The 144179-nt window shown below is 43.9% G+C and overlaps 1 protein-coding gene and 1 pseudogene across 1 annotated transcript; one reads left to right on the plus strand and one right to left on the minus strand.

Annotated features, from left to right (window-relative positions):
* Positions 1-5371: 5371 nt before the first annotated feature.
* On the minus strand, positions 5372-74962 carry CNKSR3 (CNKSR family member 3). The gene is made up of 13 exons (XM_066615783.1): positions 74840-74962; positions 46280-46443; positions 32150-32352; positions 28773-28860; positions 27485-27526; positions 24933-25052; positions 23308-23367; positions 17280-17348; positions 15611-15757; positions 13037-13161; positions 11607-11815; positions 10344-10433; positions 5372-7553 (listed from the first exon to the last, which is right to left on the minus strand). The coding sequence occupies exons 1-13, from the start codon at positions 74889-74891 to the stop codon at positions 7240-7242; spliced, it is 1683 nt and encodes a 560-aa protein (XP_066471880.1). The 5' UTR covers positions 74892-74962; the 3' UTR covers positions 5372-7239.
* A 33317-nt stretch (positions 74963-108279) lies between these two features.
* Positions 108280-108398, plus strand: LOC136637829 (5S ribosomal RNA; annotated as a pseudogene).
* The last annotated feature ends 35781 nt before the right edge of the window (positions 108399-144179 follow it).

Here is a 144179-nt window from a genome sequence, read left to right on the forward strand (position 1 = left end):
TATTGTTTAAGAGCCAGGCACACAGGCACCTCTTTTGGAAATAGTTGGTTCTTTTAAAAAAAACAACAAAACAATGGGGACTGGGAGTCATGTAAAACAAGCTGAAACCATGCTGGGAGAGGGGAAGGGGTAGAGATTCCAGATATACCTTTAACCACTGTATAGGAAAGGGAATGTTAGCAGGCAGCTCAACATGGAAGGGTTTGAAAAGCTGCACCTGCCAAAATTGCCTCCTTTGTAAAATGGTTAAAGGTATAGACCAGGGGTCTCCAAACCCCGGCCTAGGGCCAGATGTGGTCCCCAGTGAGCCTCTATCCAGCCCGGAGCCAGCCTCTGATCGCCTGAGAGCCTCTGACCCAGATGACCAAACACAACCAGAGGTGTGCTTGTGGGGAGGGCAAATGGGGGTCCATTTAAGTGTGTGCTTTATTTTTGGGGTTGTGTTCGTGCTTGGAGAAGTCCTGGACATTTGAGCTAAATGTAAGGGGACATCCACTAAAATTGAGTGTTGGGCGGGTTAGGACAGACAAAAGAAAATATTTCTTTACTCAGCGCGTGGTCGGTCTGTGGAACTCCTTGCCACAGGATGTGGTGCTGGCGTCTAGCCTAGACGCCTTTAAAAGGGGATTGGACGAGTTTCTGGAGGAAAAATCCATTATGGGGTACAAGCCATGATGTGTATGCGCAACCTCCTGATTATAGGAATGGGTTAAGTCAGAATGCCAGATGTAGGGGAGGGCACCAGGATGAGGTCTCTTGTTATCTGGTGTGCTCCCTGGGGCATTTGGTGGGCCGCTGTGAGATACAGGAAGCTGGACTAGATGGGCCTATGGCCTGATCCAGTGGGGCTGTTCTTATGTTCTTATGTTCTTATGAGCCCATTCATTTATTCATTCATCTAAGTTCCATCTCTAATGTAGTTATTTAAATTTTTTATTTAATTTTTTTTCTGGCCCTCAACACAGTGCCAGATATTTGATGCGGCCCTTTGGCTGAAAAGTTTAGAGACCCCTGGTATAGACAGTCTGTCCCCCTTTGTATCTGGTAACTCTAGGTAGGGGGGCTTTCATATTTGTCGCTCCATAGTTAAAAAGCTCAAGTTTAAAAAACAAACAAAAACTATAAATAGCATGCAAAGGTATGCACCCTCAGGATACTAACCAACGCAGCAGCAAAGTGCTAATCCCCGCTACTCTCCCCTTCCCCATTCCAACTTGTTTTGCTTGGCCCCCACCACCTTATGGGTTGCAAACACCATCATCTTGATCAGCAGGCTCGAAGCATGCACTGTGGGCACATTTAGTTTGGCCCTTAACAGTTGCATTGGTTGCTTGGTTAAACCCAGGTGATTTTTAGTTTATACTTCGTGTGTGACCCATTTATGGGCCTTGGCGACTAGTTTGGGGACGGCAGGTGTCTTGTATACCTTTTTACAATTTGGGTATTGAAGGAGTCACACACATGCTGGAGGAAAAAGCGTTCCATTTCCCTCTGTACAAGTAAAGCTTTCCATTTCTTCCATCTGTTTCCTGACTTGGCAGAAGTTTTGGCTCCCCCCCTCCCGCACAAACCTATACAGAAGATCACTTTTAAAGCTTGGTTACAAAAGAGGAAACAGAATGTCACTTCATTTCCTTTTCTCTGAAGAATACACTTCCATAAACTGCTAGTGCAGACTAGGAAACTGTTCCTTCAACAACTTTTGTACACTCAGTCAACATGCCTCTTCTACTTGCTTCTTTGCAAAGGTAAGAAGCAGCCGCTTGGTTCTGTTGGGCTAGATATAGCCCACTACCTCGCCTTTCTGGCTGATGTTGCAGTGACAGATTTTCTGCAGGTATCTCTACTCTGCAGGTAGCTTAGAGGCTGCAATCCTCTGTCCCCTGGTGCGGGAGGAACTCCCAATAAACTCAGCTAGAGCTACAGTACCATACTTCAACATGCATAGAATTAGGCTGTACAAAGTACATCATATTCCCTTTGTGCTAGTTTCGCTTCACACCTTGATGAGCGGAGTGGATTAAATGAAAACAGAGTTATTTACATATTCTTTTTTCAGATGAGCACGATCCAAAAGGAGACCTACAATAAAACAGGCAAGATCAGACTTGATACCCCAAAGAGCAAAGAGGGTTTCTTTTGAAAAAGGGGTGGCAAAAACACCCCCCCTTCTCTTTCGTTACCATTTATTACAGCAAAGGGATAAAAACAGACGCCTAAGGCAACTTGAAGACACCCACTTGGGATAATTTGCTCCTCAAAAGTTCGTTTTCATGCCAATCTCCCTGGGAGAAGGAATAAGAAATCATTGTGCAATGAAGCTAAATTGGCTCTTAATACCCTCTCCTTTGGACAGTGTTTTTCCATCCGAACTCACCCATCAAGTTTCCTGGTTAATACTGCACCGGAGCTTTTCAAATTAAGCTTGGCACTTTGCATATCCTGCTTACACATTTAGAAAATTATATTTGAAAAAGTATTTCATTTCAGGAACTCTAATCCGAGTCCTACCTCCCAAGAGCTGCTGGCAAATTCAGTTTCCAGAAACTAAATTTGCTCATCAAATCCTCTATTTTGCAAAGCAGTTCTTGCTGCTCACTTGATACGTTAAACTGCAGTGTAGTGTTTTCTGTGCCAACTACTGAAGAGACACGGAAGGTCGTGCTCTAAAACTTAACATTCTGCATCCAGCTCACCCAAATTCTGGTCCAGCAACAGTTGAATTTGGCAACTTTTATTAATTATGCAAATGTACTGAATGTTATTTCTCTTCAGAAGCATTTATCCTGCCATTTTTACTGCTTTGCATAATTTATTCTGGATTTGCTATTGGTGGCATGTAGGACACTGAAACCTCACCTCCATTGCTGGAATTAGTATTTAGTTACTTCTCTTGCTTCTGAAATTTCAGCAGGCCTGTTGTCAAGTGCATCTTTGCAGCCACAAGGGCTAGATTTTTATTTTTTTTAATAAAGATTCTCAAGAATTTGGATTTGGTTAGGTGCAAAACCACAGTGCACACATACATAGGTCTGGATACCTAGAACTGAATTAGGATGAGTTGGAACATCAGAACTGTCCCCCAGACAGTGGATCTCAAATTCCGGTTTCCAGAAATCTTATTCAGACACCATTCTCTGCCTGATAGAGGGGGAGGGCAAATGGGAATGCACCAGCTAGCCTGACTCCAATGCTCCTTAGTAACATACCAGGTTGTTCCCAGATTTGACACTTGTGTGAAGGTGCTTCCTCCACACGGGAGAGTTTTTTGCCTAGGTTTTTATATACTGCCTTTCTGGTCATCGGATTACTCCTCTAACTTTATTCAAGGCGGTTTACATAGGTAGGCATTTCTAAATCCCTCAAGGGGATTTTTACAAACATAGAGGTTCTCTCTTTCAAGAAGCAACATTTCAGAATGGGGCTTCCTGGTTTTGGTCTCACTTGGCTCTCACCAAGGGAGGGCACCAGAATGAGGTCTCTTGTTATCTGGTGTGCTCCCTGGGGCATTTGGTGGGCTGCTGTGAGATACAGGTAGCTGGACTAGATGTGCTTATGGCCTGATCCAGTGGGGCTGTTCTTATGTTCACTTCTGGCCTCCAGTTCTCCCATGCAGGCTGACAAGCAGCTCCATCTCCACATGGAAGGCAGCCAAGATGCCTCTTGCTCACACCAAGAGCAGGTGGAATCACTCAGCTGGGCTTGTCAGCTGCTTCAAGGTCCCACAATTCTCAGCCAATCAGGGAGCTGCCGGTGTCCTCGAACTGGTGACCTTCTGATGTTATCTTCAGGTTAACAGAGGCTCTACCCTCTAGACCAGACCTCCTGCCTAGAGTTCTAACTTGCAAGACAGAACTGTCCCCATATTAGTGTTGAGTCACAGGGGAGCAGGGGCACAAACTCATGTTTCCCCCTCTACTTGGGAACAGCACACTCAATGTTAAAACAGGGCTAAAAGTCTCAGGTGAATGGCTTCTGAATCTTGATTCCTGGGATCCAGCAAATGCAAGTGAAAAGTACTAAATCTGAAAACTTTTACACACACACCAGGGATGCTGTCAGTGAAGCATGCAACCAACAGCTTCAGTCATGCTTGAAGATACAAACTAGGTTCTTTTCTGTGCCTTCAACCACTTCTAGAGATGGGAGGTACAGAAACATACACATTAGTAGACATTGCAAATGAATCTGGGTGGAGGCTGTAACTGCACCTAGAAGGGATTCTGATGACTTTGTGACATATACACTGTTATCAAAATCCCTTCTACACACAAGTTTCAGCCTCCACCCAGGTTGGTTTGCAATATAATTAGGACACAGGAAAAAATTAGGACACCATGCTGAAGTGGTGGATGGAAAATAACTTCTGAGATGTCTTGTCGATATTGTTGTAGAAAGGTTACTGTTGGAGCAGGTTTCATACAAAATGTATTTGTAGCTTGTATCTTATGTCCACTAATCATCTGAATTACCATAAAACTATAAAATAAACTAATAAGTGCATGCTGTGAACACATTTAAAATGTGCAGGAGAAAGACAATGACTTCTACAGGAAATCTGTATGGCCTGATGAAGGTTCATCAGCTACTCTAACTTCAAAACACAGAAGTGTGATTAGAGGAAGAAGGGGGGAATCAACTACTTTCCACTGCTTTCTCTCTTAGTATACCTGCAGTGATCATGTGGTTTCCACTGCTTACGCTTAGCAACAACACTGCCCATAGTAACTTTTTAAGGTATCTTTAAAATGTCTTTGGAAACAGATTCCATAGCAGCAGAAGTGTGGGCATCAATTCAGCCTCCTGTTTCAGGGAGGGAGAGAGAGCAAGCATGTGTTGAACTTGTGCCCCCCTGCCCCATCAAGGCGCACACACTTTGGGAAGCAGGGCTGTTGGGCAGCCTTTGGCATCATCCTTGGCAGCTGCCCGTCTCTTTCCCAGGAACTGTGCCTAATACTTTACAAGTGATGCAATATCAGGATCATAGCTTCTCACATTACTTTGGACTAATTGCAAATGGAGTGGCAAATAGTAAATACATTCAGTCAAAATATACACGAGAGTATTATTTATACATTACAAATGGGGTGGGGAGGAGCTGATGATTAATGATGTTAGCTTATCCAAGGGAAGATTTGAACCAGTGACTGCCTGACTCACTGGTTTACTTCTTAGTCACCCTTTCTCATGTCAAATACATCCATGACATTTCGCATGAAACCTTCCTGCTTAACGAACAAGAAATGAAAGGCCTAGGTAAAAGGACTCTCTTCTTCTTGAGCAGAGAGGTTATTGCCTGAACTTGCAGAGAAATTATTAGGTTAATTAATGGGTACTTCAAAGCAAGATTTTTACTCTCTGTTGTCTAATTTATTTAAGAGAGAGGTTGTTCTGAGTTACGATCATATCTTCTTCTATCATTATTCTAGCAAGGGAGAAATTTAGTTTGTCTTAGAACTCTGTAGCATATACGTTACATTCTCCATTACATTTGCCAAGATTGTCAACCAAAATTTCAGTTACGTTGCACCCTCCATTCTTTAAAATGAAGCCCATCAGTTTAGACACTATGAGAAAATATAATGAAACAACCAATTGACTACAAAAATTAATATTAATAACAGAGTGGAACCAATAGCTGGTTGGGTTTGAAAGAAAGATAACTTATGTCTTTGTTTGCCCTTGTCTGAGATGACAGGATCAAATTGGGTTATAACCATATACGTCCTTTAATGGTAAAAATTAGTGCAAATTCACCGAACTTAAGAAGGTTGTGCCAGTTTCCTACATAGTTAATTTAATACCTGTCTTTCCAAGCTGAAAAACAAAACAAAGGAGGATAATCATACCTCAAAACAGACACTTTCATACATCCCAAGCTCATTATAAAAGGCAAAGTACAGCTTGCTGATGAGGTCAAACTGATAATGTTAGATAGCAATGTAAATTTCTTTCGTCAGTGCAGGTGATGCATGAGAGCCCACCAATTATTTTGAGACCGCCTAAATGACAGGTTGAGCTGTTAATTTAATGGAGGTGGGGGGAGTAATATTTCTGTATTGGACAATTAGTGCAGTGAACAGGAATGCAAAAACAGCATAAAGTTACAAATAAAGAAGAGATACAGTGCTATATAAACACTTTTAAATTATTTTAAAGAGAATGTGCTTTGTGAATGTCTAACAAAAAACTTTTGTACATTGTTTTTAAAACAACCATTTCTTAGCACTTTTTGCAAGTTCCTCCCTCCACAGACCAACTCCCCCAACTCCTAGCACGATGCTACTAAATTAATGAGGGCAAACAGGTTTTTCAAAAAAAAAAAATGCCTTCAAAGATCAAGACGGTCTTACAAAAGTGTAATTCCTCACCAGGCAGTCTGTAAAGCACACATCATATCAAACCAATTCAGTTTTGAACTACTGTGAACGCTCCAGAAACCTGCAAGACTTGGTTTTCAGAAGAATCAATTTGGTTAACAGCTATTCAGTCTCAGAAAATAGATTCATCATTACCGTCGTTGCTAGAGATGCATTTTCTTGGCATGCTGTAGCAATCCATGTCTTAATGGGACGAGCACTGCAGCAATTCAGGGAAGAGTAGTTGACCTGTACTTTTAATAACTGGGGTATCAACCAAGATAAGCTCACATTTGTGTCTAATCAGAACCAAAAGGAAAAAAAAACCTGCCTTTTATTCCTTACAGAATTCAGTTGTCTGCAGCCATCTGCAGTATCACTGCACTGTTAAAGGAGGGAATAAAGCCACGTCCCCCTTTTCTTGGTCAGGTTTAATTTTGCTGATGTTATGTCGACGGCACATCCAATAGGTCACATGGCATCAGAACATTGAAACAAATGAAGTGGCACCAGGCCTCACTGCAGTGCAGAGGCAACTACTGCATGGGTCATGCGAATTTCAGGTCAGCAGTGACCTCTGAAATCGCTCCAGCCTGATCAGTTTTCTCCAGAAGACTGAATTCCCCTCCACCTTCAGGTAGGCAGAAATAGCTACATCTTGTTATCTCTCCTCCATTACCCAAGGCCCTTCCTCCAACTCCGGTGAACTTGAGACAGCGCCGCTGGGAAAAATAAAGCAGGCTTCTCCAGGGAAAGAATAAAATAAAATAAATGCATAACCACTAAATCACTCTGTAGGTAGTGCAGAGCAATTTATCTGAGGAGAGGAAAAGGCACTTGGTTAAAAATCCTGAAAAAAATCACAATCCAGTCAGTCAAGTCAGTGAGTCAACAACTTCAGTCGCGTGATCCAGCTGACTAGCAGAGAAGGCTCTGTGGTGGAGGAGGAGGAGGAGGGTTTTGTGGAAGGGGTGACAGCAGGAGGCTTTTTGGCTCCCTCCTCTTGGAAAGGGATTGTTGCACTGTTGTGAAGATCCACATTAACAAAGCATCGGCTTCCCCGGATGTAGTCCGTGCCCCTCACCAGTTGCCTTTCCACCACAGGCCTGGAAAACGGATGCTGCAATGAAGAACTTTCTTCAATGATGGGTGGGATCCTCTCGTTGCTGAAGTACCGGCAGAGAACATTTTCGCCTGTAACAAAAAGTAGCACTGTTATAAATACCCTCAGAACAGAGTGCAGAACAGAGGCTGTAGTAGGACATACATCAGAAAAGTCACTATGACACTTCCTGTGTGAATTTGGCACATCTGCTTTCCTATGGTCTGTGGGGTGGAACACACACACACACCTCAAAGATTTCCTTTACCTTGGTCTAATGCTACTATAACTTACACCCTCATCTTACTTTTACTCTCCACTTTAGCTATTGCTGTGCAAGCTGCTCATTTGCACTCTGCCTAAGGGCCAAATTATACGTTAGAGCAGGGGTGTCCAAACATTTTAGCAGGAGAGCCACATTATCTCTCTGACACTGTGTTGGGCACGGGGGAGGGGGGGAATTAATTTACATTTAAAATTTGAATAAATTTACATAAATGGATTTATTAGAGATGGAACTTATATGACTGAATGAAGGTCTTGAAGTAGCTCAAGGCCTTGCACAAAGCAAGGCCAGCCTTTCCTTTGCTGCCACTGCTGCACCACAGTCATGAAACAGCAAGTAGTGGAGGGAGCCCTCATCCCACAGCTCAGGTGAGAGGTCAAACAGTCATCCTCATTCTGAGAGCAGTTGCATTGAGCCAGCATATGCTCCAGCAAGTCTCTGGAGGGCCAGATGCTCATTGGAGACTGGGGGCTCCCCGAGGGCCTGATTGGGAACCCCCGAGGGCTGTAAGTGGCCCCCAGGCCAGGGTTTGGGCACCCCTGCGTTAGAGGCAAGTGTATGTATTAAAATCCGAAAGGTGGATCCTTTTAAGTTTAAACAGCTTTGGGAGAGGGTAATTTTGCAGTGACAAGTGGTAGGGCTAGAAGAGATACTCAATTCTTCACCCACTGCAACACACAGAGCAGTTTTCCACTGTTTGTGCAGATAAGCACATCTGAGACATCATAATGAGGGGAAAGTGCAGGGGGAGAGACGGCAGTAAGAAGAAATAGCTGGTAATAATTCCTCTGCTCCGACCACTTCTCCGTCCAAAATTGCCCCTTCCAAAAATTGTTTGTCCAACCATTGGACTGGACTTTTTAAGAGACCCATTCAACTGTGGGCAGCGGTTCTCAATCTTTTTCAGTGTGGTGACCCACTTTGGTCACATTGCCTGGGATGTGTCCCAGAATGCCTTGCGATGCCACAGCCAGTACTATGGCCTGCAACTTACCAGGCCCATTTCGTCGGCTGCGGTGGCCTGGTAGCACCCCAGAACGTCTTTCAGTGCCACAGGGGTTGCCACAGACGGCGCTAGCCACAACCCACCAAAAAACAGCTCACGGCAAACAGTTCGTGAACCACTGGCATAGACTGTCCTTCACTAGTTTCCACACTTCAAAATGCTTGCGACAATCATTTGCTAGTGTAAATTTATTCTGGAGCTAGACACTTAGGGCCCAATCCAATTCCACTTTCCTGCACTGGTGCAGCTGCAATGCAGGTCCGAGGTAAAGGAACAAATGTTCCCATACATTGAGGAGGCCTCTGTGACTGCCTTCCCCCCCCCCCCACAGGATGCAGTGCACACCCATTAGTACAACTGCACTGGAAGATTGGATAGGATTGGGCCCTTAATAAATAAAATTGACTAAAAATTCAAACCTTTTCCCCACCCTCCCTTCCCCCCATATATGCTGCATTCCTGTTCCATGTAGATGCCACTCTCCACCACCAGTGCAGAGCACACTACTATGGCTGCTGCTCCATAGCCGAGCAAGATTAGCTTAGCATAGCACAAATAGATAAGAAGCTCTGTCCAGGGAGAACACAAGCCTGGCTTGTTTAATTGCTGCTTCACAATGTCGATACAATTCACCTCCATTTCAGTGCTTGATCAAATAAAACAGTGAAAAAAGGCTGCCATGATTCCTAGAGGCCACTTACTTGTCTGCAAAGCTGTCCATTGGGTTCTACCCAAGAGTGGCTTAGAACCACAGCTATGGTTTGCAGGGTTCTGGAAGCCAATCACAAGCTGCATCCAGCATTCCCTTTGATAATAATGTTGGGTGCTGAATTGCATGTGATTAAGGGTAGGCTGTAACATTCGAGTTTTTATGATGCAGTGGCATCTAGGCCAAAACTGCATCATGCACAAGATTATATTTCAAGCACCCACAATTTTCCATTCATGGTTGGCAACCTTCAGTCTTGAAAGACTATGGTATAAGCCTACAGCACCCAGTATTCCCAGGCGGTCTCCCATCCAAGTACTAACCAGACCTGACCCTGCTTAGCTTCCAAGATCAGACAAAATCGGGCATCTGCAGGGTAACAGTTGAAGCAAACCATTCATTAGGACAAAGCAGTTCTCATGGCCTTAAAAAGATGAATTGTCCCTTATATACTGAGGGACAGTTTGCTTGTCAAGCTCTCCATACACCTCAGGGGCCCAACAAGCAGATGTTAACACCAAAGTCAGGGACGCAAGAACATCATACCCAAGGGCAGCCATTCAGAATAGCTGTAACAGGTCATCCTAATAATCTTTGCCAAGGTATCTACTACTAGTCAATACATTCCAGGTGTGTTATCACAGCCCATGCATTTACACAACTAAGGGGTCCCAAAGCTGTGCTCCATAGCTTATTTCAACAATAAGAATCTCCATCTCCACTTGACGGGTATTCACACATGACAAACACCAGGGGTTGCTTGGAAACCTGCAAGGACAACTGCAGAGGCAGAAGCCTTGCTGCATGGCCATGACACACTAGGAACCAGAATTCAAGGTCTCTGCTTGAGAGTAGTTCTGCTCATATAGAAGTTTCCTTACCTTTTCTCCCTGCTGCTCGGGGTTTAGAGAAAGGCTCTACAGCTCCCAGCCAGTTTCCATCTGCCGGCATAGACAATGGGCGAGGCTTGCCTGAAGACAACAACAGAAAAAGTTTCAAGCGCACAGTTCTACTCAGGAAGGTTCATACTGAGATCATTAATGATAATGGAGCATCACAACAGCAATATTGAAAGAACAGTTAATGCAAGTAAGAAAGAGGTTAACTTTAATGCAAATTAAAATAGAAAAAGAAAATTTCAGGACACTGGCATTCCTGGAGGGCGGGGGGCAAAGCAGTCAGTTTCTTCAGGCATGGGATGCCCACGTAAAGCGGCCCCCTTCTCTGCTTTCGAGCCATTTGGTAAGGCAATAGCAATGCAGAGGAGACATCTCCACTTTGCTTTCGTAGCCGCAACTGGCTCAGAAGCCGAGGGGGAGGAGCCACTTTACATGGGCGTCCCAACACCTGAATTAACTTCCTGCTTTGCCCCCTCTCCAGGAATGCCAGTGTTTCAGGATGCACAACTCATAAGCACTAAACAAGCAACAGGAGGCTCAGTACAAACTGCCTTGCTCCCCTGCATTCTTTCCTCCCCTGCATTCTTTTCCTACTGTTCCCGGTCGAATGTCCTTGTGTGCTCATAGGCAGACCCTTCCTGGTTTTGCACGAGCAGCTGAAATTCTGAGGTATACTGCCTCATATACAGAAGCTCCATTAGCTAGCACAGTTAACCAATAATGCTATGTGAAAACCCCACCACCACCACCACCCTTCGTGAACTTGTCTAATACAGTACTTTTAAAGGCCAACTAAGCTATTAGGCAACTCCACCGCTTGTGGTTATGAATGTCGTTCTAATTATATGTTGTGTGAAGCAGTGCTTCCTTTGATCAGTCTTGGACCTATGGCCCCTAAGCTTCGCTGAATAATTCCAAGATACAGTATGCAAGGGACAGTAAGCCTCCACTTAAATTCCACCAAACATTACAACTTTTGCACACACAAGTCTTCTGTTTAAAACAAACAAACCACCACCTTCTATTTTTAGTGCTTCTCAGCAGGGATTCCGTCATACCCAGACTCTGACATCTAGACTTCAGCTAGGGTTTTAAGAATGTAAGTCATCGTGACTGATGACTCAATTAGTTTTCACTTGGCAAATAAGATTTCAGTGGAAAAAAAGCTGTGTTTCCCAAAGTCTGCCAAATTCATACATTTGCTCTGAAGATGAGTGACAAAGAAATGGGTGGGGATTTACTCACCATAAGACGGTGTTTTGTCCCGCATCTTTGCTGGCAGAATATTTGTTTCCATGGAATAACCAGGCAGCGGGTCAGAATCTATAAGCGTAGACCTTCGCCTTCTGCATTCCTGATCCAGGAAAGAATTGGGAGACTCTGCGCCTTTGGAGCCAGGTAAGGGCTGCTTGGGTTTATTGCCTGCCCCATAGACAAAGCTCCCTTTCTCATTCCTGAAAGGACATTTGGCAGGCTTAGCAACGTACATGGAAAATACTGTAAAGCTGTTCTCATGAACACGAAGTCCTTCCTACAGAAGTAAGAGCACTTTTCAGCTGCCACAGAGATTTTGCAAAAACAGGAAAGGGTGTCTGTAGGGGCTGTATATATGCACCAACTGTGCATAAATGCAGAAAAAGAACATGTGGTATACTGGTTACAGGATCCAGCTTTCTGAGAACTTGAGCTCTTGTTTTTGCTCTAATGATTACAAGGAACAACAAGTTTGAAGAAACATGGGCAATGTTGCCTGGTACACAGTCTTGGATGCCAGAGACAAGATGTCCCCGAACAAGATGGCTGTGATCAGCTGCGAGACTCCAGTGCTCTGCAATGTACCTGGCTCCTCTCCATAATTGCCAGCAATTCATTAAGTCATGCAAAAGAGTAGTACCATTTCCAAATAATTATAATGGCACAACACAGGCTGATTCAAGCAGATGAAGTTCAGTGGATAAACACTTGATGCAATGGGCCATTAAAGGGCCAGAATGACATCTCAACACTCTTTTCTTAAATGGTACAGAAGCAAGCTGAACAGAGCTGAATATTCCTGCCTATGTTCCCTCTGTAAAGCCAGGCCATTTAGATGTCACAGCTAAAACTACTGCATGAAGAGCAGCAGCATAACATAGTCTCTAGGATCACGGCACCAGGCTTATAAACAGTATAGGTGTTTGAATCTATAGATCACCATCAAAGCATGCCACTTGGTTTCTGACAAACAAACGTTCTGAAATTCATAGCCATTTTTGCCAAAGACAAAAAAAGTTCCAGTACACTGACTAGACTTGATCTCACTATACCAACAGGCGAGGATTCTCGTTTACCATTTAAGAGTAGGGCTTTTCCATCACAAAGCAAATTATAAAACCAGCAAGATCAGAAGGAGGGGATATATAGCAAAATGAATTTATGTGTTTCTCATTATGCCACACCTTGTACGTTCAAGATACACAGAGCACTTCAAGTTAATGATTTTCTAGGGGCATGCCGGTGTTTGTAGCATACAGAAGTCTACCCCACATAGGACTGTTTTCCCCAGCAAGCAAAAATATTGTTGTATGAATCCGTGCAAATCTGTACTTTCCTCAAGCAAATCAGCTCAGAGATGTGTGGAATAAATGCCAAAAAAGAAGGGGGGGGGGTTGTGTTAACATGTGCTAATGACATACCGTGGAGCATATGGAATAGTTGGTGGTGGAGGTATGAAAAGGTCAAGAATGGCTGGCTTCTCTTTCTTCAGGGAAGTCTCCATGGTGCTTTCAGGTGATTGGGCTGAAGTTGCTGGTGGGTTGGCCTGCAATCAGACAAAATAGATGATTGCTCAACTAGCTGAAAACGTACTTTGTACAGCCTGCCTTTACCATCTTCCATAAATGTTCTTCATTTCCATCTCTTGCCCAACAATCTGGATAGAAAAATTATTGTTTTCTATTTTATGATCATGTGCAGTACAATCTTATGCATGTCTACACAGAAGGAAGTCTCACTCAGTTCACTGGGGCTTACTCTCATGTGACTGGTGGCTGAATCTCAGCCAGCGAGCTAGAGCTTCAATTTCTAAGGATAGCTTCTCGACTATTCAGGCCTCTCTACCTTCAGTCATGATCTCATACACACACAGTGCAGCTAGAGCAACTTCCCGATAATGTGGTCCCACACCACTGGATGCATGCATGTGTGAATATTCGAACCGTATGGGCAAGTCTGATCTCGTAGGTTTCTTCTCCACACATGGGATTATGCTGGTGGAAATGAGAACACATGGGATCATGCCTGTGGATAAGCCAGTAGGCATGCATGTATACATAGAAGGGGGTCTCTTCATCCTCCTGCATCATGTCTTTGACTTATGGCCCAATCCTATGTGGCTGCTGTGCTAAGAGCACAGGTCCACCAGTGCAATGTCTGCTGAATTCAATGGTGGAGAGGCTAGTCAAGAAGAGTAAGACTTACCTGAGTGTCCCAGGTGCCGAATAGCCCCCTATGGGACTCCTCAGAGCTACAACAGCTCTTTTGCTGGCACAGTGCTGTGGAGCTGCTGTGAGAGTTTCCTACTTGGAAAGAGGGTTTGGGATCTGGTAGCCACCAACTCTACCTCATTCTACCCCACTCTGCCAGCAGGGCTGTTCTGGTGGGTTGGTAGTGGCAAGTGGCTTTCTGGCTATTACACTGGAACTTGTGCAGCAGCCGGTCACGAAGGGACTTCCACGATGGAAGGGCCATCTTTGTGCTGGCATACCTTGCAGTTCACCAGTATTTCCTGGGCATAGGACTGGGCAATTAGAATCATACCAAAACAATCAGATATTGTGTATCTCATTGGTCACTGGAAGCTAACAGCGTGACATTTTAAGAAATGACTTCCCTGGATAGTTACATAAGCAATTAGGCAGATGACGTTCTTGCCACACCCCTTGGAGCCATGTTTTTGTTCCAAAGTCACTTTTAGCAAACATATAAGCACTCCTAATGATTCATCTAACACCACAGAGAGAAACAACTGTCTTTTTGCCAAGCAGCATCTAAAGTATATGCCAAATATACAAAAAAAAGGGTCAGGACAGACACACCTATACCCATAATAAGTAGTATTATGCTATAAGTGACTTCCTGAAAGTATCAAACTACTGGACGCCCCTCCCTTGCCATGCTTTGCTCTGCCCGAAATCCCCACCTGAAAGTTGTTCACCCTCATTTCTTTCCACACCCTGTATCTATCCTGTGGATTTTACATCCCCAGTTCTGCTGATGCTGGCAGTTGGCAACTGCAAAGACACCACCATAAAACAAAGCAAAAGTCACAATTCAGCTAAGCTACAAAGAACACCCTGGATAACACTGCTCTATTTAGCAAATATAATCTCTCATCATTAGTTTTCCAACCCAGCGAGTATTTGCTGTTTACTTCCAGAATTCATCAGGCTAGAAGATTATCAGCAATTCAGCCCCAAATGGCCTCAAGGTAGCTGGCCCATACCAGTGACAGGGATTAAAGAGGGGGAAAAATCATTCCCCATCCCCTCATTCTCTGTGTATAGGAAAAGAATTGTTTTATGGAAGATGAGATTTCACACATTCACTCAACTGCTGCCTTTCGTAGGCTGCACAAGACATTGCTGCAAAACAATTCCATAAATTGTTGAGGCAGAAATTATGAGACCACATTACCTTTGCTTTTGTCAAAGCAATTAAGCTCAAATTTCAATGATATATTCACATTACACCTCAGCTCCAGCATAAGCACGAATTCCCTACGGCAGTGGTTCCCAAACTTCGTACTGTCATGGCCCGCCTCATCCTCTATGTTGGGTCATAGCACAATGCTTGCTGTCGTGCCACAAAGCATTACTGGGAGCCACGAGAATCCACTTCCAGATCCCATTGGATCACACCGTGACCTACGCTATTGGACTCTGCGGGACCAGATCACCTTGTGGAACCTGGAAATCTGTGACCTGGAAATCGCAGAAGCAACCTAGAAGTCACTTTCAGTCCCTTCACAAGGCATTCTGGAGCCCGCAACGGCCAGTGGAGTAGGTCACGGGCCCAGCCTACCTGGAAGCGGCCTCTGGTGGCTCCCAGTAATGTTTTGCGTCATGACAGCAAGTATTAGGCTTAGCAAAGATAAAAAATATATATTTAATGCATTACATATCCTTAGCCTAGGAAAGGATACTCATCCAGAAAATTAGTTAAAGTACGATTAGTGTAAGGCAACAAAGTTCCATATGAAGTTCCATTACCTGCACCAGTGGCGGTTTCCACCTTAGATTTTTAAGTGGGGCAGGAGTAAAATTAAAAGAGCCTGTATGACGTTTCTTCACTAGTAGAGTAACTCCAGAAGGATTCTCACGCAGTTTCTTCACAAGGTTCTTCAGCTGCCACCCCACCTTAAAAATAAACAGAAAAAAAGGGAGCTTGAACCACATCAGAGACAGTAGATTAGATTCTCTCCCATAATCAAACTACTATGAAAATAACCTTCCACTGCCAACACATCAGAGCCAAGGCTCAGCACAAAGCAGGAAATGATCATCATTAACATTCTGCATTATACCACCTTATCCCTAATCACTAAAAGTCCAACAGATCAAGAAGCTGACCAGCTTCTAGAAGTCTGAGCATCCACTTTTGGTCAGCTTCTTGATCTGTTGGACTTTTAGTGATTAGGGATAAGGTGGTATAATGCAGAATGTTAACTCCTGCTTTGTCCAATATCTAGTGGCTTTGTGCTACTCTCAAGTCAGATGGACTCCACCCCCTCCCCAGAAGAAAAAAAACGGATGCAATAGGTCAATGGAACATTGCTACTGTTTTGATTGCTAGTGGTATGTTGTTTTTAATAAATGCCATAAGCTGCCTTAAGAGGTGGGATATAATATGTTTATTAAAAATATTTGTGAGATGGTTGCGGAAGGGAGGAAGTTTAGGCTCGGAAAAACAGAGCAGGTAAGTTAGTGGCTGCTCCTTCTCATGCCAACATAAAACCCCTGCACTCAATTTGGGAGTGGAGGTGATCCCCATTCCCCAAATCATCAGCATCTAATGCTCAGCAGTATAAGTCTCTGGCTCAAAAAGAGTGCATAGCCTGCCCAACCAGTCCACTACCACCATCCATGAAATGCCTCCTAGGTTTCTGTGCTCAGGGAGGCATCAGGAACTGGGTGCCAGAGCTGCATGATCATTCAACCCCATAATTTCTCTGTTCTAGCAGTCTGGCAGAGGTAAGGCTACTGCTGGGGATCTTAGCAAACAGCTTCTGTTGAGGTGGCACATGGCAGAGTGGATACAAACAGAAGGAAAAAAGTCCTTTCTAGCAACACTCTGGCCTTTTCCATCAACCATAAATTTGTGGAAATCTGCAATGCTTTAGAAATGCAGCACAATCCTAGACACGTTTCTTCAGAAGCCCCACCGAGTTCAATATGACTCCTTCCCAGAAAAGTGTGTATAGGACTTCAGCTCCAGTAAAATGCTCACTTTGCTAGGACTATAACACTCCAATCACATTGGTGTGACATGCTGGCGGACTGCAGGGGTTGCCATTTCTGCAGCACCTCTGATGGTCTGCAGCCCACTGTCAATGGAAGCAGCAGCCAGCAGGCCTTGTTCCTGAGTAGCAGGGCTCATGAGCCTTTAAAAACAGGGCTTAGGATTCTGATGAGAATAAGTTATTCACACCTGTATTTTCCTTATCTAAAATATTTTATGGCCAGTACATTCTAGCCATTGTCAAAACACGATTGCCTTTTAGTGATTAAGAGGTTATAAATCTGCTAATACAGATATTAAGAATTTAGATCAATGAGCTGAACTCTGCTGAATCAAGATATTTTTGACAAACTACTTGCACTGTGAAATTTGAGAGATTGAAAATCGAGAAAAGGGTTACAGGCACTGCCCATGACTTACCACTGTCTGACGATTCACCTGAATCACTTCATCGCCAGCATGAATTTTCTGAGACCGATCAGCAGGAGACTACAGGGGACAAGAAAGAAACACGAAATTTAATTGCTTTTCCACTTAAAAATAAAGCTAGATAGTGGTTACTTTTTATTTTTTTTAAAATGCTGGGGTAATGTTGAGAGTTGCAGCTGCTACCTCCATTGGTAGACAGAACAACAAACATCTAAATAGGTTCCCCCCCCCCAAAAAAAAAATCCTCTGACATTAAAAGTAAAGACATCGCTATTGCACAGGAAGGGGCATACCATGTTATAATGACCATTGCACTATAGAGCTATGGATGCAGGGCAGTTTTTGCCATCACGTCATAGAACTGCTCTTTACTTTTACTCCTAAGAGTGAAGAGAGTCCCTTATGGAAGAACATTATTGGGGTATTAATTAAATTACATTATCCGCTTCTGTTGACCCCAATGATTCAAAACCAAGCCTGCTCCTATCTGCACAGTTCCACCCATCCCAACCTTGGATATTATTTCCATATATAAATAGCAGCAACTCTACTTTCTCCTTTCCTCAAGAGTGTGCCTAAATGTCCTCTTGGTTCCCAGATGTTCTCACGCTACCGTTATCTATGACCACAAGCACCTTTTGCCCGCTTTTTTCCTAATACAAGTGAACAGCTGGAGCAGTTTCTGCATCAGGTCACGAATGAGCACAATACTTACTGATCTGCTCCTGACTTCGCAGATGTTAAAGGGTGCGGGAGCCTCTTTACATCAGGCAAATCTACTTAAGGCTGCCAGCAGCTACGAACAAATACAAAGCAGCTAGTAGGAAACAGGCTACTTATAGTGTTGTGAGTTTCCAGAAAGGATCCACCAAGTAAGATACGTACAGTGCAACAAATCTCTCACACATACAGTTCATTTCAGATACTTTAAAACAGAATGTTTACATCTAAATTCTATTTTTTTTTAAATCACCGAGGGCTACACTTGCATGTTTGTCTCTAGAGAAAACTATGTAGGCGAGTCACACATGCATGTGCAACATCAGTTGATGAGCAAAGCATCAAGTGAGGACACGTACTAGTGAAACTGCCCCCACATATACAGTGTCTCAGACACCTGCCTGTGCTTTTCTCCTGTAACACCACATAAGAACAGCCCCACTGGATCAGGCCATAGGCCCATCTAGTCCAGCTTCCTGTATCTCACAGCGGCCCACCAAATGCCCCAGGGAGCACACAAGACAGCAAGAGACCTGCATCCTGGTGCCCTCCCTTGCATCTGGCATTCTGACATAACCCATTTCTAAAATCAGGAGGTTGCACATACACATCATGGCTTGTACCCCGTAATGGATTTTTCCTCCAGAAACTTGTCCAATCCCCTTTTAAAGGTGTCTAGGCTAGACGCCATCACCACATCCTGTGGCAAGGAGTTCCACAGACCAACCACACGCTGAGTAAAGAAATATTTTCTTTTATTTCCTGCCCAACACTCAATTTTAGTGGATGTCCCCTGGTTCTGGTATTATGTGAGAGTGTAAAGAGCATCTCCCTATCCACTCTGTCCATCCCCTGCATAATTTTGTATGTCTCAATCATGTCCCCCCTTTTCTAGGCTGAAGAGGCCCAAACACCATAGCCTTTCCTCATAAGGAAGGTGCCTCAGCCCCGTAATCATCTTAGTCGCTCTCTTTTGCACCTTTTCCATTTCCACTACTTTCCACCACTTTCCCTCAGTTTTGGTAGATGTGACTTCTTGCCAACGGAGCCACACAAGGGGGAAAAAGCTACTTCAGACATGCAAAGGAAAGGTTCAGTTCTCCCACCTTGTCCCATCTATGCTGCCTTTTGGATTATCTTTGCCCCACCTCCTGCACTTTATAAGTAATCTGGCACAGGTCTATTGCCAGCGTGGCTATTTTGGCTCTTAGGAGCAAAAACATTTTACCAACTAAGGGTGCAAACCAGTTGCCCTTGGGCCAGTGCAAGTCCCTTGCGCCAGCTCAACGTGCCATAAAGAACGTTTGCGTCTTCTCTAGAGTTGGCTGGGCCGGCACAGGGACACGCACCGACTTGGGCATGGAGCCTTGCGTCAGCTGAGCTAAGCCAACGCAAGGCTCTGGGGTGGGCAGAGAGGAGGCGGGACGAAGGTGTTCCGGGACAGGGAGATGGTGAGCAGAGGGCAGTCCCGGGGGCAGGCACGCAAGCAGGAGCGGGAGGCAGGGCTGGGACCCGGCAGTTATGCCATATTCTAGCCCCCCTTCCCGAGCAGCATGGAGCGGCTCCAAGCCACTCCGGTCTCCTCTGACTTATACTATCTCTGGAGGTGATGCAAGACCAAGGAGACCCAGTGGGGCTGCAGTGGCTTACCTGGGAGTAAGGCGAAGAGTTTCTCCTTGCCTCCGGCTGGGCTGATTCTGGCCCCTATCTTGCACTGGATACAGCACAGGCCTCCTGGTCTGCCTGTTCCAGCACAAGAGAGGATTGCACTGCACACCAGCAAGGTGTTTTAGTATGAAGAATAATGTGTTAACAGGATGAGCAACAACAAAAATGACAAACATCTTCTTAGGTATTTTGTTGCTATCAATCGGAACACCACTCTTTGTGTTCCGTGTCCTTTGTTGCTTACGTATCCTGCTGCAAGTTTAACTAGACATCCCTATTATTTGTAGAGTAGCCACCTGTTTATTTTGAAGCCAGGTAACACATACCCATTTCCCTATGGGTACTGAAAGACAGATATGTTAAAAACACCTTACAGCACAGATTTCCTAACTAGGCAGATGACATGGTTGGCTACCTATCAGCATGTAGAAGTTAGAGGCACCTAAATGTCTACTCCGTTCTACCCAGTATGGGGCTCCATTTAAAATGCCTCTTGTTGCCGTAACATTGCATCAGGTTCAATGACAATACGCTGACAATGTACATCGAGAGAGAGCGAGAGAGGAAGAGATACTGAGCCAGCACAAGTGACTCATCCAGCTGAAACAAATGCCTCATTTCCTTCGTTTCCTCATGGAGTGCAAAGGAGGGTAGGAAAATCCCACAGCTACCTGAGAACTGGAAGTCTGGTTTGGAAAGAATCCCTCACAAATCATCACCTGATGGGTCTAATACCTTCCTAATATACAAAGTGAGAAGCCTCAAGCCAAAAGACACATGTAGCATCTTTATAAGAGAAAGCTATGGGGAGAGTAAGGGGAAATGCCAGAGAAGGCAGGGTATCTCCGGATGCAGTAAGCATCTCAAAATCCTTAGTATGGAAATTCCCGTTTGTCAAAGAATCCAGCTAATGATATTGGCAACTGTGCAGTATTTATGTGCCGTTCTAAACATGTGTTTTGAATATACAAACACATATCTTTTAGCATTATCAAGGTGCTTTTGCAAAAGCTCAATTTTTTTAAAAAAGGCAGCACACAGCTTGCCAACCTGGAAAGTATCACAAGCATTCTGAAGAAGACTGAAAACTGCTGTTTGGGCCAAAGAGCGCCCCCCCCCCCCCCAAAAAAAAAATCCAGGAAGACGCAACTAGTTAAAAACAACTTGGAAATCCTGTCACCTGACTGGAATTGGACACGTTTCACTCCTCTTGAATAACTCTGCAGCTCTAATAACTGCCATCTCAGTCTTTCAGTTACCAATAGTAAATGAGAACCAGCATGGATAGATCCTAATGCCACAATGTAGTAAAACTTTTCTTAGGACCAACCAAAACAGAAAATCTTAAGCAAGCCTTTGAGTTCTCCAAAAGGCCTTGCGCAGGTGGTCATTAAGCGAAGCAAAAAGGGTGTGGGGGGAGAGAGAGAGAGAGAGAGAAGCAGGCATAGTGCAACATCCCCAAAAGTCATAATCTTATTTAAGATGGCTACAGGAGGAGTTATGTAGACTCATGTTAATTAACAGCTGACAGTTGGGGGCTGCTTTTATGGGGCATTCAGGAATTTCTCTCTCCCACTGCAGCTGTTTGTGCATCATCTCATTTCCAAGAGTACTCTGACTCCAAGAAGCAACTTTTTGTGGAGCTCTGAGGTCTGCCCAAGGGACAGGGAAGTAAATCACACGAGTGGTATTGAGTTCACACTATTTAGGATACAACCCATTAAGGCTATCAAGGAGGAGTAGCAGGTCCTTTCCGCACAGATGAAAAAGTAACATTTTCTCTGATTCTGGAGAAACAGGGAAACAGACTTCTTGCCAGTGTTCCTTCAAAGGGGTCTGCTTCACTGCGTGTACCCCTTTGGCTGCTGCACAGCCCAGCAGTGTTTCTGGATGTACAGCCATGACATCATACACTATTGTTGGACTCCTGGGAATGCCAAGCTCCGAGCTGAGCAGAGCTGGGCTTCCCAGGCTTCAAGCTGCATGGTCAAGTCGCTTAAAGGGAACCGTGCTTCTTGCTACTTGCACATCACTCTATGACAGCAGTTTTCAAACTCTCTAGGAGAGTTTGCACTGCTGTAAGTCCTTGAGGGGGCGGGGGGAAGCAGTGGGGGCAGGGGGAAGGCAGCGACGCAATCTCCAGAATTGCGTTGCTAACGGGGCTGCAGGGCCTGAGATGAACTCACCAATCCCTGCAGCAGCCGTCCCAGGGTGCGGGGAGCGCTGTGCAAGCGCCTGCAGGGCTCCCCAGCTTGTCAGAAATGAAAGTGGAGCAATCGCGCTCCACTTCCGGTTTTGCGGATTTTGCATGATCGCTCCACTTCCACTTCTAACAAGCTGGAGAGCTCTGCAGGCGCTCGCGCAGGGCTTCCCGCATCCTGGGACGGTTGCTGCAGGGACTGGTGACTGCAACCCAGTCCCTGCAGCCCCGTTAGCAACGCAATTCTGGGGGTTGTGTCGCTACCTCCTCCCTGCCTCCCCCATGCCCCCACCCCTTAAAGGGAAAGAGGCCAGGGACTTCAACCTGGGGCATTGCAACACCCCAGTTTGCAAACCACTGCTCTATGAGGACATGGGGTAGTATTACAATTACCACTTCCATTGTCAGGAGTTTCTTCAGACAGGATGCTATCCACAGTTTGTACATAGGTTTCAATGGAGATAAAGTAGAACCAAAAGCTACCAGCTTATATGCCTGGCAAGACCTTGCCCTTCCTTTAGAGTTAAGTTATAATCTAACTTTAAGGGCACAATCCTAACCAGGTCTACTCAGAAGTATGTCCTATTTTGTTCAATGGGGCTTACATTTAGGAAAGTGTAGTTAAGATTGCAGCCTAAGCCTCTAAAGCCATTTCTCACAGGGAGAAAACCCCAAAGGTTGTCCGAAGATGTCCAAGAAACATCATTAAATACTTGTATTCAAAGGCACCATCATCAAATATTTCAACAGATTTAAACATTTACACATGTGAAGACTTTAATTGACATGATCAGCAGTAAATTCACATTACTATGCCAACTCTCTCATATCTGTTTCTACCTTGGTCAATTCAGCAAGCACCATCTTTACTGAAAATTCCATTCCTAAGATATCCTTCTCTGTTATCCAGCCAACGCAACCCACATTCCCTCTTTTTCAACCCTTGAGAGGCAATGAGCAGAGCCGTTTCTGCTATCTTGAAAAATTCCTTTGTCCCAGGAAGTATATGGACTCTTCACACACTGCCACCAGTCTAAACATCCTGCTGCTGCTTTTATAAGGACTGCGCAGATTATGGAAGTACATATTTGCTCAGCTAGCGTTTAACAGACAATGCACCATAAGCTCTTTGCTCAACAATCATTCTGGAAATTCGAGTTATTCCTAACCCCAGTTGCGTTTTGAAACGCTCTTGTCTATTCACACGCTGCAAAATGAATTAAGCAGTTGATATTAGATAGACAGACACAGGCAGACAAGAGCGTGCATAATTATTGAACTCAAGGATAAGCTCATGAGAATGTTGTGAAGGTAAAACAAAAAACTGACTGCTTCAGAACCTGTTTTTAATCAAGTCAGCGCCTTGGGTTCCATCTTATCTAAAATAGCTTGCATTAATTCTGTTACAAGAAAAGAAAAAAAAATACTTACATTTTCTGTTGTTCCAGTAACGACATGCAATCCATCATAAGTAGATTTTATGTACATTCCCTGAGTTAGATGGTTGAAAAGAGAATGTAAGTACAACAATAATTACAGCTCATTCTCAAGGCTACATACAGACAATTGTCTTTGAAGAGCAACTTTCCCCATAATGCTACCTTGGCACCAGCTCCACTCCAGCAACGTACAAATAGAGGAGTGGGGAACAGCCTCAACAGGAAGCAGAAAAAGCTAGTTTATTTTCATCTTGTTTCTTAACAAACTACTTGCCTGGGTCCTGTAAAACTTAATGGAGTGGTAAAATTGACTGGACTGGAATGCAAGCAGATTCTGGCCTAGTGAATTTCTCTCAAGAAATGTTTTTGTTTTTTTCCCCAAAAATGTTATTGAATAGCAGGGCTGGAGGTAGCCAGGAACGTGTGTGTGTGAGAGAGAGAGTGTAAGTAAAAGGACTGTGCATGTGACAATATGGGGACAAAGATATGTCCTGTCATGCACTGAAACTCATGCGCTAAAAACAGTTCAAAACCTTATCCAAGATACCAGAAAGGCATGCTATCCAATAGATGCCCAATTACAGCACTACTGAAATATACACATCTTTTTGCTGGTCACACTGTTGGAAACTGGTTGTGGCTTTTTTCATGAACTGAGTGAACTGCTACAGAAACCTATAAAACCAATATGACCAGAACCTACAGAGAAGGTCACAAAATGAACACGTGTACTGTCGGCAATGACAGTTTCAGAAGACTTCTCTCCAGCTCCCGAAAAACTATTGCCTATACCCAGCCTGAGCAATCCTTTAAAACGAATATATAATGCATGCAGGTTACAGAAGCCAGTTCTTGTTGTAGAATGTTCTTAATGCAGCACTCAATCACCCTGACAGAAGAGCCATTCTGCATATTGGCATTGCTTGATATAATCTTAAACCCATTTTTGCCCAGCTCACAGGTGTACACATTTGATCCCTATTGCATATATCCAACCTTGGGCAGAAATTGCATAATTGATCTTTGTATTGCCTAGTTCTGTCATAACAAAAAGAGAAAAGCAATCTTCTCAATAAAGATCTTGACTATTTTATTCAAAAAAACATAGGAAATAGTCCATGCTTCAAGCAACACTTGATTTAAAAAATCAAGTGACATTTGTTTCCCATGGGGGAATTCTAGGTGGCTTACATAGAACTCTCAAGTGGTCTCCCATCCAGGCACTGATCAGATCCAGACCTGCTTAGTTTCAGCAAAGTGGCTATGTAGTGTGCTTTCAGGTCACAAGCTGCTCACCCAAGGAGAATGACTCTTCTAACAGTGAATGAAAGCTCCTGTATTGATGAGACCATGAAATGGAGATTCTGAAGTATAGACTATCAGTCAATCCTATGCATGTCTACTCAGAAGTAAGTTCCATTGTGACCAATGGGGCTTAGTCCCAGGTAAGTATGTACAGGATTGCAACCTCAGCATTTGACAATGAGAGTAGACTCTCACATCAGTAGACTCTCACATCAGACTCTCACATTAGCCTCACTAGAACTAGACCCTTTGAAATGAACTTGAAAAGGATAGTAAGGAGCATTTCAAAGAGCAAAGCAGAAGGATTCTTACCAGACCTTCCCCAGTTTTGATGTTGGCTAAATGAACCTCCTCAAGACATGCACCCTGGCTCATCAGCGGATCAGTTGTTGATCGAATTGTTTTATCACAAATTCCATTCAAAACCTTGGACTGACAACAAAAGAACATTTATTACTTTTGCAATCACTTTGTTTTACACTGTTTTCTAACAAAGAAAAAAAATATTGCTCCTCTTGATTTGATACTATACTCAGATTCAGATTTATAGATCACAACAGTCACTCAGAGTACCTGTCAGCAATTTTCACTTGGTAAAAGGTGGCTCTGGCCTTTGCAATGTATTCAGATTGTACAACCAGAATGCAAACCTTTGAAATGTGAAAGGAAACTACTAATGATGTCTATACATAGTTAACTACCCTCATTTACAAGTCACAAACTTTGGACAGTGAGGAATACAATAGTGCATTTTCTAATGGAATAGGATCACTGGAGTACATTATACCCTTTGTTCCAGACACAATTACAATCTTTAAAATCCCTTAAAAAGCCTAGATTCCTTGAAGAATCCCTTCTCCACAAGATCCTGCAATTTTCACCATGGTTGGCCACGAACATCCTCTTGAGTTTAATCACCCATGCAACGTATCAGAAAAACAGAAGCATACAAAGGGATGCACTTGATACATTCTTTAGCTTCTCGGCTATAGAACATGTGATAAAGGCCTAAACTTTTTCATAAGTATTCAAGGCCTTTTTAAGTTAACTGGTGTTTGGCAAGAAAGGCAAAGTTGCCACACAGGTGGAATTTTAGTATTTACAATTTATTTCATTTTCAGTTGATAATTATCTTTAGCAAAGGGCAGGGACACTTTGGATGTTACCCTTTGTATGTTTTATATTGTGTTGGACTTTAATCATTTTCTAAGCTGCCTGGGCCTCAGAGAGCACATTCATGTACACAACTGCAGATATGATTTGCCCAACATGTGTCATTCTTCCATTCCTTTGTAGGACTATTCACAAGGGGAAATCACCTGATTAACCCAAATCATTATTATCAGAGTGCCAGGCATGCTCCCACGACCCAGTGAGGATCCGTCTCTTAACATATGAGGATCCATCACTGCAGGTTGCAATGTCTGACTCAGGCATTTATTTTAGCAAACTCTCACATAGGAAGAGCTGCAAAAGGTTTGAACAAAAAGTACAAAGTTGCAATCCTAGCTTACTTACTAGGGAATAAGAGTCATTGTAAACCCATAGATGCCTGAACTCTGAGGAAAATGACCCAAAAGGAAAAAACTGTTTTGTATTGTTTTGTATATGTTGGGTAACTCAGTGGTTAAGCATACACTTTGTGTATGTAAAATCCAGCTGAAGTCCCTGACATCTTTCTTTTACAAAGCTGAAGGACTGCAAAAGACCTCTCCCTGTTGCAAAAATCTGAGAAAGGGACTGCCAGAAAGAATACTTATTTATTAAGAGCATTTTGTCTCCCACCTTCCCAGCACATCAAAATGGTGCCCCAGGCAGCTCACACACAAAAAAAAGTAAGCAAAATTGGACTCAGTATGCATAATATTTGGCAAAATGCATTATCAACAAGTGTGCCCCACCCACCCCTATAAAAAGAACTCCAACTTTAAAAACTTAAAACAATGCTGTAGCAAAAATAAAAGCACACAAACTACCACAATACATTCACAGAAGGGAGGTATGGAAAAATGAAAAGAAAAAAAAGGAATACTCTTAATTGTTCTGTTTGATGGGGGTGTGAATGTATTTTTAGGTATTGTGAATTTCTAAGCATCTATCAGCAGGCGGAAGGCCTTATCAAAGAACACAGCCTGATACATGTCAAAAGCAGGAAGCGATGATTAACCATTACAAAAATATAAAAAGCATGTCACTGTATCCCTCTTCCAGTCACAAGACTGCTGCAAAAATATTTGGAAAACTCCTTTTCCAACCCAAGTGTAATTTGAAGCAGACTTTGTATACCGTCGTAAAGTGTGTGGGTCTTTTATAAGAACAGGGAAGATTTGCTCCATTGCAAATAGCTTTATTGCTCATGGTGGGGGAGTGCATGTGCCCCAATACCTGAGGGTCCAGAATTTTTGTTCTCAGTTTAGAGAGGAAGAACTCAAAGATGTGGCTGTGCAATGCAATTGGAGGAACTAATAGCAACTCCTTATGCATGAAAGTAAAGTTTTTTTATTCTGATTTAATTCTACTTCAGCAGTTTGGTTACTTGGTTGCTAGTGCTTTGGTTTCACTATCTAGGAGCCAAGAGCTTCATTCCACTCATTCTGAATTTCATGTGATTTCAGGCAACTGGTAATTTCCACATCCCACACTTCTCTGGATCATTCAATAAGGTGTTTGTGTTTCTCATCACTATGGGAGATGCAGATGGCCCATTTTGCATAAGAGAGAAGCATGGGAACATCAGGCTGCAGGAAGCACTGAGGCCTCCCATTGCTCCAAGTGCCACAACATGCAAAGCTGCTCTCAATCATGACATTAATGATAAAAACAACGCTCTGAACAGAAAAAGGAAAACAAAACTTTGTACTTACTACATTGAGAACTTTATCTTCCATTTCAGCTACAGTACAGTCCTTAAAATAATAACAAGCAAATATTTTATTACCAGAAGTACCATGATACTCCGACCCAGCGGACTTGTGCAGTAAGTAACATGTGGAATACAGATTACATCTAAATGAAACATATTTACCACTGATCAAGTGCTAAATTGGTCAAGAAAGCAGCAGCAGCCTAAATACAGAAAGCCCCCTTCCCACAATTGGGAAGAAATTGGAGCGCTTCCAATTTCTGCCCATTTCTGCCTACCCTCCCAAAAGCACCCTGTACCACATTCTATGCTGGTATGTAAGGTCCCTAGCCCTCAGCAGTGTTGTGCTGGGCTGGGAGGGCAAAAAGATCCTGCCTAATGTTAATCCTATTATATACTATTATATACTTGTGCATTATATTATATATATATGCACAAACATTTTGACACTTCTCGCTGCTGAAATTCAATTCATAGTATATTCATATATTAAAGTGGCTGGTGGTTTGTTGCTTTTTAAAAAACGCACCTTTTGAAATTCTCCAAATATGCTACTGAACGAATTTAGGTCAACAAAGTATAAAAGTAAAATAAATTTACTTGGCTGAAGTATAGAAAACTTTGTACTAAACCAAGCTTATTTAGAAGATTACTTCTAAACATTTATCCAAAGCAATATGGGGAAACATGAGTCTGTATCATTAAATTCTCAAAAAAGCCTCACAAACACTGCAGTGACAGAAAACGGTTAAGCTACAGAGAGCCACCAGAAGTGCATTGACACATATCATAACTCAGAGTGAAAATGGTTGTGTGAAAGTGGCCTTTATACCATACTGATATAAAAGGGGAAAAATAAACCCTAAATAATGAAGATGAGCAGTACTGACACTTGGCTCAAATCTTTACTAAGTTCAGTCAGTAAGCATCCCACACAAGCCTAAAAGCTAACTGAGTGACTGACAGGTGTGGGGTTTCACGGTTCAGAGAAGAACACCAGACTGACTACATAATTCCACTCCCTGCTCCAGACCAAAACACCAAGTTTAATAGTAATAAAAACAAAAATACTAGCTGTAGGAGAGGTAAGGGACAAAACCCGTCAACAACTTGTATGCCTCTCCTTGCTCTAATTACGTTTAAAAATCCCCAAGACTCCTATTTGCTTCTGTTACCAAGCAACAAACAATTAGCATGCAATTACTTCCCCACGCCCATCATTGTGGAAAAATAAAAGAAACAAGGACAGGCATGGGTGAAGGGGAAAAAGATGCTAAACATCAACTCACCTTCTGGACCGTGGTGGTGAGATCTAAGCAGAGCTGAATGATTTTGTTCTTTGTTGTGGAAAAGTCCGCGATTCCAGTAAATGGAGTCCTGTGGCAAGAAAAGAATGGCTTTAAGAAGCGGTCACACAGCAGCAATCATTACCAGAGTCTTCATTATCGTTACCGTAATCACAGGTCGATTATGTGTTCCCATACTTGATAGTCACTAAGCCTTGTTGGGTGTGAACTCTTTTCATGGATACTTACAAGTCTACACTAATGTCTCAACAAGAAGTCCACAGATTTTGACTTGGCTCACTACGCACCCCTTTTTTGTGTTGCTACTGCCTACTCTTCAGCACATGGCGGTGGGCTCAGGAGAAAGGCAGGTCTGTTTCACTTCATCAAATGCTTGCCAAAGGCAGTATTTTCTGCTGCCTGCAGAAACCATCTCATGATATTCTGCCAAGCCTGCATGAAGGGAGAAATCAAACCTTCCCCATGTTCCCTGCAACTCACAAGAAAACTTGGGGGGAGGGAGATAATCATTACTGCTGTCTGGTGAGTGGATTTGTTGAGTCCTGGTACTAGCTGTTGCAGGTACTAGCTGTTGTGAGTATTGCTGCAGTCAAATGCATAAATATGAAAGCACTCCCACTCTTTTAAAAGTCAGGTTCAATTTGTTTTAAGCTAAAGTTATACAGCACCTTTTTTGCTTTTTACACCTTTTTACAGCACTTTTTTGCAAACAGGTGCAACACTTGTGCTCCAGAGCAGTTACCAACATCTGCCCGTGGAAGCAGATAGCAAGACTACTCAGAAGGATTAAAACAGGGTATAACATCACAGTAGTCACAAGCTGTTTACAGAACTATTCACCTAGGAGCAAGCCCTTGCAAATGACTCTTGTTCCTAAGACTAGGGGCTTAGGAGGGAAACTATTAAAAGGTATCCTGAGGAGGGAACTGTCAACATGGGTGTCATCAGCAGTTCTTACATCAGTCTTCACCTTCCTGCCAGACCTTTAACTAAAGGCAGCCTAACAATCAACTCACCCTAATGAAAGGGAAAAAGATAGCCTTCCTTAATGGTTACTTTGCATTTGTTTATTTTATTGAGCTGTTTTTGTTAGCCACCTTGTGATCAATTAAGATGAAAGGCAGCATATACAGGTAAATAATTAGTACATCTGTAGGCCTGAAAAGAAATGGCCAGGGATATGGCCTTTCTAAGATGAGCAACTCTCAGTACAACCACCATCTGGCTACACAACCGGGTGGCAGCATAAGATTCGGTCATGGTCATGTTCTCCAGAGTGTGGGGCAAGCCAAAAATGCTGCTCATTATGCAAGGAATGCTACCACCATCCTGGCCCATCTCTGCTTTTCCACATGTATTTGGTAGGCATCTCACTAATAAAATCAGTGGACAACAGCTAAATACAAAAATAAGAAGGTGAAGGAGGTAGAAATCCAGAAGACCACAAAGGACAAAGAGAAGAAGAACAAAAAACCAATTAAAGAAAATTGGCAAAGTCAACTGGGGAAAATTGGGCAAAGTTAGCTGAGACTTAGTTGTTTGCTGTACATACTGTAAACTGCTTTGGTTTCCCTGGCCAAGGCAGTATATAAGGGCAGTAAATATAGAGGATTTGGCAGTTGCTGGTTTACTCCATTCTAAGTCCAGCTTTATGGCCATCTGGCAGATACTTGGCTGGTATTGTATACTGTAGCTTAATATGTTTTGCCTGGTTGTGGTGGATTAATGGTGTGGCTCTGGCTTAAATGCATATTACACATCTAACATGGTACAAATCCTGCAGAAAAGAGGAGACAACTCTTCAGACCTACGCAGCCTTTCAGTGTTCCCATCCACATTCACCTATTTCTGATAACCAGGAAAAAAAGAGGTAGAGTCTAAATCTGACTCAGTTCAGACACTGCTGGCCCCAATGGCAGGGGTAGGAAGTATGTTTTGTCCTCATTTCCCTGATTTGCCCTGTTCACTTTCTCACAGAGAGGCAAATGGCTTTCATTGACTTGTGGGAAAAAGTAAACATCGAAGAGCACTTTGCTAGTCTAGAGACAAAAACAACACTTATCTCTTGGCAAAGAATTCAAGGGATAAAACGTAAAGTAGTACAAAAACCTACAGTGTTTGCCTGGCCCAAAAGTCACCTCCAATGATCATTTATAAAGGCTCAAAAAGCAGCAATACAGTCCATTAAAATACTGATCAGCAGGCAACTGTGCTAATTGTTAACGCAATAAAATTCAAAACCCCTTCAACAACTTTCTACTTGGAGTTAGTCTTGAATAGAATTTGGCTGGCCAACTTACCTATCAGAAAAACACATTTATGAAAATTTCTTTATTCCCACATGAAATCCCCTAATAAAACCTAAGTGCTCTATCGTGATTTACTTTTGTCCAACATAGGGGAAACCCAGTAATTTACAGCTTACCTTTTTAACATAGTTTTGCAAAGAATGCAAGCTTACCTCAACACTTAAAAGGATAATTATGGCTTTCTGCGAAGGCAGCAGCTTTGGGGAACCACTGAGAAAGTCTCTGCCTACCAATTTTAGGGGGTCAAATAAGGGGGAAGCAAACCAGCATGGGCCACAATCCATACTTGCCTGAAAAAGAGCAACTGATCCAACTAGTGTTCAACAATGAAGAGTGGAAAAAGGATGTTTGTGATGGGTGGAAGAAAGGAAGCAGTAAACTGTTAAATCTAATTTCTGGTTAGAAACAGAGTCTGTTTCAGGGGTGCAACTTCATCATAGGAGTTCCACAATCTCTAGCACACATTCTGTTTCCTACACACCTTAAATCTCATAAGCAGGGACTGCGGACAGGATGCGAAAGATTTATGTTTATCTCCTAACTTGAAATACGGTTCCAATCGAGGCATTATCTGCTTGGATACGTGTCAGCTTCCACTACAGCTGTCATCGCAGAATACTGACAACTTTGGCCAGAAAATGAATGAACTTTTTTTTTGTTGTTGTGTCAGAGCTCCTTACCCCCTGGCTCCTCCAATTCCCTCATAACAAACAAAGAGGAAACAGAAAAATTCAGTCAAACTGACCACATTTTGTTGTTTAAATTATTTGAGTCAAGAATGACTGTTGAAGTGACATACTTCATACATGATGCATCTTTAGGGCAGCATACGGGAACATACTTTAAAAGCACAAAATGTACGTCAGTAGCAAGAGAAAAAAACAGGAAGGAAGGAGACGTATCTGCAATGGCTTCCCTCTTCCGTCTGCAAAACATTTTCTCCTTTTTACCAAGAGGAAAAATATGCCGAATACAGACCCTAACACATGGATTATCTTTCTAGGTTCCCCCCCCCCTTGCTTTGTTTCTTGTACATATATAATATCTTACCTGTCTAGCCATGTCAACAAGGCCTTAGCAGCACCAATGAGCTCAACCACTGAGGTAAGAAATTCATTAGGAGGTTTGCGTGAGGTATTTCCACCATAATTTGAACTTTTCCTTCGGCTGCTGATATAATTTTGCAGATTGTTGGAAGAAGCTCGTAACTTGAGAACCAAGTTCTTCATGTTGTCCGTTTCAAGGCCATAATTCTATAGGAAAAAATAGTTTTGAGAAATAAGCATTGCCACAAAATGATTCTCAAAGCACAAGGCAGACTGCCTTATGAAAATGCCAGTAATTGTCAGTTGCCACATGAAATGCCTCGTGAACTAGCTCAAAGTCTAAGTGCCTGCTCATTGGGTCAACTGACTGTCCTGCCTATCAACTGATATCTTGACAGACTTGTCAGCAACCTTGAATCGTGGCTCTGATTCCCTGCCACTAACCTCCGTTTGAAAGCAAGTACTGTATACACCAGTTTAGCGATCTTGGTTTGGATCTGGTTACTTTAGAGACATTACATTACATGAGGGTGCAATCCTAACCCCTTATGTCAGTGCTCTCCAGCACTGACATAAGGGCAATGCAGCTCTGAGGTAAGGGAACAAACATTCCCTTACTTTGAGGAGGCCTCCATGAGCGACACCCAACTGCAGGATGCAGCACATGTCCCATTGGCACTGCTATGCCAGTGCTGGAAAGCACTGACAAAAGGGGTTTGGACTACACCCTCATTCTGACAGAGTGTTCGTCATTTAACAAGATCACACAACAAGGCAAATTCACCAGAGGTATCTTCAGTGAATCCTCAAATGCAATAAAAGATATTCTCTGCTAGATAGCTAAGGTGACAAATTGTGTCCCAGTAAAGACACTGAAAACTCAAGAGTACCAAGTCTTTAATAAGAAGGTGCTCAAATTACCACTCAATTTCATTTATAATTTAGGTGGAACATATAAGGCAAGTTGAAATCTGCAATTTAAATCACCAAAGAGAAAGGCTAAATTTAAATAACTCATTTAAGTCAAGTTTGTCATGTTGTAATTCAAGCAAGTTGTCAGGGAGAGCGCATACTAATAGGTTACTATAAACAAACAATTTAAACATTAGCTTGTACTAAATAAGGCCTTTCTATTACCCAACATGTCTTTTGCATTACACAACTATGCGCAGAAATTAGGAAGGCGACTGCGAAATTAAGAAATTTCTGTGTTCACTATTTATTTACAGGCCACTCTTCTCACACAAAGGGTTCAAAGTAGCTTACAACTTTAAAAAACATTAATACAATGCAGTAAACACACTAAGCCAGGGTGTCAAACAGAATGCCGGTGGATTATATCCAGCCTGTGGAAGCTCTCCATCCTACACCATGAGAATTGGGCTTTCCCAACACGCAGTAGCAGTATTTCCACCAAGGCTCTGAGCTGGAGATATGTAAGGTAGGAGATAGGTAAGGAGTGCTATGGGGGAAGGGGTAGACCATGAGGGGTGAGAAAGGGAGAGAAAGGTGAGAAAAGGAGAAGAAAGGTGAGAAGAAAGGAAAGAAAGGTGAGAAAGGGAGAAGCAAGATGTTGCTGAGGCTCTGTGACAGCCCAGTTATCACATTACCCTTTTAGCAGCACTGCCTCTACTGAGGGACACTTTGCAGAGCACCACTCAGCTGCTGAGTTGCAATGTGACGGAAGAGGCAGTGCTGCTGAAAGGGTGGCCCATGCGATAACTGGGATTTTCCATATCTTAAAAACATTGTCAAGATTTGCAAATTTTTTCTTCCGTCATTTGCAGCTACCAAGTTCCCACAGGAGAACCAAGTGCTTATTTCTGGCCATTATCTGCTTAATGATGTCACTTCACAGCCCACAGCAGGCACCAGGAATGCTATTCAGCCCATGGGATGAAATGCCCTAAGCAGTATAAAGAGTGATGTGCTGTACTGTGGGTCAGGCACCCAGAACTTTCCAGAAGCAAGTGCAGTTTTCCAAGTAGGCAAAATAATGTTTCTCCATGAGATGGAAAGGAAATGTTCACACTGCTTGGCTGATAGCCAAATATTCATGATTTGGTACAAAAATAAAGAAAAGCTACAGTGTATCATATTTTTAACGCTTGCAGCAGAAGTCAAATATTTTTCCTGTTTTGTTTTCTTAGGACATTGAAAAGTAGGCTTTCGTGCTGTAACCTGCATGGCCATCACACCAAACACCACATACAGACAACTGCTGTAAGTCATGCTTTGGGGACTTGTTTCAGTTTTTCCAAGGTGCAATCCAGCTTAAGAGCAATGAACACTTGCAAAGTTGGTTTGACCAATGGCCATAGCCTGGTATGTACAAAACAGTGAAGGGTCTACCAAAGGCAGTGCTATCCCTACAATTCTAACTCCAAATCCCTAATGCCCTATACCAGGGGCCGACAACCTTAAACACTCAAAGAGCCATTTGGACCCATTTTCCGGAGGGGAAAAAACCTCAGGAGCCACAAAACCCTTTTGACGTCTAAAATGAAGATAATACTGCATATATAGGGGTTTTTTTTACCTTTATGCTCTTATAGGTCCCATTTTTATAATGTAGCCCCTTCTTGTATCTTTTAGTTAGCTTTGTCATACATTCTTGTCCTGTGTTTTCAGACGCCTGGTCCTCTATGGTGTTTTGCCTGATTCCAAGGCCATTCTCTGCCTGGAAAATTATGCCCACTTTAAGCAAATAGTTCCCCTTCTTTCCCCCAACAAATGAACCTGGTTCTGCCCTGCACTCCTGCTGGACCCCACCTCCAGGATAGCTCGCCTGTTCAACCTGCAGAGGTCCTCTCTCCTGCCAGCAGCTTCCCACCACTACAGCAGCCCCTTGGTCCTCAGCAGGTCTTGGGCACAGCAGCCACACTTCAAACTTCAGTGTCTCCAGCAGTCCATTAGTCACAAAGTCAGTCAGAGTATCCAGGGCAGAGTCCAAAGTCAATAAGCCAAGTCACAGTCCAAGGTCAGATTCCAAAGTAAGTCAGTCAAATTAGTCAGAGTATCCAAGTCAAAGTCAATAAGCCCAGTCAGTCTCCTCACCAACCTGCACTCCTTCTACAACCCACACCCCTCTTCCTGCCTCAGGTGCTCCTATTGCCTGAGGGCCCTATTGCCTTCAATCCCTGAGGGCCCTATTGCCTTCAAGTGGCTGCAGCTGTGCAGCACACTCTGCTGGATGCCCAGGCCTTACCCTTAAAGGGGCCACTGTTGACACCAGATCTTCCAGGATTCCAATACATATGGCGGTTATGACATCTGCTTATCTTACATGGATACTAAAGAACTCCCCCCACCTTCCAGAGGCACCCTGCTGGAATGACATAGGACACAGGCTCCAGAGGTGGGGAAGAGAAGAAGCCAGAGCTGGGGGGGGGGCAGCCACAGGCCAGCTTCTGCCCTGCCTGCCTGTCCTCCCTCCCTCCCTCCCTCACTCAGGCTGCATCCCTCTCCACATTATCCTGGCAGTAAGCCCCATTGGCTACAATGGGACTTCTGAGCAGACAAGTTGGTTGGAGCTCTCAGGTTGCAGTCCTCTCCACACTTTCCTGGGAGGAAGCCTCACTGACTACTTGTGAGTAGACCTGCATAGGAGGGGGCTGAGGCTGCAGCCCTCCACACCTTCCTGGGAGGAAGCCTCACTGACTACAGCGGGGCTTACTTGTGAGTAGACCTGCACAGGAGGAGGCTGAGGCTACAGCCCTCCACACCTTCCTGGGAGTAGCCCAGGGACAACATAGGGGTTTGCTCTCCAACAGACCTGCACGGGCTCCCACTCACCCGTCCTTGCGCTTGGCCTTGAGCAGGCTCCAAGGCTGCCATCCCAGGCACCCTTTCCTGGGAGTAAGCTTCATCCGCTGTAATGGGCCTTAAAACTGAGTAGACACACAGGATGTCTCCTCTGCTGTGGAGTAAAAGCCTCTCCTTGCACTGAGTGGGGACCTGCTTAAGGAAAGGTGGGCTGCAAGGGCTTGCAATGGCTGAGGAGGAAGGCAGCTCAGGATTGGCTGGTGGTCAGCCAGTGAAGGGCCCTGAGCTATTCCAACAGAAAAAGCCAGGAGCCTGCTGGATGCTGATTGGCTGAGCCTGCTGGAGAGTTGGGGAAGGGAAAAACAGGGAGCTTAAGCTTGCAGAGCGGGCAAAATTGAAAAGGGAAACCAATGCAGGGCAGGTGGGGGTGAAGGGAGAAGAGGGCAGTGAGCTCAGGAGGTGGAGGGAAGCAGCCTGCCCTCCCAACACAGGTGCCTCCTGTTAACCTCTTTGCCACTTTCACCGGGAGGAGCCGCAGCAGACAGCTGAAAGAGCCACATGCGGCTCTAGAGCCGCAGGTTGCCAACCCCTGCCCTATACACAGCCTGAGAAACAAACTTCCCAACCATTGAGATACGTGCCCTTTGCATCACACAGTCCTCCTGCTCTAAGTGATTTAATAAACACAGTAAGCATTTCAATAACAAACCTACCACGTTTCAAATTTTCATATAAACAAGCATGAAATATCACTCTAATGAGGATCTGAATTAGAGCTTTCCATTTCCTTTTATAGCACACCATGACATTAGTTTTTGTCATGCTGTTTGTCACCTCCCACACTCTCCAGATCTGGTGCAATTCTGCTGCCAATGGATCAGGACGCTCACAATAAAGGGTGAAAATATTTAGACAGGCTATTTTTTTTTTAAGTATAGTACGCTACTGTTTTAAGCTACTGTTTTAAGCAAGGTACAACGTTGTTGTGATATGGAACAAAACTGTACAAGCCACTGAACTTTCAGGGCCTGTTTTCAAAGCGACTGAGCATGTTATTCTACTAACAAAACAAACACCTAAATGCAAGGCAACTGTATGTACAGTTATCACAAATGAGCATGACAATGCACTATTGTACAGTGGATAATTCTGACACACAAAAAGCGAACAGTTGCACACTTTAGTCAAGATCCAAGTGAGACAAGATCATGTGCTACGAGGAATCATGTCCACAGCCAGATTTCTTTGCAGTTTTCACTACTAATAAGGAAAAGCATCATTCAGGTTTTAAAAAGGCTTGCCTTATCAACTAGAAGGGCAAGAGCTGTGGAAACTATAAAGATGCATACACGGTTCCATAGGTCAGTGGTCCCCAAATTTCTCCTTGGAAGTTGGGAATCAAATCAGTCTTTGCATTGGAGAATTGAAGGAAGCAACATGATCACCAGGATTGTGCTGCTGCCGGGGAACATAGGGTTTTTTGGGAACTTATCAGGGGCAGCGCCAGCTTCCCAGGGGGGGCAAGGTTGTCTCCACAGGGCTTCCCAAGCTTCAGAATGTCTAAAAATTGTAATCATGACCCAATTCTGGTTCTGCTATCGCAATCCTGAGTCACAATTATAATTTTTAGGCATTCTGATACTTCGGGAGTCCTGCGGAGGCATCCACGGGTTCCCCGCACCGCCTGGGAGGCTGGCACTGCCCCTGGTAAGTTTCAAAAAAACCCTTTCTTTCCTGGCAGCAGCATGATCCTGGTCATCACATAGCTGCCTTCACTCCTTCCGGCTCCTTAAGTGGGCAGTGACAGGACTTTCCCTGGCTGGTGGGTCATGACCCACCAGTTTGGGAACCATTGGGTTAGGTCAAGGTCAAACACTCATCTGAAGAACAAACCTCCCCGTTTGAATCACTGTCCATCATCAGGACTACTGGAAGCGTATATATATATGCATAGAGACAGAAGGAGATGCAAATGAATTTTGCTCCAGAATAAGCACTTCTCCCTCCCACCTTCACTCCCCAAAGGTCAATATGGTTATATTTGCAGCCTTTTTTAAATTTGAACTCTGACATTACATGCTAGTATGCTCAGGATACACTCTGGGAAGGTAACAGTTTTTGCCTTCATATTAGTGTTGAAATTATATCACTATATTAGTGGTCACATGATGAAACTTGTACATTATGTGCCAAAGCACAGAATGAGGTCCCCATAGTCACGCCACCTATAGAGTTTACAACAAAATGTCAACTTCAAATTTCTCACCTCACACAAAATTAGGACGTGTTCCAGGTGCAACCTCAATTGGGCAATAATTATTCTTGGGGTTGCACTATAAGTAGTGCAAAATTGCTTTCTAATCCCACTGTGATAACTCCCTGAAGCTCTATCCCCAGTGCAACAATGATGTTGAGGACTACATTGAAATAATCCATGCAAACTTTTCATACTCAAAAAGTCTATAATTTGTCAAATGTTGCTATTATGTTAATACTCAGGCTTTGTATTGCCAGTTTATCATTATTAGTATTTTATTATTAATGATTATATTAATGTAATGATATTAATTATTTATATTAATGATTACATTATCATTATTAATGATTATCATTAATAATAATGATAACAAAATCTGATCAATTTCATGTTTGTCTGAATATCTGATTAATTTTGGTGTGAGCATTTCAAAAAATGATGCTATTTTTGGTATATCAACAATAATTTAGCCACAATTTACGCTATGCAGTTGTATAATCCAACATGCACTACAATGCATTAGGCCAATGGTTCTCAAACATTTTAGCATCCGTATGTACCTTTAAGAATGACAACCTGAAGTGAATGTCACAGCTGGAAGTGACATCATCAAGCAGGAAAATTTTTAACACCCTAAAGTTTTAACATGGTAGCCTCACACCTATTTTAAAAAATGCATTAAAATGAATGGGAACCCACCTGAAATTGGCTCACGACCCACAGTCTGAGAAACATTGCATTAGGTAATAGGACCAACAAACCACAACATTTAAGGCAACTAAAAAAGTTTTGACAATATTAAAAAACTGATTGCCATTGGAATCAGCACCTCTGAATTGTATAGGAAACATTAAAAATTCAACTTAAACAATTTTTCACTTACAGTGTTATATCATCATTATGATTAGAGACGGCATGCAGCTTGAACCGATAAACAAGAATGCAGAAAAAGACTGCAAGTGTAAACAAGTCAAATAAATCCTGCTCTAATTTAGAGGCAAGAGTAGCACAGCTCTAGAACTCCTGGCCTGGTGCCAGCACGAAAGCCTCCTTCAGTGCAAGCAATAAGCCCTTGTCCTCCCACAGAGTGGATGAGGCTGATCTTGACACATAATCCCTTCAGATGACAAATCAGAGGGAGACGTTCTCTGCCAGAAGTCATGCGGGATGATTCTGCCTCCCTTGCTGCCTCTGACAGCAGCGGTGGTGACCAAGAGCATGGCTTGGGGCCACCCAGCAAACACCATCTACAGGTCTGTGCCATTTGGGACTTAATTTGAAACAGTACGGTAGCTGAATTCACTGTACAAAATGATGTTTGAAAGAGTTGCTAAATTCAGTTTTATATCCTGTGTCCAACAGTACCCCAATCGTTCTGGAATGTTTTCACCTTCACTTTTCTCCGATACACAAGTTGAGATTCAAGCAACAGGAAGTGCACAGGAGACTCTTCCTCTGATCATCCCCCTTGGGAAGTCACATCAGAGTTACACTGTAATGGAACGCCCTAGCTTTTCTAAAAAGGAAAAGCTGCAAAAACAGACTGGTTGGCAGACGACAGGACACAATCCATTCATGTATCACCCCTGCATATTTTGTCTTTTCAACCACAAAAAGTGGGGGGAAGGGAATACTGAATCGGTGGCTGGAAGTTCTTTCTTGGCTACCCTTTTCAACACAGATTTATTAAATCAAAAGGGAAGGCAAACAAGCAAGAGGGCAGGCAACAGGCAAACCCACTTTACTCACTCACCGGCCCCACTGCTGCAACCATGGTCACCTCTTTTCCCCTGGTTGGCCAGCAGATTCAGCTGTTCTCCATGGCTTGCACCCCCCTCCTCCACAACCTCTTCTCTGCGTGCCTCACGCTGCAATAGTGTGCATGCATGCAGAGGCCTTGCCTCTTACTGGCGTCTCTGTGCACCTGTGCAGTACTGCAACATGAAGCACACAGAGGCTGTCACTGCCACCACCTTTCCCTTGTTCCTCACACCTCCACATAAGCGCACAGAGCTATATGTATCTTCACTGGAGCAGCCCTGCTACTGTGGCGCCTGCATCTGAACTGACAGAGTGGTATTTCACACTGCTCCAGGTCATCTACAACTCTGCCTAGGACACTTCTATTGTGAATTTTTCATTTGGAACTACCTTCGTTAAAACAATTACACTGCATTAATTTGGAGATTTTATGCTGCAAGTACCAAGTTTGCCAACAGTCTTACCCAATTATTGAAAGGATACACTTCTGGAGTATCCTTATTTGTGAGTTTTTCAGTCACAATAAGAGATGCAGCTGGTTTTGATGACTGATTCCCCTATACATGGTTTAGTTCAGCATTTCCCAAACTGTGGGACACAACCCACTAGTGGGTCAAGACCTGACTTTTAGTGGGTCGTGGGCCCACTGTGACCAGGAAGCTGCAGATTAAAATGGTGCACGGCCTGCTTTGTTGGCCATGTTGCATCATTTCCCGGTCCAAAAATGGAGTTGTAACCCACTGGTTGTGACGCTCAGTTTGAGAACCATAGGGTGACACCGCCAATGAAGCAGGTCATGTGCCATTTTCCTCTGCAGCTTCCAGGCCTCAGCAGGCCCCAGAACCACCATGCATGACACAAGATAAGAAACTCCAGAACCCCGGTTTTAGTTGATTCAAGCCTATGCAGTGAGGAACTATTTCTTTATATTGTCCCAGTGTGCAAATGATGGGTGTTTGTTTGGAGCTTGCCCCCCTCCTTTTACCCATTTTGAGTTTTAAAGAAGAAGATGTTTTGTTATATGTTCCCAAAAGAATTATTTGAAACATGTTGGGAATGTCAGTAAAAAATACATCATTTTGGGCAGCTGTTCTTTTTTTCTTTTCAAGCAGTCTTCCCTCCCACCTTCACTCTTGAAAAGACACACATGTCTGGCTCTGAATCAAATGCGGACTGTTTCTCTTTTCCACCCCAAATGCTGCAGACAGGCAGTCTGCTTTTGTTTTTCAAGTCTCCATAGTATGCAATTATGCTTAGTTGGTGCTTATTATATGCTTTTATTCTTCTTTAAAACGAATTACATTGACAAATTTACTCCAAGAAGAGAATAAGGCAAGAGACTTTGAATAAGAGAATAAGGTGAGATACATGGGTTCTAGCCAATCAACTCTACTGATTACTACTGATTACTGTGTACATCTCTGAGAAGAAAGAATACCTTTCTGATTGACACAAGAGTCATTCAACCAGCACCTCTGCTACAAATCAGAAAAATAGGTTTCTCCCAAGTTCAAACCTGGAGAAAAGATGGGATATACATCTAGAATTCACAAGCACACCACTGAAATTATGCAAGTCTCTTCAGTGATACACAATTCACTGCATGCCACATTGTGTGTACCTGGGCTGGCACAGACACACAGGAGCCACACTTTGAGGGACTCAAGCCCATCCCTTAGCTGGTGGGGTAAAATTCTGTGTTCAGGCACATGAGTCAGCTTTTTGAATTATTTGGAAATTGAAATAAACAAGTCAGAAGGAACAGCATGTATAAAAATGTCTGCAATGCCATCATCTCCCAAGAGTCACTGCTTTTCAAATGCTTTTCATTTCATTTGGTGAGTACCACTTAATCTTAGAATATATTTATAGAAATATATTTTTTTTAAATCAACATGCCCTGAATCACTTTACAAGAATTTGTTCTCGCGTATCAACCCCTTTGACATAAATATTACTGTCTTCAGATAACAAATAAGGAAACTGGAGATGGAGGAAAATGGAGAGAAGATCACCAACATGAGCATCCATCAGTTCATTTGAGCATCATCTTTAGAACCTTAAATTCCTAGCACATTCGCCAATCATCCTTCCTCTGTTTTACAAAAGGAAATGGAATGTTCTCATTTGACTTAAATTGATACACACACAGCTTTGGAACCATTCTAAGGTCAAACATTCCTGTCTCGTTAATCATTAATCTGAATAGCTGCAGATCCAATTGCCTGAGTTTCCTAAATGTTTGTTACAGCTTACGTACACCAAATACTCAGCACTATGGTTATTCAACCCACCACCAGAATCAAGAGTTAATATTCAGACCCTTTCATAAAATATGGTACTGGAGTGACAGATCTAAGTTTTAAGCTACAAAGAAGTCCCATTCTTATTATTTACTATGTACGCAACATGTCAAATGGCAGCATTTTTTAGCCATTTTTATCTCCTTCAACTTTCTAGCAATCTCTCAGTTCAGTAAGTTGGAGCAAGTAGAGGTAGGATTTGACTGCTACTTTTAGACAAGCACATCTCTACAACGTGCAATCGCATTTTCCAATGCTCAGAAAAGGGAAATTCAGAAGGACACAGTGCAAGACACCTAAAATCTGCCCTATGCTGCCAACAGAAGGAGGGACACCTTCACAGCTCGGCCACAGGAACTTGCCACGGAATGCTGCATGACCCAAACACACACAAAATAGTTAGATCTAAGGTTGAAGCTTATTTTATGAAGGATCAATAAAGGAACTTGTAGGAGACAGAAAACACAGGTTTGGGTTCTAGCAGACATCCAGCTCTGACCGCTGTATCCCTATTAATTTAAGTAAGGCAGAAGAATAGAATGTTCTCAGGTGGGTGCCACGTCTATTATTTCAGACAGCAGAGCATACAGTCACCTCAGCATTTCACCAGATACTTTCTGCTTTGCATAATACTAGCTCTGGTATGAAGGACACCACTCCTTCGTTAAAGCAGGCTTTCTTGGCACCCCTTGTAAAAAAAAAAAACAACCAACGTTTTGCAACTATATAATTACAAAAGTGGGGGGAGGGAGTATATATGCCAGTCATTTCAAACAAGTCATCCGATTTGTTACCAGTCACTGCATTCTTTCCTCCTTGTTTATCCAACACAAATTATTTCTGTTCTCCTCTTTGGAAACAAGAGCACATTTATACCAGGAGTCAATGACTCTGCCCATTTTAAGAAGAATACACTCAAATGCAAGAAGAGTTACATAACGAACTGAATGTAGCCCAGTAAGGGCAAGCGAATGACCGAGCATTCTTTCCCACCATTCTCAATGATGAAACTGTATATGCTGTTGGCAGCGGTTCACAGAATTTCAACAAGGCCATAGCCAAAGCGTGTCCCTGTCGCAAAGTACACTGTATCCAACACAATACCACGAATGCAAGAGGAATGAAAGAAAATACATATCCCAGCAGATTTGTAAACATTTGGCATATGGGGGAAAAAGTCACCCATGTGCCACAAAATAATATATTCTCCCATTTGTACTGCTATGCTATCAAGATCACAAGAGCTACTCAACCTTCATCCAAAGCAGATAGGATAAGGCAGGGGTGCCCAAACCTCGGCCCTGGGACCACTTGCGACCCTCAAGGACTCCCAATCCGGCCCTCAGGGAGCCCCAGTCTCCAATGAGCCTCTGGCCCTCCAGAGACTTGCTGGAGCCTGTGCTGGCCTGATGCAACTGCTCTCAGCGTGACAGCCAAATGTTTGACCTCTTGCGTGAGCTGTGGGACAAGGGCTCCCTCCACTGCTTGCCATTTCACATCTGTGATGCAGCAGTGGCAGCAAAGGAAAGGCTGGCTTTGCTTTGTGCAAGGCCTTTTATATTCCTTGAGCTATCACAAGACCGTCATTCATTCATTCAAGTTCCATCTCCAATAACTTCATTTATGTAAATTTATTCAAATTTGAAATGTAAATTAATTCTTTTTCCCGGCCCTTGACACAGTGTCAGAGAGATGTGGCCCTCCTGTCAAAAGGTTTGGACACCCCTGCGATAAGGTACAGAAGTTGCTATTCTAAATGTTCAATTCACACTCTCCATCTAAGTACCCCCTTACACAAAGGGACCAGTCTCAAAGATACATTGGTTAAGTTTTAAAACTAACTTGTAGTCCCCTTCATTTGTGAACATGAAGGGTCTGGATATACAATATAGCTTAAGACAGATGTGACTAACCTTTTTGACAAAGTTGCCACAAGCCAAGTCCAATGTACTAGATAGCAAGACTCTACATAACCAACCAATCTGTACTACCGCTAGTCTCCTGAGACAGGGAGCAGGCAGTAAGATAGCGATGGAGGAAAAAATGCATGAATTTGTATAAGTACCAGGTCTGGTCACAACCAAGCCCACAGCTCTCCAGCTCCTATTCAAGTGTGCCACTATCTGTTGCTGCCTATACCACTTGGAGCAAAGGGAGCCATGTGGAGGCCAAAGTGGAGTGCCACTTGGAGCCATGCAATAGCAAAGGAAACAATTGTAAAGAAGACACAGGTGTGATGTGAAAGGAATGGCAAAGAACAAGAGTCGTAACAAAGGCACCATCTATTCCATGATTCAGAAGAATGCCACACAACTGCAGAATTTTGTATCACAGAAGGAACCGTTTTCATTTTAAAAACAAATAAAGCAAGTTGCTAGTCCTCATGACTACAACCATCACTTAAGCCTCTCTCAGAATCTAGAGGAGGGAGCAAGAGGATTTCTAGTCTAGGGTGTAGCTTTAGGCTTTCCTGGATCCTTGCTTCTACTCATGACCAATGCAAAATAAGCAAAGTTGTTTAAGCTTACTTGGTTTAGATTGGACATAGCATTCAGCTTTTCTTGGAACAGAATTTGGATTTTCAAAGGGTAGCACTGGTTTGATTTTTAAAGGCAGACTATGTGTGTATGTATGTACATACGTATACACACACAAGGCCACTCTTCAAGAACTGTAAAGGGTGCAAAATAATAATTTGACCACTTCAACTCTATCAACATGTAAAAGCCACATTCCAGCACATCTTATGTGTAGCTGCAATACTTATTTAAAGATTCATATTCAGCATGATGCAGTCTGTACCACAGTACAGGAGCTGCTTATAAAACAAGCAAGAGAACACTTCACACTAGCAATCCATGAAACTAACACCACAATAAGGTAATACTGCATGTACAGCAAAGCAGCAATAAAACTACCAGAGAAAAACACTAAATTAAACACAATGCAAATAGTTAAAACACAGACGAATAACCTACTGGAAAAGCAGGTTCACCCAGCCACAAAGCAAAAATATCAGCAAGGGGGCCTGATGCACTCTACTGGGAAGGCGCAAGTATAGACAGAGCCCAGCCAGTGCCCCACAGTCCTCACCTCTGCAAAAGATGGGAAATGGAACACGTCCAAGAGGATGGGTAGGAGGCACTCCCTAAGCGTGCAACTTCTAGACAGCTCACGGCTTTAAAAGGTCATCACCAGTTCATTTAATTGGTCTCAGAAGCAGACACTGCAGGTAAGTGAAGATTTCAGGATAGCATGCTCTCTGCAATTCTCTCCCACAGATGAGTCACAGCATTCTGTAGTTCACAGGCAGTCCACACAGAGGACTTGAGAGTAGACTAAACAGGAGGCTGCCAAAGCATGAATGACTGCAGCAACATCTTATCAGATAAGACTGCAGCCAGTTCACTAAACTGGTACAAAGCGGTCCTAGTCACTGCCACCACACTATAATCCAGAAGTGGCACAGGAGTCAAGCACCTGTCAACCTTGCCGATGCAAGACGCGAGCCACTATCTAGGACAGGTAGAGCCATAGTCCCACCAGCTTTGGGATGACATTCCACTATCATTTCTGTCTTGCCTGGATGATCCAATTATCTGATTTTCTTGCCTGAGAAATATGAGAGTTTTGTGATCAATTCTCTGTGCCATGCCTGAAAGCAGTTACAAACTGGCTTTCAGGAATCGTGCAGAGAATTGGCCACAAAATTCACAAACTCCATGTGTCCAGCACGTTCAACACTAAGGGCAGCATGACTTCAAATTAGTACCCACTGCATGGACTGGCGCATCATGCACTTACTGCAAACTATATCCAAAAATACGTTTCACCGTTAAAGAGACTTGCATCCTGGATACTAGTCAGCATTATTGCTCAATTTCACCTGGTTCACACTAGATATAATCCACTGAAGAGCATCAGGGGAGTGGAGAAACAGTATTTCTCATCACAAATGATCTCATCATCATGGTGAAAGAAGAAAGGAAAAGAGGAGGGAGGAGGAAATTTCAACATCATGACACCATATTTAATTGCGTAAACTGACCAGTGCACACAGGAGATCCACAGCCTCTAAAACGAGCTCTTGATGTCCAATCCGTGCGATACCCAACTCTTCAAGATCCTGGTGAGAAATCTGTAACAGCTGAGCACCATTTATCTTCTCACGTTCAAATTTTTGGACGTACTGCTGCAGGCAATCATCCAACCCTAAATAATAAAAAATCATATTAAATATATTTCTCTTTCACACACACACACACACACACACACACACACACACAATTTTTTCTTAAGCAACCGTCTGGCACTTTTATTCTCCAGCTGTTGCTTAAACAAAGTACTGTGTGGAGGAAATCATCCAGACCCCAGACTCTTTTATCCACCAAGATAAATATTTTAAAAATAAAAGCGAGAGGGTCAGAAAAATAAGAAAACAGGACAGGCCATAAACATCCTCCCATTTACCATTTCATAAAAGATTAGGGTGACCTCTTGTATCTCTCATTAGGATTATGTATTAGACTAGAATGATGAACAACACTGAATCTTCACAGATTTAAAGTTCTTTTTAGAGAAAATTCTAAACTTGGATCCAAGCCACAGCTATCACTCCTAAGTATCTACTCTTTCTTTGGCAAAAGGAATACTATCATTCTGTTATAAAAGATATCACGTAACAGGGAATTATTGAAACACTGGAACGCTAAGGAAAACAATGCAAGTGTTATCAATCCACCCATTCAACTGTGCAAAAGCGTCTTTGTTCGGGAAAATTCCTCTGCAGGATGGCCATCAGATAATCGAAGTGGGACGCGTAACAAAGAAACCCATAATGGAATGGTTTAGCAGAAAGAAACATCCAACCTCAATTCTTGGGCAATTTGTACAACATGCTGAAGGCATTCGCCAAACAGAATGCAGTGAGTCAATATTATTGAATATATTCAATATTATACAACATAAAAAAATATTAATATCCTTTACAATTTAATCAAGTTAACCTTTTATACCTGTGAAGAAGAGGGAAAATGCCATGTCCCATGCCAAGTCTTGTTCACTTCGTTGGCACTCAAATGAAAATGCTACAACGTTATTAAAACAAAAAAATCCTACATTTTCATATCAGTGAGCGCTGTATTGTCCTTCTGCCTCAATGCTGGGGCAAAGACACAGGATAGTGCTGAACTTCCTGATGAATAAGCAACGTGACCGTTTTTGGGGCAGCTTCTAAGAACCACAACATCCCCCTCCTCAAAAAAGCAGACTTGCACACAAATATGAAGTTGCTTTGGCTGAGTCAGACCATTGGCTCATCTAGTTTAGAACTATCTACTACACAATAAGTGGCAGGGGCTCTTCACGGTTTTAAACAGGAGTCGTTTCCAGACCTACTTGGATGGAGATATCAGGGACTGAACCCAAGACCTTCACATGTTCCAACACTAAGTGGTGGGATCTTTCCCAAACGTTCCCACTATCCCAAAAAACTTTCCCAACCACAAGATTACACCCTTGCTTTCTAAATTAATTAATTCAGCATACTACTGAACTCCAAGTTTATATTTAATTTACTAAGCTAGTTTAGAATCACTACTCCACATATAAACATGCAACAAAAGAGTAGAAAAAAATCAGTTCTTAACCACTCCTAATTACAGTTTACATATGAAGTCAAATTAAGCTGGGGGGAGCAGTTCAGCTATACCCCAATACAGTGATATTTTCTCAGAACATTTTTTCAGGCACACCAACACACACACACCCCTCCCTTGTCCTAAACAGTGCCAACAGTGGAAGCCAATCTGTACATTCATTTCTTTCTACAAACTTACTGATCTCATCATTTAAATGAACTGGGTCCATCATACAAGAAATCTACTTGTACACCTGAATCTCCCAATCTGCATTAAACAGTCTTGGACTGCAAACCCTCAAGGAATGTTTAACTACTCTGCTGTGACTGCTCCTTCATTTGTCCCAAATAATGTGCCCAGGCTACTGTACAATCCCAAACTGTTGACGGAGTTGCCCGAAGACATCTTTTGCACACATCAAATATATTCATGTGTCTGTTCAAAATAGACCTCAATAAAATGTGGGAGAATCACTCATGAGACACACGAACACCGGATGAGCTCTAGGTGGAAAGGGAAAACAGAAGCCGATCTGGATCCCTAGACTAGATCCCCACTGGATCAAGCAGCAATTTGAACACATGGGCTGAAGAGGTATGAAATGTTGCATTCTCTGAGAAGGATTTGTGCAGTCAGGTCTGTATTTAAAGACATGTTTCTTCAGCGTACCATTCCTGGACAGGGAATTGGAGGGAAAAGACTGAAACAATAAAATAGTCATTGAAATGAGAGAGATCTGAGTCCAGGCCAGCTGCAGAATAAGGTCAAGAGAAGTTCACAGCACCATGAAGCAGCTGTGGCAGGTGCAAAGAGAGGAAAAAATGGTGCTGCATCCAAACAACAAACCGAAGACAAGTTGCTACTGGGCCTCTGTTTTGCCACTTACATGGCACAAGTGATTTAACAGCACAATCCTATCCAATTTTCCAGCCCTGATGCAGTAGCAATGCTGTGCTGAGATAAGGGAACAAGCATTCCCTTGAGGAGACGATGGTCCCCTCACTGCAGGATGCAGGGCCTACCCCCTTGGCATGGCTGCATCAGTGCTGGAAAGCTGGATAGGATTAGGCCCTATGGAGAACATGATTTTTGCTGGTTTGGGGTCATCATCAATCGCATATTCATCTAGGAAAGTTCAGACGTTACAGGAAGTGGCTTCCAAACAGCATGGCAAGAGCGAAGTAGTGTCATCTGATCATCCGTTTTTCTAGCATGCAAAGAGGATTCTTGGTCAGGGGTTCTGAGATCATATCTAAGCAAAACATTTGGGCAGCTCAGTCCGAACAGCTGCGGGGCCACGGATGCAGTGGCACCAAAATGGTGACCACTGTACCCAGCAACCCCGCAGGGACTGTGCGACCTCCTTGGAGGAGGGAACTTTTCTCCTCTTCCCCCACATAAAGGCACAGGGGCCACAATGGGTCTCCTCCAGTCTGCGCTGGCTATCTTGCCGGCACAGATTAGAGGAGTTCCACGTTGGGCTTTTCAACACGAGATCCAGAGGAGCAGGGTTTCGCTGGTCCAGTTCCTCCCCCCACCCTGGAGCACCTCCCCTCCCACCCAGAAACCCCACACTGTCAGCTAGCAGTGTGCCTTACTGCAGGTGCTCCCCGGTGTCAGCCTCTTGGCACTGGGTCTAGTGCCAACTGACAGGGGTTCAGCGCTGGCAGCCCTTGCTCTCCCAGTGCCATAAACAGGATTTATGCACGTTTACAGCACCCAGAGCAGGTGTTGGAGCTCAGTGCCGGCCCTGAGAGGGTATAGGATTGGACCCTAATGATGCCAATAAAGGTTGGTGGAGTTGGAGTTGGATTGGACCCTAAGTTAGGAAACAAGCTGTCCAGTGAATCATGCTCAAACACAACACCACGATCTTTGCAAGTGCACTTACTGTAGCAGTTTTGATGTGAATGGTGGTCACCACTCCTCAATTCAACCATCATTTTCTTGTGGCACTCTGAACAACACACAAGGGAAATGCATCTGCTGATCTTTAAACAGTTTTTGCCCATATAAGACCAAGCAGACCTGATCTTATATGAAAGAAACTTGCAACCATTTTTAGTATGAAGCTGCTGTTTCCCAACAGAGAATAATGGCTGATGTTACTCAAGCTGCTACTCACGAACTTAAAGAGTACAAGACAGGCAGTGGGATAGCACAGCTGCGGCAGGAAGGGAAAGAGAGTAGCAACCTACAGTGGAAAGCAGAGGAAGGAAAGGGATGGTAGTTCTTTTCCAATTAACCAAGTAGCTAGTTTGCACCAACAAACCTCCAAAAAAAGTATGGGCCTGGAATCCTAGAGCAAAACTGTGAACAGAAATCTATACACCATACAAGACGCTTGAAGGATTTGAGCCCATACCCAAAATTCCAGCTATGCAATAAGTCCAAGAAAGAGATGATGGGAGGTTTCCTTTTGTTCTTCTTAGCTGGAGTCACTACACTCTCGTATTCTCAACTGAAATCTTGTTAAGCTTGGCCTTTCAAACTGAAGAATTACAAGTAAAATAACTGGGGGGGGGGAATGGAAAGTCACATTGACACTTGAGTATCAACAGTGGATATGAACAGTATCAGCAACATTGCAGAGAGCTACTTTCCCATCCCAGAGGAACTCTCTCTCTCAGGAAAGCAACCTCCGATCTCATATACCATATACCAAATAGCTTTGGAAACACCCAAGTTTCAGATGCTGTGAACAATTCAACTGTGGGGGGAGTGGACAAGAACATTGCTATTCAAGAAACATACCTCCAAGCCTAATTCTGGTCACATGAAACTAGCTGCACAATTGTTTGCTTTGTAGCCATCTACCAGAAGGTATCTAGAGCGATTATGTAGGAAGAACGCCAGTTATTCATGTCGAGTACCAGCAATAAAATTACACCACCCTAAATATAAGCCTGAGAAATTTTGCACTATTTTCCAAGACACGGTTGTGTATGGAGGGTTCAGCCCAATACATACCCAAGCTATCCCAAGGGTGTTCAGTTAGTCACACATGACTCAGAACACACCTCTCTTGTGCTCTTCTTCAACACAGCTTTACATTGTCACACAACAGCCTACTTTTGCTACAAGGTAATTGAAATATGGATGATAATACGGCGCAGCGAAGAGCAGAAAGTGAGATAATCATAACTTAACTATAACTCAGATATGGTTATAAATAAGGCGATAGGTGGGAAAATCATAACGGTTAAACAAAACGAAGTACAGTTCACCTCATACTTAAGTCATTTATTTCAGCAAAGCTTAAGAATGTGGACCTGTTTGCTAGATTGTGCCCCAAGACACCCACTTGAATTTACTCCCACCAGGATTCTCCAATTAATTCAGTAGCATTCTATTAGCGCAGGTCTGGTAAATCCTATTTTCATGTAATCCTATTACATGAATTACAGACTAGAAGAGTCCTTGCTTCTGCCCAGGAAATGTGCAACTTCTCTACCCACATAGGACCAACAGCAATCAATGGTATGATCAGCATGACCCCTTTGTGGCTTGGGTACACTGAGCATGTGGAGTCCGTGTGCTCATACGTCCAGAGAGTTTTGGATGAGTTTCACCCTCTCCAATGCTCTTGTTCTCGTTTCACTGTCCCCCTTAGCAGACCCAGAAATAATTGCTGTGCACTCCCCTGACATAGACAAGCCATTTGGGAGTCCTAACGTAGCTCAACATGTAGCTTCAGCTAAAATGGAAATCAGCGAAGTGAGATTCCAGCGGAAGATAAGAAATGAAACAAAAGCACCACGAATGAAACAGGATAGCGGGGCAAAGACCAGAAAGAGAGACAACACAACACTTTGCACCTGACAAATCACTCATAATGTTAAATCTTTTCAATGAGGTGAAAGGACTGTGTGCAAGGAAACCAAGAAGTGCAAAAAGTGACTGACTATGAACTGCACTACAGAGTGTGATGAATACCAACAGCGGATTGCATGGCTGGGGACTGCAAGGCAGAAATATTAACTGAATTAGTAGCAACACTCTTTCTGAGCCACTGCATCCTACTCTGCTCGTAGAGTGGTGAAAATCCACCAGCAAGAGTCAGATTTAGATCAAATAATCTGGTTTGCCATCAACAGTTCCAGTACAAAAACAGTGAGTCCAGGTTCATGTCACAGCTCTGTGATAGACTCACTGGCTGGTCTTGAAGAAGCCACTGTTTTGGTTTCAGTTCCCCACTTGGATCAGTCAGTTCCTCTGAAGAGGTAAGGTGAGGAAGGAGACACTAAAGCTCAACAAGCCCTTTGCACACAGAATGAGTAATACAGATGAATTGCCAAACTGTGTTCTGGTTCCACATGAGGTCCAACCACCTGCAAAACCAGATAAAGAATCACTGGGGCTGGGAAACTAAGGGAAGAGGCTCTCAGCCCAGCAATCAAATACCTCCACGTTTCACTGCATCTGACAGATCTGAAGAAGTTAAACAGCCAATCCAGTTTTGAGGAACATCTTACCAACGTGCTACATTTGCTCAAAATGCAATCTTAGCACATGTGAGCCCATTCCAGATTTAAACAAACTTCAGATTTAAACAAACTCAAAAGCAGCTCGTTTACAGATTTGCTGCAGACACCTGACATTTCAAGTTTCAACAGAGCCAGTTACAAAGACTGGCTTCTTTCAACAACTGTATGCAGCATTAATTGAACGAAAGAAACACCTGCCCACAAGGGCAAGCCCAGACAGTTCTAATGCCATCATAAAACTGCCTTGACAGATATTGTCCCTCAATCAGTTTTGGCCTATCGCCTATTGAATGCTGTACAATTGTAGGGGCCCAAACTGGTAGCCTTCAAGTTTTCTTTTGTGCTTCAGATCTATAGTTCTGTGATGTTCACAAAAGTCTAAAAAATTGTCTCTTGTTATTTTTTCAAAACTTTTATAACCAAGGGTGAAAACACTTTGCAAACCTTAGAAGCAAAGGACGGGATGCTCCTTTATCACCATCTAGTTTTGCCACACATATTATCTACAGAAAACTGGCACTTTTGCACTACAAGCCTGATGCACTTGACTTGGGAGCAAGGTGCTTTAAACACAGTAGGACTTACTTCTAAGTAAACATGCATGGAATGGCATAAAGCAGTGGTTCCCAAACTTTTTAGCACCAGGACCCCACATTTTCAAATGACAATCTGTCGGGACCCACCTAGCTTTATGAGCCTTTAAAAAAAGGTTTTTCACTTTACCAGCTGCTCAAGCCTCTGCTTTCATCCTTTTTACTATTGCGGGGTGGAAACTGCCTTCCTGAGCAGCCCTAAAGGCTGTCCAGACATTCGCTGCTGCCTGATTTATAAATGCCAAGAGGTGTGACCATAATGATGATTGGGCAGCAGTGCTCTCCCCCCTCCCATTAGCAGCTTGTCTAACCCTTGAAGCACATAGCCTAATCTGCCCTGTCAGTTTCACGACCCACCAAAAACTGGGTCGCAAAACACTGGTGGGTCCTGACCCGCAGTTTGGGAAGCACTGGCATAAAGTCACATGAAAGTTGTGATGTTTGGGACAACTCTATCCTATTCAGCGTAAGTCCTGGGATGAACTGGCCTAATATTGAAATACTGATCTAGATCAAGAAATGAATTTGTCATCGACACCATACATTCTACTACAATATATTTTTGCTATCATGAGGAACTAGACTGGAAAGCACTTAGTTTTGCTACCAGCTTCTCAAAGTCTGCCATTTCTTTCCATTTGCCATTGCCTATGTCCACTGATGTGACATCACACACTAGCCAAAACAAAACACATATCTTATACTCTCAGACGTGGGCCACTACTGCTGAACTGGTACTACCGCTATCTGTACAATTTGTCTGGATTTCAGAATAACTACATAAATACAATAATTATTTATTTATACAGGTATTTATATACCGCCTTTCTCTCTTTTCACTGTTACCCATGCAGGAGTCTGTTGGCCTCTCTGACATTTTTCAACAGTGACTGCACAAGTACACACCACAGAGCAGAGAACGTACTCCCTGCATCTGCACTGTACATAAGAATGAACTAAAGACCTTCTAGTGTTCACATGAAAAAATAAGTCTTAGACAAAAACGTCTGATTTCTGAATAGTCTGGATTTTGGGTGACGGATAATGGGTAATCTAGCTGTATTTCTTTACCCAGTGTGTATCTGTGGAATTCCTTGCCACAGGATGGGGTGGTGGCACCTATCCTAGATGCCTTTAAAAGGGGATTGAACAAATTTCTGGAGGAAAAGTCCATCACAGGTTACAAGCTATGATGCATACATGCCACCTCCTGGTTTTAGAAGTAGGTTACCTCAGAATGTCAGATGCAAAGGAGAGGCAACAGGATGTAGGTATCTTGATGTCTTGTGTAATCCCTGAGGAATCTGGTGGGCCACTGTGAGGTACAGGAAGCTGGATTGGACGGGCATTTGGCCTGATCCAGCAGGGTTCTTCTTATGTTTTTACAACACCATTACAACAAAAATAGCAACTTTAAAAAACGTACACAGTCTTCCTGCACCTTACGAGGGTAACGTGTTCCTGGAAAATCCATCATACAGCGAAAACCTTTTTAAGTTGAAAACATACTACCTGGCCTTAGCCACTCCCTACCGTTCTGTGCTCCGCCCCTTCTTATCCTCAGCCTCCACGCCTTCCCCCTCTGGCAGCTGGCCCCTTGAGAGGTTATTATCTTCTGAGTCTTCCTGGCTCATCTTAACTTCTGAGTTGTTCTCTGATACAGGCTCTGTGGCACGGCTATGCAGACACAGCCTGGCCAGATTCCACTATTCACAAAGGCATCGTATGGGCTGGCGCTTGTTGTTTGTCATGCCAGCAGGCTACCTCCCTAGCCGCTGTCGCACTTCCCAACTCGAGCAGCTCACTGTGGGGTCACTTGTTCCTGGCCTGCCCAGTGGCCCTCCGTTCCTCATAACTGCAAATTCTCATGTCTCAGGGATGACTATATATATGCATGCAAAAAAGAGCTCCTTTTAAACATACTGTATTTCAGCAGACTTTAGTTCCTTGGCTTCCACTAAGAATTTCACTTCTGTCACCCAAGGAAACCAAGTTCACACCTCTCCAGGAAAAGTTCTATTTATACGCTTGCTAATAATATTTATTTAAGGAGGACAACAAATGCCCTAAGTTTAAACTTGGTCAAGCCCCAGTTTATTTTACTTTTGAGAGGCAACAGTACACAGTGCAAGTCCTGTTTGAACTCCTTGTGCCGGAGGACTTGCACGCATGCTGGTTAGCTCTGCTTCACACGGCAGTCACAGATCTTCGTGTGCAGCCTGCAACCAAAGAGTGCGCACTGTCCAAAAGCTCATGGATTTTTGCGGTTACAGGACTTGTTTGTGAGTCACAGAGGCTCCTTTGGTTGAACTCCAATGATTAACACTCTGAAGCTTATTCCCACAGTGAAAACAGGAAGCCATGTTGCAATGTTAGTTCTTGGCTCCCTGGAAAATATGGGGTAACACCCAGGTAGGGCTGGGGTGCCTCCTACTGCCATGTGCCACTGTTATGGAGGATTGCAACAAAGGTTGCTAATGGCATCATCACCTTCCTCTAGCTATTGTTGCTCCCAGATTAATAGTGCAACATTGCAAATGCCAGAAGCCTCCAAGCCAAGATGGAGGAGTCGGAGTGCTTGGTTGCAGAGGAGAAAATCAATATAGGGGCATAACAGAAACATCTTGGAATGGGGAGAAACTATAAGGCACAGTTTCAAAGGATGCGCATTCTACAGAACAGTGATTCAACCTTTTTTGTGTCACAACCCCAATTTGTTAAAAAAATTAAATATGAGATGGGAACACAACATTGGACCTACCCACCTCCCAGGACCCTATCCATCCACTCCCCATCGCCATCATCGCCCACTCCCCGCCCCGTTATGCCCTTCCAGCACTGTTGACTGTAACCAAATATTCTTATTAGAGAGAGAAGAAAGTTACCATGAAGCCTGGCACTAGTGAAAGCTATTTTAGCACAACTGCTAAGAACCTGAGAAGGCCTAGGTCACAATTGCCTGGTAACCAAAAGGATACGTCCCCCTATACCTGGTGGGGTTCTAATTCAGTGGTCTTCAACATATTTGGTTCTTATAAGTTGCCATGAGCCTACCTACATCTGAGGCTTCACAACTCCAAGGTTAAAGAACACTGCTATAGGAAGAAGGAAGTTGTAGTTCTAGAGCATCAAAGAGGGTATAGAATCCAATACATTAGAAAACCAAGAGGGACCAGACCTCCCCATCCACTGAATCCATGTGAGTGAAAATACCAGGCCCATATAATACATTTTGTACTGTAGACATGCTATTGCCCTTCTGATCAAAATGATGAGGGTAATCCTGATTTAGAGAAAGAAATCAGGAAGGCATTCACAGAAGCTAGTATATGTGCATCATAAATCAACAGTGCAGCCAGATTTGGAACACTATGCACAATTCTGGTCATCACATGTCAAAAAGGATACTGTAGAACTGGCCAAGGTGTAAAACAGGGCAACCCAAATTATCAGAAGGCTGGAGCACCTTCCTTTGACGAAAGGCTATAACGTTTGAGGCTTCTTAGCTTAGAAAAAGAATGAGTAAGGGACAGACATGACTGAGAGTTATTAAATTATTCATGGTATAGGGGGAGAGAAGTTTTTCTCACTCATAATACTAGAAATCAACTAAGGTTAAATCCAATTAAACTCACTGGCAGGAGTTTTAGGACAGATAAAAAGGAGCTACTTCCACTGGCGATCCCGTCGCCTGTGCCACCTGGAGCCAGGACCCCAGAATGCCATCCTGCCACATCCAGGAGCCTTCTGAGGGGCAGAGGAGGCCATGCACAACCTCAGAAGGAGGTGGACCTCATCATTTCTGGTTTTCACTGAAAACCGGAGTAAGGTATAAAGGCACTCCAAATGGGTCAAGCAAGGTGGCAGTGGAGGGGGGTGAGAAAGGCGCCACCACGCTGCAGGCATGGCACCCTGGGAAATTTGCCCCCCTGGCCCTCCCAGGTATGCCAGTGGCTAATTCTTCACACAGTGCATAATTAGTCTGTGGAATTCATTGTCACAAGATGTGGCAATGGTCACTAGACTGGATGGGTTTAAAAGAGGATTGGGCAAATTCAGAGAGGACAGGTCTATCTTCTCCACTACACACTATCTTCAGTTCAGTGGCAGTGTGCCCAGATGCAGGGGAGCAATGGTAGAAGACAAGTCTTCCTTTCTCTCCTGTGTATGGGCTTTCCAGAGACAGCTGGAAGGCCGCTGCCAGGGAAAAGATGTTGGGCTAAATGAGCCTTTGGCCTGATCTAGCAGGGCTTTATGATGTTACACCCATAAGCTACTCAGCAGACAGTGTATTGCAAAAGTACATTTGTGTGCTATTGGCAAGTTGCCCAGGTTTTGAGATAGCTAGATTAGAAGCCAAGCAATGAATGTTTCATGACAGGTTGTAGTTAGCTATCAGTAACTAGTTTGTGACTGTCCTGCCTGGGAAAAAGACCCTGCCATAACTGCTTGGCTTTAAGATGAGAAAATTACAACTAAATAAAGCCAAATTAAGACCCTTTTAGCATACTGTGTACCCATAATTAAGGATACTGACAAAAAATTCACAATTCATTACAAAAGGTATAAACAGATCATTTTCCCAACGTAGGTAAAAATACAAAATATACAGTACACATGTTGGTCTGTCTTGTACCAAATCAGATCAACAACCCATCAAAGGCAAATCTGTTTGCCTCCAACTGTATTGGTAACAGTTGGGTATGATATAGTACGTATGGGCGTTGTTTTGTCGCTTGTTGTGGATTAAAATTGGAAGCCCATCAGGTTTAGCCAAAGGCTGCATGAGGAAATCCTGGTGCATCCCAGCTCCCTGTGCACTTCAGCCCCCCTCTTAAAGTAAACTAGTGTGCCTCAACACACACAGTTGGGGAAGCTCTGGTTCAAACCATTGTGGAGCAGCAACACCAAGTCCCCAGCAGAGGTATATCCCGAGCATGTTACCAAACACTTTTTAACTGAAGAGGTCAAAGGTGAAACCTTCAACAATGCGGTAAGAGCCCTGCTAATTAGCACAAGGACCTTCTTGCACTTTCTCCAGCAGCACAAACTATACAGTAACTTGTAACTTCTAATTTTATAATGAAGGTTTATAAAGTTGAGAGTTTCCGGCGAGGCCCGAAGACACTGCTGTTTACACAAGCCTTCTGATTCTTTGGCCTTTTTAACATTTTTTACAGATTTTGTAGTTTTTACAGGCCTGATTCCTCTGTAACTTGCTCTTTTGTACTCTTTTTATTCTGTCTTTTAATCTGACTACTGTTTTTTAAGGTCGCTGTTAATGTGTTTTTAATGTTTTTATCTGCTATTTGTCTTAATTTATGTTTTTAAATGTGTTTTTTATATGTTGTTAGCCGCCCTGGGAACTTTCAGGGAGAAGGGCGGGATATAAATAAAGTTTATTATTATTTATTATTATTATGAAGGTCTTCAGATTTAAAAAATCTTATCAATTATAACTGCATATGAACAAAACAAAGGGGAATAAAATCACCGTCCCTTTGCTCTCATATGACCTCTACTGCAACATGTGTAGGAACTGTCTTAAAATTCCCCTTCCTGTGTGAAAAGGCAGTAAAAAGGCCTACCTAGGTCAGTGCACACCACCCGCAATGTTAGTGATTATTTGCTGTGAAGCATAATTTGTTTTTAAAAAATGAAGATGTGCAATCAGTGAATCAACTTAATATTGCGGCCCAATTCCATGATAAGATTTTGCAAATCAATAAAATATGTAACAAATTACACAGTGTTAGTAGGGAATCCTCAAAGAAACTTCCTCCAAAAGAATAAATTACATATTCATTCAGAGAATCGTGCACTACTAGGAAAATCTCCACTGGTGCAGAGATGACTCCTCTCCCAAAAGTTTCACAGAGACCTGAACACTGGATTGTGCTATGGGTTCTGGAGCCTGGAAGAAGGGTCTGTCTTCAGGGTCTGTCTACATCAGGACCTTCTCAATGAACACAGAGAACAACTCAACAGTCAAGGTATTACTTGGACAGACATCTGGCAGTTAACACAAAAAATATGTCCAGTGTCAAACACAATTCAGCGCACCCAACCTGTCATAAATACGTAGCAGGGGTTTCAACCACTATAAATGCACATTATCCCTTGGCAACCAGACAGCCAGCTGGTTGCATTTTACCTCGCATGCAAGAATATGGTTTGTTAATTTGTCACTGTAGCTTTCTTGCAGTAGCGCAACCTCCACAGAGGGAAGCATAAATCATTACATTCTCAGGAAAGTTCAGGACCTGGGAAGTGAATACTTCTGTGAACAAGTGCTGAATAAAAGGCCCTGGCACGTCTGGCATGTGACCTGTCTGCAGGGAGTTAAAATTCTTCTCCAATTATACTTGGGATTTGTGCAAGTACAATTCCTGCCCAGCTAAAACCTTCAGAGAAATAAAGCCAGCACACTACAGCACTCCCAGTGTAGCTACTCAGATACCAAGTTGATAAGCAGCTTAGCAATACAAGATTTGCATCCTTGGGATGTAACTGAATTTTTTTTTTTTTTTAAAGGAGCAGAAAGCACTGTGAACAACTTTCACAATCCAGGGGGAAACTAGACATCCATCATGCGTTTTTGCCACTTTCTATGGCGGAAGGGACTGGGCTGTCATGTTGTGGTTGGCTCGCATATCACAAGCCTGCAGTAGGTTTGGCAAAGAGGCTTGAATTTACAGAACAAACATGCAGAAAGTAAAAGTAATCCCGGATGAATTGAAGCAGGGCAGCATTTCTGTGCGATAAGTCATCCTTGAATGCTTCCAGCTGCCATCTTCCTGAATTCTTATCGCATCAGCTGAGTAATGGGAATTCATCTAACTTAAGTAGGGAACTGTGCTAAAGAAAATCTTTCTATTCTAAAAGATTCTTCTTTCCTTTTTAAGTGCAGGCTACCAGTCTTGACACAACTGATTCAGGAAGACACACTTGTTTGTTCTCCTTCCAAAAGAAAAGAGAGAGCCTCTGTTGGCCAGGGAAGACAATCAGCAAATGTCCTATATTAAGAAATCTTCGTTTAGAAGGTTCAAAATTTGTCTAGCACTCACACCTCTTTGTTGATTCTAAGAAAATGGGGTTCCCCTGCACCACCTACTAAAAACCACAAAGTGTGACAACAGTCCAAATCAAATTTCCAAACAGCAACGCTCAAAAACCTTGAAACTGTCACATACTCCAGGAAGAGACTTTACACCTTGCCTCCAGAGAGAATGATTGGTCTATAAAAGGAAGGAAGCCCTAGATAAATTTGTGCCTATACAAAAATCTTTTTTTTTTTTTGCTTACTTTATTTCCAAAGAGACAAATCTTGCCTTCAACCTTACCCCATCTGCCCATACCCCAAGGAAAGACCATCCATCCTTCTATCCCAATTCCAAACCCACAGTTTGACATATAGGAGAAATTCAAGAGAGGAAATAACAGAAAAGAAAAGTGGTGATGCAATCTTTGTTGCAAATATTTAATTCATTGCATTAAAGCAAACAAATACAGGCATGCGCCATTTAATGATCTTCTACTTAACAACGAACCATATATACAATGGTGGTCAAAGCACAACAAAGAGGCACTTAATGAGGCAGCCAGGTCTCCTGTAGTCTGCAGCAGAGTTTGTGTCAATGCAAAGAAGCAAGCTATCTCCAGTAGCCTGTACAGCCAGCTAGTATCCGGCAGGGAATGTCTGTTTACACAAAAAAGACACCAGATTGGGTTGAACGTTTGCTTAAAGACGTAATCGCATAACTACGGGGATAGGAGAACGCATCCTCATCGTTAAGTGGCGCACACCTGTACTATTCACAGAAAAAAATACGGAATCTCTTCTGCACTGGTTAGCCTGCTGTGTCAACTCCTTCAAGTCCCTCCTCAAAATGTATTTTTCTCAACAAAGACTTTGATGAACAACCCTAGCCTGAACTGACCTCTAACATCCAGCTCTCCCCAAGCCTATGCCCTGACTAATCATTTGTACCCATCTTGTTCATCTAATGTAGACTGCTACACCACCAAGGAAGGAACTGCGTCACACCTATGTTCTCTACAAAACCAAGCCCACTCCGCGGGCAGTCAATGACCAGACATGACAACAGACATCCATGTGCAGAACCGCAAGCCTTTCAGACATTCATTGCCAAACTGAACTGTTAGAAGGAAACCAGTTGTAACAATTAGCAGAATCTCTGAGTTGGTGATGGTGGTTGTTCTAATTGCTTAGCAAATGTCTAACATTCATTTTGTGGAAGAAGTCCTTGAGAGTCACGCATTCTCTCAATGGGCAGTCATCCTCTTCTGGCTTCCCATTTAGACATACTCACAGATTATTCGGGAAGCTAAGAACTTTTTCAGCCACATCTTTACCATCGTTACACACCAACCCATTTCAAAGTGCGTTAAGTTGCTCATCTCATCAATTCCACCAAAGACAGACTAGCAGCATGGTAAGCAAAGTTGAAGTTCTGGGACAACTATTGCTTCAGAGGCCACACAGAGTTTGAAAATTTCAAGGTTGATTTCACTAGGCAAGAAAATTCTGCCCTACCCATGATCAATGCACAGTCAGTTTGGATCGAATGTTTCCATAGTTAATTAGAAGTTCCCCTTGGGCAGTTGAGAGTGGGTAGGGGAAAGGAGGCTTCCAATTAAGCGCAAAACCGCATCTAACCATTGCTAGCAACAGAAGGTGACAATTGCCCTCAACACATATCACCCTCGGACATCTACCCGTGACAACAAGAGTTGCCTGTGTGTGTCCCACTGTGCTGCCATCCAGGATTAGGCACCCAAGACTTCACAGGAACCACTCCGTCCCAGAAAGCAGCACAATGCAAAGACCATTATCTGACATCGATTTCCAGTCTCCACCAAAGGCCTGATAACCCAAAATTGTGCTCCTGTTTCCCACTCACTGACCAGAAGACCCTGCAACAGAAACCCAATACAGATGCAGCTAAAGGTTTCATCAGTACCAACAGATCAGACACACTCCACAGCCATAAAACAAGTCATGTTAACACCAAGGCACCGTCACCATATTGAAATGCGACATGGAAGAACCTAGAAGATCATGTGCTGATGCAACTACAGTGGCATTCTGGGTCAGGCCCATGCTATGCAACAACAAGCACTGAGACTACTTACACTATGTTCTGACTGACTGCATTTATAAAACCCCACTTCGAAACAGCTCATAGGATTATGACGTACAGTTACATAATTCCTCAACAGCCACCAAAGAGGGAGAAGAAAAAGAGAGGGATAAAGGGAAGTATCTAGAGTTCTCATTGGACCCTCCAGTCCTACGGTTTGAAAAATAGGAAATGCTATCTCAAATTAGGCAGTATAAATGTAAGATGCAAGCAATTAATAAATCATATGCCAATATCCCCTCCCAAAAATTTTTGGTAGCACAAAATTAGATAAATGGTGCATCAAGTACGTTTATTCTGGGTATCTCATCTGTGGACTGCCAACAATACAGAGTACTGTACTCACTTTCAAGAGTTCAAACAGAAAGTTCAGACAGAAAACTAAAGCAGTCAATGGCAAATGTAGGAACAGAAAGAACAATCCAGAATAATCATGGAGAAGGAGAGGAGCACACCGCTAGCACTGTGAGGTTGAAACACTTTTATTTGGCAACAGTCCCATAAGCAGTGTTTATAAGCAGATCTCGTCTACACATTTTGCTCCAAAAAAGCATGTGAGTGATCTATCCTCAGCGTTGCAACAGCATTCCTACCCAAAGTTAGTTCATTTGCTACCTAAAAACAGATCTTTCAAGAAAGCAGACTAACCAACTTTAGTAACCTCTTCTTTCACACTTCCCACTGTTCTGTAGATACTAGGATTTGCAGGTGAAATCCAGAGTGAGACCTATGAGACAGGGACATGTGGTCATTGGAGGAAGATGAGCCTCTGCCTCACCTGACCGCACCCCCCCAGGTGTGGCCATGTTCCGAAAGTCAGAGAGGCCATGCGTGGTCTCTCCGGCCCTTAGAAGGCTTTATGAGGGCCAGAGAGGCTGTGTGCAGCCTTTCTGGGTCTCGGAAGACTTTCTGAGGCCTCCCAAAGGCCTTAGATAAGTACTTGCAATTTTTCAGGAAAACTGGAAGTACCTTTCTAAGGTCTTCCAGAGACCTCAGAAGGCCTTCTGAGAGCCAGAGAGGCCACGTGCAACCTCTCTGTCTTTCAGAACACCTCCAGATGCAACCAGAGGTGTTGCATCCAGAGGTGATTCAGAAGGCATGTTACTTCTAGGTCACAGGACATCATGATGTCATGTGCTCACCAGTATAAGACCTCACGGCACATCCCTGCTATGAGCTCAAAATGTTGCCTGCAGCTCAGTTTCCCCATTCTAAGTAAGATGGTATGGAACTGTAACCCGACGACTGGGAAGAGCTGGATGGGAGAGAAGAAACTGAAGCTTAATTCAGATAAAATGGAAGCAAGTACTGATGTTTGGTGGCCTCTCTGATTCAGAAGCAGGTGCAAGGCACATTTCAGGAGAAGCTGAGTTCCCCTAGAAGAGAGTTGGGGTTTTCTGCCTAAGAGGAAGCCACAACCAGCCAATCACTTAAATGCAAGAGAAGGGACTCTTATCATAACCTTCCTTGCAGACATATTTCCTACTGCTTGATCATGATAGGGAAAGGAGGAATGATATATCCACACAACTATAGATAAACTTTCTTCTAGATACCCTACCACTCATCTGCAATTTGAGAAGTAAGCTTAAAGACAAACCAATACACATGGGCATAGATCCTCCCAGAACAGGTTATAAATCTTTACTTGAAAACATATTTCCATTTGTTTGTACTACCTTTCTCCCACTTTTCCACCCAACCAAAAAAGGCACAAGGAATTTATACTTTGATTTCAGCACAGCTGGATAGCACTCTGGAGTTTTGAAACCAAAGATCAAACACAACAGAGCAGACTAGGGCTGCAATCCTATCCTGGAAGTAAGCCCCCTGAACACAATAGGACTTACTTCCGAGTAGATATGCATAAGACTGTGCCGAACAAAAACCAGCAGTGCAAAGCATAACATGATTTAAAAGTAAAATGCTAGCAGCCACCTCCTTTTCCAGTTGCTTCCCATTGCACTCCATTTCCAAAGTGTCAGTGCCTGTACAAAAATTAATAGAAACTGGCAATGTTAACTACTATTCTATTTTACTTGTTTAAAAAAAGATACATATCCATGTGTTTCTGAAAGCGCACACACATACCATAAAATCAGTCTGCCAACAGGGTGTTCTACTGACTAGCCCTACTGAGAATTGCAATATAGATAGCCTGAGACAGTGTCCATTCAAAGGCATTTCCTGGTCTCTTACGCAAATGCTTTTTCAATATATTTTTAACCTCTAGGAAACAAAGGAAATTCTTCTGGAGCAGAATTAACGGACCTCACTTGCAGGCTTAAAGGAGGGAGACAAAGCCTAGCGAGCAGGAATGTAAAGACACACGCACAATTGGATTTGTGTTATGTAGTACCTAGCAACACCAGTGAAGGGTTCTCAAGCGAACATGAAGAGCATCACAGGCTGTAGAGAAAGTCTGTGCCCCATGTGGCACTCCTTGCTATTCCTGGGCCCCATATATGTTTTGCTGTTTGAAAGAGAGAGTAAACAGCTATGATGCAATGGTTTCACGGGAGACAGAGCTCAAACTAGCTGGCCACAGGTACAGCAAGAAAGGCTTTTCACAGTTTCTGCTAGCAATGGCCAGCGAAAAAGGAAACATTTTCATCTGGAAAACTGGTTCCAGAAAAGGAGGACCACCACAGAACATCTTGTATCCAAACTGACTGGCACCCCAAAGTATATTGCAGTGATACTGGGACAGTACATGGGCATCGAATCACAAATTGTGAACTTTCGCTCACATGCTCAAAGCACATTTGCAAAAAAGACAGTCAAGGAAGAAGTTGCCACATTTTCTCTCATGGGAAGCAAAACAGAACAACATTTTAAGTGCATTCGTGTAGGCTAAACTAAGCCTCTAACACAGTGGTTCCCACACATTTAGAACCAGGACCCACTTCTTAGAAAGAGAATCTGTCAGGACCCACCAGAAGTGATATCATGAATGGAAGTGACATCATCAAGCAGGAAAACTGTTCACAATCCTAGGCTGCAAACCTACCCACACTTACCCAGGAGTAAGCCCCATTGACTATCATAGTTAAAAGAATATACATAGCAGCTTGTTAAAAGTTCAGGTCTGTAACATTTCCCCAAACACAGTCATATCCCATGGTAGCATCAAGTCTAACATATTAAAATAAAATATTGAAATGACTGGGGACCCACCTGAAATTGGCTCACGACCCATCTAGTGGGTCCCGACCCACAGTTTGGGAAACACTGCTCTAACCTCTTTTGCAAAGTGGAAAAAAGTACTGGAAAATGGTCTAAAGCAACCACATCTTGTTACTTTCATAGTAAGCACAGTTTCTACAGCCTCAGGTCATACAGGATGCGGTGGCACATCCCCATGCCAGCTTTGCATCTCTCAGGAAGTGGGGCAACACCAGAACTGGGAAGAGCTGTAGTGTGTGGCCCAGGTCTTCTATCTGATGGACAGGAGTCAGCAAGGGCCCAGTGTGGAGATGTGCCATCAGCAAAACATTTTGAGACGTAGTTGATTTATTGGAAACCTCAGGTTTATTCCTTCCAAATTTTTAGAGGAAGGGTGGGATACAAATTTATGAGATGAATAAATAATTACCCTAAGTCAGCAGCTGTTCACTATGTTACTAATCAGTTCTTAAATACAAAAATTCAATTTTGTAGTCATAACAAGAGGCCTTTACAGCAAGCCCCCAGCTTATTTCCTGGTGTCATTCCAGACATTTGTTCAGAAGTCAGAACCAAAAGAAGTCAGAATAGTGCTATTGTACCTGTGCAAAAGCACAAAGCTGGATAGACTGTACCTGCATGAAAGTGGAGATGTAGCCATCCAGCAGGGGTGTGGAAAATGAATTGCACAGTTGCCCATAAGTCAGGGCCTTCCTGGACTCACACTTTACGGTGCATTACCACTCTCGCATTGACAGCCCAATCCTAATCAACTTTCCAGTGCCAATGCACCCACAATGCAGCCCTGAGGCAAGGGAACAAATATTCCCTTACCTTAAGGAAGCCTCTGTGACTGCCTCACAGGATGCAGAAATCCTATACGCACTTTCCTGGGAGTAAACCCCACTGAGCACAGTGGGACATGAATCAGCTTGTGCTGACAGCTGCCTGCACCAAAACAACTCCCTCTTCCAGCTCTTAAGTCTGGGGCTGAAGTGGGAGGTGGGAATCATCCCCACACTTGCGCTGGGTTTCCACAACTGCAGACATTTTCACTGTACCCTCTCCACCTTGGAAGGGGAGCAGGGCTTGTCCCTGGCCTGGAAGAAATGCAGAGCATGAGCTTAAAAACAGGAGAATGTGGCTGAGCCCTGGTTTGGCAAACAAGGCCAGCCAAAACCTGGAGACCCCCATAAAGAGGGTGGATTTCCCTTCCCCACACAAGCGTAGTTCCAGATGAGGTCAATCTGGAGTTCTGTGGCACAGTGGCAGCTGAGCCATACTCCACTAAAGTTTCAGTCACCTTTAAGGTTTCCATTTCGTTTATTTGTAATACTTTTTTTCCTTGCCAGCAAGCAGGTCTCGTTAATTCTCCAGACAGACAGCCAATTGTTTTTTTTTTAAATGTGAAGATTAATGTCTTAACCCAGCAACAAAGCTTAGACCCATATGTTGTCGATCAGCTGACTGGACTCACAGAAAAGTTTGGAAAAGTCTTTTAAAATGCGAACACTTGAGCAACACGTGCTCCAGATTACCATCTGCAAATACAGAACCAGAAAATGGTCGTTATGCCAGGCTAATTAAACTCAAGTGTGACCTTCAGTGTGCATCTTGAGAACAGATATCAGATACGCAAAACAAAAAAAGGCAATGTACAATGTGCAAGCATTAAGGCTGCATTTGAATATGATATTTGAGGGGAGCAATGTCTCAGGAAATAAGCCAGTATAAACATATGCAAAAATTACATTTCTTAAAGTGGTACATGCGCAGAGGTCGTAAACAACAGGGTCTTTTTCCAGGTTAGCAAACCTATTTCATCTCATGGCACACCTTGAAGGCACTAAAATTGTTAAGGCACACCATCAGGTTTTTGACAACTGACAAAGCACACCATGCTGCCAGTGGGGGCACTCACATCCCCCATTGGTCCTTGTAATGTGACCTTCCCCCAAATTCTTGTGACATACCTGTGGACCACTCACGGCACACCAATGCGCCACGGCACAGTGGTTGAAAAAGGTTATGCTCATTTGAATATTTTTGAAAAGAACAACTTTCTAAGGACAGCATATTTTGGCACATCTTGAAAAAAAGGGTTGCAAGCAGATGAACTACAGCAGGATATATCTTAGTTTTTCCAGTGAACAGCATGTAGATGGATTCAAACACTCCCAATCATTTCCTCCAGTCCCTACCCTTCTAAAACATTTTGATCTTCATACAATGTTGACACAACTCCCATCTACATATCAAGAGACTCTTCACAGTTTGAAATTAACCTCTCTGAAAGCAGGCATACTGTGTAAGATGTTCCTTTCAGTGTATGCACATCCACATATGCTTAACTGAGCCTAGGGATAATGCATTAATCTACCTTCCAGACCTTAGCAGAATCAATGGATGAAAGCTCTTAGCGACCCCAGATATCTGCAATTGCTAGGTAACAACTGCACACTTGAATGGCCTGCTACCTCTTTTTGATCCACCTTCACTTTTCCCCAGAAGGAAAACAAAGGCCACTTCCTGAACATCTTCTTTGGTTTTCACTATTGTAAGAAGCAAGATCATCTTCTAAACTGGGGCGGGACTGATCCAATGAAGTTTGAAAATTCCTTCACTAGATGCTCCCTTGCAGCCATTTATATCTTCTTAGGAAGAACATTTCTTAATTCTCCTGAAATAGGTGCAAAAGCCAAAATTCCTGTTTCCTACAGACCTGCTTCTCTCCCTCCAGCCAAAGTGGTTTCTTTTTAGATCCCAAGCACAATGTTAAGTTATTGCTAATCAAATAGTCAATATGGACTTTGGGAGCAAAAAGCCCTAGAATGCTAGCCTTTGTAAACCCTTTTTCTGAATTCATATCCTGCCTTTTGGAGCCACAAGGGCCAATCTCACATGATTAAAGTGTAACGATTAGGTTGAAAATAACAACCTAGGAAAGTACTGCCAAAAAAGGCAATTTTTCTTGGCTAGGGATTAAAAAGGAAACTTTACACCAATGCAACTATTCAGCTGCTTACATGCTTTTAAATGACATTTGTGATTTCCAAATGCAATGGAAGAGATTAGCATGTGCTCATAAAGACTCACTCTTTTCCAGCCCATTGCCTTATTACAAACTCATCAGGCATGGGGTGGCATTAGGAAACCCTCTGATGTTCAGCTAAGAGGTCAAACTCACACTGAAAGCATGAAAAAAGTATTATCCCAAATGTGTGTGTGTGAGAGAGAGTGCTTTGAGCAGGAGGGATTCACATCTAACGGAAAGCTAAAACTGCAGACTGTGGCTAGGCTAAGCCTTGATTAATTAAGGGGTGGTTTGGCTAAAATAAATAGCACAAGGAAACAAATCAAATATGCCAACATACATATTACTTTTCTAAATGCTAAGGGCAAATGTGTTCTTCAATCAGGTGAGGCAATAAACTTTTGAACACACAATAAAGAATTATGTTTGTAAAAGTTAGTAAGTTCTTGTACTACGGAAATACACGATTTGTTAGAGTTACGCATTTAAACATTAACCCATTTCTGTCCAGCCCACAGATGTACACATATGATCCCACTTGCATATATGCAACACTGGGCAGAAATGGCTTTAAACACCCTCTCTCAAGACAATTGAAACTAGATTTATACCTATAGCATATTTACATATGTAAATATTTGTTCATTAACTGCACACATTCTGACTGTTATTCAATAGATGATGACATGAAAACGTACCTAGAATTGCAGCCTATGACTGAATGCAAAGAGAGATCTTTGTACTGTACATTCTTCCAGACACACACAGGTTGCCAAATTTCCTAACTACAGTTATCTATAGTGATTATATGGCACAGCTGTATAGATTACTTTTGGTATCATCTGCAAATCTGATAAGGATTTCTTTTATCCCTTCACTTGATAAAGATGTTGAAGAGAAAGGAGGCCCTGGGATACTTTACTTGAAACTGTCCTCCAGATTGATAAGCACCTATTAATGGAACACTCTTTACGCATAGTTGCTCAGTGAGTTGTGAATTCATCTAACAGTTGTATAAACAACTCCATATTTTACTAACTTGCTAACCAAGAGGTCATGGGGAACTTAGTGTGGAATAATTTGCCACGGAAGTAGTGATGACATCTTGCCTAGATGCCTTTAAGAGGGGATTGGACAAATTTCCGGAGGAAAAGTTCATCACAGGTCATGGTAGGTATGTGCAAGCTCCTGGTTTTAGAGGCAGGCTACCTCAGATCGACAGATGCAGGGGAGGGCACTAGGTTTCAAGGGGAAAGCTAAGTGGGCCCTGCAAACCCAGAGTTTGTCCACTTCCGGCACAGGGGAGAATCAGATGATGCAGACCCTTGTAATGTGAATACTGAAACAACTCCTGGGAGGTTTAGCACAGACACATGCCATGCGTTAAATCAATTACACAGTTGACAATCCTTCCTCTTGCCATTTTATACAGTGCTTTTTTGAGTGTTCAGCTTCACAAGCTGATTGTTGTTACAGATTTTTCTTGAAAAATACGTAAAAGGTAGGTCAGTATCCTTCCCATACTGGCTAAAATGGGGGATTATCAGGGGAGAAAACCATAGATTGCCTAAAGTCACCTACATTTCAGCCAGCGACTTCCAAGCTCACTGGCTTAGCCACTAGAACACATTAGGATTCCACCAATCCTTTCTATTACTGAGCTATTTTGTAGCCAGGACAATACATATTTCACCCAGCCTGGGCAGCACTGGTAAAATGAATCACTGCTTCAGTTACCACTGACTGCAGCTCTTGTCCAACAGATCCTACAAGCTGTCTGGATCGGTGATGCAGGCACAATTAATTTTTTCAGTGAGCAAGCGTATAGATATGACTGAATTGAGCAACTCTGAATTCTGACAGGCAGCATCTCTGATGAAACATCACATGTGCACACGGACCACATCTGCAACCTATTCAAAACAACTTGAGTTACGAGGATTGCCCACAGATGCAACACAAGTTTAACACAGGAATTATCCAGACCATTCTTTAGCAAAAGAGCAGCACCCTCTGAAGTTATGCCCCCAGCCCTTACAGCAGCAGACCTGATTTAGGTCCCATAGGTCCCATGGCAATTTCTACCCTGAATGCTATACTCATACGGTCATGTAATAGAGAAGATACAATTGCTTTCAATTGCTTAGCACAGGCCACAGGCACACAGCACAATTCATATCAGAATAGTGAAGATACCAAAGCTACCACAGTCAAATCATTCTTCCAGATTCAGACAATGAGAAGATAACTCAAAAGTAGCAGTAATCAAGCCTCCTTAAGCATAGTAAAACACATCTGATGTCAAATCTCGCTCAACAGTGTTTGCTTAACAATTACTCATACAGATATAAGTCACCCACTTCCAAAACTCTGAAGTTCTTATCGATTTCTAGCCATTGCAGACTTTTCTGCCATGGACCAAGGGGTCAACTAAGGGCACATACCACCTATCTACTACACTGCTCTGTAGTCCTTGAGAAGCCCCAGGCACAAGTGGGATCTATGTACCCCAAGGTCTACCTGCTGTGTAATCAGCCAGTGCTCATGGCACCCTTTCCAGGGCAGGAGTTCTTGCAACTGATCCAACCAGTTGCAGCAACATTGGTGGTTAGCGCACAATCAGATAGTATCACAAGAATGTGCTGGGATTCTATGTGTTGGGCTCCTGTCCTGTACTGGTACAAAGAGTTGACATGAATTGTGGGGATGCAATTGGCGATGTTTTCAACTTTTAAGCCCCAAGAATAGAACTACCAGATTTCCAGGGGGAGACATTTTTTGTTTGTTTGCTTGCTTTTAATACCCCTTGTTGCCTTTCTCCCACTCTCTCAAAACCCTACTGGAATTAGGTCTCCCATTTGCTGGGCGTTGAGGATGGTTTTACAGACGCACAGGCACAGGCAGTTATAAAGAGACCTTTCACAACTATCAACCAATTAAGCCACAAAATGAGCTAGAAAGCAAGTCTCAAATTAGTCATTTTTCCCCATGAACTGTCAGATTGTAATCACATCATCAGCGGCCGTGTAACCTTCCTGTTCACATCTGGAGAACTAGCTCCAAAAGGTTTGCTTACCAAAGCAGATCTCAAAACTTTCAGCCACATCATCATCCATTCATTGAACAACTGGGTCAAATTAATTTCCTATTTTCTTTGCTTGAAAGGAAACTTAAACTGAAACAGATTATTCAGGAGCTCACATGCTACCCTTTATTAGAATACCTGTTTAAATAGAAAAAATGTCTATTAACCAAAAGGTCAGAATAGGGGATAAAGTTCAGTTGAAGATACAACAGATAAAAAGCTATCTGGATCAGGAACATCCAACCTTGGAAGGACCAGATTTTAATGACACTGATTTCCAAACCAGGAGAGTCAAGGCAACATAGGAAAGTCATAAGTAGAGGTGTTTGCTTCTGGCGAGTAAGAAAGGATTACAGCCCAAATCTTACTGAACACAATGGGCTTACTTCTGAGTAAGGTAAATAACACTGTTTTCAAACACCTCTAATAATAAGCAAGGAAAAAGAAAACTGCCACTTAACTGCAAATGTATCATTTTAGTCCATATTAACCCAATTCTACCTGGCCCACAGGTACACATTTGGTTCCTGTTGCGTATATGCAACATTAGGCAGAAATGGCTTAAGCCAGTGGTTCTCACCCTTTTTAGCCTGGGAACCACTTCTGAGAATGACAATCTGTCTGGGGCCTACCGGAAGTGATGTCAGCAACCTGGAAGTGATGTCATAGCCAGAAATTACATCATAAAACAGGTAGTGACATCACTGTGATGTCAGAATCGGAAGTGATGTCATCAAGCACGAAGTTCTTGCCTAGAAACTCAGATTGTAAATGACAAGAGACAGTATTCCAGCTTAGAAGCTTCTTCCAATTCTCCCTGCCCTCACTACCATTGCTATCAAGCAAAAATAAAACATCTGGAACAAAACATCTGTGTATTTATTTGCTACTGTTTTTATTTCTGTCTTTATTTACAACATCGCAAGCTACTTCTTGTATTGCGCTTGAAACTAACAAACATTGATGTGGTTATTGATACTGTGCACAGCATTAGCCAGAAACAAGTGCACCCTACTCATGCACCTCAATACAAGTAGCTTGAGCTTTTGTAAATAAAGGAAATAAAAACAGTAGTATCCCCCTCAGAAGGAAGACAAGCAGGGATGCTTCCCCTCATCTCCCCCAAGCCTAAGCACGTCTACTCAGAATTTACTCCCATTATTGGCAATGGGGCTTACTCCCAAGTAAGAGTAGTCAGAATTGCAGCCTAAGAGACAAGTAAGGAGTGGGGAAGGGTGCACATCAGAGAAGCGGCTCCCTGGGTGCTCTCCCCAGATGCCAGGCTTGCCCTCCCTCCTCCTCCCCTTCCTGGCTGCTCTCTTGGCAGCCAGGCAACCAGGGATCCCCCCTCACCCCAAGAAAGATATAAAGAGAGGACATGCTAGCCAGGGCAGAAAAGGATCGTGGCTTCCAGGTGAAGCTTAAAACGGCAACGCCCAGGCTTTGCCCACTTCCAAAATGGCACCGCTTAGGTCTTTTGCCATCTTCCAAGATGGCTGCCGCCAGCTTCTTGCGACCCACCAAGTGGGTCCCGACCCACAGTTTGAGAACCACTAGCTTAAGCTAACCAGGGCAACCCAACAGGCCTCCTCCTACAGCTGCTACATCAGACAATAACGCACGCTGGAAAATCTTCCACTTTGCACTGTTTATGGTTACAAAACAGTTATGGGGTCCTAAAGTGCATTAAGTAATTATTGAATAGGAGGTCTAAAAGGGGGGAGGAGAAGAAAAGAGGGGCAAATGGATGTATGGATGTTGCACAGTCCAGCTTCAGGTTCGTACCTACTCTGAATAACAAGTTTATTGGAAGAAACTGGGCACTCTGAAACAATTCCAGCAGCCAAGCTGGCAGAGGAAAACTGTCTCACAAACCTAGGAAAGGGCTTAAAAGCACTGCTGCCGTGGTACATCTGTGATCCTCCTGCCCTCCACTTGTAACATGCTATCATCTAAACCAGGGGTGCTCAATAGGTGGATCGCGATCTACCGGTAGATCGCGAAGCAAAATGAGTAGATCGCGGAGTGCCGACCCCCCCCTTCAGGTGCCTCTGGGAGGAAACGCTGGGAGTAAGGCCCATTGTACTCAATGGGGCTTACTCCCAGGTAAGTGTGGCTAGGATTGCAGCCTCACAGCCTAATCCTAGGCATGTCTACTCAGGAGTAAGTCCTGTTATACTCAGTGGGGCTCAAGGTACACCAACATACATTGTACACATAAATGTTATATGTTATGATGACACAAACATTGTAAAAAAAACTCTGGTAGATCTCCGGGCCTTGCTGGGTTTCAAAGCATCAAAGTAGCTCTCGAACCAAAAAAGTGTGAGCACCCCTGATCTAAACAGATGATCACAGACTCGCATCATTCAACAGGATCATCTGTTAGGAATGTCTGGGCACAGAGAAGCTGCCAAAGCAACAGAATGTACCCTTAAGGATGCACTCCTTGTCTCACATGAGAAATTAAGCGGAGTCAAAAGTTGGAAGTGCAATAGTACACCCCTATCCATGTTTGCTCAGAAGTACACCCCATTGAATTCAAAGAGATCTAGCTACTCCCAAGAAAGAAGATCTGAAAGCTTCAGCATCAAATGAGGGTCATCTATGTTGCTTTGTAGCCACACAGCTCTCTCTCACATGGTAGACCCAGCTAGCCTCACATCAGACCCAGCTAGCCTGTTCAGAAGCACATCTGTGGAGTCTCAACTATTCTGGGACTCCATTTCCAGAAAGTGCTAAGCCATTTCTGCCCAACATTGCATATATGCAACATTGTCCAAACACATACACCTGTGGACAGGGCAAAAATGAGTTTTAACTGGTGCAGACCCCTTCACGGCTGCTTCAGCTCCTTACAGCAAGCGGAGGTGAAATCAGATTCATTCACTGGTCAGCGTGGTGGCTCTTGAAAGAGCATATGTCAACCGTGGTGGGCCACTCCTGGGCTTGCGCATCATGTGCAAAGGAGATCCTTGCTCCTCAGTGGCCCTGCCAGGAACCCTTGGTGAGAAGTTGGCTTCTCTTTATGGGAACCCTGCAGCAACATCCCCGAGCAGCACAATGGGAACTTGCACAACCCTACCCAGGGCCAAGGCTGGCTGGCTGGTTGCTTGACCCACTCAGTGCTGGGCTTTTCTGGGAGCGTAGCTCATAGGCAGGCAAAGGGCAGGAGATCTTGCCAAGCACTGGTGGGATTAAGCTCCAGGGCTAATCGCAGGTATGATCCCCTCTCCTGGAGAAGCAGCTGGAGGAAGAAGAGGGCACAGGAGCGAGGAGACGCCAGCCAGCCAGCCAGCCAGCCGCGGCTGGAAGGGGGGAGCGAGAGAGCCGGGAAAGTTTGGGAGAAGGGAAAGAAGAAGAGCCAGGCTGGAAGCAGCAGCAGCACCACACTGCGCGGGGAAAGAGAAGGCGCAGGCTGGGGGGAGCAGCCCGCCTTACCCTTGGTCCACTCCACTACTTGCTTAGGGCTCCACTTGGTCACGGGCTCCATGCTGCTCCTCGCTGCGGGGCTGTCCTGTCCCTGCTGCTGCTGGCGGTAGGAGAAGGATCCTGCCCGCCCGCCCGCCCGAGCCCCGCTCTCCTGCCCTGCCCCGCGCCACGGACTTTTCCCCCCTCGCAGGCTCCCAGCGGAGCCAGCCGCCGCCGAGGCGCCCGCCCTCCCAGGCTGCCCCGCCCCGCCCCCTGGCTGGCTCAGCGGGCTCCTCCTCCACGTGCAGGCGGCCGCGCTGCCCTCTGCAGGCGAGAGAAGGCAGCCCCGCGACAGGCTGGGAGCGCGCAGTGTGGGGGCTGGAGCGAAACTCCGGAAAGGCAGCCGGCCCGGCCCAGAACTGGCAGGCGGTCCTCGCCCACGCAGGCTCCGGGTTTCGGGCTGCCGCATCCCCGCGTGAACAACAAGCATGACATCGAACCACACGGGGCTCGCTGGGGCTCTGCTGCCTTCGCCTTCCCCTCCCTCCTCCCTGTTCACTTGAATGGGAGTTTTGGAAACCTTGGCGGAATGAAAACCTTGTACTGTGTGTTCCTTTCACACTTACCTGGGGGTAAGCCCCATTGACTATATGGGACTTACATCTGAGTAGATAGGCATAGAATTGGGCTCTCAGGCTGCAGTGCTATCACACTTACCTGGGAGTAAGCCCCACTGACTATTGTGGGACTTACGCCTGAGTAGATAGGCATAGAATTGGGCTCTAAGGCTGCAGTGCTATCACACTTACCTGGGAGTAAGCCCCACTGACTATTGTGGGACTTACGCCTGAGTAGATAGGCATAGAATTGGGCTCTAAGGCTGCAGTGCTATCACACTTACCTGGGAGTAAGCCCCACTGACTATATGGGACTTACGCCTGAGTAGATAGACATAGAATTAAAAATAATAATAATACAGGTATTTATATACTGCCTTTCTTGGTCTAGGGATTTTTACAATTGAAAGAAGGTTCTATCTCTCAAGAACCACAACAGTCCAGATGTTTCACTCTGATCTGGTTTCACATTCTGGCCTCCATCCTCCCACGCTCAGAGCAGATGGAATAACTCGGCTCAGCTTGTCAGCTGCTTCAAGGTGCAGGTGGCTTGGAACTGGCGACCTTGTGGATGTTATCTTCAGGCAAATGGAGGCTCTACCCTCTAGACCAGACCTCCTGCCCTGCCTTAGAGCTCCTGAATTGGGCTCTAAGGCTGCAGTCCTATCACACTTACCTGGGAGTAAGCCTCACTGACTATAATGGAACTTACATCTGAGTAGACATGCATAGGCTTGGGCTCTAAGCCATTTTTGCCCAGTGTTGCATATATGCAACAGGGATCAAATGTGGACACATTTGGGCCAGGCAGAAATGGATAAAAGGGGTGGGTGAGAGGAAAAAAAAAAACACCAGCACGTATTATCTCACAACCACTGGAATAAGCTACTACCAGTAGTAGAAAGATTACTCTTTGACTTCTTTTTTTATAATAGGGGAGGGATGGGAGATATAAGCCATTTCTGCCCAATATTGCATATACTCAACAGGGATCAAATGTGTACAGCTGCGGGCTGGGCCAAACTAGGTTAAAACCAATTTTTAATATCTATATTTTTCTAGGTCTGTACAAAAACCAGGGTTCAGGATTTCTCTGAATTACTCCTACACTCTTTTAGCGACTTTTCCAGCAAGCCCTAAACCCAAACGTTCTTTCTCATTTTCATTCCTGTATTTGAACTACAAAAAACTAAATTTGTCTGTTTTAAGCCCCATACTGAGGCATGTGGGGTGGGGGTGGGCAACACATACAGTATTCCAGTGGCTTGGAATAGCTATCAAAAGTCATTCATGAGGATTCTGTGGGCCATCACCAAACGCCAGAATACATTGCATGCCTAGAGAGAGCAAGTCTGCACTACTGAAAAGTATCTTTGAAACTACTGCACAAAGAAAGTTTGCACTACTGAAAAGTATCACCGTGACATGCCTTCTCATGATTCTCTAGGCCTCTCCCCACAAAAAAAGTGCCTTTTATTGTACTAATTCCTGCTTCTGTACCTTTAATAGGTACCTTTAAAATACTGAGTTTTAGAAAAGTGGTATAAAAATCCTATAAATAAATGGCAGTTTGAGTTGAGTACATTAGCAAGCAATTGTACTATACTTAACTCTGAAAAGTTTCGATCCTGCTTTCCTTAGATAAAGCTGTAGTGAGCTGAATGCACCAGAACAGCCTACTAAAGGGTGTGTGTGTTTTTTCCATACAGTTGGCAACCTTATTCCCCATCTCTTAATGCCTTATTTATCAAACATGTCCCTTTCTTCTAGGGAGCTGTATGAATAGGGTGGTCTCTCATCAGGATCCTGACCAGACTCAGGTCTGCGTAAGTTTCTGTTTACATTCAGAGGCCAGTCCCTCGTATTTGGTAGTTCTGCATCTAGTCTTGATCTGCTTTGTTCCCCTTTCTCACTCCCACATTTCCTATTATGGAGAAGGACCAGGCTGAAGAAGATTGCTCATCCTCAGACTATAATCTGTTACAATATTTATTTCAGCTGACAGATGGGTTGAAAGCATAACTAGTCAAAGGGCTGCATTGTATATATTTTCATAGTTTTCATTATATTTTTCCTGGAATCCCTAATGATGTACTCTAAAGGCGGCAGATTCCATTGAGACCACACATGGTCCAGCCTCACCCAGTTTAATCACTTTCTACTCCATACTTTTATTCGGATCATCCAGACAAATGTGATGTAATCAAGCACCAGGTTACAGGTGCCTCATTGTATGTCATTCCTTTCTCTTTCTCAAATCAGCAAGGCAGGTGCTGATTTGTTTGCTTGGAGTTTCCCTCCACCACCCCACCATGCTTTGTGTTTTACATCTATTTACAAGTCATGACATCTGTTTTCTTTCATGGCTTTGATCAGTTTGCTAGCTCAAAATGCTGATTTTTATAAAAACACACCCATTTGTGCGTCAATGGACATTTCAGTATAGATCCACAAATGGTGCTTGGGTTTTTGCCAGCATCTTCCCATCCCTTCCCATAAACTCCTTCTTCTGCAGCTTTGTGACTGTTAAGGGAATTCTGCCCTCTTCTCCATCTGACTAGCCTGAGACTGTTTCTTATAATGGCCTCAGGGTTCTATTAAGTTTGAAAAACTTTTCCTTGAAAAAGGCAAATTGAAAAAAATGAGCATTTTCTAGAATCACATAGTCCCAGCCTGTTGAATGGGGCTACTTGGATCTGTGCCTACCAAATGGCCGGCGTGAGTCCAAGAAGCGGGTGTCAAGCTTTCAGGCCTGGGTAGGGGAATACAATTTGGTGTGCACCAGCACTGCCAATCCCACCCCCTCCTGGGCTCCATCAGCCCCTGTCTCCGCCCTCCCCCAGCCCCTGTACTGCACAGCAGGTGCTTACCTGCTCCATTGGGAGTACCAGCTGGATCCATCACCCAGCGCTGCTTACTTTCAGGGTGTTGTAACATACTTGATGGTACATTTGCAGCACCCTAGGCTGGTACAGCAGTCACTGCACCTGTGTGATCTGAGGGTTGGATTGTGCTGAAAATATGGTGTTGCTGGAACAGCCCAGCCCTGTCATAGGGCCAGGTAAAGAGTTTCCAGGGGCTGTAGCCTGCAAAGGCTTGACATTGTGTAGTGCCAGCACCAGTTTGTTGGAGGCCCTGTGGTAAAGCAGTCTGCAGGGGGCCCTCCCCAAACTTACCAGCTGGTGGTATGTAACAACAGCAGCAAATATCTCCTCCATATGGGGAGGGGGGGGGGAATCTGCAGCACTTCTGGTGCAAAGCAGGAGCTCAGAGGTGGTTGTCTGATGATTGTGGATTCCTAACACTGCAGGCTTTCTAGAAACTTGCTTCCAACAAATAGTGACTTATAATGAGCTTTGGCTACTACAGATTGGGGTTTTAACAGTGATTACATGGTACTACTGTTCTTCATACTTGTTTTTACTTGTAAGCCACTCCTTCAAGAAAGTCAGTGTTCCTTTAAAAAAAAAAAAAAACCTGCTGACCTTAAAAAAATAAATCACTCATTTGAAGGTCTTAACTGGGTTTTTTTTTCCCCAAACACTGTCAAGCCAATATTGACGAAAATGATGCAAACACTGTATGTTTGGGGGAGGGGATGAACATACATGTCACCCACGTACACAGGCCTCTTCCAGAGTAGGTGGTGCAACAGTTATCTTAAAAAAAACATTTACTGAGACATACAAAATCTGAAAGATTCACCTGCTTCAGCAGAGTGTGCAGGCAAAAGCATCACCAGCTCTAAATTGCAACACAATCCAGGAGGACAACAAGGTCCCCCTCCCAGTCCAATCCTAGATAAGTCTCAGAAGTAAGCATCACTGAGTACAGTGGGACTCTCAGAAAATGTATATAGGATTGATTATGCCATTAAAGGTTGTTGAAATTGAAATTGTATAGAGGATTGCAACCACAGCTAGTATGAATCGATCATAATGCTGCATGATATAACCTGCAAGAAGTTCCAGCAACTAGAAAAGAGAGATGCAGATTGAGCTATTTTGTAGGCTTTGAAACTGAGAAGTTTCTTCTATCCTTGAAGTCTCTCCTCTGAAAAGAGAGTCAGAGAGCGATAAAAGCCGCCAGTGTGGTTAGCTTATATCATGAATATTTGTTTAGGCATGTTTCTTTTAAAAATACTTGTTGATAGTAAAGACCTAAGAATGGAAAATCCTCTCTGGCGGCCTTTAATCAACGAAAGTATGTCAATCAATGCTTACTCCAAATTTAAAACCGAAACCTGGCATAACCTTCAAATACCTCAGCTTCACTTCTTGTTGACATATTTTCCTGCCAACACATAGACTGACATGACCCCGTGTTGGCAGGCAGGGCAAAATATTTTTCCCCAGCTTGTATCTCTTATGTTCTTGGGGTTGTTTATTAAGGTTTTCCTGCCCTCATTCACAAAAACGGTTTCAGTCCAAAAAAAAAAAAAAAAGCCCATGCTTTCTATGGCATATTTTACAAAGTGGACCCTAAGCTACCAAAAGGTAGAAATCTTGTGCAGGAAACAGTGAATGGTGCTTCTGAATGCAAATGGCATTGCTACCCACTCTTAAACATTGCTCCTGTTTGGAATGTTCTTTGTTCAAAGGGTGCTGGCAGTATTCAAGCAAAGAGTTACCCTAATGCACTTGGAAGCTGGTTGTGAAAATATTTCTGCCAGTTATTCCCAAGCTGTGTGCCGGAGCACAGTAGCGTGTCTTGAAAACCATGCTAGAGGACTGCCAGAAATAAATTAGTAAAGATACCTGTGATCCATAGGGGAGGTTACTGTTGCATACTGTTTCTTTAAGAAGCAAATGCTGAAGCCCTCAGAATGAGACAGGCTATGTCAGATAACGAAAACAGATTCACGTGTACAGCAGAGATATGAGTGGTTGGTCTTGCACAGACCTGGGTCCAGAAAAGCCAAGAGCAAGAGGATAAATGGTATCTCAACATTTCTCAAACTGTGGGTCATGAACCAATTTCAGGTGGGTTCCCATTCATTTCAATATTTTATTTTTAATATATTAGACTTGATGCTACCATGGGATGTGATTGCATTTGGGGAATTGTTACAGGCTTGTACTTTTAACAAGCTACTCTGTATATTCTTTTAACAATGACACTAAATGGAACTTACTCCTGGATAAGTGTGAGTAGGATTGTAGTTTAGGATTGTTAAAAATGCTCCTGCTTGATGATGTCACTTCTGGTCATGACATCACTTCTGGTGGGTCCTGACAGATTCTCACTCTAAAAAGTGGGTCCCAGTGCTAAATGTCAGAGAACCACTGGGTTAGTGTTTAAGGTGCTATAAGATGCTTAGCATTTTTGTGCAACAGACTGAGAGCCGAATCCTATCCAATTTCCAGGGCCAGTGCAGCTATATCAATGGGGCATGCGCTGCATCCTGTGGTGAAGGGACAGTCACATAAGCCTCCTCAAAGTATGGGAGCATTTGTTCCCTTACCTCAGGGCTGGAAAATTGGATAGCTTTCCAGTGCTGGTGCAACCACAATGCAGCCTTGAGGAAATGGAACAAATGGCTTTCCTTGTTGCTTGCAAGCTTTGTGGGATCAGTTAAGGGGAACCAAACTTAATGGGGGGCTGGAGAAGATACCTCTGGCTTCTCCTCTTACCTGGCTTAAAAATTGATTGAACTTTGATTGATTGGACTTTGGTACAGGGTTTTACACCTAAACTTGTGGAGAGGTTAGTCACATAGAAAGGAGAACAAATGATAAACTGCATTACCAATGAGCCACATGTTGAAAATGAGAAGATAGATTAAGATAGAGCTTAATGCCAAGTGTTCCTTTCCATATCTGCTGAGCTGGAGCTGGGTGATGAAATTCTGAGGGGAGACTTAAGGAAAGGGCCCACTTGCAGTGGGTGCTCAGCCACAAAGGTTGATAGCAAAGAGGAGCACCTGAATAGTAATTCAGTGGACAACAGGGAGGCTTGAGGTGGAGCAGCAGTATGCCTGGGGGATTCAGGGCACAATCCTAACCAGAACTACTCAGAAGTAAGTCTTATTTTGTCCAATGGGGCTTACTTTCAGGAAAGTGTGGTTAGGATTGCAGCCTCAGTGACTCAATTGTACCCTTCTAGAGCAAGGGTGTCCAAACATTTTGGCAGGAGGGCCACATCATCTCTCTGACACTGTATTGGGGGCCAGGAAAAAAAATAATTAATTTACATTTAAAATTTGAATAAATTTACATAAATGAATTTTTTAGAGGTGGAACATATGAATGAATGAAGGTCTTGCAGTAGCTCAGGTCTATATAAGTTTACAAAGGTTTACAAAGCAAGGCCTGCCCTTCCTTCACTGTCACTGCTGCATCACAGACATGAAACAGCAAGCAGTGGAGGGAGCCCTCGTCCCACAGCTCAGGTGAGAGGTCAAACAGTTGTCCTCATGCTGAGAGCAGTTGCGTCGGGCCAGCATGGGCTCCAGCAAGTCTCCGGAGGGCCAGAGACTCATTGGAGACGGGGGACTCCCTGAGGGCCGGATTGGGAGCCCCCAAGGGCCACAAGTGGCCCCCGGGCTGGGGTTTGGGCACCCCTGTTCTAGAGGAAAGAAAACAGAAGAATACTGGAGTGGCCTAGGATGGCAAAGATAAGGGCATGTCTGGCCAGCACAAAAACCTTGATGGGATTAGGGGCAATGTCCCTAAGCTTGTCTCCCAGTGACCAAAAGGTGTGGTCTCTGGTCAGAGGTTTCCCAAGTGCTGAAAGATGCCCTCTGGCTAGTAAAACCTTGGAAATTGAACTGAGGAGGCCAAACATTCAGAAATTCTCTTTTGGTTAATTGGATTAGTGGTGGAGGAGAGCTCCTGGAAAACCAAGATATTTGCAGTAGAGGTGAGGATTCCTTTCTCTTCCCAGGATTCCTTGGTCCAGGCACTTCTGGCTTCCAGGATTGACCAAGCAGAAAAGTCCCATGCCCAGGGAACAATTCACATGTTCAAAATGGGGTCTGTGCTTACAAGCTGTACTTATTAGTTCACCAATCCCCTTAATGCTTATAACTTACTAGAAAGGCCTAGGGCAAAAAAAAAAACTCTACTGAGGGAGAGCCAGCATGGTGTAGGGGTTAGAGGCAGGGTGTAGGGCTCTTTCCTGACTCTTTCTAAAGAGAAATCATGGCATTCTTCAGCTAACATCATGTGAGGCCTCCCTGGCCCTCAGAAGGTCTCCAGAGAGTGGGCAGCAGTGGCATGGAGGGCTGTGTGTGGCAGTGCTGCTGTCACAGACCTTGTAGGCATTTCCCCCACCCAACTCTCCCCATGAATGCCAGTTGCCAGTCTTTAAAAGAACCATGCATCCTGTTGCTGCCCAAGAAAGAGAGAAAGAAAGACCTCTGCCTCTGCTGTCAGTAAACACCTTAAAGCAAGAGAAGATTTTTAGGATTGTGAGAGCTTGTTCGTTTCTTTTCAAGTGGGTAAGTTTTCTGACCTAATTAGAGGGTGTCCTTATTTAACAAGGTATTCTCAGAAGCCTAAAAATGTTGGCAGAAGCTTCACCAAAAAAAAAAAAAAAATACCAAACATGTTTTTATGCAAGTGTGGTTCTTATATAAGAATAAATGTTGACAACCTTGGTTGAAGAGCAACTGACTTTGTGTAGGACTGTGAGGTTTGTGGAGACCACATAAGTTTATTAGTATACCATTTTTCCCCCCAATGCTTCATTTTGAGTAGCAGAGGATACTTGGAAAGCAGAACTGCCCTGATAAGATAGGGATTGTGTTATATACGTAAGTTATGCAGGATGGAAATCCTGCATACTGATTGGCCCAGACTTATGGCTGGCCAATCAGGTGATGGATCAAAATCCTACCATCCAATTGGCCCTCTAGTTAAGGTTTTAATTGCACCAATCATGGGAAGTCTGGGCAGAGTTCAAGGCTATAAAAAGCCAGAGGTTTGCCTTATGTTTTGCTAGGTTCTGTTCTGAAGATGGAATAAATGTATTGAGCTGTTATCACTATGCCTTTCTTTATTTGCATGGACCCACTATATAACAGGTTGCGTAACCTCCTCTTTTTTCTTTCTTATTTAGGTTCTTCCAGTTGAAGCCAATGAGTTCTAAAGGACATGAACTATAGATATGCTTTAATCCTAATGAACCAGTTTTCACAACTACTCTAGAGGGACAGCATCAGTGCTTCAAGCCTTATTCTGAGGAGATTGCTACCAGGAGATGAAGTGACTCAGCCATGATGAGTCAGAGGCAAAACTACATTTAGACTTGAGGTGGTCCTCAGCTTCTGGCTTCCGTACTTGGAGTACACCACCTACGCGTACAATGAGTCAGATCATCTCAGTAATTTAAATGGGGAGGGGGAGAGAAGTAGTGTATAACAGGTAAACAGCATCATATCTGGGTGTCATAATAAACTTGCGCACGTCAGATAAATTGAACATGTGAAATACATTCACAATTTGAATTAACATCCTGAGAAACAGATTTGGGGGTACTGCAAGGGGGGAAGGATCAGCAAGAATCACCTCTCCCCCTCTTGCCTTCTCCCCCCCTTGTCGCCTGTTGGCAGAAGACATTTTGCATTTTGTAGGATCCTGCAGCATAAATCTTCAGTACTCCCTACTCCGAGTCAGCCCATCCATGAGTCTGACTGAGGCAGGCACCTCAGACTGTAGGCTGGCAGGAGGCGACCACCTTGGTCCACCAGCTCATCCCTGCTGCTCTTCTTCCCTCCCCAGTTTGGAAAAGGAAGAGGGGGCAAAGAGAAAGGGAGGTGTGAAAGAAGGGAGAATGGTGAGTTAGAGCATCTCCAGCGCATTACTCTCCTTTCATCCACACTTCTTCATCTGCTCACTGCCATTCTTCCTTTTCCAATCCATGGAGTGGGAAGAACAGAGACTGGCACATCACTATGTGACAGCATTTGGCATAGTACTTTAAGCACCAGGTCTTGAGCCAGCGCTGGCTCTATACACAAGGAAAATGACACGTCCTGTTGCTCAGGGGTCTGTGATGTGTAAAATGATCGTGCTTGTAGTCACCTGAGGACCACCATTTGAAACCCTTTGCCCTGGACCAAGTTCCTCTCTGAACATCTAAAACAAAACAGACCATGGCTACTGCTCTCCTCATCCTGAAGTTGAGAGGAGAAGGATGGCCGGATGGCAGCTTGTGCAGTCTAGGCTGTAATGTGCCTTAACTTCAGAGTAAGATTATTCCAATAGTGGCACTGTTCATAAGTCACAGACTAGATCTTTTTAATATGCAAGTACCGTATTAGTGGTCATAAAATTATGCTGGTGTCTAAGGCTGCAATACTAGTCCATACTTAGCTGAGAGTACATGCCACTGAACACAGTGGGATTTACTTCTTGGTCAATATGAATAGAATTGAAAAGTAAGTCTCTTATTTCTACCAGTACATCCAAATGGGATTGGACAAGTTTCTGGAGGAAAAATCTATTATGGGTTACAAGCCATAATGGGTATGTGTAACCTCCTGATTTTAGAAATGGGTTACGTCAGAATGCCAGATGCAAGGGAGGGCACCAGGATGCAGGTCTCTTGTTGTCTTGTGTGCTCCCTGGGGCATTTGGTGGGCCGCTGTGAGATACAGGAAGCTGGACTAGATGGCCTATGGCCTGATCCAGTGGGGCTGTTCTTATGTTATGTCAGAAGGGTGAAGCGAGAGCAGCAGTGGAAATTGCAGGATATCTGCAGGTGCTGTGTATATATGTTCTTATATTCATGCAGAAACCTCAACTGTCTTTATTCATTAGGAAATTGTAATAACTAACAAACATTTTGATCCTATTGAAATTAAATCCTGTTAATGAATTTAATTTATACAAGTGCCTAGATAGGTTAGTATATGTGAGGCTGCAGCTTTTCATGACCTCATATCAAGAAGTACTTCTGTACTGCAGCGAGTCATGGACTATTCGCTCACAACAGGAGAAGAAGCTGAACGCTTTCCACATGCACTACCTCCGACGCATCCTCGGTATCACCTGGCAGGACAAAGTTCCAAAACACAGTTCTGGAACAAGCTGGCATCCCCAGCGTGTATACACTGCTGAAACACAGGTGCCTGCGTTGGCTTGGTCATGTTGTGAGAATGGGTGATGGCCGGATCCCAAAGGATCTCCTCTATGGAGAACTCGTGCAAGGAAAGCACCCTACAGGTAGACCACAGCTGCGATACAAGGACATCTGCAAGAGGGATCTGAAAGCCTTAGGGATGAACCTCAACAGGTGGGAAACCCTGGCCTCTGAGCGGCCTGCTTGGAGGCAGGCTGTGCAGCATGGCCTTTCCCAGTTTGAAGAGACACTTTGCCAACAGTCTGAGGCTAAGAGGCAAAGAAGGAAGGCCCATAGCCAGGGAGACAGACCAGGGACACACTATACTTGCTCCCAGTGTGGAAGGGATTGTCATTCCCGAATCGGCCTTTTTAGCAACACTAGATGCTGTGCCAGAACCACCATTCAGAGCGCGATACCATAGTCTTTCGAGACTGAAGGTTGCCAACAACAATATCAAAAAGGTAGGCCACCAGAATGGAAAGAGGTTTGTTTTTACATGTTTAGAACTAGGTGGAAGATCCTTAGGGCGCAATCCTAACTTGCGCTGGAACACACAGCCCGAGTTACCTGCACTGTATCCAGTGCAAGCTAGGTGCCAGCTGGAAGGAAACTTGGGGTAAGGAGATATTTTTCCTGGGCCACCCTCCCCTCACCCAAAAATGCCCCCTCCCCACCTCTGTGTCACCTTCCCACCACCCTTTCCCACCCCCAGTTCAAATGTACTGGTGCAGAGTCTGGCTTCAGCTTACAGGAGCCCGCACAGGCCCTACCAACTTCCAAGGTGGCGGAGACGTGGTATATGATACATTCTGGACACCCAGAAGCAAGACAGGAGACCTGTGCCAGTTTAAGAGGTAGTTAGGATTGCTTCTTTAGTTTCCCTCTCTAATCTTTTTGTCAGTTCATGTCCCACATGAACTGGAGCTTCCTGAGAATTTCAGCCAGTTTCAAGGGCTCAGCAAAAATATTTGGGAACACATAGAATGTGAGCAAGAAGAAGATCGCCCTTATTCTCAGAAATATTCTCTCATTCTCTCGACCTAATCACCACCCTGTATCTCCTTATCAGTACCTCTGATGTTTTTCAGGTGAAAGAACAGTTGGGCAGCCCAGTTCCAAGCTGCCTGGCACGTGGGGCTGCAGTGGCGCTGAAAATGGCTGCTGCCACATCCTTTGTGTTCCAGGATGCAACCACGTCCTCCTCAGGAGAAGGGGACTTTCATCCCTTCCCCTGGGTAAAGCAAATAGGCCCGCAATGGGGCTACTCAATTCTACATCAACCCAATGGTCAGTGTAGAATGAAGAGCCTCCACGTCGGGTGGCCATCCTGAGACAGAGCCTCTGGTTCCGGTAGAGCAAAGCTCCACTAGCCCCATCTCCCTCCCACTCCCTCCTCCCAGAACTTCTCCTCTCCACCCTCTCCCCCCACCCCAGAACATAAGAACATCCCTGCTGGATCAGGCCATAGGCCCATCTAGTCCAGCTTCCTGCATCTCACAGCGGCCCACCAAATGCCCCAGGGAGCACACCAGATAATAAGTGACCTCATCCTGGTGCCCTCCCTTGCATCTGGCATTCTGACATAGCCCAAATTTCTAAAACCAGAAGGTTGCACATGCACATCATGTCTTGTAACTTGTAATGGATTTTTCCTCCAGGGGATTTGTCCAATCGCCTTTTAAAGGCATCCAGGCCAGATGCCATCACCACATCCTGTGGCAAGGAGTTCCACAGACCAACCACACGCTGAGTAAAGAAATATTTTCTTTTGGTGTTCTATCTCTCCCAAGACTCAATTTTAGTGGATGTCCCCTGGTTCTGGTGTTATGTGAGATTGTAAAGAGCATCTCTCTTTACACCTCCTCTCCACACCTCCTCCCCACCTACCTCTCTGCTGCTCAGCAGTCTGCGCTACAGCTGAGTGGTGGAGCTCCAGCGCTCACCTGGCACTTGCCCGGCACTACCCCAGCACCAGGCTAGCACCGGTGCAAGGGCCCACAAACCTGCGTTACAGCTCATTTACGACAGTGCCTGCTGGCAACAAACTGGCACGCAAAGCTTAGGATTGAGCCCTTAGACTTTTTTCCTGCACTAGAACTATTCCGACCTTATTTCACCCAATGTTCTTGCATCAGTGGCATCAGGCTAATAGCCCCTTTCCATTGTTCCTATCACAAGTTTTTTAAATTAGATAATTTAAACTAGGTAGATAAATCATTCTAGCACATGCCTGGGCAGATTTTCTAAAATGGCTCTTGCATGAAAATAAGTGCAACAGCATTCACTCAGCAATCATATGTGGTTTGCTGTGAGATTTTGCTCCTGAAATCAGGAGAACAGCAGCTAGCTGAGTCCCTGTAACTGTTGCTCAGACCACCAGAGAGCAAGCCTCCCCTGGAAGTTTTTTGTCTGGTTAGATCATGATCACATAACTAATGGTGACCTGCTCCAGAAGTTTCTTTATGGGTCGATGTGGGTGTTGCAAGGGTAGACTGGGGACAGGGTATAGCAGTTAGCAACTGGCCACTTCACTCGATAAATGGGGACAAATTAGAAATAACAGGGTAAGGTAGATTGTTGCCAGTGCCACCATTCCAGGCTAGAAGTCAGGCAGAAGGAAGCTACGGGGGGGGGGGGGGAGAATCTCCAGATCAACAGAACAAAGACCAAGGTTAGCTTTAATTTTTGCTGCCAGTACATGGAGACCTACCATGACAGCATGGTGGCAGCTCCAGAGTACTTGTAGTAACATCACCAACATTATCAACTTCCAGGAAGCTGAACTCTGAGCTGCATGAGGCTTGGTTTAGAGTTGTGCATGACTGCACAGCTTAGTAGGCAAAAGATTTTACAGTTTCAACTGGCTCCAAAGAGAAAAGGCTGCTTTACACCAATGGCCAGGAGACTGAAGAAACTTAGTGTTTTGCCCCCCCCCCCTCCAGTAATGTCAGTGCTTGAAACTAAACAGTAGCTGAACATGTATGACATAGGAGATATTTGGCAATCTGCTCCCTCCTGCATGAACTGAAACCAGGCAGGTGAAACTGTATGAAGGCAAAGAGTTTATTTAAAAGATGGGACAATCTATCAGGACAATGGAAAGGAAGTTGCAAAGGTCAAACAGGACATGGATGATCTTACAGAAAGGGGGGAGGGACGTTAGCAAGGTTGCTAGAAGGCAAGCAAAAAATAAAACCAACCCTGATGGATCTTAGTGAGTACAATGCCTGTGCTATTTAGGCTGGTCCAGACAGTAGTGTAGCTGAAGGGGGTGCAAAACACTGAGTTTTGGAGGAGAAGATACCTCTGTTTTGCTCTAGTAGCCTGGAATGGCTCCAAAGGGAAGGGGGCGGGGGCTGCTTGCACACCAGGGCGAAGTGCCCTGCCAAACGTAGTGTTTTGCACCCCTTCTAGCTACACTACTGGTACCAGAGTCCTTGGCTTAGTGTCTTTATTTGCAGCACAGCGAAAGGATGAGCCCTCCATGAAGGACCAGATGCTTCTAGCATTGGACCTAGCAAAGAGAGGTTCATGTCCCTACTTTTTTTTAGCCCATGGGCATTTAATCAGGCTTCCCCTTGGAGACTGGGTACAGGGGGGTCACTACAGTCTCGCTGAAGATTTCCCACTCTTGGCAATCAGGCGGGTTTCATGGTCCAGTTAGCTGCCTTAAAGTCGGGTCCTCTGTTTACCAGTCAGCTGAAAAAGAAGAAGATGCTCAAACAATGAAGAGCAGTACATGGACAGCACAACCAAGAATGCTGCCTGATGCTGACATCACCTTGGATCTGCTACCTCTGCCTTGGCACTCTTAAAAGAAAGTCCCTTATGTTCTGTTGCGCAATTTTCACAAACCAGGAAGTGCAGGACTTACGGTGTTATTTAAAAGGACAGCCCCAACACAGTTGCTCCTTCATTTGCCCTTTCCCTTTAAAAAAAAACTGAAAGCCCCATATATACTGTTTTGCAAAAACCATATGATAAAGCATGGTAAGGAAGCAGATCAGTGCAGCTAGCATCTGTTGAGGACTGGAGGGGGGCAGTGACAGCAGCAGACACTCGGGTTGGGGAGCACTCCAAATCCGCAATCCCCTCACATTCCCCCCTGCCATCCACTGTTGATGCAAGGTGCATCCGCTCACTTCATGGCTAGTCCAACCCTGAGCACTACAAGAGAGCAAACAGGGCTCCTGTTTTTGACTGAATCACAGCCCAATCCTGAGCTGCCCAGAGCACGGGGCTGCTGCAATGCAAAAAATGGCCGCCACAGCTTCCAGCACTGACTGGGCAGCTTCCGCTGCCTCCTCCGGAGAAGAAGACTTTCATTCTCTTCCCCTGGTTAGGGAAAGTAGCCCAGCAATGGGGCTACTCAATTCTGTGACAGCACTGGAGCTGGCACAAAATCTGAGCGTCCCGTATTGGGCCACAAGGCCTGACACTGGGCTCAGGATTCAGTGGAGCAGAGCTCCACCGGTCCTACCTCCTTCCCACCCCGCTCTCTCCCCCACCACACTTCCTTCCACCTTCCACAGCAAATGCCAGTACCTGCAGCTCCCTGAGCGACACGATCTGGAGATCACATCACTGCCTTCTCCCTGCCCCGCCCCTTAAGGGTAAAGTGGCTGGGGCTCAAAGGCTGGGGCGTTGCGATGCCCCAGTCTGAAAAGCCCTGCCATAGGATGTGTAGGTTACAGGGTCATAACGGTGAAGCTGCTGACAGTGCTCAGGGTAGGCCAGCTCCATATTCAATACAAACAGAGTATAGTGTTAAAGGCTCCAATTCAATGCACCCACACAACAATGGTAGATTGCCCAGGGGCAGCAGATGTGCTTCAATCACTATTGGCATGTATGCCCAGTGACAATTTTAAAAAAGTTTGGAGGTACTTCTTCCACCCCTAGCTGCTAGTGCTTGCTGCCTTTTCTTGTGCAACAAATGCTAGAATAGAGCTCTGATGGAAGTTATTAAAGTTTTTTAGGAGATCTTAGGAAAATCCTTTCAGGACTTCATTGGATCTTGTTTGTGTAACCCTAATTTCTGACAAATTCCATTCCTTTTCAGAAAGTAGAAACCCAGCTTTGAAGAATGCAGTGTAATGGACATTAAGAGCTGGCACCACATCACATAATTTAAATTCTTATATTCGGGAATGATTAAACATCTGTAGTCATAGTTCACAATTGTGCAAGATACAGTTTGTAATATATAACATCCTTTCATAATCCATTATTTCACTATTTCTTTGGGGTGCATAATCATTTAACTAGTATATGGTACTGAAACTGTAGTCAGTATGCTAAGTCCTTAATAACTTGTCTACTAAAATAATAAACTGTGAATTTATAAATGATAAATGACATGCATGCAAATAAAAAATTGTTGCACAAATTGGAAATTGCATGCAAAGGCTACAGCCCTAATGAATAGTCAATGATAATGACTATAATTTCAGTGTAACAGAAGGGAATGTCTATTTCAGCTTAAATTCCACCTCCCTGGCAAATAAAGTTGATAGAAATGATCTGAGGATTTGAATTAAAATTTGAATAATTGTCTAGGAAAATGAATGCCGGCTATGGAAACCATGATGCATTTCAGATGTAAACAACAGCTGAGAGTTGGAAATATTCCAGAGAAGTTCAGTAAAATTGTAGCAAGATGTCAGAAACACAGGTGAACTTTGATGCCAGCAATGGACAGGTGTTTTGTGTGAGCAATGTATTTTCTCAACGGGATGTCATAACGGGATGCTATAACAAGACTGACTTTAACAAACAAATTTCCTCTGCTCACATCAATTTAAAACATTGTTAACAACGGCTTTCTCACTACTATAGGAGCCAGGCCCTCCTGGGTGTGTGTAGGCTTTGTAGACACAGATGTAAATTGGCTATGACTAAGGCACTGTCAGACAAGTCTGTGTAATTGGCTGTGACTAAGAAATCCCATTGGGTAAGTGGAAATCTACCTTGGCAAGCCCAGCCGAAGAGCAATGAATGACTCTGGATCATATATATCTATGGTTTTCTTGTGCTTTGTTGGGTGCACAGCCTATCTTCAGGTTCATTATTAAAGAAATAATTTACTTCTAGGTAAAAGATCAAAAGCCCAGTCTGATATTTCTTGACTCAAAATGTAGACCGCACATACACTTGTTCTTGCCAAGTCAAGGACACAGACTGATGCTAGATTGGGCTGCAGGAAAAGAGGGCACGTAGAGGTTATTGGAGCCCTGCAGAAAGCCTAACAAAATGAATTCTTGTATCCTTTTAGTCTTATCAGCCAAAGAGTTCAGAGACATGTCAGATAATACCAACTGTTTAACTTCAGTTTCTAATCCAGTGATTTTCAGTCTTTTTCATCTCATGGCAAACTGACAAGGCATGATAATTGTCAAGGCACACCACCAGGTTTTTGACAATTGACAAGGCATACCATTCTGCTGCTGGGGAGCTCACATCCTCCCATGGCCCTACTAATAAATGACTTTCCCCCAAATTCCTGTGGCACACCTGTGAACCACTCATGGCACACCAGTGTGCCATGGCACAGTGGTTGAAAATGGCGGTTCTAATCTGTACCTTCTTCCTTTTCCAATCCAGGGAGTGGGAGGAACAGAGACTGACACATCACTATGTGACAGCATTTTTATATTTTTTTAAGGAATATCTTATTTAAGATCAAGGACTGAAATTGTGCTTCTGGGTGGTTCAGTGGGCTTGTGACTTTAAAAGAGACTGCTTAACTGTCATGATGCTGTGCGACTCTCTCTGTGGTGTAGGGATAATGAGCTATGTCTGCTGTGTGGCTGCCGATGTGACACCACACACAGAAGTCAGAGCTGACTTGTCTTTCCAGATACCAGCTCAAATGTAGCCTTTCATGCAATGTTGCAGTCATGTGCAAAAACTTCCACCCCCATAGGTGAGTGACACACTCCAACTTGACCATGCAACTCTCTATTAAGCAAACACACTTGTAAGAATCCTTGTATGTGGCTGGAACCAAGAGCCTTGAACAGGGGTCCCTAGAAGTAGGCACAGAACAGAATAGAGGCATGCAACATCACCCTCTGTGATTGGCAGGCAGTATGACCTTGCCTGGGATATACAAGTAAATTCCAGTTCGGCATTCTTATAGTGGTTTTGTTCTCCTGCCACCCACCTCCACAGCTTCTTTTTCCTCTTTGGAAATTGGGAGCCCCAAGCAGCATTAACATGGTGTTTACAATAGACTCGTAGGTTGATTAATTTTTGTGTGCTACTATTATATTTTTCCATTTGTGAATTGTTGCTGTTGTGATGTTTATTGCAAGTGAAAATAATTTTCATTATCTGTTGACCACCCACTGGGTTCTGCCTTTTTTAATCTCTCTCTCTCTCTCTCTCTCTCTCTCTCTCTCTCTCTCTCTCTCTCTTTGTGTGTGAGTGTGTCTCCCAACCTGACAGTCAGACTGAAATTCTGGAGAAAGAAATTCACAGGAGGATTGTGTGACCACTTTTCCTAGTTGCCTGAACTGCATTTTTAAGCAGCGGTCTGGATTTTTGCAAAGCAAGACATCAGTGAAAGCAGCAAATGCTCTAAGGTCATCTAAAGCCACACACAACAAAAAGTACTTTGAACGTGAACTTGTAAAGCATATAGAAAGGGTAAAGCAATTATCTGATGTAATCCTTTTCAAAATCTGCCTGATCTTCCAAAAATAGATTTACTGATTCCCTGTAGGACAGTAATTTTCTTAGCAGAAGTCTGGCAACCTCCTCCCCTCAAACCAGAAACTACATGCAGTCTATACAAATTTGTTATTCCCCAATGCCTTCAATAAGTAGATGATTATATTTCCTTTTCAGGTTAGAGGACTGTTTCAAATTTGATAATATAATTAAAAGGGCTTAGCAGCCATCAAGGCATCCACCAGACTTGGCAAGAAATAATAAACTTCTGCAAGAACCAAGTGCGTGTCACGAGCTTTGCGATCCCCTCATGCAGAAGGAACCACTTTGGTGACCTCCTCCTCCTCCATGAACCAAATGGTGTACTAGAAACACAAATATGGTTTCACAATGGGAGAGCCAATAGCAGGAATTAGAGCAACAACACAGAATGCATTTTGTTTACGCCAGAAGCCATATGGAGACAACACCGTTTGAAGTCTTTGGCTTTTTGCAATCTAATATGCCACTAACATGTATTGTGATACCACAGACCAGACAATACACTTCTATTCTCTCTTTCAGACCAGTGACAGGCACTGTTGTAATATTTAGTGCTTCCTTTCAAGAACTATAGCCCTTGAGGCATAAACATGCAGTGACAACATGAGGGCAAAGGTGGAAGTTTGTGTTCAGGCCACCGCAGCCTTCCTCCTGGGAGACGTGTGTGTGGAGCCTTTTCTGTATCACACATAATAGGTATTCCACTGATCACAAGTAGTTCTATTGTAGAGCCTCCAGAATTTTGGCCCTTGACATAAGAAACTGGTTACTTCACTGAAAGGAGGCCCAACACCAGAGCCAACCAGAGAGGACCTTTTTAGGGATGTGTTACATGATACTTCTATTTGAGAACTTTCACAAGGCCTTCGTGTCCATCCAGTTATCCCCCCTTTAAAAATGGTGGCTTCTAGCATGGATGTCACAAGTCTTCACAGCAGAATAACAGAAAAATTAGGGTGGAGGAGAATACGGGAGGGCCAGAATGATTGAATTGTATCTTAAAACATACATCCTACCAAATATGGTTTCATAGAGCCTTCAGGGTAACTACTAGAGAAGCATTGTGCACAGGCTCCTTGCCCACCCCAGGCTTCTCACCAGCTTGAACACCAAGAGGGTACCAGAGGTTTGCTACAAGATGTTTTGCTATTACAATAAATTTTCAGCTAAAGTTATTCCAGTTTTTCTAGCTATGCCTCCAACAGATGGAAGATGGAAGTAGTTCCTAGTTGAAGGGGGAAGCTTCACCTGATATTGTCATGTGGCAAGGGTACAGAAGATCAATGAGAAAAAAGAGAGCACCTCCACTCCCAACCACTTTGTTTATAAAGAGCAAACCAGAATTCAGTTCACAGGTTCAGCCTCTTCAAACAGCCCTTCACAAGTTCAGTGAACCCATGGGGAGTGGGAGTGGGATCAGGCCTGTTAAGTCATATCCTGATTCCAATGTGCCTGCTAACCATGCACCCAGCCACTGCACATTCAGCATTTATCTGCCAATGGTCAAGCTATATGTGCAAAAGCTATACTCCATGCCACCTGGAATCCTAGCCAATGAGGCTTCCAAATCATATGGGAAAGACTTATCCACATATAGCTTGTCTCCTTGCAGACAAACAGCAAATATGCAGGGGCCACAGATGTGGTCAGTCCATGTGTCTATGTCACGGTGGGTGGCTACCAGATGTGATCTCACTCTCCCTTCACACAGTAACTAAATGCATGGAAGAGATTGTCTGAAAAGGACTCTTGCTTTAAAAGAGAGATGCGCATCTTTGTATCAGATTTGTTGTGATGTGGAGCAACTGCCAAGTGTATTTTAGGTACACAGTTCAGGACTGATTGCATTTTGTACATGCATATTTGTGTGACCTGGTCCTAAAACATTTTTCTATCTTTATCTCATGCCATCATACTGATCCATTCTCTTCCCGGTCCCAGGCTTTGGCATGTTTGTATTGCAAACAGAAATCTCTTATGAACTGAAAGAATAATCTGATATCCCATGATAGTTATAGATCTAAATCTATCTAGCCACGCAAACTAGTAAAATATCAAAGTCCTATTACTAATTCCATGTTGATTTCTAAGAGGAGAAAAGCCACAGAGAAGAAAAATATGTCCCAGAAGCTTCATAACTGTCTCTATCTTTGAAGGCCCTTGGACTAGAAAATCCTTTAAAAAATCTCTTCAGAAAATACAAGATTTATTGATTTTTTTTTTTTTGTAAAACTGTTGTGGCACGTGCTTAATGAAGCATACTATATTAATATTAGTATTTGTTTTCGAGGGAGATTAGAAATGGATAAGATGCTTCATGGGACATGAAGTGGTTCAACATGTCCTTGAGCCCAATCGTATCCTGGAAGTGGTTTGCGATTGTTTTTTTTCAACATTGTAAGAATTGGGAAGCCCTGCAGAGAGCTGTGTGGAGCTACCTGCAACTCCTGGACATTGCAGCAGCCCTTAAAAACATCCCCCTTCACCCCCATTAGCAATGTAATCCTGGGGATCATGTTGCTGCCTCTCTCCCTCTCCCGTCCTTTAGGGGGCCAGAGGCAGTGTTACACAAGCTGGTAGGCCATGGCCCACCAGTTTGAGTACCACCACACTACACTTATGCCTAGCCTACAGATCAACCACCATTTACTGACACTAACAGTACACCAGTGGTACAGTATTTCAGTATTATTAGCTTTACATGGGAGTGTTGACATGGCGTTTGTCACAGAATTGTTAGTGTCTGTGAAGTCTATTCAGGCACATGAAAGAGCATTTATATAAGAAAACCATCATCACCACATTATCATGAGTAAATCAATTTCTGCACTCATAATCATGTATAGATTGCAGCCCAAGACTTCCTAACATGGGAGCGTGTAAGTCTTCAACTGTGAACCTCAATACTAATACTAGAACATCATTATATATCAGAGAATACCTTGCAAGACTTATTGATAGCAAAGAGGTCCAAGGCAATGTTGTGGACACATATTACTGGTGTCAGAACCCAAGCGCAATCAAAGGATTGTGTGATACAGGTTAGCTGAATTACCCAAAAAGTTTATGGCCCATGGCATAAAATCCTAGAACAAAGTCAGCCTTGAGCTCCTAATGTTCAACCACAACTTGCATGCGTGTTTCCTTGCCAGCTGGGTTTAATGGGCGTGATACTGTGCTTAAGCATTAAACAAATAAGAGCCTCACCAGCGCTTTAGCTGAAGGCAGTTTTACCAGATGGTGTTTAATTATTCTGTGTTCAGTTGAGAGCTCCTCCTGCACTTGCCTCCTTGTCTGCTCTTTGAATGCGAAGTTGAGCCAATTACTTATCCATGGAGTAAAAGAGAGTGTTGTGCAGTTGTGCAGGAGTAACTATTTTGTGCCTTTAAAACACGTTTGAAAATGAATGTAGCTTTTGAAACAACACATGCCAAAATGCCAGCCTATTAGAGAAAAAGGAGAACGTTGATGTATTTAATTAATCTGTTATGCATTGGCATATTATATGTTTGCACATTAGCTGGCTACAACCTTGTACACACTCATCTGGGAGTAAGCCCCCATTGAACATAATGAGTATGTTCTGAGCTTACTTCTGGGTAAACATGGATAAGATTGTGCTGTAGATATACCAATCTAAATCCTCAGCACACAAATGCTGCTATTCTAAATACAGGGAACTTCCATGTTCTGCCTGTGAAGGTTTTTTCCCAGTTGATAAGCTATCTAATGGTATAGGAGAAGTCCTTCCAGGCATTCATCTCACTATCTTCTTCATTTCTTCAACTCACAAAACACTGTGCCTGGTGGTGCAGCTCCAGAGATCTGGTGGTTTGTTTGTTTTTTACTCTTCACAGCCCATCTGCTCTTTTGTGCTCAAGGAAGGTGAGCAGCATTAGGGGGGATGTAAGACTGTGAGCCCAGCTACATGTTACGTGACTCTGTTTTCCATAAATATTGCATGGAGGGGCTACAAAACAGGCTAAAACCATGGCAGAGGGGTTGGGAATTTGGGAACTTTGCCCCTGCCATGGTTTTGAACCCAATCATGTGCCCTGCCAGTGCTATTTTTAATGGGAAAAGGTTTCAATCGAAAGTCAGTAGAAGTTTTTTGACCATTAAAAATAGCACACAGGAGGGCACGATCAGGATAGGAACCATGGCAGGGGCAGGGTCTGAAAGCTCTCTCTGCCATAACTGTGTCCAATTTTGGGTCCCCTGTGCAATATTTGGGGGGGGGAGAGCAAAAATCACAGGGTCACATTATGCATTCAGACTTTTTTCCTCTCTGTTATAGCTGAATTGGGCTACAGTCTCTCATGTTATCCCAACTGATGTAGTTGCCTTTCTTGGGTCAGCTACACTTGGATCTTCTAAGAATGGCCCATTCCTTTTAAGGATTGGGTCAGCATGTGGAACCCTTTGCTGTGCACTTTGCTTTGCAACTTCCACTGCTGCAAATTGCTACCAATGGAGTGCACATTGATCTGTCCTCAGCCATTGTAGAAACACTGCCAGAGCTGCCTACACCTATTGGAGCAGGTAAGGCCGCAGCAGGGGTGTGACAGGGCAGGGAGGCGAAGGCACAGGGTGGATCTAACGCCAAAGGAACACACCAGATCCTATCCCTCAAGTAGCACCTCTCTGTCCCCTTTCTCTCCTCAGACTTGCCCTAGAGAAATTGCAAGTACAGGTCCAGGGAGACCCACTGAGAGTCAGGAGGCTTACACAGGGACAAGGGGATTTAAAGGCTCTCAATACCCCCCCCCCCCACACACACACACTGGATACAATGTGCCCGTTTTTAGCAAGATTGAATCAGTGGGAGGGGGGATAGGATTGGTCTCGAAATAACGTTCAGTCTTGAAAGACTATGGTATAAGCCTACAGCACTTGATATTCCCAGGCAGTCTCCCATCCAAGTACTAACCAGGCCTGACCCTGCTTAGCTTCTGAGATCATAAGAACAGGAAAAGGTGAGACTGCAGTACAATATAATTCTGAATAGTCTTTGATAATATGCAGAACACCTTTCAGAAAGCACCATGAGGTTCTTGTAGAACTGTTTGTAGCATAATACTTGTGGCTTAAAGAAATGGGCAACTCTGCAAAAAGTGCAATAGTTGCAGTGCCCAGTTATTAGGTCATTATTCTGTCTAAGTGAGCATTTTTCATGAGCCACACACCACTGGAGGGAAAAGGAAAGAGCCAATCCAAGTACAGCTAATAGATCTGTTTCTCTTCACTTCCGTAGGAAATTTGCCATTGGCTCAAGTGAGAGCAGATCTTGGAAGTCCAAGTGCTTCTGGAAAACCCACCCAAGGGATGGGTAAACATTGAAACTATGACATGTTCATTTGAACCAAACAATCCCTGCAGGCTGTTTTGGGGACCTTCCACCACTAGTTGTCATCAGCCAGTTAGGCTTCTGCACTTCCTCCCATGGAAGTTGTCTCGCAGCCAATTCATGGTTTTAATGACTGGAAAACATTCCAAGTCTTGGGTTTTCTGAGCCTTGCTTCAAATTATAGTGAAGTTGCATCTAAGTCATGTTCATGGTTTAAAACCTTCCCTTCCCATGCTACCTTGCACGACTCTTAAAAAACTTCTTCAGGCAATTTCAAATGATACTCAGCTTTTCTTCTTTATAGTATTTCCTATGTGTCAAAGGATCTCTGAAGTTCTCCATTATTCAGCCAAGGGGCCTCTGTTAAAATCTCCAAGATTGCTTTCAAGAGTTGCCTGGAAATCAATGCTGATTCTTGAATACTCCTGGAAAAAGGGTCCTCAAGCCTACCCACAGGCACGGAGGAAGGAACATCAAAGGAAGAGTGAGATGGAGATGGAAAAGTACTTCAGTTGGTAGCATGGTTCAACATAGTGAATGTTGCAGAGAGCCCCTCCCCTCCAAGTGGGTTGATCCACAATACAGGCTTCTGTCAGTTTAAACAAGGAAGATACAGCCATTTATTGTCCATGAAACCCTTGGATGCTTGAGTTCTGTGAAGGTGAAAAGGGACCTTGAAGAGAGCAATTCACTGACGAAATTAAAATGTCCAGGCTTCTTTGTTGGTCAACCATGAATTTTAAACAATTTGACTACATCAAACGGATGTAGTCTTTTAACATAGATATATCCTTGATAGCTCTTGCTTGGAAAGCTTTCCCTTTAACCACCCATCACTGGCCATTCTGTTTAGCTTGCAGCTAGGGTTCCCAACCACTGGTGGTTCGCAGCGCCCTCCCAAGTGGTCTGCGACCTCTCCGGTGAAAAAAAAATGCCCTTCCAGGAAGAAACAAAGCCAATCAGAGCAGCTCAGAGCAGCTCACAGCCAATCAGAGCATAGCCTTTCTCCATCTCCTGCCTCCCCCCTCCACCTCCCTTCCCTCCTTGTCTGTGAGTGCCCAGGCAAGCGAAAAAGTGAAGCGCAAGTGCCTTGTAAGGTGCACATGTTTGTGCAGCCTCCTGGCTCAGCTGCATGCAGAGGTGCCCTGCCACCGCTGCCTCCAGCCTGCCGCCTCCATTCCTTGACCCTGTGCCTTGTGGTGAGCCCTCACAGCCTGGTTTTTCAGGAGTCAAATCAGAACTGCAGCCAGCCTGGGAAGTCTCTTGGGCGGGCGGGGGGCTGGCGCCTGAGGAGGAGGTGGGGGGGGCCTGAGGAAGGGAGGAATGGGAGGAGAAGGAGAAGGAACAGTCTCCCAAAGGCATCACTGCCTGGTTGGCTGGCTGGTGGCTGGGGGGGGGTTTCCCTGAGAGTGGGTTTCTCTGGATGTGATTTCCCTGGGAGTCTGGACTCCAGCTGGCCAGGGAACACAGAGGAAGGGAGTTGGAGGCAGTGTGGCAGCAGGAGAGGGGAGAAACAGTATGCTCAACCCCCAGCCCTGGTACCCCCTCCCCAGTTGGCAGGATTGGGCCCCCTGGATGTGCTCTTCTAACACCCAGGGGTGGAGCAAGGGATTCAGGCAACCAGGTTTTGGTACCCCTTTTGGAGAGGGAAACAGGCAGCACCTCTGCTGTCTTACTGCAAGCTGCCCACCTGGGGAGAAGCTATTCCAGAAGCAGCAGAACAGACACCAAGTACAGCCAAGTACAGCAGGTGCAACCCCTGACTCTTCCTCCTCAGAGAGCAGCAGCAGTTTTGTCCATGAACAGCCCTCCCCCTCCCCACACTTGGCCAGTTCCCTATCTCCTCAGATTGCAGTCCTATGCATGCTTACCTTGGAGTAAGCCCCATTGACTATAATGGGACTTACTTCTGAGTAATCATGCCTAGAATGGGGCTGTTAGTCACACTGTGGCTGTGATGGACTTCTCCAGAAATTTCTCCAATCCCCTTTTAAAGGCATCTAGTCTAGACACCATCATCACATCCTGGGGCTAGGAGTTCCACAGACTAATGGCAGAGTAGGCAGCTGTTGTTTTGTGGCTGCAGCCTACCTATAGGTTTGCTCACACTTCCTTAGCTCCAACCAAATTAGTCCACAGCTAGAGCATGACAGCAATTAGAACAGGAAGTGAAGAGAGGCTTCCCGTCCCCCAAAGACCTTGCAGTGCACACCAAAAGGACTTTTCTTCCTGAGACATGCAGCAGCCATTCTGTGATGTCTCTCTGAGCTGGTGCTTCCTTCACACGTCTCTTCTCCTTCAGGACCCACCTGCCTAAATTGTGTTGAACACTTTCCTAAAGACTCTGGACTCACAAGTTGGGGGGAGCAGGGCCAGGGCTGTGTAACAAAAAGAACTGTGGAGGGATGTGCGTGCTTTTTGTTGGCTCATTTAACTACCTTCCATGACTTGTCTATAATCCCCTTGTGCTAACCCTCTCCCTTTTGAGGTGTTTTTCCACACTTAAAAGAGGCAAGGGCTGTGCGTAATGTGGTCTGGTGTGGGGGAAAAGAGACTGGATTGAATTGGGTGGGTGTGAAAACCTCTGAGTTGGGGGGGAATTATTCTGTGTTCCATGTATTCCATGTAAACCCAAGACTTTCACAGCTAGTGAAGCAAATGCAAGCACAACCATCACATTAATTATTAAATAATCTTCTTATGTATTACAAATTTAATTGTATTTTTTCTGTGCAAAGGTGGGGGGGGGGTTGCATGTGGTCCCTACCATCTCAAAATTTTGCCTTAGTGGTCCCTGAGCTCCTAAAGGTTGGGAACTACTGGCTTACAGCATCACATCAACCCCTAGGGAAACTTCTGTCTGGACAGAGCCTGCCTCTCCTTCCTTTCCTGCTCCTTCCATGTTCTTCTGTCTGCCACCTGGCCTGTCAAGAGTTCCAGGGTTTTCCTCCAGGATTACAGCTGAAAAGAAGATTTTATGTGCTCCACATATTATTAATTACCTTTCCAAATGTTCAGGCAGGGCTCCAATTACAATTCAAGAGATACAATCTCAAATTGAAGTCTGGAGCCTTTTTCACTAATGGAAACCCCCACACACATCCTGCTTACTTTGCCACAAAACGCACACACATTTAGTAAGGCACAAAAGGAAACATGTTATTTTAGCTGTATCGTTTTAAAGTGCAAAAGTAATTGTCCTGAGCATTTCCCAGGAAAGACCAATCTGCTTCCATTTTCAACCAGAAGGTGAGATAAAATGCTGAAGCAAGTGCTGGTTTTTGTTTTGGTAAATTCTTTAAAAACATTTAAAAAGCCAGCTGTAAGGCAAACCGATTAAGACATTACATAATACCTATAAATAAAATATCCAGAGTGATAAAATGTATTTGTGCTATGATACAATATAGCTCCTACTGCATCAAGAACATTGAAAGAACTTTGTAGGAGTACTAAATGCTCATTCATGCATGTTCATTACCTGACAACTGTAGCTTCTAAAGACTATGCGAAATGGCCATGAGAGATCATATGCACATAATATATATTGAGTTGAAGCAACCGTCCATTCACAGCGCAAGCCTAAGCACTAAGTAGTAAGTCCCATTGTGCTCACTGGAGTTTTCTCCCTGGAAAATGTATGTAGAACTGCAGCCCTGGGTTAGAACTGTTTACACCCACTGGCAATACTACTCCAGGATTTCAGACAGGGCTGTGAGATGCCAAGGATTACACCTGGCATCTTCTGCATGCAAAGCATTCCCCTCTGCCACTGGGCTACATGTTATGTACTTTCCTGGTGTTATCAAACAACCCTGATAGGGCTTTCTTGTGCCATCACATACAATACTTTTACCCCCAACCTCATCCTCTACCGAAACTAACCCTACAGAATAACTGGACTTGCACATATTCTTTTCCCATGTCAGGTCCCAATCTCTCTTGGCAACCTTCAGTCTCGAAAGACTATGCTATCGCGCTCTGAAAGGTCCCAATAGGTTCAAGAAAATTGTACATGCATGCACACAGAACTGACATTTCTCCATGTGGCAGCATACATGACCATGAAGAAAAATCCGGTCACTCATTTGTGTGCATCAGCTCTGATAATCTACAGCAAAGAAGATCACAACAAATACTGTCTGAAACTCTGCATTTTCTATTATCTTATCCCTAAATTTGAAAGTAAAGGGAAGGTCAAGTCAAAATGTTGACTTTGAATTAGTTAACTGCACAACTGTACAAAAAAGGAGAGTTGATGACTAATTTTTTAAAGACGATTTTTACACTGTCCACTGTCCTTGGAAGATCAAGGCACAGATCATAAGCAGATCAGTTTGAAAAACAAACACATAGACACCACTGGTTTGAATGGTCAGGTTAGTACACACATGTTACTTGGGGCACAATCCTAACCAGGCCTACTCAGAAGTAAGTCCTAGTTTGTTCAATAGGGCTTACTCTCAGGAAAGTGTGGTTAGGACTGCAGCCTTATTAGCACATAGTACACATAACAGCATTCACTCATTAGGTGCATCACACACAGTTCCAACATCATTTTGCTAAATCATGTAATGTACATAAGCAAAACACATCAAAGACGCAAGAGGGCTGGCTAAGGGTGAACCTCTATCAGCCTGTCACATGAAATTAGAAAGGGGTACAGTTCTCTGCGTAGCAGTTTTTGAAAAGAGAGAGCTAAGCTGACAGGGTAGTTTAGTGGATTAAAGCATTAGGCTATTTCACCTCAGTGCCATGGGTCAGGTCAGCCCTATTTCTACTGTCAAGTTAAATCATATCTGTGTGAGATCTGGGAAAGAAGAAAAAGACTTTCACTGCGTTACTTTTATCCCAAAAGGCTAAGATGAAAAAAGTCTTCAAAAGTCTTCACAAAGCCTGCTGATTCAGTTTAGGAGCAGGAATGCCAGACTATAAGGTGCAACCGATTGTATTATGTGAAAAACATCTTTACCTTACAGGTTCATTGTGTCATAGGTTTAGGGCACAATCCTAACCAACGTTCCTGCACTGACATAGTTGTACCAATGTGGCATGCACTGCATCCTGCAGTGGGGAGGCAGTCAAGGGGGCCTCCTCAAGGTAAGGGCATGTTTGTTACCTTACCTTGGGGCTGAGTTGCTGCTAAGTTAGTGTTGGAAAGTTGGTTAGGATTGTACCCTATGTGTGATGCAAAGGTTCTGAAGGATGCTAGGTTAGGGTACTATTAACTATTAACTATTAACTCTGCTTATCTGCTGTTCTTCCCCTTGGGGCTGGGGATAAGAATAGGCTCTCAGTTTGGCTGTACTTGTCGTAAGAAGTGACTAAACAGCCACCGGGTAGATGGGACTCATCAGCCTGGGAAGGCAGCTCATCTGAGAGAAGGAAAACTCTGATCCCAAACCTCCATTGCCTTGTGGCTACATCCAGTTATGGAAAAGGCTTCAGGAGTCAACTTCGAGGCAAAATCCAGAGACGGAGTCCCTGAGGCAGTTCATGGCTGAACACAGTCGCGTTCTGGCAACTCCTGCGACGCCGCTGGAACCAACCGTATTGGCCTCTGCCTTTCCATTGGACCATTTCAGCGACGTGGAGAGGGGGGATTTGGTGCATGGGTAACAGCCTATCCTCCATACCTACTTTACCCAGGCTTCATGCACTGGAGAGGACACTCTGTTCCAGAACCACCATTCAGAGCGTGACACCATAGTCTTCCGAGACTGAAGGATGCCAACTCTCAACTCTCATCTGCTGTTTATTGGGATGTCATGGTCTGGGAATCTCCATAGGCTTTTGAAACAGCTGGAAATATAAGAATGCGTTTGTATTATTAGGTATATGTACCACATTCTGGTTCCCAGCCAAAATACCCAGAAAATCAGTGTGACAGCTGAGATTTCAGAGTTTCACTCTGCTGAGAAAGTCTCAGTAAATATTCTAGTAGAGCAGAGCAGTACTTCCACTGGCAAACCAGTATCTCTGATGAGACCAAAGAACTTGTGATGGAAACAGCAAGTGCAGAACAGGACCCAAAAAAGATCAATGGCTGCTAGAAAAAAAAACGAACACCTTGAAGAAACTGATTTGGTATACTGCTGAGAAGTGGCAATGATATGGAGCAGTTTTTAAATCTGGAAGGACCCCAACTGGGATTAAAGAAAATGTTCCACCAGCCACCCTAACCCATGCCTGGTGAAGTTTTCTGCCTGCTCCAACATCCTCCTTAAGACCATAAAAGGTCTGCAAATAATAGGATAAGCCAGGCAAGATCCTGCCCCATGGCAGAGAAACATCTATTTCCATTGGCCCTTTCTCATTTCTTTCAAACTTGAGAAAGATATCAGCAACATATCATCAGAGGAGTGCAGCCTGGGATCCCTTACAAGGTGTTCCACTTGAATGAATGAATGAATGAATGAATGAATGAATGAATGAATAAATAAAAGCTGCAGAGGATTCAGAAAGTGCCTAGGACTGTTCCCAACCAGAAAGGTTACATCCCATCATCCCCTGTGATGTTGCAAAAGATCCTGGAACACGTCTCAGGTGACTTTTAAAGTATCCCTGCCAGCTTGTAGAGTCAGGAATGGACAGACCAGCCTACATGTGTGATGGAGAGAAAATGGATAGGAGGCAGGTGTGGCAGGCCGCTGGAGGAATTAACTTTTTTTTTATAAACTGAAGCTTTCCATCTAAGTGAGACCCACCCCTCAGAAATCTTTGGCATTCTTTGCAACAGCTGGATTTGTCTGCAGTGACTTGACATCGTTCAGCTTTTGCGTTGGAAAGCAGGAATTTCTCCTCCAAAGGCTTTGGAGTGGACGCAACCCTAATGAGGTTTTTCACTCTTGTTTGCCGGACAGCTGTTGCAGTGATAATGGATGGCCTCCCTTTTGTGAGAAAGAATGGGTTGGCATTTTAGTTTCTCACAGAATCTTCCTGGTCTGAGCTGACACTACATTGGGGCGGAGAGGAGACTGGCAGAAGTCCACTCGCCAGTGAGCGGATCTGCTTTGAAATAAGTCCATTGATGCACAAATGGCTGCTGTGTGAAAGGCTGGCATTTTGAGCTAGGGAATAGATCACAATGGCTAAAGAAAGCAGATGTCCTGACTTACAAATGGGTGATAATATAATATACAAATGCGGGGGAGGAAAGGGAACTGCAAGCAAACAAATCAGCACCTGCCTTGCTGTTAAGAGGGACACAGAGATTAGAAATGATGAACCATGTTACCTGGCCTCTTGATTACACCCAATTCACTTGGCTATTGTGAACAAAGAGTAATAACTAGAAAGTGAATGGCGGGTGAGAAGGACCATACATTGCCCAACTGCTATTTGTTGTCCTTAGGCCAGAAAACTGGAAATGCCAGTGGAAATTGTCAAGGAAATAGAGAAGAATTAGACTGACCTATGGAACTAATATGTGCATTTCCTTTGGGTCAGGTGTTGGCATGGCAGAACTAGTTGGGTGGGGTTTGGAGATGAGATTGTGGAGGGTCTGATGGTACCCACTGCAGGAATGGGAAAGCTCAGGGAAAGCAGGCTGCCTTGCAGAGAGACTGGAAGAAGGAGAATGATTCCAGAGAATGACCTGGAGACACAACAGAAACAGGAGTGACAAAGGAAGACAGAGCAGGCTGATGACGGATGAGGATGGCCAGATACAAGCTTTACATTTCAGTAGGTGCAACATGTCATGTCACAGTGCTGCAGGGATAGGAAAAAGGGCTTGAGATAAATAAATAAAAAAAGGAAGGAGCAAGGAGGCATGAAAACACAAGAGGAGATTTGGAGTCAGTAGAATGTTATGCTGATCGGCAGTGGCAGGGGTGGGCCTTGGTGGCCAGCGCCTGCTTCCTCCCACCTTATGTGCCTCTTTGCTGGGGTAAAATTGATCAATAGATTTTGCTGCCACTTTGAGGATAAAGGCAGGCAGGCTGAGGACATCTTTCAAAACCCCCCTTCAATTATTGGGCTAATTCCTCACAAAGCCCTGCTGTAGCATGCAGCCAGGTCCAAGAGGGCTCGAGCAAGAATCTCATTGAGTTCAACCAACTACAGGCAGGTAAAGGGTCAAAACACAAAATGGGCTTATTAAAAATACAGGGGACAAGGAGGAAAGCATGAAATGAGCAGGCTTAGAACATGGCTTGGGTGTTGGAAGTGCCCAGGTCTGGACATTCGCAAAAATGCAAGCAGGCAATTACAGGCAAACGTAAAAGCAAAGAATGAATCTGAACCTCACTGTCCTTAACTGTACTTACTCTCAGGTCAGCTTGGATAGTCTATCACACCTTTCTGATGCCCACAAGACAGGTAAAAGACAAATGCAAGTCTACACTCTGAGCCAGAACATGCACAAGCATCCTTGGGCTTGATATTAAGAAACCTAGGGTTGATGATGTCACTGGTCTATTTGGCTGGACAGTTTATGACCACATTGACATTCATATTTGCCCTCTAACCTGTGCAAGTCAGAAGGCCAGTAGGCTTGGATGTGGGCAGGGTGGACTTGCACCCTGTCAGTTGGTGCATGCCAGTCCCAGCAAGTGGGTTGGCTAAGGTTATTGTTTTGGCTAGATCCGGAACAAGAAGTCAGCGACTACATGGTCTGCCTGGCCATGTGCCAGGGTGGTGTAGTGGTTTGGAAGGTGGACTTAGACCTAGAAGATCCAGGTTCAAATGCCCCCTCAGCCATGAAACTTCCTGGGTGACCTTGGGTCAGTCACTTTCTCTCAGCCTCACCTACCTCACAGGGTTGTTGTGAGGATAAAAGGAGGGGAGCAGCTCTGCACACCGCCCTGAGCTCTCTGGAGGAAGGGTGGTATAAACATGTGAAAAATAAATAAAATGTGCTCTTTTTGCAACGATGCTCATTTCAAAGCATCTCTAGGAAGCCTCTTTCGTATTGGACCTTATGCTGAAATTTGCCTGATGGGAAATAGATGGGGGAGAAAGATGGGAGCAAAGGAGGCTCAATCATGACATAAGTTTCCAGGTTCGGATGAGAGGCCTGAACATAACAATAACTTGTTACTGGTTTGATTCACAGCATACATCAACTGATTGCAGGCAGACTTGAGACCTGCTGCCTTCATACCAAACCGAGCCTTAAAATGCTCAAGTTCCTTTTGGGTAAATAGATGTTTGATATTTCTGAGTAGCAAATGCTTACGGAAACGTTGCCTAAAATGCAGCAAGAGATGTTGGCAACTATATTTTGTAATTACTTCCCCACTCCCATAGACAGCGGCTGCAGAGTCGCAGCAGTGTCTTGACTAATTATGGAAGTCTAGAATCAGGTTTTTACTCCAAGAATCCCATTCCATGGTTTTCCCCAAGCTGTGCCAAAATGGGCTGCATTGCATGCCAAGGTGGGAGGGGACAGATTAAGAGGCTTGGGAGGGGGAAGGGAAAATATTGTCCCTTACCCCTATGTAAGCCTCCCAATTGCCAATGGGATCAGAACTGCACCATTCTCAGACCTGCGCCATCGGTTTAGCTGGCACAGGTCCGACACAAAGGGAACACGTCGGTTGCTACCAGAGAAGATAGCATACAGCGCAGGTCACCCATGTTGGGTCCCACCCCTTCCACCCTAGAAGTAGCCCTTGCTCCTGGGACCAACCTACTCCAGTGCCAATTCTGGGTTCCAGCCACATCTGAAGGAGAACAGATTGATACTTGTTCAACACGAATCTGGAATTTTCTGGAGAGTTAACATAACTGTTACCCTGCACATGCCCGATCTAATCTGATCTCAGAAGCTAAGCAGGGTCAGGCCTGGTTAGTACGTGGATGGGAGACCGCCTGGGAATACCGGGTGCTGTTGGCTTATACCATCGTCTTTCGAGACTGAAGGTTGCCAACTAACATATTGAGTTACTGATGTTCAGTATTAAAAAAAAATGTCCCATGCCTGTTAGAGTTGTACTATGTGTGCTTGTACACACTGCCCAAGTACCATAAAAAAAGCCAAAGGGTATCACAACCATTGGCAATTAACCAGCTTGGCAACTAACCAGCTCAAGATCCGTATCAAATCACATTCCTATCCAGAGCGCTACCTGCCAAAACATACATTAAAACACTTTCTTTAACAGGCAGCGAGTGTAAATATGGCTTTAGATTGTTAAGGAAGTATTATAAGAAGCTGATCTAGGTTGTCCACCAAGTCTGTTCTGATAAATTTTTGCAGATGAAAAATTAGGAAACAAAAACCAAATCATTTTAGGATTGCCATGCCCAGGGCCAGCCTTAAAAGCTGCAGGGCCCAGCTGAAAACATTTTTTTGTGGAGCCGCAGTTCATAAGCCAAGGTCTTATGAATCTTAGAGATATAAATTAAATTTATTATAGACTTTATCTATGGCAGAATGGAAAGCAATCAAAATGTATGCTTGAAAAGTGCATTTGAGTTAATGAACCAAATGGAACTAAGCACATTTTAATACAGAATTGCATGTAAGACTAGAATAGATTACCCTAGCATGGGGCCCCCTTGGGCAAGGGGCCCAATTGGGAGCAATTGGCCCACTGGGCTTAAAGCCAGCCCTGGCCATGTGAACTGGACACGGCCTATTAAATCTCCTACTAAAACAAGAGACAAGTGAGCTGTGGTTCTTCCTGCCCCTTCCTTTCATGGTCCTGCCATCCACTTGTTTTATCTGTTGTGGTGAACAGGTCTCTAGGCTAACATAGCAAGTGAGGTTGAGAACAGATGACAGCACCATGGGAAAAGCAGGTGAGAGGAGCCGAGGCTACCCTGACACCTGCTTTGGTGGGAGATGTCACAGGCCAGAAAATCCATTCAGTGCCATTTGTCAATTCTTGGTTCATCCTTAAGTAAGATGTTATGGGTTCATGTTGTAGTGACACGCTTCCCAGGTGTCCAGTGTGGAGAGCAAGTTACTCGGACCTGGTTAAATCACACAGCACTGCCCAAACAGGTTCCTTGTCAAAACTATAGGTGCTGACAAAGCAGGAAAAAAGATTGCAATCAATATCTCAACATTGCATTAAACACCTACAATAATGTGACCCACATCATTGCTCAGCCTAGACATTAGTTGTGACTCAGGCCTTATTTACATGTGGCACTGGGCGTCTTAGAAACACTTACCTGTATAGCATGCCACACACCCAATACCTCACTTAAACTGGGTTGCCTCACCAGTGTGTGCAATGTTAGTGTGGCAGACAATGAATGTATTTATTTTACTAATTGCTTAAAATATTTCTACTCCACCTTTCCATCTACCAGTTTCCACAAGGCAGTGTAAGAAGCAAATAAAACATATTCACACCAACAAATAGCCAAATAAACGAAGCCACAATGAAAACAACATCATTAAATTGGAAATGGAAATTGTCAAGTTATCCCTAACGCCCTCTGGAATAAAAGAGTCTTCGGTTGCAATCCTATGCATCAGGGTGGCTAACCCACGGCATGTATGCCACTAGTGGCACATGGACTCTTTCAAAGTGACACTCACAAAGTAACCTGTCATGGCCATGCCAGTTGACGCAGGGCTCCATGTCTGCAAGCGCATAGTGCTCCTTTCATCCTGAAGCCCTGAAAGGGAGTGACAAGGGTAAGGGCAGGACAAAGATAGCAGAGTGGAGGCTTGGCAGATCACTTGGCCCAGCGAAACAACCTGAGCAGGTCCGGAGAGGGCAGAAATAAGGTGGAGTGGCACAGTCAAGATTATGTACATTAAAAGTGTCATATAGCCTGCTGGGGGTTAGCCATTCCTGCTATATACACTTCCCTGTGAGGAAGTCCCAGCGGAGCTCATGGGTCTTCTGAGTAGATGTGCATAGGATTGTCTGTTAGTTTGCCATCTGAAACCCAGAGGGAACCAAGCAAACTCCCAGGGAGGGCAGGGAGGAGGCATTACAGGAAGAGGTGTTGCAGAAGGTGGGGAGAGGGCATGGAGGAGGCGTGCCGGGGAGGGAGCAGGGAAGGAGGGAGGCAGGACTGGTGGAGCGAACCTTTTGGTTGGAGGTGAATCAAGTAGCCCCACTGTGGGGCTACTCTATTTACCTGGGGGAAGGGGACGAAACTTCCCTTCTCCCAAAGAGCTGCCGGTGGCTGCCTGGGGCACTCAGGATGAGACAGCAGCCATTTTCGGCACCGCCACAGCCCCACAGCTCAGGATTGGGCTGTTAGTCACAAATCCTTTGAAGTCCTGCTATGTAAAATTCTTTAACTGGGGATGATAGGAATGACCCTGTGACGCTACTGAGCTGTGGTCCCAACTGACTAATACTTCTCTTAGAGTTAAGGCCTCACATAACCACAACACTTTTTTTTTAGCCCCTGCTATAAACCGGGCTGGCCCTACACTATATTTGGTACAGTTAATGAAAAATAAATCCTTATCCATCAGCTGAACTCTAGATCCAGCCAAGCAGCTTTTAATTGTTACCAGGAATGTATATCAAAGGGGAGCCAGCCAAAAAGTTAAAAAAAAAAAAATGACAGTGGATGTAAAAAAATACATGAATAAATAAAAGTCAGTTTGAAATAGTTCCTGTTTTAACTAAATACAGATGTTTGGTAATCTTAAGACTTTGGCATTAATAAGAGGAGAAACGTTTGAACTAATCAAAAGATAGATGTGCATCTGGAACAAGCAGTTAATGCTGAGATAACACAAGCAAGCAAGCTGGAGAAACCATCTGAAGAACCCTTGCATGCATTTGATCCTCCTCTAATTGAATTCTGAATCCACCCCATCTTGTCTGTCTTCTTTTATTAAACGAGATTTCACAATCACAGAACAAGGGATTCCAAGACCTGGTGAACAAACAGGCATTAACACTGTGGAAGTTTACGGTCCATGACAACTCATGGAGGGGGGATCTCAGCCTCTATTCTCCCCTGAAGTGATCACTCAGAAGTGACAGGAGGGGAGGTCAGTCTCCAACCTGAGAAGTGCAGCATGGGGGAGGAGAGGGTTTAACACCCGCACTCGATTGTCAGCACTGAATCTATGTGGCAGAAGAGGGGAGGCTTCAGAGTTGGCTGCACAGCACACAGAGCCCTCAATCACTACCTTAGCAATACATCACAGAAGCTTATTTACCTTCTTTTCCCTGCACTGTATCGCAGAGCCTACTTTTAGTTTTTTAGTAGGGAGAGGAAAATGGTGTTAGAGGGGCCAATGTCCTCTTGCCCTCTTGCTTTGGTCATTGTCAGAGCTTTTCAAGGTTGCTGATGTTCTCTTTCTAACCATCATCTCACAGCACACTGATAAGGTGCTAATTGTATTGGCAACCTTCAGTCTCGAAAGACTATGGTATCGCGCTCTGAAAGGTGGTTCTAGCACAGCGTCTAGTGTGACTGAAAAGGCCAATCCGGGAGTGACAATCCCTTCCACACCGGTAGCAAGTGCAGTCTGTCCCTGGTCTGTCTCCCTGACTATGGGCCTTCCTTCTTTGCCTCTTAGCCTCAGACTGTTGGCAAAGTGTCTCTTCAAAAAGGTGCTAAAATTGTCAAAGAACACCATCAAATTTTTTGACAATTGGCAAGGCACTCCATGCTGCTGGCTGGAGGCTCACATCCCCCAATAGTCCTACTAATAAATGACCCTCCCCCAAACTCCCCCAAACTGTACAAATCGGCACAACTGTGAACCACCAATGTGCTGTGACACACTGGTTGAAAATTGCTGTTCTAAGGGAATTCTCTGTGCTTGTCTCCTTTGTTGAAACCAAGAATTGTTGGTCGCCACTTGCCGAATACAAGTTTCGCTGGTGGTTGGCCCACATAGGCTAGGGCAGAAACTCACAGAGTAAGGCAATTATTGGTCCATCCATTGTGTGCTGATGAGATTTTGTGCCACGAAATCTAGACTTATAGGACTATTCTACAAATGCTTAAATGTGGTCAGGACACACTTTGAATGGATTGTCTGGATCAGCCCTCACAATTAATTTCAGTGTTTTCTTCCCTGTAAATAATTCCCTGGAACAAAGAAAGCAAAGGAAATTCACAATCATGTAGAACAAAATTAAAACACCATTTTCATTTCAGTGCATTAATAGGAAGGTTGTGCATTATATAGCCATGTGTGCTCACACACTATTGCTTGTTAAAACAATTCCCATAGCTTCCCCTGCAAGGTGAAAAGTTCTCATGCAGAGAAAACATTATTTTAGTCTTTTTTTTCCCTAAAAAATATCTTTTAAAAAACTCGTTTTACATGCCCCTCAAAGCATTTAATTGCCCTAATATGACCACTTTTCTCCTAACTCTTTCCCAGAGGAGAAATTAACAGGCAGCACAGAATGCTGACAGTACATTTCTGTGCAGTGAACTGATTATTTTTATCTAGTTAAAGGCAAAGCCTGGTTAAAAGTACCGCTTTAAAAATAAGGATTGTTTTAGACTTGCTGACCATCTGCAAAATGAGTAAGAGTGAACATGGCCCAGCAAAGAGAAAGCAAGATCCCAGGTCTCTGCAGCCAACACCTACCTACCTCTGCCATGAACTGACTGTGTGGCCTTGAGAAAAGCCTCATCAGCTTCCCATCTGTAAAACAGAAATAATCATCACAGACCACACTCCGTTCTCAAAGAAGAAGCACAATAGCTGCATCGTCTCGGACACTGGCACCAATGGAAATTGATTCATTAAAGCAGTGGTTTTTAACCTTTTTTTAAATCGCCCAACACGCTGACAAGGCACTAAAATTTTCAGGGCACACCATCGGTTTCTTGACAACTGAAAAGGCACACTGCTCTGCCTGTGGGGAGGCTCACGTCCCTAATAACCTTACTAATCTATTCACCTCCCCCAAATTCCTGTGGCACGCCAGCAGACCATTTGTGGCACACCAATCTCCCATGGCACACTGGCTGAAAACAGCTACATTAAAGTGTGCATGGAATACATGATATGGATTGGAACAGTGGTGTACGGGGAAAATACTAAAGACCCCTTAACATTGTTTTAATTGGTTTTATTTAATGTTTTTATTAATTATGCGGTTCTGTAATTTTATGTTGCACGCTGCATTGAGCTTTTAAAAAAGCACCATGAAATATTTTAAATAAATACGCACAGGCACGCACAAGCATGCACACAGAGCGTTATGAAGCTTAAAACCGATCACACTCATGCACCCCCATGTGCCATTTTTAAAAATAAAAGGGTCAACACATGCTTTCAAAGTAATCTGTGTTTTGACCTTTAGAAGCATATTGTGTCCTACTGAATCCCTGATTTTGTCTCTCTGGTGAATGTACTAAGGATCAGGCTGCATGGACTATAGAGCTCTTGGCAAATGGAAACAGCCATGTAGAGCAGGTAAAGTGAATGCAAATCGTGGCTATTCATAACTTGTAAAAATTGAGCTCAGCCTGCCAAAGTAAGGCTGCAATCCTATCTACATTTACCTGGGAGTAAGCCCCATTGCCTATAATGGGACTTGCTTCAGAGTAGATATGAATAGAATTGGGCTGTAAACAACCTTTCCTGTCGGAGTCATGCCGCAAGTCAACTATCATCCTTGAGATCACGTTGTGCAGTATCAGAGAAACAGCCATACTGTTGGCCAAAAAACATTTCCAAGAGGCCACATTACTCCAGGATGCTTTCCCCCAGGACTTTATTTTTTGCTTTGTATGTTTGGGTGGTCTCCTTTTTAAAACTTTGTTGCGGGCTCAAGGAGACACTTAAGCAGTGGGAACATTTGCTCCAACAGCTGTCACATCCATGCTCAGTCTGAAAGCCATTTGCTTTTGAGGAGGACGGTGCTTGCTACCATCCACAAAATGCACGAGCATTGTTTTCAAAGGCCTTTGTTGACATTGTTCACATGGAGTTGGCAAGGGTGCGTGCTGCTCATTAGAAAACATCTGTCTTCTGGTTTTACTGCTGAAAGCCCTTTACTGTAAGGCATAATGATTTGGGGAGCAGATAGCCGACTTCAAAGCAGCTTTTTTCATAGGGAGAAAAACTGTTGTTTGCAGGATAGAACAAAAGCGCCTGGAGCATTATAAACCTTTAAACCTCATGAAAACAGGAAATAAGTGCTGATACTGGAGTTTGTGTTTCCCCAGATTCAACCAACTGCCACAGTGCTTTAACATTGCAATGGATGCCAACTGCTGACCGAATGGAAATACCTTTTTATATAGCTACATGGCAGGGAACAGTTCACCAGGTGTAGATTCTGTCATCATGTACAGGCCCATCCTCAGCTGATCATTGGTATCGCATAGTCCACCGGCCCAACTCATCGATGGTGCAGTGCAGGCCACAAGCTAGTTGAGCAGCAGCATATGTGAGGTGTCTTCTCGCTGGGTGGTAGAGCCACACCTTCCTACTGCCACCAGGCTGGACATTGCCATGGGTCATAAAGTCCTGCAGGCCGTGCTTAAATTTCACTTAATAAAATTTTTCCATGCAGATTGAATTATAGTTGTTTTGTATACATTCCAAAAGCGGTTCAGAGTGCCATTCGGTCAGACAGATTTACCATACATGGCCAGAATATATCTCTCTTTCCTCTGTGATGGCCCTAGAACCTGGGACATGTCTAACAATAAAGTATCTACTTATAACTAATGTTCCATTCTTATTTACGTGCTGTGTTGCTCAAGAACTGTTTTCAGTTCTCATTTATTTACTTCTCTTTCCAACAGTGCCTCAGCTAAACTTCAGGGCTGAGTGAGGAATCCACATCCAAACCAAGCACCTTACTTGCTACAGCACACTAAACCACAATTGTCGCCTAACACATTAATGCACACACATGCTTGTGGTGCTGGGTCCATGTGAGAAGAGTAAGTCCCTGGTCAGTCATGTTGCTTTGCTTGGGCTGATGGGAAGAGAGCATCAGAGGCCAAGCCTACGTATGTCTTCTCAGAAGTAATTCCTATTATAGTCATTAGGGCCTATACCCAGGGAAGTGTGGATAGGATTGCAGTGTCAAGTCCCACAAGCCTATGGGTAAAAGGCTAAACTTTGGTTCCCTGGTTACTCCCCTCCCCCATGCTGTAACCCATGCTGACTTGTGAGAAGCCTCGCCTTCAAAATTCCATGACGATCCACACCTTGCATGGTCATCTTATTCAGATCTGCAAACAATACCACATCCTGGAAGCTTCCTGGCTTGCTAGTAAACAGGAACATTTGTGGTCACAAAAGATGTGCCTTCAACCCCTGGCTTCCCTCATCAACCTCATTAGAAATGCCATCAAGTGTCTTATGGCTAAACAGGAGAGAGGTTTCCAGGGCAACTGAGAAGTTCCAAGCCACACTCTTCTCAAGGTGCTATACAATAGAAGATGACCAAGATAGGCAATCAAGGGCCATCAAGGAACAAAAGAATGGTCAGGGATGAGCTCCCCCCACAATAGCCTTCATATTGTCCTATGGGAAATTTGTCTATAAAATCCAAACCCCCTTCCCACATCTGATCCCTTGATCGGCCCATGCCGATTTGCATCAATAATTTCACTGGCACAGGTCTGAGTAGGCTTACTGGGCCTTGGAGTCTTTCCCCCAGGTAGGAGAATAAATGTTCCCTTACCCAGATGAGACCTCTGGGATTCCCCCACCCCCCACAGAGGCAATGTGCTGCATCAGAGGGGAGAGGGAGAGAGAAATGAGTAAGAGCCCAATCCTATCCAATTTTCCAGTGCCGGAGCAGCCGTGCCAGTGGGGTGTGCACTGCATCCTATGGTGGGGAGGCAGAGTCCTCCTCAAGGTATGGGAACATTTGTTTCCCCTACCTCGGGGCTGCACTGCCGCTGTACCAATGCTGGAAAGTTGGATAGGATTGGACCCTAAGCCAGTTGATGCAATAAACAAACTCAGTGTAAGAAGCAACAAGCAAAGTCCTGTGATTTCAAGTGTTCAGGACACTACTTGTCCCAACGTTCACTGACAAGTAGAATATTTTTGTGGGTGTGCAAAGTAATTAGAGTAGGACAAACACGGGCACTAAACCCACAGTTTCCTTTTCTACTCCCACTTGGCAATTGTCACTACAGAATACATCTGATCACACTAGGAGAACTGGGTTAGCAGTTTTGATAGCCAACTACAATAGCAATTTAGAATTACCACTGTATTATATCACTTCTACAACAAGCTTCAGGTAAACTGATAACCAAACTATCATTGGTTTAAAAAAAAAGTTTTCTAATTATTGTAAGTAACTTAAGTGTGTTTGCTAGTAACTTAAATATGTTGGAATCTGTTCAACAATGTATTGATGTAACTCCTTTATATAACCCCTCATCCAGGCATCCTTTCTTGCAATGGGAGATCCATACAAGCATGAAAAAGTAGATGCTAAGAAGGAATTTCTGTGTAAGAGTCTTCAGTCTTTGGGATCAAAAGTAATTTGTGAAATTATTTCTAGCACTTCTGTAAAAAAACAAAAAAACAAAAATTATGCTCAGAACATGTGCGCTAGAGGTATACCTGTGTCAAAGCAGGCCTGGACAGCCTGTGTCTTACCAAATCAAATGCAGCCCCAAAGTGGCTTTAAAAGCCCACCACTATTTGAGTCCTCCTAGAATGGTAAAAACATGGAAATTGTCAAGCACGTAAAAAGCAAACATACATGACAGTTGGGCTGTGTGTTTCACATGGTGGATTATTTACATTTGCAAAAAGTTCACTTCTAGCAGTATTTTTACATGCAACCAGTAATAACTTTCATCCTTTGAATATTTTCTTTTGTTACACTGGAAAGCAGTTGACCCTTTAGTCAACAGGAAACAAAGAGGTTTCCTTCTCTTTCTCTCTCTCTTATGGTGGGCTTATACTTAGCTCAGTATCATTGAGTTTGATCTCTGGTGCTACATGCTCACACTGCTATCACACAATCATAGAAAAATGTATTGACCTTATTCCCAAACAAAAGGCATCAATAATGATCAATGAATGGTAAACTGTGATGGAAAAATGAAAGTCAACAAACACTCCATCTCCACCTCCATGTTTGGATTTCTCTTATGCACTTGGCTTGGAGAAATGCTACATGTCAACTGAAAGTTCCGGCTGGAGCTCATTGCTGCTTATCAGCTATTGAGAAATACTGACTACAGTTAACACATTACAGCTGTACATGTCATGCTCGACAGACAGGCTGGCTGCAGGTCACACTCCTCATAAATAAACTAAACTAAAGGGAAGGAGGTGGGTTCCAAATCACCTGTCCCTGCCTACTAAAAGCTCCTAACCTCCTCACTGTGCTCTATCCTCACTTGGGACTAAAGTTTAAAGGGAGCACATTCCTTTAAACCAGGGGTGTCCAAAGTTTTTGGCAGGAGGGCCACATCATCTCTCTGACACTGTGTTGTGGGCCGGGGGAAAAAAGAATTAATTTACATTTAAAATTTGAATAAATTTACATATGTTTACATAAATGAATATATTAAAGATGAACTTATGTGAATGGATGAAGGTCTTGCAATAGCTCAAGGCTGGTCTTTCCTTTGCTGCTGCTACTGCATCACAAACGTGAAACAATAAGAATTGGAGGGAGTCCTCATCCCACAGCTCACGTGAGTGGTCAAACAGTCGCCCTCACGCTGAGAGCAGTTGCATCGGGCCAGTGTGGGCTCCAACAAATCTCTGGAGGGCCAGGGACTCATTGGAGACTGGGGGCTCCCTGAGGGCCACGTTGAGCTCGAGGGCCACATGTGGCCCCAGGGCCGGGGTTTGGGCACCCCTGCTTTAAACTTTACATGCCATGCACGTATGGAATAAGGGGAGGGGGTGGTGAAGTGGTCCTTTCTTGTGCAGCATTTAAAGTTTAAGAGGACACATTTGCTCTAAACCCATAAGAACATAAGAACAGCCCTACTGGATCAGGCCATAGGCCCATCTAGTCCTGTATCTCACAGCGACCCACCAAATGCCCCAGGGAGCACACCAGATAACAGGAGCCTTGCACCCTGGTGCCCTCCCTTGCATCTGGTGTTCTGATATAGCCCACTTCTAAAATCAGGAGGTTGCACATACACATCATGGTTTGTAACCCATAATGGATTTTTCCTCCAGAAACTTGTCCAATTCCCTTTTAAAGGCATCCAGGCCAGATGCCATCACCACATCCTGCGGCAAGGAGTTCCTCTGAGAACTCTGCGGCAACTCTGCAGCAAGGAGTTTGAGAATGAAGTTCAGGAAGGGAATGATCCAGTTCCCGCTTGTATTTAATGAGACGCACTACATGCTGCATGCCAACAAAATTGTTTGCATGCCACCTTGGGCATGTGTGCCATAGATTCGCCACCCCAGACCTAGGTCTTTCTCTACCTTTCAAAATGCATGGGCTAACTTTGCCATCAGCCACAGCCATTTTATCCTGATTATTTTATTTTATGATGATGATAATGATAATTTTCATCATATTATTTTATGATGTAGCTTGATGAGACCTCCACGGATAGGCAGCTCATGGGGCAACCCTGCTTACCATCCACATCTAACTGTTGATCTTGAGAATGAACAATAATAAACTATTTCTCCTATTCAAGAAATACCCAAACAGCAAAAATTAAAGAAAAACCATTATGAAATCATGAAAAATTTACTTTAAACTATGTCCATGGCTGTGATGGATTCCAAATAATAATGACCTAAATGGCATTACATTTTAAAATATTACTTTGATAAAGAACATTGTCCAAGGGGATGCATTTGTATATTGTGCAATCAACTGCAACGAGGCCTCCCTAGAATGCAAGCTGGAAAATTGTCCATTGATTTCTTTTCCAAAAAAATCAATGAAAGAAATCTCTGAATAAATGAATTCAGTCCAGAGGGATGTAATGTTTACATTTTAGCTAAGCGTGGAGACAAAATGACAATACATGAGCCTCCAAATATCTGAGTGCTAGTCTTTTTAGTAGAAGTGATATCCATGTTGCCTTCTACATTGTCTCCTTATGCATCACAGCCAGAGCGTACAAGAGTGGTCTTGGAGATGCATGTAACACTCGGAAGTTTGGAGGTGAGTCTAATGAGCAGGTATACGAAAGTGAAGGAGATTTCTGATTTGCTCTGGACCTATAACTGAAAAACTTACCAGGTTGCTCATCAAACCACCATACTCCCCACAAGCCTGCTGGATGTTTTGCACCGTAATCCTTGGTTGATGTGCCTGACTTGTTCTTGTTTCTCACTACATCAAGCATACCATCTTTCCCTCACCTACTGCGGGTTCAGCACAACAGGTGCCTCCTAGGGACAAAACACCAGGACACTTCACACACTAACAACAAGAAGGAGAGGAAAGCAAAGTGACTGAAGAGGCTGACTCATTTCTCTCCGAAAGTGACAAGTTTGAGCGTGTTCAGGGAAACAAGAGCCCGAGAACCAGGATAAAGGTTGTGAGAAAGGAATTGGAAGTGAGAAGAGAATGAAAAGAGGGGAGAAGAGCAAGATAATTCCAGCCGGCTTCCATTTCCCACCTGGGGTGTAACCATAACAAATATTGTTGTCTTTAATGTAGATCTGTTAACTGGGCCACAGACATCACTCATAACATACTCAACCAGGTCACACATATATCTAACTGGGGCATCTTTGGCATGGTATTCTTCCCATTCCTCTCCTCTACTAACCTGACAGATTTACTTGGGGAGACTTTCAGGGGCAGAACCCATATCTTTTTTTTCTTTTTCTAAATCTTTAACCACTCTTACATACAGTAAGAGTCAGTATAATCAGTATACGATCAGTACAATCAGTATAAAGGCACCCATTTCATTTCATATAAAGTAGCCCATTCTACTATTATTGAATTCTTCACCTCTTCTCTCTTATATGTATGCCTTTCACAGTCAGACAGATTGGATGTTCCCCTTTCTTATAAATGAAGGAAGAGTTAACATGCAAAGGAAGCCTTGGAAAGGAGGGGAAAGAATATTTGGAAGTTGAGGCTGAAAGAGTTTGGTTGGGGTATTAGGAAAACAGGTTCAAATACCTTCTTACCGATAGTGCACTCATATGCATGGTTCCTCAGAAGTAAGTCAACATGCACTGCATTGGACAGCACATTGCCTAGATATCAACTATCTGAATTTACAAGTCAATGTAACCCTTTGTCAATAGAGTCCTTTTAATACGCTCTTCCAAATAATTATCCAAATATTTTCAATGCGCCCCTTTCTCTCCCTTCATTACTCTGTAAAAGAGGTGAGATGTTTTTGGTTATAAACAATATTTAATTGCCAGAAGCTGCACAGCATGCTATATTATTTCTAAAAAGATTTTGGCTGTATTAGGACAGTTGTTAAAGGACTCTATGTAACACATGCACAGGCACAGAGAGAGAGAGAGAGAGAGAGAGAGAGAGAGCTATAACTGGCCACAGTTTCTTCAGGGGCTATGTTTTTGCTATTTGTTTATATCTTTTCCTGAGTGAAAATTCTGTTCGGTTAGATAGGTTGGCTAACCACTGTTAGCAATGTCTTCAGAAGAAATTTCTACATCCAGGAGTAGCTGTTCACACCCAACACTGCACACCTTGTGCTATCCCTTTTCACATGAAGACTGCCCAGTACCTTCCCCATTAGTCAAGGGCTTTATAGGTTTTCGTCATATGCATGTGTTCATGCCTCAGTTTGACTGACAGAGTAGCACAGGCATTGCTGGATTCCTGTGTCTTCACATTCTGGTCTGATGACAGCCGTCTTGTTCTCAGCCCTACAGCTACTTTTATTTGAAATTCCGTATTTACACACACGGAGCAGGGATTATGCCAGGTTCACTTTCAAAGACTGATGAAGCACGTCTGCTACTCTCAACAGGAAGAATGAATGCACCTGCCTTCTTTGGAAATGTTTCCATTGATCAACATTATCATGCAGCATGCCTGCTGACTCGTTCAGATCATTTCCCCTGCTAATCCTACCACCTTCTATCAGGTACAAATATGAAATCATGATATCTCATCACCAGGGTGTATAAAGGCCCATGGGCATATCTGAGTACTTTCAGCACCCAACCCACTTCCAAAATGCTTGCTGATACAATCTTGGCTGTTACAAACAATGCTCACCTTTGATATCTCAAGTTTCCGATGTGAAGAATCCATTTCACCTGCACATCTCACGATGCCTCATAAATTAATGTCTTTATATACAGATGGAAAACCCTGGGAATGGAGAGAGCTGCAGGAAGCAACAGGCACTGCAAGGAGCTGCTTGTGTACGCAGGGGCCTCATGCCAGCTAAGTGAAACCTTTGCCTTTTTTTTCTTTTTCATATTATTTTATCAAGTATTTTGTGCCATCAAGTATTTTGAACTGTCAGTCACTGTAGGAGCTTTGGCTAGGAAGTAAGATAAACAATATTTTAAATATATTAAATATAATATTTTAAATATAAATATATATATCAGCTAGAATTGTATTTATGTCAAGTACTCTAACCCAGCTTCCTAAGGGTTCACATACAACATCACTGAAGCACATTAAAGCAAAGGCACAATTAAAAACCCATTATTTCAAAAAGAGGGAGAATGGTATAATAGAGTTTAAAAAAAAACCAAAAAAAAAAATCAAGATCTGTCAGATTTTCAGATTCTGCAATTAAGATTCCGATGGTGAAATTTGACCCCGACATTTTGTCTTTCAAAAATCAAAGTTGGACATCAAGATTCAAAATGGAATGATGTGCTTTATTTTGTTTTTTTTTCACATAAACAAATGGGATGGTAAAAGGAATGGATCAGCAGTATTTACTAAGTGTAACTAGAATTCAGGGCTCAGATACTATTAGATGGCTTCAGCACATCTGTCTTCAAAAGCTGTCAAAGCCTAAAGAGTACAAAAAAAAGGTAACTGAAATGCTACCTTTGAAAGGTACACGTAATGGCACATGCCTTGGGGTTGTGGTGGGGTTGTATGATGACGTCATAATGTACACTATCCAAAAGATGCCACTGAAAGTCGGGCAATCACAGTCCTGGCAGATCTCAATGGAAGTGCTAAGGTGAGCAGGTGATTGCATTTTTCTCAGGAACAAAATAGCAGTTAAGTGCCAGGAAAATGTTCTGTCTGAAAAGTCTCTCATTCTTTATTGGTGAGGAAAACATATCTGAAGTCAAACGCATCCTGGAAAATAGGCAGATTTCCTCCAAATGAATGGAGATGTTCTCATCTGTTTCTTTGATGTTGCCATAGCACATCAGAGATACAAAGATGTTGAGGTCAGCGGCCGTGCTTTGTGGTGAGAATGAACAGAGGCATTTCCTGTGCAAAAGAAGAAAGGAAACCTATGAACTGTAGTTGTTCCCTGTTTGTGTAAATTATCAGTGAAGGATTAACAGCCCAGTCTTATGGGTGTGCTATGCCAGCAGAATGTGTGCTCTGCCAGCATAACACACTTTATGGTAGTCACAAACACTGCTATGCCAGTGAGTGCAGCCTGGCTGCCGCCACAAACAGCAATCAGTTGAGTTCATGCTCCAGTACACAGGGACACCCACTGGTACAGGGAAGGCTGTGCAGGGTGTGGATTAGGGCAAGTGGATATCAGGGACGGGTGGGGATGGGTATAACAGGGAGGAAATGGGGTTAGGGAGGAGAGTGGATTCGGCCCAGGTGGGGAGTGGGTTAAACAGCAGCAGCACCTACCAAATCCTCGCCCTCCTTCCCAGGCCTGATCTGCCTTCATGGGTCAATGCAGACCTATGCCAGCTATAGAGTTGGCACAAGTCCGAGTTGACCCAAGGCAGCGCCTGGGGTTTACCTTGGAGGAAGGGAACAAATGTTCCTTTTACCCCAAGGAGGCCTCAAAAAGCCAAAATTTCCCCATGGGATAAGGCAGATGTCACATTGGCACTACTGCATTGCTGCAGAGGGGATTGAGCTACATGGCATGAAGATTATACACTTATGTAAATAATAGGTCAACCATCACACGATAAAGGTTAATGTATGAACTCAGCCCAGGACTCTCAGAGCAAGATGCTTTCAGCAGATCTTTGCATGAGTCCCAGGATTCAACTCAAGAAGTTTATTGGGACCAGACAGCAACTGTTCTGAAGCCATTTCTGCCCAACGTTGCATATTCACAACAGGGATCAAATGTGTACAGCTGTGGGCTGGGCATAAATGGGTTAACTCAGATTTGAAAGGTCAGCCCCTGTTCATGGTTTGTTTTTATGGTGTACTGAGGCTGAGATCCTATGCATACATAACTAGAAGCAAGTCCCTTTGAACTCAATGGGGTTTCCTTCTGAGTAGTCAGGCATAGGATTGTGCAGTAGGTATGTTGATTGATTTAATATTAACTGTTGGTTATGTTAAGTGCCTTGTGGTACTGAGGCCTGACAGATTAGATATAAGTACAGAAATGCCTGCAATTAAACAGCCCCTTTAGTGTTGTTTTGTTACATCCCAGGTTGATTGATAGCCATTGTAGCTAATGGGAGCACTGTATTCTGGGCAAGGCAGGACTGATCAGCTCCCTTTGCCTTCAATGGCATCTCCTTTGGCACTGTTTCATGCCGCACTTGGATTTGGAAGAATTGATTCTCTGTGTTGACAGAAGCATAACTGTATTATGAGGCAGGGTGGGATGTTGTAAGGTAAGTGCATCTCCTAAGATCACATTGTACACTTAACTAGGGCTGTTGTTAAGATTACAGAGTACCGGGGATGGGCTGAGACTCAGATGAATTTGACTCAAGTCAAGAAAACATGAGTTTTTCACGACTCATATGGACTTGAATCATGTGTGTTAAAAACATGGGAGCTGACTTGGGAGGGGTTACACCCTAAGAATGAAAGACTCAAAGACTCAAATAGACAGGGGCTTGACTTGCTTTTCAAAAAAACTCAGACTAAAGTTAAAATGACTCGAAAAACGGCTCTGGACAAGTTGCGACGGCCACCGTTATGACTCATGGGCGACTCAATTCAAGGGGGCGGAGACTCAGGACTCGCATCTCGGCGCTATGGCTTTGGCACATCCCTGCAGAGTACAGTAGGTGGGGCATTCTGAACAGCTTTTCTTTCCTTCCATTTTCAGTGTGATATTACCCTGCATGGCAATCTTATGTCGAATTTCCAGTTATTTCTCATAGCTCACAGAGTTACAGCAGTCCTGATTGTGTGGGGGAAATGAATTCCAGCACGGCGATGCTGAATGAATCCATTTCTGTTATCACCACAAGGATTTGTGGTTGCTGTGGACCAGGCAGCAGCCGATTACCTCCTACTTGTTCTTCCTCTTCCTTCCTTGCATTGTGACCTACCTAGCTGGTATGTGTTGAGCACAAATATCATTAGGCATTGGGCAGTCTGGTGTGGGAAGCCCAAGGCTGAATCACCCCATTTTAGCCACTGGAACTCTCTTGTCACTACCTGACATGCAGTGTTAACAAGTCAGAGCCACAAAAACACTCTTGAAAATTGATCTATTTTTCAAAGGAAGGGCTGTTTCCTCCTCCCTATGTGGTCTTCCAGGTTCCCTGTTCAAACCTTCGCAGATTCCATACACAACATTTTCCTTCAAAGTGAATGTTTGTTTTAAATCACAGATGTTGACCTGTCAGCCCTTACTGTGTGGATGTTGGAGTTTTCAAAGCAGGGTTTAGGAGCACCTATGTCAGCTTTCAAACTTCATTTCTTTATGTGGAGGAGAAACCATGCAGGCTGTGGAATGTTTTGCTTTAATAACCATAATGTATGTATACTGTAATTACTTTGGTTATAGAAAACACTGCATTTTTCTAGTCATATACATATTTCTTCCCAGTTCCCCAGCTATGTACATGTCTACGCCAAGCTCTTGGGATCCAAATTGTGAACATTTGGATTTAGGTCTTTTAATGCTTCCATCTCTCATGCTTTGTATCCAGGAGGTATAAATAATTCTCTCGTTGTTCTGTACTAGGCAAGTTGGCAAGGTACATCCAGCTGTTCCATATTTTGGAGGTTGAATATGCTCATGAGATGAATTCTGTCCTCACACACATACAAAGAACATGTGTGTCTGCTAATCCACATCTTTGGAAAGGGTGCTTGTGGAACCAGAGTCAGCTCAGGAGTTTCCAATCCTTACATTGGATTGTGCAGATTTGATCCAAGGTGAAAGATACCTACTTTCTCTGAGGATACTTCCTGCATGTGCTTTTGGTGTCGTGGTTAAGCGACAGTTTTGTGAGCTAGGAAGTCCCTGCTTCAGCTCTCACTTCAAGAATTAACTCACTAACAGCCCAATTCTAACTAATCCCCCTCCCCATCAATGCCGCCATGCCAGTAGAGAGCACACTGGATCCAGTGGGGGGGGGGGCTGTCCAGATGCCTCCTCAAGGTAAGGGACCATTCTTTCCCTTATTTTGGGGCAGGGCCTCTGAGAGAAATTTTATCAGGGTATAAAAAGTTTCTTTTGGGCCCCTTCCCAAAGAAGGAGGGGGTAAAACAGAGTGGGGGAGTGGCCAGAATGGGGGCAAAATACACAGGGGGAAAGTGACAACAGCCAGAATAGTCTTTGGAGCCCAGGTCTACCAGTCTTCCCAATCCAGAGCTCAGGTCTACCTGCCTGCACAGTGTTGGCAGCTAGATACAGTAATATGGAAAACCAAACACACTCCTAAGTCTCTCTAAAATCTTTCAAATATAGAAAACCATTGCAGGAGATGAGTATCATTGTATTTAGGCTCACACTAGAATGGAAAGTTTCCTGTGTGTACCAAAACTTGCTTCCGCAGCAGCTGCAGCCCTGCAGTTGTGCCACTGAGCTCCTCTACACTCCTTCATGGTAAGCGAATCCACAAGCCAAAGAGCTACTGCAGCAGGCCAGTTTCCTCCCAAAAGTGAAGCTGTTAAGGAATGTATGCATTCCTGGACCTGGTGTGTATATCTTGTGGCTATAGTTGCTGCCATTTGCCCATGGTAATGCCCCCAGCATCCCGTGTGGACAGTGAGTCTGGGTGAGATTGGAAAATGTAAGATCCCAGGAAATTTCTGGGCCCCCTCCTTTGGCTCCTGGGCCCCCTTTCTGACCCTGGGTTCGGGTACAAATTACCCCCTTTACCCCCCCTCTCCTAGGCCCTGATTTGGGGCAAGTGTCTGCTGCTCCAATGGGTCTTCTTGGCTGTGCTCCAATTACAAGTCAGCCCTTTTTATCTGCAGATTTGGTACCCACAGATTTGATTATCCTGAACCCACAGGGTGGCCCAACCTGGACCATCCAAATTTGATAGGAGCTGTGCTCCGGTCATGTCTGGAGGGTGTTCTGAGGGCCGGGAGTCTGTGTGCACCTCCCTGACCCTCAGAATGCCTTCTACAGGCATTTTAAGACAACTTCTGGTTTCTTGGAGGAAACCAGAAGTGATGTTTTTATGCCCTTATAAGGCATTCTGAGGGTCAGAAAAGCCCTGCATGGTCTGAGGAGAGTAAGGGAGTCTGAATAAGGGAGGGGAGAGGGGAGAGGGAACAGGTGAGGATCCTGGTGCATGCCAGTGCTGCTGGGATCCACCACTTTCCTTCCCACCTGCCCCTTCCCTGCCCAGAAACTCTTTTATTCCTCCACCACCCTGCCCCCACACTGCCCCCCCACACTAGCTTACCTTGATTGCCAGAAGTAGCTGGTGGTTGCAGTAGTGGGCCTCTAGCACTGCTGCCATTTGTGGTGGCACCCCAAAATGGCTACCAGTGATACACTGTGTGCACCACTTTATGACCATTTATGACCGTGGAACTGTATTCCACGGTCATAAAGGACTGCGTAGCCCTAGTTAGGATCAGGCTGTAATACTGCAACCCTGTACACACTTCTCTGGGAGTAAGTCCCATTGAATTCAATGAGACTTGCTTCTGAACAGACATGCATAGGACTGCACTGTAAATAGCCTTAGGCAAGTCATTACCTGCTCAGCCACAGCCTGGCTTCTGCAACACGATAACAAGTGCAGTACTTGTTTTCAGGTTTTTGAGCTAATCTGTGAAATATTTTGGAACACTTAGAAAAAGCCAAGTGATAGCTGTAGGGCAGACATTCAACAGGTGAACTCTGCCTGGTGGGCTCAGCATCAGATGGAAACCTGGGCTGTTCCCATACCTCAGTGTCTGAAATGTGATTTTCACCTGCCTTTTTTGTTGGCAGATTTGTTGCTATTTTCATTTGTGGTGTGCACTCATCATGCTGAGTGCAAATCTGCCACTCCAGGTAAATACATCATGAAACAAAGGAGATGGAAAGGGACATTTCACGTGAGATTTGGGGTGAGGGTACCTTCTCAGAAATTGTTCCCATTGAGAGGAAAAAGCTGGGGGGAGAAGAGAACGCATATGAGCATTTGTAAATGGGGGGAGGGTTATTTCTCCCCCCACCACCAGTCATCCCCTGCAAATACCTCCCGTCACTGCCCACATTACTATGGACCGGGACATGCATATTTGTTGAGATAACATGTGGGTCTGTCCTCAGTCAATGCAGGTGTTGCACAGACCAAAGGAGCACGGATACAACACTGGCAAGGGGAGGGCAGCTTCGATGTGATGAGAGTGCTTCTTCTCACAGTTCCGTGCAGCTGGTTAACAAAATGTTACATCCTACTGATAAATCCCATCCTTGGTTAAGAAAGGTCCTTCTAATGCTACAGCAGTCTCTCATACACAAACAGCAATAGCCTTCGGTGCCACCATGCTATTTGTTTGTCTGAGGCCATGGGAGTTCTCCCTGCCGGATTCTGTAAACAGACAAAGGCCACGTTTCAAACACATCAGCTCATTAAATGGAGACTGCAAATGCAACTGAAATTGCCAGCAAACATACAGTGACCTGGGCGCAAACAGACCAAATGAAAAGCAAACACCACTGCGCTAAGTTGCTAGGCATAAGCAAACTCTTGGCAAAGAAGCCGCACAGAGACGGGCCACAAACCCACTGCAAATAGATTTGGTCTGTGGTTGTTTAGAATTTGGGGTCTTCTTGGCAATCACAAAACACCCTCTTCTGCATTTTTTCAGCAAGGTTCAAGAACACAAAAATACGTGATATTCCTTTTTAAGAAAGATCTGTTCTTTTTAAGTCATTGATGACCAGGCAGCCTACATGGAGGTAAGTATAACATATTTTTACTTACTTCTCCCTGGTCATCTGGTTGTCCCCTCCACTATAGCATGTGGCACACATTCCAGCAGCATGGCAGCATCAATTAAACTGGTGAGGGATAGGACTGGGCATTAATCTGTTTCATTTCTGTGTATCAGACTGTTGTTTAGTAGCATGGAAGCAGCACCACTTAAATAACTGGCAACATGCTAGGTGAGGTGTTGCCTGCCTGAAAACCTAGAGACCCTCTGCCAGGCAGTGTAATGTAGATAATGCTGAGCTAGCAGGACCAATTGTCTAACTGGCCAATCCAATCTTCTACAGGTTCATAGCATGCAGAAGCACCAATGGAGTATGAGCTTCATGCTATGGTAGGAGGTGGGGTGTGACCAGACAGCCTGGAGAAGTAAGTAAAAAATATTACACTTACCCCTCCGTAGGCTGCCAAGACATCAATGGACCTCCTCAGACCCATATACCCTCTTTTTCTGGTAAGTCAGAGGATAGTCAGGGGTAGATCTAACAGTGGCAGATCTACCATTCACTTGATGGGGCAAATGCCCCAGGTGCAGGGCCTCATGCGCCTCTAGGATCTTGTGGAAGCCTCTCGGAAGCACAGTTTAAAGCATCGCGGAAGCTTCAGGATGCTTCCCCCATGCATCCTGGAGTCGCGTGAGGCTCTATGCACTCCAGGTAAGGGGGGCGGAGTTGCACATGGGGGACGCATCCCACAGGGGTGCCATCACAGACCTTTGGCCCAGGGTGTGGGGCTGGGGAGGTCCACTATTGGGTTCTGAGCCAAGAAAGGAGGAAAGATCCATGTGCATTGCTGCAGCCTAGATCCTCCCCCTCCCACCCACAAACTGCCCCAATCTTTCCCCAAACCACCCACAACTCACGTCCATCACCATCTTACCTGCACTGGTGCAGCTTCGGTGAGCCACTGGCAGGTGCACAGAAACTCCAACTGTTTGTGCCAGTGTAACTGGACTTTCTTATTGCCTCCACCATAGGCTCAGGATAGGATTGGGCCGAAGCCAGGACAAGGCAGCTACATGTCCCCATATGGGTTAGTAGGAACAGGATTCAATGACGAGTTGGCTGTTTAATGCCTCAGAATATTAGAATAGATGTTCCACAAAGCCATTTTAATATGGCAAGGGCTTTCTTTTCCTACCTCTACATCTGCCAAAGAGGCTGGAGGAGAATGACAATGGTTACTTAGGACCCAATCCTATCCAATTTTCCAGTGTCAGTGCTGTTAAGACAATGGGGTATTCAGTGCTTCCTTTGTTGGGAAGGCAGTCACATAGGCCTCCTCAAGGTATGGGAACATTTATTACCTTACCTTGGGGCAGCAAGTTGGATAGGATTACTTACTTAGGGCCCAATCCTATCCAACTTTCCAGCAACAGTGCAGCTGCAATGCAGCCCAGAGGTAAGGGAACAAATGTTCCCAGACTTTGAGGAGGCCTCTGTGTTTGCTTCCCCACCACAGAATGCAGTGCATGCCCCATTGGCATGGCTGCACCAGCACTGGGAAATTGGATAGGATTGGGCCCTCACTTGCTTTGTATTTGCATTGTACTGCCTTGCACAATTTATCCTGAACACAAACCTTTTGTTAACACAGACTATGGATCAGATTATGGACAGTTTCTGCTGTCGTTAAGTGGCAATTCGGCAACCATTTTGGAAATGCTACCACAAACAGTGGTGGCGTTGGCTGCCCACTACTAGAGCCAGAACTGGGAAGAACTGCCAGAATGGGCAAGAACAGGTTGCTTTCAGGCTGACAAAGCCAAAAGGCTGAGTGAAGAGGCCTTTTTTCTACTGAGACTCCCCAAGGGCTCAAATCTTTACCTGCAAAGTAGCTGTGGTGTCTCATTTGCATAAAATATGCCTCGGTTTATTGAAACAGAAACTTCTTGAGCTGGTTTATGCACAATAATCTCTTGAAAACTTTTAAATATTGGTTCATGCGGTATATTCTAAACAGTGAATCTGATCCATAGTCTGTGTTAACACAAGGTTTGTGTTCAGGATAAATTGTGCAAGGCAATACAATGCAAGCATTTATGAAATTTGAGAAAATGAGCCCCCTTCACTCAAAATTCAGATGTGGGGATAAGGGGCAAAACACAAACATCCTTGTTATGCTTCCTCTTTTCCCTTGGTGACTTATCACCGATGTGATTTAAATGGGCTCTCAGAGGCATTGGGACATAGGGGAGAATGCAGAAATAATGAATTAGTCATAAAGCATGCTGGAGTCCTGCAGTGATTAGACTTACTGAAGTCAATGTGGCTATCCCAGTTGAAGCAGCCTGACAAACACCAAGCAGAATTTTCAAGAAGGGGTAAAAACAAGACCCTTTGGTACAAACCTCTGGTATCAAATTTTAAACTCGTTGAACTCACAACTGTATTTATTTTCTTTATTCATAGCAACAAGATAGCCTCCACTCGCCCCTCAGGATCACCTTGTGTTTTCCAAGTCTCTGATCTACCTTGTGCATTTTTTTTCACACACAAAAATTCCCTTTCCGGACTGATGGTCAGCCAAGACTAACGAGATAAATATGAAAGTGAGTCAAGGTTTGGGATAACCAAACTGAGTTCTGACATACCTGAATTAAGGCCAAGTATTTTGAGTAGTGCTGGAAATCAGAGAGAGATGGGGGGTTACAAAGTTGGATTGAAATATGCCTTGGCTGCATTTCTTCTGAGTTTCAGGTTGATATGTACATTTTATTGATGTAACTTATTTGTAAGCTGCTCTGAGAGCCCTTCATGCTGAAGCAGTGGTGCATAAATATCAAAAATAAATAATAATACATTTGCCACGTAAAATTTTCAGGAGGTTCTCTATTACCCTCTTTGGGTATGAAGGTTCAAATTCTGCAAAAGTATGCTGTTAAGTAAAGTAAGCCCTGTTCAGACATTACAAAAATGTGGGCATGATCCATGCTTGCCACCTGAATGAGAACATGCTGGCAAAACTCCCTTCCCCATGCCAACAAACTCCATAGCTCCGCTCTCCCAGGTACTGTGTTTCTCTCACTGTGAACTGAGAGATTTTCTCCCCAAGGGCTAGAACACTGGGTGGTCAGCATTGTAAATCACAGTAACAGTGGACAGTGGAGCTATGAAGCATGTATTGGAGGGGTGTGTGGCTTGCTGCCATGCTTCCATTCAGGCTGTAAGCATGGATAGTGTCCACACATTTGTAATATTTATATAGGACCCTATGAACTAATCCTAACTGAGATTTATAGCAGCGGAACAGAGGTTCTGCTGTTGTTAAGTGGCAATTCGGCATTCATTATGAAAATGCTACCACAGACAGTGGTGGCATTGGCTGCCCACTGCCAGAGCCAGCAACCTGTGCGAGAGCAGGAAGCCAGCATGGGCGATGGGCGGTGGGAGGAATGGGGGAGGGGGAGGAACAGAGGAGTATGTGGATGGGGAAGGGGGTGGCTGGGACGCAGATGGAGGGGTGGATTCTGGAGACACTGGCATGATTTCAGTGGCATTGCTAAGGGGTGTGGGGAGTGCAGTCTGCACCAGGTGACATACCCAGGGGGATGACACCACTACTGGCCAAAATTATGAAAATTTTGGTATTTTCAAATAATACCATCATGTTATATATCATTCAATGAGTAATTTAATGCACAATGCACTGAAACAAACCATGTTGAAATATCTGTATTCTGTCAAATGTTATGGCTAAATCATCAGAAAAGGAGAACCCAACTACGTTCCTTCACTCAAAACAGACCAATTAGACTATTGTTCTGAGAGCCAATGAGGTGTAATTGTGAGATAGCAGGGAACCAATGGGTGTTAGCATGAGTCAGCTCTCATTTCCATGTATCAGTGTTATATTAATACAGGTCCAGCCTTGTTATACATGGATTTTTTATACTTGGATTTGACTCAACACGAATGGCCACTGCAAATGGGAAGGAATGTGCTGATCCTTGGAGAAGGGGAAAAAAATCCACCCCTTTAAAATCACTGCTTTTCTTACTTTTGTAGAGAGACAGCCATGCAAGCAATTACAGGTATAACCTAATTATCCATGGATTTTTCACCCATGGAAAAATCCACAGATTTTTCTATCTCAACACAATGAGAAGGATCTCTTTGAAACTTCACCAGCTATGTGGGTGTTACCTCCAGAAATGTTTGTCTCTAAAGAAGTTGAGTAAAGTTCTTTCTTTTCTAAAGGAACTTTGAAAATGAAACTTTGTACTGACTAGGCTTTAGGGTCTCTAGTGAAGAGGCATTTTTGATGGGCCCTTGTGCATGTTTTCCTATGGGTCCACTTCACTTATATAAAAGTTGTTATTCTGAGTGATGTCAATCTCGGGGTGGTGCCATGAAAAGAAGCACACATAGCTTGGATTCTTGAAAAGGTCAAGCATGATGGTTACTCCCCTACTGGGAAGCAAGAGTGTTAAACATGTGTTTCTGCTACCTTCATATCAGGAGAGGGTTTTTCTGTATTGAGCCTCCGACAATTCTTTAGAGTTTATCATCAGGCATTCTGTCACACAGGCCTCACCAAGCCCATTTGCAGGAAAAGAGTTTCTGAAGAGTGGTTAATGTAACAAGAAGGTATATAGGTTCAAATCAATTAACCCTTACAGTTCCTCTGCAAAGCCTGATTTAGTAGCATACCAGGCAAATGTTTAAAAGCAGAGCTATAGATAAACAGATACATGGCTTTTAACCAAAGGCCAGAGCGAGAGATAACTTGGCAAATGCAATGATTAAAATAATTTTAAAGGTCAGAGAGGGTCATTTAAATGCCACAAGAGTTGAAAATAAACCATTTAAAATGTCATGTTGAAGTGTTATGGTATGTAATTTTTAATCCTTAAATATTCCACGTCTGGGACTGCAGAACAGTGAGCAACCCTATTTCGGGTTATAGTTTGAAGTTGGTTGTTAATTTAACAACAGAATGGGAACGATTTTCAGCAAGTCCAGACCTGCAGATTCAAATTAAAGAATCAGAATTGGTTCTTAAATACCATCCCTCCAAAGGGACATGATTGATTGACTTTCAGCCCAATCCTATCCTCCCCTCCCCCAGTTGGTGCAGTCCTGCCAAAAATGGGTGTGCAGTATCCAGTGGGGATGTGTGGATTGGGAGGCTTTAGCAGGGAAAGGGGATTTTAATTCCCTACCCCAAGTAAGCCTCCCACTCCTCAATGGCTCTCTTCAGACGACCTGCACTAGCTTGTCTGTTACCAGCAATTGGTCACAGTCTCCAGTAACTAATCAACGAAACCAAAGGAAAGACTAGGTGGAAGCTGGCCTAGAGATTCTTGCAAGTTCTATTAGATATATTAGAAATATGGTGGCGCAAGGGCAAGCCTTCTCTGTAGTGGTGCCACAATTTTGGAATTCCCTGCCAGAGAAATTAGGAACTACCCACTCACTCATGGTTTATCAGGGAGGGCTCAAAACATTTTTGTTTAGTCAGGCATTTTGATGATGGTTTGGTGATGGCATTTGGGTTGGTGGTTACCTCCTGTGCCTCCATATATGGTGTTTGGTTTTGCTGCTTTGGTCCAAATTACAGACACCTAATTGTTTTTATGGTTTTTACTAGTTATTTACTTTGGCATGGGAAAGGCAGGATATAATTTTTTTTTAATAAATTAAGCACATGGACTGTAGTCCTAAAGGGGGAATAAAATGTACTTTCCACTTCCAGTGCTCAGAGATGCATCAGACAGTTGGATGCGAGGAAGAAAAAGTAGGGGCATGGAATGGTGAAGTACACATATCTTCCCTCTCTACCTCCTCCTCCAAACTTCACTAACTTCAGATAATGGGACTCACAGTAGCTGTATTTGCAAGGATTTTGAGTTTGCAAATCAGCACCACCAGGGCTCTTACTAGCAGGAAAGTCTGAAAGGAGGAGGTGAGCCAGAAAAAATGACTGGATGCATATCTTTGTAATGTTCACTTTGAACCTGACTAGCCTGATGACAATCCCCAGAGCTCTCCTAGCCAGTCCAAGGCTATCAAGACTCATGTCTTTGCCTGGACTGCTTCCCAGTTCTCATGACATGAGGAGAGAGGCTCTATCAAACCTGATTCTACCAGCACCCTCTGCTGGTCAGCTCTTGTTAACAAGACTGCCACTTTCAAGTTGACCAGAGATACAGGTACAACCTCATTATCCTTTTTTTTTTTTTTTACCTTTATCTCAACACAATGAGAAGGGCCCTTTCAATTAAAGGAAAAAAGTCATTTAACAATAGTCTTGGCTATTGCGAAGTATTATTGCGAAGAATATTATTGAAGAAGAAGGCTATTGCGAAGAGTAGTATTGACTATTACGAATAGTCTTGGCTATTGCTGACAATCCATCAATCATTCTCTCTCCAGGCACTTAGAACAGCTTCACTCCAAGGCAAGTGACCCCCTCCCTTCTCCCTGAGCACATGAAAGAAAGATAATCACTTTGCATTGGTGAAGGAAGGAGTTGCTGGCTGGGAGTGAAGCCTTTCTGAGAACCTGGAGGGAGACTTTGTCTGCCTAATGACTCTGTCTTCCATCACAAAGGTCAGCAAGGCTGTTTTTAAATCACTGAGCAAAGGGACATTGTTTTTTAAATGGATTTGCTTTAATGCGATTTTTGCCATAAGAACATAAGAACAGCCCCAATGGATCAGGCCATAGGCCCATCTAGTCCAGCTTCCTGCATCTCACAGCGGCCCACCAAATGCCCCAGGGAGCACACCAGATAACAAGAGACCTCACCCTGGTGCCCTCCCTTGCATCTGGCATTCTGACATAGCCCATTTCTAAAATCAGGAGCTTGCACATACACAGTCATGGCTTGTAAGTCCCATCCATGTAAGTTCTGGGAACAAAATCCTCCCGAATAACAAGACTCAACCTGTACTCTGTATTCTACTCAAAAACATAGAGCAGGGGGAGGCAACCTATGGCCCTGGGCCAGATCTGACCTGCCACCTGAAATCATCTGGCCCATAGTTACGAAAAGACCTATCTACCCACAGTCGTCCTAAAAACGGAACTCAAGCTTGTTGTTCTATCTCTGTAAGACTTACAGTGTATAAGCAGACCAAGGGCAGAAACTTCCTTTGAATGTCATTCTCTGTTTGGACTTACATCTCTCTGCACTGTTTTCACCACTTTTTTCTTAGCCCTATAGCCTAATCAGGAGGTTTGCACATGCATACTGAATATGCCTGCCTTATTATTGATGGACCTGATGTCTGGCCCTTATGTTGACACCTGACACAGAGCAAAAGTGACCGCTGAGAGCTCAATAATTGTATTCCTCCCATAACATGCAATCAAACCAAAGAAGTTCCATGTTTTGGGCTGTGTTCAGCAACCTCACTCTTTATTACTTTTCATAGAAACCTCTAGGAAGTCCATCTACAGGTGCAAAGCCCAGAATTCTTCCAGCTGTATCAACCTTCAGATGCATCACTGAGCTCTTGAACTGAGAAGCAGGTTTGTCCCCTCCCAGACTACAGCCCACTTGTTTTATTCTACAGAACTTATAGGCGCCACTGAGAATGAAGCCAGCCTTCATCTAGTCTCGTACATTCGTTCTGTGTATTGGTCTGGGAGCTTCTGGAGCCAGCTGCATGTGACTAACGCCTGGGGTCAACGTGGCCAACCCCTGACTCCACCCTTACCCAAGGGCCAGTGAACATAGTAGAACTTACTTTCAAGCAAATGTGCAGAAACATGGGCTGCATGCATGTGGCTGGAAAGCAGGTCTCAATGTTTTTACTCATCAGTTTCTTCTATTTACTGCTATGTGAGAGCTGAGAGGAAAATGTGTTTTAACTGTGCAGAAGACCTGGGAAAGTGATCACATAAATCTGCCATTTTCCTTTGAACAAAAATGCTTTGATGCTTCATAAAGCAGCTTGAACTGAGATAGAGGAAGGAATCTGAGATTCCCAAGCAAACCCTTGGAAAGAGGTTTGCTGGATGCCTTTTAACTCCCAAACCACATTATTGATCCCAAGCCAGGAAACCTTTTATCTTTTTCCTTTTCAATAGCTGATAATTATATTGCTGAAAAAATATATGTGCATGACAACTTTATAAGTTCTGTCACTACAAAGTCAGGCTCATAGTTAGACACATTCACTCCTCCTGTGTCTTGTTAATGAAGACAGTATGCAACATGAATTAGGCCAATGGTGATAGTCAGCTGTAAAATCAGGTCCTCCTGGCCTGCATCCAGACAATATTAGGATTTAAATGTTAACCAGGAGGCAGCAATAGAGCTACTTAGCTATAGAGAGCTAGGAATAGAGCAAAGTCTGGAAACTCGATAAGGCAGCCCATCAAAGGGCCACACAGATTGAGATTGCAGGGTCTGTATAGCAGGGTCTGTAGAGCAACCATTTTCAATCACTGTGCCATGGCACATTGGTGTGCCATGAGTGGTGCAGCACAGGAATTTGGGGGAAGGTAATTTATTAGTAGGGACAATGGGAGATGTGAGCCCCCTGCTGGCAGGCAATATGATGTGCCTTGTCAATTGTCAAAAACCTGATGTGTGCCTTGACAATTTTAATACCTTATCAGTGTGCCGTGAGATGAAAAGGGTTGAAAATAGCTGCTGTGCTTTATCACAGAGAGTATCTGAGGGCAGGGATATTGGTAGAGGTTGGCAAAATACAGGCAGGTCCAGAGATCTGCTCTGAGTGGAAAATGAGGGCTCTGTGATTGCTCCTACACATTCTTCAACTGGTACTTTTGCCCATCTGACCCAACTATAGTAAGGGAAACACTTGCTCCTTCAGGCGAAGGCAAAGAATGGACAAAAGCACCAGAGCAGGGCAGGGGGAAGGTCCCAGCTATCCTTTCCCATTTGGTGTATGTAACAGCCTGGTACTGTGCGGTTAGAGGCATCTAACTGTCAGTGGGTTTAGGCATGCCTGGCTGCATAAAACTGGGCTGTAAAGTCTTGTTTTCAAGGTGGCAACCTGATACCTTCAATTCTTTCACATTCCCTTCTCCTGCCCCCTATGGGAGTATGCTAGATAGTAGTGGAGACAGGTGCCTCTCTAATGATCTGTTGTACAGTGGTTACTTTGATTGTAATAATGGAGTGACAATACACCTGGATCTTTTAACATTCCATCTTCTGTGCCACCGTTAAAGATACAAGTGTGCTGTTGTCCTGTGCATCTGCCAGTCAACTCCTTGGTCACAGCTCTTCGATTTTGTGGTATCAGCATCAATCCCAGCAAAGCCAAGCAAAGGTAATATTAACTTCTGGAGTCCCTCCATTACTTGGGTTTGCCCTGCTGCTGCTGAGATGTTGACACAACACCTCAGGCCATGGCTCCCCGAGATTGCATAGGTTACAGTGGGGTAAAATATGGCATGAACTTAAAAATGGCAAAATTGTGGTGGTATTTTATATTTATGGCCATGAGTGTGAAAACAACTTTATGTAAATAGGAGTTCTGACAAGAATCGAAGCATCTTTCTGTACGCAGGCCCAACCTAAACTAAAATCAGATCTGAAGTGATGCTCAAATTCCCCCCCCCCTTTTTTTTGTTTGGGTCCATAAGTTCCCCCCATTGGGGCCACCCCCTCCACCATTTCTTCTAAACTGGTCAAGGAAGTAGGGGAATTCTATTACCGGGATTCCCCTGTGCCCAGTTTTAAATAATTGATGGAGGAAGAAGGAGCGAATAGTGGCCGGCCAATGGCAGTGGTCTTCTGCTCAATCAGGGAACAGGATCTCTGCAGTGGCTACCTCCTCCACCAGCTCTCAACACCACAGTCTCTAGCAGTAGTACTGGAGGAAGACCTCCTTGCTCACCCATCTATCATCCCCTCCTTACCCTTTCCTCCTTCTCACTCTACTGCACTTTACAGGGGGGGCCCATATCTGCAGATCCTGTATTCGCAAATTCACTTATCCACCCCCCCCCCCACACACACACACGCACCCTCCAAAGGTAAGAGAAGTAACCTCCAGAGGGTGGGAGGAGGTGTTTGCCTGTATCCGTGTTTCTACACAACAGTGGGGAGCTTCCAGAACAGAACCCCCATGGATACAAGGGCACACCTACATCTTGAATCAGAACAACAGAGCAAAACTGGAACAAGGATGCTGGGAGAAGCACTGCCCACCTTGCAAAAAAGGAAGTTTTGTGCCTGGGGGGGCGGCGGGAGGAATGTGGTGCTTCTGGAGCTTCCTTGCTCCAGTCCTGATCTGGTGTTCTATTTCACAACATGACATGGCAGAGCAAAGAGGAAGAAGTGCATAGGGGTAAACTGAGGCAAGGTGAACTGACCATGGGCATGGCTGATGGGTACAGGGTGCCTCCTGCACTCCTTTGCTACTCAAAACAGCCAGTTAGCCTCATGGGGGGGGGGGCAGAGGCTGGCCCTGTGCATTTTAAAACAAGAACTGTTTAGAAGTTGCCTTGTTTGTATTCTTGGATCCAGTAACAGAAGACTAGTTTTGTTTTGAAGACAGTAACTAGTTTTGCTGAACATGAGAAAATAAGGAAGGGAAGCAGACTTGTGGGGAAGTTCTCTTTCTGCACAAGTATGCTTATCCTTGAATGTGCATGCATACATGTTGTACGAGTACTTGGGCTCTCTCACGTACAGCGCAGAGTGTTTGTGGGATCTTTTCATAAGATATTGGCAACAGATCATCACACTGAGACAACCTTAACATCCTGTATTTGCTGCCAGCTGCCCAGGACACTGAATAATCTTTAGGAAAACCAGGATGGGGGAGGGGGAGATAAAGCATTGAAAACGCTTGCTAGTATTCCAAGGACAGTTTGAATGCTGTGATAGAATAGATGATGACCTCATGTGACTTTATCTTTTGATTTTATCAGACATTTAAAGAGAACTCACTTTTGTTGGGAAAAGTGGGGTGAAAATTCAACATCTGGTTAACCCTGGTAACACAACAAAACAAGGTCTGAAAAATTGCTGAACTGATTGCATTGGTCTTGTTACTAAGCACATTCTTTTGGGGTGCTCTTTCAGGCTTTACAAGATATGCACATAGTCTCTCTCTCTCTCTCTCTCTCTCTCTCTCTCTCTCTCTCTCTCTCTCGCACATCATAAAGTCACACTTGCAAGGAGTATGTGTTGTCTGTAATTCTCAGTGATCTCTTGTCCGTACTACTTGACATATTAGCAATGCTCTGAAACAGACCAATGGTTATTCCGTTGGTCCATAGTTGTGCCTATACATGTGGCCACAGAATATACATAGTGGTCATTTCCCCACCCCATCTGCATTGTCCCCCAATTGCAGACAACTACCCTTTCCCCATACAAACAGGTGAAACTATATTTGCTGCATTATGTTTAGAGAAGAGGCTGTCCTGGAAAGCAATCATGTGTTCCTTGCACTAAAAAGCCCTACAAAATGGCTCTTTCTAGTTTAAAAGCTGGTGAATGAGGGGCGAATCTGAGAGCAGAAGCACAAAGTACAGCAACAGTGAATGGTGTGGTGTCAGTTGCTCTCCCATCTCCTTCTCATTGGAGTCAACTGGGGTGCCAGCTAATCCCCCTGCTTTTGGAACAAAACAAAATCCTTTTGTGCTAATCCATCACCCCGTCAGCTGACATCCTGCTGCTTTTGCTGAGGCCTCAACGGCAGCCTTTCTAATGAACATGGAGTGTAGTGTCACTTCTGTGTTTCTGTGCCCATTTCAGATGATTGAATGGAAGTAGATCCAGCATACTCATTTTCCCACCTGCATATGTTAATTCATATCAAAAGTTATACCAAATAAGGCTGCAATCTTAACCACACTTTCCTAAGAGTAAGCCCCATTGAACAAAATAGGATTTACTGCTGAGTAGACCTGGTTAGGCTTGTGCCCTAAGGCTGAAAAAGGTAAGACTGCCCAGGTGACAAAACCTCTCCCCCGAAAAGGCAAGACACCATTGAAAATAGACCAGGTGATAAACCTGAAGTTTCATATTTAACAGTGACTTTAAGGCAGTAGCAGCATCACTCACAACTCGCTCTGTAGCAGCAAAAAGAACTGTCATCAGTACTGGTATTTTTTGGACCTAAAAATTCTGAGAGGGTTGGATGGTTCAAAGGTCTTTGAACTAGTGTCAACTGTCAGCAGAGGGGTGGGATGTAAGAGGGTTGGAGGAGTAATGGGGCATTTTTGGGAAGGAACCAGAGGATGCATGGGGGAGGGAGGGGTGGATCTGGCAGTAGTCACATATGCCAGACCTTATCCCCTCTTTCAAATCTCCTAACCGTTTTCTCTCCTCTGACTTACACCAGCAAAATGGCTGGCATATGTCCAAGGCAACCCATATACAATTGGGTGATAGGAGACCCATGGGCATAAAAAATATTATTACTTACCTCCTGTATGCTGTCCAATCACACCCCCTCCCACCATAGCATGCAGTTCCTGACATGACATGACATGGCTGCATGTTGTATCATGGTAGGGGACAGGATTAACCATATACTCCTATGCATTTTGACTCAGAAGTAAACTCCACTGAGTTCAATTGAACTTTATTTCTGCTAAGTGACAACACTTACTTTGCAACGGTAATCTGTTCCGGAGACACTATTGTATTGTGAAAATATTGTAATGTGAAACCAATAATGTATTTGGGGTGGGTACTTTGTTCCAAGACTGCATTGGTTGAATTTCTGCCACAGAACTAAGGTATTTCCCTCTCTAAAAAAGTGACTTAAAAGGTGCCTACTGCCCTATTTAAGGGCCATGGTTATCAGTTCACAACATGTTGAATTATAAAATTCAAATTACAAGACTCTATCCTTTCCTCAATACACACAGCCATGATGTTTAAAATACCACTACTAGCTGAGATCTACTTTGAGGGTTTGCTTTTGCACCCATGTTCACATCAGCTATATCCTTTCTTTCCTCTATGCACATAACCACAATGTTAAAAACTCTGCTACTGGCTGAGATGCTACCAAACACTTGCATCACATAACTGATTGGCTTATCTATTATCCATAAGGTCATGTTGATGGCAATCATGACCCCATTGTAAAGTGAAAAACTTATTGTGGAGTTAACCTTATTTTACTATTGAGAGTCCATTGTAAAGTGATTATTGTAAAGTGAACCCATTGTAAAGTGAGGGTCCACTACATAGGATTGCAGCCTAAGCATTATTTACTACAGTCATGAAGAATGCAGGTTTTCCTTCATTTTGCTGCTCAGAATCCCCTAATGGAAGTGGGGGGGGGAAGAAGGTGGAACGCTTAGAGCAGTATATGAGGAAATAGGAAACAGGGCAAGTGGCCCACTTAATGGACCTACTGAAATTCAGTGAGGGGGAACTGTAGTGCAGTACTTGTTGCAGTAACATCATGTTTCAAATCTGCATCTCAGAATGAGTGACACCAGGGCATAAAATACCAGGACAGCAATCCTTCTGGGTCTATATATAGAATGCTGCCTCCAGAGAAATAATTCAGTATTATACATTTTAACTAGTCATAGCCCTTCTGTGGAATTTTCATCAGTCTTGCTACCTGAAACCTTTTTAGAATGAAAATGTAATAGACCCAATGGGACTATCTACAACTGAGTTGTGGGCCTGCGCTAGGGAAAATGTATGCATACTTTACTCCCCTGTTTTCCATGGCAAGATGCAACGTTTCAGCTCAAGCATAATTTCTTCTCTACTGAAATATGAATCCCCACCCCCGTGGTGAATATTTGCACAGTAGAACACCCTTCTGAACACACAAGTTTCTGGAGGAAAAATCCATTATGAGGTACAAGCCATGATGTGTATGCGCAACCTCCTGATTTTAGAAATGTGTTATGTCAGAATGCCAGATGCAAGGGAGGGCACCAGGATGAGGTCTCTTGTTATCTGGTGTGCTCCCTGGGGCATTTGGTGGGCCGCTGTGAGATACAGGAAGCTGGACTAGATGGGCCTATGGCCTGATCCAGTGGGGCTGTTCTTATGTTCTTATGTTCTTCTATTTCAGCATGGAATTTGGGTGTTGGACATCTTTGCAGAATATACATATAAATAACATTATAGCTGGCAGAAAAATGCAAACATTATCTACAGCTACAAACCTAAGCATTTTTACATGGAAGCAAGCACAGTAGAGCTAAATTCAGTGGACTGATTTCCCAGTAAATATGTTTTAAAGTCAAACTTCTTAAATATGAATCAACCCAGTAAGAATCAAACTAAGACATACTCTGCTTTAAAAATGTTATCCCACTTATGCTGTATGTTTTTTATGTTCATCCCATTTTTTAAAGAAAATTTAAATGTCAAATTATTAAAGCGTTTTCACAGAACTAGATGAAAATATTGCTTACTTGACATTTTTCGAAGATCTGGCCAGCTAAAAGAAATCACGGGTTCATTTTCTGAAACAATGAGCTCAAGATAAGGCTGTTTATTCTAGGAAATAAAATTTCTCCAGGGACAGGTCCCGTGACTGAATTCCTGAATGGACAAAATGCACTTGGCCCAAATAGTCTTTTTTCTCTTAAGTGAGTGCATTAGGAATGAAGTTGAAAGATGTGATATGAAAGCACTGATTGCTCTTTGACACAAATATGAAAGCAATCATCGTATTGTTAGACACATACCACTTCTCTGAGCGGTGACAAGCTCCAGAGGCAGCACTGCAGAGTTTTGTTTTCTTTGGATCAAAGAGCACTGGTGACTTAGGATGCCTTTGTAATATTTGCTTTATTTACAAAAAACTGTACCCAAGCAGAACATAATGAAGACAAATGCACTCCTATAAGTGGACAGCGCAGAAATCCGGCAACAGAGGGCCAAACTATATGTGCCAGGAGAGATCTGCAGTTCGATCTTCCTTTTTTTAACAACAGTTAAGAGAGGCGGGGAGGCTGAGCTGGAGCATTGGTAAAGGGGAGGGGCCATTTAACCCTTCTCCCATTTGTGCTGCTTCTCTGGTTGAAACTGCCCCCCCCCCAAGGTTGTTGATGCAGCTCCAACAGTCACTTCTGATTGAATGTAGAGCCTCCTGTTTTGTGCATCACATACAGTTGGGCTCCAATTCCAGGAAAAGGAGTTGTGGAAGACCCTTGGTGATGCACCCCAGTTCTTAGTTAACTTTATCTGGACAGTCCCATGACTCTCTCTCCCATGACTCTCTCAGAAAAGATGTCATACTCTGAAGGTTAGAGTCATCGAGGAATATCACGTCTCTTTTCTCAAATCCATCTCTCCTCCCCCCTCCCCCGTCAGATATCGCATTAGGTGAAACCCTAGCAATAGACCCCTTCTTGTTAAGCAAGACACGTAACACCATTAACCATATGCATGTATACGTTTCCTTCTCTAAACATGCCTTTTGACATGTTTCTATTATCAGCACAAGAACACATCATCTCAAGTCCCTCCATGCTTAAATTTTTTTTCTAAAGAGAGATTTTTTAAATCAAGTGTTGCAAGCTTGATAGGACTGTTGAAAGAACCAACCACTGGTTTACTCTGGTCTGGATTTTTAGCTGAAAATAAATACAGTTTCTCTACTACCTC

This window comes from Tiliqua scincoides, chromosome 1, assembly GCF_035046505.1.
Source record: "Tiliqua scincoides isolate rTilSci1 chromosome 1, rTilSci1.hap2, whole genome shotgun sequence".
Taxonomy (NCBI): Eukaryota; Metazoa; Chordata; class Lepidosauria; order Squamata; family Scincidae; genus Tiliqua; species Tiliqua scincoides.

Bases quoted from the DNA above. Each gene is read 5' to 3' on its own strand.
- CNKSR3 (XM_066615783.1), bottom strand. From the start codon at position 74,891: ATGGAGCCCGTGACCAAGTGGAGCCCTAAGCAAGTAGTGGAGTGGACC. The intron at 25,053-27,484 runs GTAAGTACAAAG...TTTTGTTGTCAG, and splicing joins AAGATAAAGTTCTCAATGTA to TCCAAGGTTTTGAATGGAAT. The intron at 23,368-24,932 runs GTAAGAATCCTT...CATCTAACTCAG, and splicing joins TCAAAACTGGGGAAGGTCTG to GGAATGTACATAAAATCTAC.